Source organism: Thamnophis elegans, chromosome Z (genome assembly GCF_009769535.1).
Source record: "Thamnophis elegans isolate rThaEle1 chromosome Z, rThaEle1.pri, whole genome shotgun sequence".
Classification (NCBI taxonomy): domain Eukaryota; kingdom Metazoa; phylum Chordata; class Lepidosauria; order Squamata; family Colubridae; genus Thamnophis; species Thamnophis elegans.
This window is the reverse complement of record NC_045558.1, coordinates 53,261,271-53,405,449: the sequence shown is the minus strand read 5'-3', so window position 1 is coordinate 53,405,449 and position 144,179 is coordinate 53,261,271. Positions and strand designations below refer to the sequence as shown.

General features: G+C 39.8%; 5 protein-coding genes and 1 long non-coding RNA gene across 15 annotated transcripts in view; 3 read left to right on the top strand and 3 right to left on the bottom strand.

Annotated features, from left to right (window-relative positions):
• The window catches only part of NOD1 (nucleotide binding oligomerization domain containing 1), a 78,962-nt gene extending 55,919 nt beyond the window's left edge, over positions 1-23,043 (bottom strand). For 2 of the 3 annotated variants that reach the window (XR_004256926.1, XM_032236681.1), the window contains exons 1-3: positions 22,936-23,043; positions 18,713-19,025; positions 5,968-6,142 (exon numbers count right to left, since the gene is read on the bottom strand). Coding sequence is in view for 2 of the 3 variants with exons in the window: in XM_032236681.1 (XP_032092572.1) it covers positions 5,968-6,142; positions 18,713-18,928 (391 nt within the window). In the remaining variant the exon portion in view is untranslated. The other variant, XM_032236682.1, reaches the window with a different exon arrangement.
• On the top strand, positions 6,898-10,228 carry LOC116522082. The gene is made up of 3 exons (XR_004256927.1): positions 6,898-7,042; positions 7,138-7,210; positions 9,695-10,228. It is a non-coding gene; the product is annotated as an uncharacterized LOC116522082 (long non-coding RNA).
• A 5,820-nt stretch (positions 23,044-28,863) lies between the features above and the next one.
• Positions 28,864-71,840, bottom strand: GGCT (gamma-glutamylcyclotransferase). 5 transcript variants are annotated; one of them, XM_032235573.1, is made up of 7 exons: positions 57,671-59,692; positions 56,675-57,145; positions 51,213-51,298; positions 50,147-50,308; positions 49,553-49,698; positions 35,539-35,674; positions 28,864-29,356 (listed from the first exon to the last, which is right to left on the bottom strand). In XM_032235573.1, exons 4-7 carry the CDS (start codon positions 50,306-50,308, stop codon positions 29,195-29,197), a joined length of 606 nt encoding a protein of 201 aa, XP_032091464.1. In that variant the 5' UTR covers positions 51,213-51,298; positions 56,675-57,145; positions 57,671-59,692; the 3' UTR covers positions 28,864-29,194. The 5 variants fall into 5 exon arrangements, with proteins under 5 accessions (XP_032091464.1, XP_032091463.1, XP_032091466.1 ...); XM_032235572.1 differs by having other exon boundaries at positions 57,099-57,145; XM_032235575.1 differs by lacking the exons at positions 56,675-57,145; positions 57,671-59,692 and adding an exon at positions 71,812-71,840.
• On the bottom strand, positions 67,883-68,302 carry LOC116521156 (uncharacterized mitochondrial protein AtMg00860-like). The gene has a single exon (XM_032235853.1). It carries the CDS (start codon positions 68,300-68,302, stop codon positions 67,883-67,885), a length of 420 nt encoding a protein of 139 aa, XP_032091744.1.
• Positions 71,841-71,869: 29 nt separating the features above from the next.
• ENTPD3 (ectonucleoside triphosphate diphosphohydrolase 3) lies at positions 71,870-104,825 on the top strand. 4 transcript variants are annotated; one of them, XM_032235568.1, is made up of 12 exons: positions 71,870-71,909; positions 78,800-78,947; positions 80,775-81,106; positions 89,664-89,791; positions 92,352-92,469; positions 94,749-94,899; positions 96,198-96,357; positions 99,303-99,533; positions 100,101-100,373; positions 100,580-100,690; positions 102,237-102,374; positions 104,574-104,825. In XM_032235568.1, exons 4-12 carry the CDS (start codon positions 89,684-89,686, stop codon positions 104,805-104,807), a joined length of 1,524 nt encoding a protein of 507 aa, XP_032091459.1. In that variant the 5' UTR covers positions 71,870-71,909; positions 78,800-78,947; positions 80,775-81,106; positions 89,664-89,683; the 3' UTR covers positions 104,808-104,825. The 4 variants fall into 4 exon arrangements, with proteins under 4 accessions (XP_032091459.1, XP_032091458.1, XP_032091461.1 ...); XM_032235567.1 differs by having other exon boundaries at positions 80,775-81,137; XM_032235570.1 differs by lacking the exon at positions 80,775-81,106.
• Positions 104,826-120,004: 15,179 nt separating this feature from the next.
• On the top strand, positions 120,005-130,633 carry RPL14 (ribosomal protein L14). Its single transcript, XM_032237225.1, has 6 exons — positions 120,005-120,108; positions 120,672-120,773; positions 122,743-122,837; positions 123,321-123,420; positions 130,155-130,208; positions 130,523-130,633. Exons 1-6 carry the CDS (start codon positions 120,106-120,108, stop codon positions 130,583-130,585), a joined length of 417 nt encoding a protein of 138 aa, XP_032093116.1. The 5' UTR covers positions 120,005-120,105; the 3' UTR covers positions 130,586-130,633.
• The last annotated feature ends 13,546 nt before the right edge of the window (positions 130,634-144,179 follow it).

The window sequence follows — 144,179 nt, the reverse complement described above, 5'->3', positions numbered from 1 at the left end:
GTGCTCCTTGACCTCTCAGCAGCCTTCGATACCATCGACCATGGTATCCTTCTGCGACGACTGCGGGAGGTGGGGGTGGGAGGCACTGTCCTACGGTGGTTCTCCTCTTACCTCTCGGACAGGTCGCAATCGGTGTTGGTCGGAGGGCAGAGATCGACCCCTAGGCCCCTCAATTATGGGGTGCCGCAGGGTTCGGTCCTGTCCCCCCTCCTGTTTAACATCTACATGAAGCCGCTGGGTGAGATCATTCGACGGCACGGGATAAAATACCATCAGTATGCGGACGATACGCAGCTGTATCTGTCCGCCCCGTGCCAACTCAATGAAGCAGTTGATGTGATGTGCCAGTGCCTCGAGACTGTTAGGGACTGGATGGGGGCTAACAAGCTTGTTCTCAATCCGGATAAGACCGAGTGGCTGGTGTGTTTCCCTCCTACGTTTTCCATCTCTCAGGCTGGGGGGTCAAACAGTACGCCCCTCAGACAGGGTTCGCAATTTGGGAGTCCTCCTGGATCCACAGCTGACTTTTGAACACCACTTGTCGGCTGTGACCAGGGGGGCATTTGCCCAGGTTCGCCTGGTGCACCAGTTGCGTCCCTACCTGAACCGGGAGGCCCTCACAACACTCACTCGTGCCCTTGTGACCTCTAGACTGGACTACTGCAACGTGCTCTACATGGGGCAGCCCTTGAAGAGCATTCAGAGACTTCAGCTTGTCCAGAATGCAGCCGGGCGAGCGATCGTGGGTGCACCTCGGTTCACCCACGTAACACCTATCCTCCGCGAGCTGCACTGGCTGCCTATTGGTCTCCGGATACACTTCAAGGCGCTAGTCGTCACTTATAAAGCCCTTCATGGTATTGGACCTGGGTACTTGAGAGACCGCCTGCTGCCAATCACCTCCGCTAGACCGATTAGATCCCACAGATTAGGCCTCCTCCGAATTCCATCCGCCGGCCAGTGTCGACTGGCGACTACCCGGAGGAGAGCCTTCTCTGTGGCTGCTCCGACCCTTTGGAACGAACTCCCCGTGGAGATTTGAACCCTCACCACCCCCCAGGCCTTCCGCAAAGCCGTTAAAACCTGGCTGTTCCCACAGGCCTGGGGCTAAAGAGCTGTTGCCCCCGTCTGGAATGGTATGACTGTTGTGTGTTTTTAAATTATGTATTGTTATGTATCGTTTATTTATTTTTTTGTCTGTACCCCCCCCCTTCCCTGATTTGATTTGTTAGCCGCCTTGAGTCCCCTTCGGGGGAAAAGGGCAGCGTATAAATATAATAAATGAAATGAAATGAAAATGTAAATGAGGCAGGGCAATTCCCTTTCACCCCTACTTTTTATATTCTCAATGCTTCCACTGACAATCATTTTGAAGAAGATGGCAAAAACATCATAAAAGCCATAAATACCTGGGCTATACCTGTGTATCAATACTCTGCAGGAATAATTGACTGGACCCAGATGGAGTTGGACAATTTGGACAGAAAAACAAGGAAGCTTATGACAATGAATCGTGCTTTGCACCCTAAAAGTAATGTTGACCAATTATATCTACCAAGAGCAGAGGGTGGTCGAGGATTCCTACAAGTAAAACAGACGGTGGAAGAAGAAAAACACAGCTTGAATGATTATATCCAGAAAAGTGAAGAACCAATGATTAAGGAAATAAATAAAGGAGGCCTTTTAAAGACAACTAAGTCAAAAGCTGAATATAAGAAAGAAGTAATTGAGAAATGAGCTGAAAATTGGAAAAACAAAGCTATGTATAGCCAATACTTGAAAAGTATTGAAGGCAAAGCTGACCAAAAGCTAACTTGGAACTGGTTAAGATCAGGAGCACTGAAAAAAGAAACAGAAGGCTTTTTTTTTGGCAGCTCAAGAACAAGCCTTAGCCACAAACTGCATAAAGGCAAAAATTCAACATGTTACCACCAACAGCAAATGTCGCCTCTGTAATAAGAAAGACGAGACAGTCGACCACTTGATCAGTGGGTTCAGCAAAATTTCCCAAACTGACTACCTACAATGCCATGACTGTATTGCTAAGATCATTCACTGTTTGGATTTGAGTACAGAAAAAACCACTGGGAACATGAGATTCAGAAGGTTTTAGAGAATGAGAAAGTCAAGATCTTGTGGGACTTCAGAATTCAGACTGACAGGCACTTGGCCCACAACACACCTGACATAACAATAGTTGAAAAGAAAACAGTATAGTTCATTGACATTGCAATACCTGGAGATGCACAAATTGAAGATAAACAGAAAGAAAAAATCACAAAGTACCAGGACTTGCAAATTGAAGTTGAGCGACTGTGGAAAAAGAAATTGTGTGTTGTCCCGATTGTAATTGGAGCCCTTGGAGCAATACCTAAAGGGCTACCTCGCTATTTGGAAATTTTAAATTTATCAGACTTGAACATTCTGATTCTACAAAAAACCATCCTACTTGGAACAGCTTATATCCTCTGATGTTACTTAACAATCCCTAGAGGTCCTTGGTTAGGACTCGAGCTATTGAGCTACCAACCAGCCCCAAAGGCTGTGAATCTCACCAAAGATTAACAACAACAACAACATCATCATCATCATCATCATCACCTTTATTGTCATTGTACATCATGTATACAACGAAATTGGTTTAGCCTCTACTGGTGCAATCCATAACAGAAAATACAAGACAGCATGAATAGTATAGAGAATAATCCTTATACAAGTAATTGTGGGGGGGTGGGGAAACTAGTCATATGTTTCCATATGTACGTGGAGTGATTGTGATCGTGATTGTGTTTACGAGTCTGACAGCCCATGGGTAGGAGCTGTTTTTAAACTTGTTTATATGGCTAACTATACTTTGATGTCTTCTGTCCAATGATAAAAGTGAAAAGGGACACTGGTCAGGGTGTGACTCATCCCTAAGTATCTTCCTTACTCTGCTGAAACAGCAAGACCTGCTGATGTCATACAGTAGTGTTAGAGGGCAACCTATGGTTTCTTGTGACGAATTGATCACTCTCTGTAGTGCCTTCCTGTCCGCAGCTGTTAAACCAGCATACCATACTGTTATACAGTATGTGAGGACACTTTCTACCAAAGAAGTCATCAGCCATTGTTTCACCTGATTTTTCTATAGGACTCTAAAAAAATGAAGCCTGCTGAACCTTACTAATCACCAGGGACATGTTGTTTTTCCACATGAGATCTTGACTAATGAGCACTCCCAAGAATTTAAAAGAGGAAACTCTCTCCACACAGCCCCCCTTTATATATAGTGAGGCAGGTTCCTCTCTGTGCTTCTGGAATCCAGCACCATCTCTTTTGTCTTGTTAGTATTTAGATGTAGGTTGTTTTTTGAACACAAAAGACAATATCTTCTGGACTTCTTTCCTGTATGTTGATTCATCCCCTCTAGTTATAAGCCCCAGCACCATTGTGTCGTCTGCAAACTTTATTATGATATTGGATGGATCAGAGGATATGCAGTCATATGTATATAGCAAGTACAGATAGGGGCTGAGCACACAGCCCTGAGGGGAACCTGTGCTGAGCTTCATGGTGGAAGATGTAAAGGACCCAACCCTTATAGTTTGTGGGCGGTCCATCAGGAAGTCTTTGACCCAGTCACAAGTGAGGGGAGGGAAATTCAGATCAGTCAGTTTTTCAATGAGAATGCCTGGTAAGATGGTATTAAAGGCCAAGCTATAGTCTACAAAAAGCATTCTGGCATCATTCCCAGATTTCTCAAGATGTCTCAGTGCAGTATGTAGAGCAGTGGTGATGGCGTCTTTTGTTTGTTTGTTTGTTTATTATTTATTTATTTATTTATTTATTTATTTATTTATTTATAGGGTTTGTATGCCGCCCACTCTCGAGAGACTCAGGGCGGCTTACAGATAAAAGGGAAGGGGAAACATACAAAAAATTAAAAAAACATTAAAATTCCACCACATTCATAGCTTAGGATGGGGCTGGATGAATCAATAGCTGGAACAGCCAGGTCTTGGTCGCTTTGCGGAAGGCCGGAAGGGTAGTAAGGGTCCGGATCTCCATGGGAAGATCGTTCCATAGGGCCGGAGCAGCTACAGAGAAGGCCCTCCCCCGGGGAGTCACCAGTTGACATTGACCAGCAGATGGAATCCGGAGGAGGCCTAGTCTGTGTGATCTTATGGGTCTCTGGGAGGTAAATGGCAGAAGGCGGTCTCTCAGATAGCCAGGTCCTATACCATGTAGGGCTTTAAAAGTAACGACTAGTACCTTGAAGCGTGTCTGGAGACCAATGGGAAGCCAGTGCAGCTCGTGGAGGATAGGTGTAACATGGGTGTACCTAGGTACGCCCACTATCGTTCACACGGCTGCATTCTGGACTAACTGAAGTCTTCGAACACTCTTCAAGAGCAGACCATGTAGAGCGCATTACAGTAATCCAGTCTTGAGGTGACGAGGGCATGAGTGACCATCTGAAGGGCCTCCCGGTCCAGATAGGGTCGCAACTGGTGCACCAGGTGAACCTGGGCAAAGGCCCCCCTGGTCACAGCTGACAAGTGATGTTCTAGCGTCAGCTGCGGATCCAGGAGGACTCCCAAATTGCGAACCCTCTCTGAGGGGCGTATAGTTTCACCCCCCCAGGCTAAGAGATGGAATAGCTTGTACATCCTTAGGAGCTTGACCTGTTTCTATAAACAAACTGGTGTTGATCGAAATTTGGTGAAAGAAAGGACCTGAGGTTTGTAGGACCAGTCTTTCAAAGCACTTCATCACTATAGATGTCAGTACAATTGGTCTATAGTCATTCAGGTTGTTTATGGCTGCTTTCTTCAGAACTGGGATGATTGTGGCTGCTTTCAAGCTTGATGGAACTCTAGCCAATTGCAGAAAGATGTTAAAAATCCTTGTCAGGATCCCTGTTAATTGGTCAGCATAGGTTTTTACCATTTTTCCCAGCCTCCCCCCCCCCGCCACCTGGACTTGCAGCTTTGTTGGGATTTACAGCCTTCAGCACAGCTCTCACTTGATGTTCATGCTGGGTGAGTGGCTGGAGATTAGAGGGCTTTTGAGCTAGAGCCACAGAGACAGGTCTTTTGACTTCAAAGTGGGCGAAGAAGCTATTCAGCTCCTCCACCAGCAGGGTATCAGCATTGGCTATTTTCATCGCATTTCCCTTATAATTGGTTAGATGTTGTGGCCCTTGCCACACCTGTCTTGGGTTATTATCTGCCAGATGCTTCTCTACTTTTTGTTTGTATTTCTGTTTAGCTGCCTTAATGCCTCTCCTCAAGTTTGCCCTGGCCTCATTGTATTCATCTTTGTTACCTGTCTTGAAGGTGGAGTTTCGGGCTGTCAGAAGTGATTGTACCTCTGCTGACATCCAGGGTTTATGATTACTGTAAAAATTCTAATACACTTATTCACTGTTACATTGTCTGTGCATGTTTTAATGTATGAGAGTACAGTGTCAGTGAATTCTTGCAGCTCCAAATGTTCACATATGTTCCACTTAGTAGTCTCAAAGCAGTCCTGCAACTGGCAGGAGCAGTTGTTAAGTGAATCATGAAGATTCCAAGTCAATCTTGCTTCCCTTATTGACTTTGCTGTGAGGATTACAAACAGTGATCACATGATCCCAGGAAAGTACAACTGACCTAAATACATGCTAGTTGTTGAATACCAGAATTTAGGTCATGTGATCATGGGGATGCTACAACAGTGGTAAATGTGAAAAACAATCATGTCATTTTTGTCAGTTTTGTTACAACTTTAAAATGGTCGCTAAACAAAGGGTTGTAAGTTGAGATCTACCTGTATATCCTCGCTTTTTAACTAGTCTTGGCTTTATCCTGATAGTTTTCTATGTTATATTATCACAATCACTACCACCATCGACATCATTATGCTTTGGTTTCTATATTGAAAAAGCTAATTTTAAAAATTAAAAGAAAAAGAGAAAACTTTCCTAACTGGATGTCTTACCTGGGTCAGTATTTTCCACAGGTTTGCTACAAATGACTTCTGATGGGTGGAAGCCAATCTCCTCCAACCAAGGATGTAAGTCATAGTAAGCATCACCAGCTTGTTGCAGGACATACAGGCAATACTCTGCAACTTCCTCACCTTTACTTTGGGCTAGATCCAGAATTTTACGGACCTTAAGGAAAGATCAGATAAAGTCTCAAGCATATTTAGGCTATATGTAACTATTCACTGAACCACCATCATACATGGTGAAATTGCTTGGTGCTACAAATGGCTATAACACAGAACAAATTTACATTCATTCTACATAAATGTTAATATATTAATATAATTACAATTAATAAAATTACAATTAATGTGATTGCTCCCTATGTATTTAACAATCTCCTAACAACATCCAATACAATCTGGTGATAAGTTTGAAGTTACATTAAGACAAATGAGACACCTAATCCAGGAAATACAAGTGATGTACCTCAATGTCTGGAGGAATACTATTTTATTACATACACACATGTATTTATAATGGGTCATGAAAGTCTTTATGTGTTCACTGTTATCTATAGAAACTTCCATGTGATCTGGAATATGATGATTGAAAGTTTCTAGAATCAAAGGAAGCTTCCATATTTCATTTGAGAAATTCAAATTGTACTTGTTCATAGAAGTGCAGAATTCAGAAAGGGAGAAGATGGCAACCAGCCCAATCTGTTTATTTCTATATATTTTATGTCCTTAAGCAAGTAACAATACAAAGGGCTATGTAAAATAAACAAACTCTTTTACTGAATATTAATAGGATATAACTAATGTACTATCAAGGAAGAAAAAGACCTCTATCATGCTAACATTGACAATATAAATGCATTGTCACAAAAAACAAAAGAAATCTGAAGCCAGCAAAATATTCCTGTGTATCAGTTTCTTGATAGATAACAGCAAGTTTTGAAGCTTCAAATGCTGCTCAACTGGTTCATCAAGCAGATCAGCCAGAACCTTCTGGAAACGAATAATTATTAACTACAGAAACAGCTCAAAGATCATCAGATTCTGAAGGAACTAATTCCAAAAGGTGAGGGGAAAGCATTTAAAAGGCCACTTTTAACCAGAAGTTCAAATTTTACCTCTCATTGTTTGAATATCTATAGATATTGTCTTTCCATCCAGATTATTGTTGGAATGTTGAGTGAAGGAAACATTCTGAGACCCCAGGACCAGGCAACTCTGTGCACAGACCCAGGTAAGAAACTTTTGCCCCGTAGGATGGAAACATGCAATTGTACCTGAGTGGTCAGGAGAGTGATTGTGGGAGGTTTTTCAATGCTGAACACAGGTTCTGGGAACACTAGTGAATTCAGAGCGAATGCAGTCCTGAAAGGTTGTGGTTTCTTACTCCCACAAGGGGGAAGGCCAGCCTGAAGGGAAGCGGACTGGTGCGTGGATTTGGAGTAGCCGTAAAATTGAAAAAAACATAGTCAGGGAAACTCTCAAGAGAATGGGGAATAGTTATAGTTGTTGTGTTAAACCTATAGTTAAGTAGTTTTGAACTACTGTTTGGAACCGCTGATCTACAGGGTGGGGAGGAATTAGGGCTGTGTTAGCCCACCGGGACACGTTAAAAAGTTGTCTTTAAAAAGAAAAGTGGAGTCCAAACTTGTGCGAGAGCTCTGGCCGGATGCAAATGATGTGTGAAGGTCTCTATATACATCTTCATCTTTAAAGAGAAGTCTGCTGGGAGATTCAATATAGATAGATAGGTAGAGCGGAGTCAGGAGTTTACACCCAGAGCAGAAATATGAATAACCAGTGCTTGAGGAGATAGAACAATGGGTTTAACTTTGAGTAAAAGTGAAAAGTTACTAAAACAATTAGGAAGAATCCTGAATTGTAAATAGACCCGACTAGTCCTTTAGGGAAAATACTTAAGAGGTTGGGAAGCCCCTCCATACGTTGGGCTGACCAAACAAGTTATGGTTAGCTTATGCTGTTATGTCTGGTAGGAAGATCTAGGAGTAGAAAGAAAGAAATACTGCAGTATTATAAAGATCTTGAGAATTTACCATTCTCAAAAGAGCCAGAAAACTCTGAAAGAACTAAGAATAAAGAAGAAAAGGTTTATTGTTTTTTTCCCCACCTGGGGTTTAGCAGGTAATAAAAAAAGTAAGCCCTATCTAAATGGGAGGACTCTGATAATTTGACTTGATCAATTTGAAGTGGTTTCTGTTAATACTTAGATGTGCATCTATAAAAATAGTGGGTAGAATTGAATGGGATAAAATTGATTGTGATATGTTTGGCTAGTTGACAAATTAAATAACTTTTTCAGCTTGGGCTTAGAGCTATGGGAAACAGGCAGTGTTTAGGGCCCCAAATCACATTTTTGATTAAAATTACTTCTTGGATTTTCCTACTGCTTGAAGAATGAGCTGCAGATTGAACAAAAAAAGAGAAGAGGAGATTTTGTCTCCACAGGGTGGATTTTTTTGTGTGTAAGTGAATGTGTGTGTTTGTGTGTAATCATTTCTAGACCTGAAATAATTGTAATGATTGGTTTGCATGAAATGGGATTTTTTACATGTGAAATTGGTTTACACAAGCAGTTTGATTGCAGTGCAAATGTTGAGAGTAAAAAGTTGGCGTGAATGTACTCTGATTCCCTTTTGTTTAAAGAAACTGAGAAAATTATTTTGTTGAGAGAATGCAGAGGGGGGAAAGGAGGGAGATTCGTGTGTGGTCTATTACATTTTTTTCCCTTGTCCTGTTAATTCAAGGACTTTTTTTCCTCTTTGAAGAGCAAGTAGCAGGAAAGAGGGGAAGTGCGGCTTTTCTGCTCCTTTTAACAATTTTTTTCCTTTCCCCTTCTGTTTGAAAAAGGAGGGGCAAATGGGTGAAGTATTCATGTAGCTTTGCCTTTCATTGTTTTGGTTTTCTTATATTTTCTTTTCTGCTCTGAATATAATTTTGATTTTGTTATTTCTGGGAAATTTTTGAGGTTTAAGATGTTAAATTAAACCTACCATAAGACGCACCAGAGTATAAGACACACCAAGGTTTTGAAGAGGCATTTTTTTTTAAAAAGTAGATAGGTAGATAGAGAGATAGAGAGGGAGAGAAAGAGAGAGAAATACAGTAGGTAGGGAGAGAGAGAGAAGTTAGGTAGGTAGGTAGGTAGGTAGGTAGGTAGGTAAAGGGAGGGAGAGAGACAGAGAAATACAGGAGGGAGGGAGGGAGGGAGTGTGTAGGTAAGTAGGTAGGTAAAGGGATAGAGAGAGAGAAAGAGAGAGAGAGAGAGAGAGAGAGAGAGAGAGAGAGAAATACATTAGGTAGGTAGGGAGAGAGACTAGGTAGGTAAATAAATGTTTCTAGGTGTATTTATCCATGTGCCGGAGAAGGAAATCACTAACTATCTGCAGCACCTAATACTTTGTTTATGCTGGCACAGCACTTGATCAATCTAATTCTCATCAATCAGTTAGAGCTTTCCAAAAGGGAGGGAAAAGTTTTTGCACTATGCAATCCTCCCAAAAACGGCCTGTTTTTACAAAAATGGGTCTGTTTTTAAAAAAAAAGGCATGAATAGACTTTGGGGGGGGGGCTTGCAGAATGCTCCTGGGGGGTGGGGGCCCAAAAAACAGCCTGTTTTTTGCTTGTTTGAGTTGAATTAAAAGACAAAATGTTTAGAAAATATGTACAGGAACTGTCCAGGTGTTTTTCCTCTCTTCAGACAGAAAGTCATTCATGCGCAAACGCCATCCTTGGACTTTGCAGTACACCGGTTAAAAGCTGGACATGGCTGCTGATAAAGGCCTGGAGAAATGGAAAATTAACTCCAATCTGGGAAGGATCTTACATTGTCCTGTTAACTACTGGGACTGAAATTCAGACTGCTGAAAAAGACTCATTACTTCTGAAAGAGAGGGCCCGTGCCAGCCCCAAAGGAGTGGAAGGTGGAGTCTCACCCAGGGGACTCACTGAAGCTGAAGTTTCAACAGACTTAATGGACTGGTGGACAATCATCCTACTGATAGGAGGGGTAATATTTGCACTCAGACTATTTTTTGTGTTTTTGCTATGTAGAGCAGAGTAGTTGCTTATGCTCTTCCCTCAACTGAAGAAAACCATGATTGAACAAATTCCATTGCGTGCCCTCCTGGATGTGTTGGTTTTGTAATTGTACTTGTGTATGTTGTTCTCATTGTATCGATTGTGGTTTGGGTGTTGGATGTAAGGTGTTTATATACCAATTAATCACTGGAAAATGGAACACAATATAAAGAATTTGGAATTGGAATAGATGGGGAAGGAAAAGATCCATACCGTTGGCTAGTATTGAAAATAGAAACCACAAAACTAAAACCAATACACAAAAGTATATTTTAGTTATACTATCAAGAATTTGAAAAATTAGAATTCCCTGAATTCCCTAAGAGAATTGTAAATATGTTTGTACAATTGGCTGAAGAGATTGGGGGGGGGGGGGGGGGGACCACTTACGGTAAAGAACTGTTTTAGGTGTGGAGGAACAAACATGGGAGAACTGTGGCCATGGGAAGCACATGAATTAAACCACGATACAGTGGTTGAGATGTGGAACAATGAAACTTTAAAATTTACAAAAGGCAAGAAGGGGACTTGGGTTTTGACAACGAATTTTGTAGGAAAAGTGTGTTATGAGCGAAGAAGGAAACAGAAAGGTAGCAGTAGGAGATATTATTTGCCTAACTGTATGGAATAACAATTGGTGGGGAGGAAATGGGACTATGAAAGAAGAGGAAACACTAAGTCAAATAACTGAAATGCCTTATCTGAAAGATCCTGAAAGTGATAGCCTGGAATGGTATGTATTGAATATGTAGAAAGTATGCCATATTTACCTTAGGGTGATATGGATCTTGTGTATTAGGAATAATACAATGAAGCTTTTTCCTCCTCCCCATTGAACAAAAACAACTGCTGGGATTAACTGTATATGATGATTTATTAAGCAGAAATCGAGAAAAAAGATCTGTACAACCTAGTGATATACAGATTGGAGAGTGGAAAGATGATGAATGAACTCCAAAGAAGGTAATCTATTATTATGGACCTGCCACATGGGCAGAAGATGGTACCTTAGGTGCCAGAGACCCAATATATATTTTAAATAGTATAATTCGATTACAAGCAGTGCTCGAAGTATTAATTAATGACACAGTAAGTATTTTAAAACATTTAGCTAAGGAGAGTGTAAAGTCTCAGACTTATATTATGCAGAATAGATTGGCTTTAGATAAAAGAAGAAGAAGGAGGTATATGTGGAAAAATTTTGAGTAATTGTAATAGGTGAGAGTGGGAATTGTTGAAATAGATGAGAGTGGGAAAGTAGTAAAGGAAATTACCCAAACCTGGAAAGGGCTAACTTTAAATGGGTAAATGATTGGTTTGGTGGGTGGTTTACAAATTGGAAAGACTTAGCAACATTTGCAATATTAGGATTCCTAGCTATCATGTTTTTACCGTGCTTGATTCCTCTCATATAAATGTTAATAAAAAGGACTATAAGCGGTATGACCTTAATAACTACATCAATCACAAATGGAAAGAAAGACCTTTACTAATAATGAAAGTGGGGAAGCAGGGGATGGAGATGGAGAATTCTGAATATAAAAATTTGCTTCCATATGAACCTAAGGAGAAGTTAGGACATTATGAATTATTGTAGGTATAAAAAATTGCAGGTATAAAAAAGTAAGTTACTAAGAAGAGAAAAAGTAGGAGTGAAGGAAAGGGTATTAAGTTACTCTTTTATAAAATGTTAAAAGGTTGCCTTTGTATTCTTTTACAATGTCAAATGTATAAGCCATTATATTCTTGCCTAAAATGTGTAATACATTATTGTGTTTTTACTAACTACAAAATATGTTAAGTAAACAGGACAAGATAAACCTTTGTTATTCCAAGTCATTTAAAGGCGTACAAGGTAGTTAGAAAGCCATCTGCTCAGACGAAAGGCACCAGAAAAACCATATAAGAGATAGGGGCCTCTCAAGAAAATGTCAAGTTCGACTTCCGGGGCGGGACTTTGCCGTTGGCGGCGGCTTAATTGAGCTGCCCCCAGATTTCTGGTTCGTTATCTGCTTAAACACCTAGCAGATATCTCATTCTTCAGGCAAGAAGGTTGAAGAGAGAGACCCAGCTGGTAAGAGCTTTCTTTGAAGTTTGCAGCTTTTTTTTTTTTTTTGCTGCGAACAGAAGGGGGGAGACAACCAAAGCTGAGTCATATCTCTGGCCAGAAATCTCGGCTGTTTCAACAGCACAAGGCAAAGAAACCCCTCTTAGGACAATTTTTGAGACATTTATTTGAAACTAATACAAGCAGAGCCCGTACCTGAGAACTTTATTTGCTCTTTCTAGAAAAAATCCTAGCTTCAGTTTTATAAAGCTTCCTTTGTGCAACTGCTCCCAAGATGGCGATTCTGTAGCTTCCGCATTTGCAATAATGGTACATTCCTATTTCCTTGGCAAAGAATCAAAGGAATAGCCTCCCACTAATTAATTAGCTCTACTTCTCTGAAGATTCTTTCTTATCAACCTCTAAAAGTTTTCAAAGACTCTTTGCTAATATAGAGACATTCCAAACAGAGGGTTTTTTTGCCGAACTGCTTTGGTGTAATGCCAGCCTTTTGAAACCTTCCGTAAACTCTCTGCAAAAAGGGAGGAATTTTTCTTTTTTTGTGTAAGCTGCATAGCGGGCCAGCAAAATTTGATTAATTGCTTGAAGCAAAGATATAATGGCATCAAAATTAAATCCTGCGAAATTACCTCCTAGGGCTACATCCCCCATACCTGGCACAAAGTTGCAGCCCCCACCCTCTATGCCCCCTAGTGGAGATGTACTAATGAAAGAATTCTTTTTGGAAACTTTCAGAGAATTCAGAGATGAAATAAGGAATGAGATGAAAGTCTTATATGATAAGTTTGATACTAGGATCGCCAAAATGAATGATGATATGATGGGACTTGTAAATGTATTGACAGAACATGTTTCTGGAATGGAAGATAACTTAGAGGTTCTTAATGAAGCCAATACTAATTTGACATCTAAAACTGAAGTGGTGGAACAAAAAGTTGAAAATGCTGAAAAACAAATTATTATGATACAGTACAAACAGATGGAGCTTGCATTAAGAGTCAGGGGGTTGTGCGAAGATAAACAGGAGAACTTAAAGCAGATGTTTTCAGAGGCTTTTGACTGCCTGGTGGGAAGACCGGGATCCAATTTTGATTGGCAGATCGATAAAATTTATCGCATTAATTCCTGGGCGGCAAAACAGAAGCAACTCCCCCGAGATGTGGTAATATACTTTGTTACAAGAGAGTTCAGAAACATGATATTACAAGAGTCCTATAATACCAGGCTTCAAATTGGCGGACAGGATTTGATTGTCTTGAAAGAAATACCACCTCAAATGCTAAGAGCCAGGAGGGATTATGCTTTTCTAGTGGAAGAGCTCAGAAAGCGTCAGATACAGTATAGATGGGACGTCCCATTTGGTATTATAATTACATTTGACAAGCAAAGATATCGTCTCAACTCTGTATGGAAAGCTCGAGATGTCTATCACAACATCTTGAAGGTGGGACACCCTGAATCATCTGAATATGGAGAAAGACCACGAGAAGGACAAGATAAACAGCAAACTACACAACTACCAGACAAAACATACCATCACCTCCTCCCGGAAGGGCAAGGGGCCAGAGAACAAAGACCTAACCGTATGACTACCAGACAAAAGGAAAAACAGGCTACAATGCAACAATTTCAACAATCACCGGCCATTGATCAAGGAGTCACAGCAACAAGCTCAGAAGCCATGGGAGGAGCCAGGCCAAAGATTAGACAGGCCATGCAGGAGGCTCTAAAAAAGCTTCTGACAACCAAAAATGACAACTAAGATTTTGACATGGAATGTTAACGGACTGAACTCTCCACAGAAGAGAAAGAAAATATTTCATTATCTTAAACAGTTCAAGAATGATATAATTTGTCTGCAAGAAACTCATATTAAATCAACTGATCAAAAATATTTGTTTAACCCCAAACTTGGTCAACATTTTGTGACCTCTGCTATGGAAAAGAAAAATGGCTTAGTTGTATACTTAAGAAAAGACATCAAAGCTGAACTAATTGAAGCAGATCCCTTTGGAAGATATATTGCACTAGACTTAATCTTAGAAGGGAAAAAGACACTACTTTTGGGAATATATGCTCCTAATCAACAGCAAGACGGATTTTATAGAACTCTTCATGCTAAATTAGTACAGTGGGACTTTAAGTCTTGTATACTATTGGGTGACTGGAATGGCGTGATTGACACTATAAGAGATAAGAAGACATCTCGCCCAAATACTAAAATCCGAGCTAAGTTACCCAAATCTTTTTTTGACATGATGGACGATTTCGAACTGCGAGATGTTTGGCGAGAAAGGAATGCAGAGGAATATGACTTCACTTTTTTTTCTGATAGATGTCAATCTCTTTCAAGGATTGATTTTATACTAATTACTAATGATTTACTTTCTAGGGTGAAGAAGACAAAGATAGCGGCGAGAGTTCTTTCGGACCACAATCCAGTTTGGATGGAATTGGGAAGGGTAGTGCAGGCAAGAAGGTCTTGGAGGTTGAACGAAAATTTATTTAGATATGAAAAGTACATTAACGATTGTAAAAGATTGTTATCTGAATACTTTGTTCTCAACATGAATAATGGTACATCTATGGAATTTGTATGGGATGCAAGCAAAGCGTATATGAGAGGAGTACTGATGAATATAAACAAAATACATAGACATAAACAAGGGCAAAAACGAAAAGAATTGGAAGAGGAAATTAAAGGGAAAGAGTTGGAATTAACACAGAATCCAGGCGATATAAAGGCTAAGGAAGCAATCTCCATATTAAAATCCCAATTTGATATGCTGATCTCTGACCAGGTAGCTACTAGCTTATTATATGCAAAACACAATACTTTCTGTAACACAAACAAACCCGGCAGGTGGTTGGCTTATCAGATTAGGGAAAAAAGAAAAACTCGAAATGTATCCAAACTGTGTTATGGAGGGAAGGAGGTGTTTCAACAGGAGGAGATCCAAAAGGCATTTCGGGAATTTTTTACAGAACTGTACAAAGGGGACAAAATTAGGGGTTTAGACATAGATAAATACTTAGATAAAGAGAAAATTCCCCTAGTTAGAGAAGAATACAGGCAAAAGTTGAACCAACCAATAACCTCTGGGGAAATCCTGCAGGTAATCAAACAACTAAAGTTAGGGAAAGCACCAGGTACAGATGGCCTAACAGCGGTTTATTATAAAAATTTACAGTTAGAAATGGTAGAACCTCTTAGAGAATTATTTAATAAAATTCAATCAGAAGGTAAAGTGCCCCCATCATGGAAGACAGTATTTATATCGTTGATACCCAAAGATCAAGATAGTACTCAGCCAAAAAATTATAGACCTATTTCACTACTTAATGTAGATTATAAAATTTTTACCAAAATACTAGCAAATAGGTTAATGGTGGTTATTCAACAATTGATACATACCGACCAAACAGGTTTTATACAGGGGAGACAGATGAAGAGCAATGTTAGATTAATCATTAATGCTTTAGAATATTTGGGAAAGAACAATCAAATTCCTGCCGCGTTCATATTTTTGGATGCTGAGAAGGCCTTTGATCGAGTTAATTGGCAATTCCTGTTGAAGATATTGCAAAAAATGCAGATAGGAGATAGCTTTTTACGGTCAATTAATGCAATATATCAACAGCAAACAGCCCAAATCATAGTCAATGGAAGTTTAACAGACTCCTTTCAAATCGAAAAAGGTACAAGACAGGGCTGTCCTTTGTCCCCACTATTGTTTATTATAACTTTGGAAGTATTATTGAATAAAATACGGGGCTTGGATGGTTTAAAAGGGATCAAGATTAGACAGCAAGAATATAGAGTCCGTGCCTTTGCGGATGATTTGGTCATAATATTAGAACAACCGCAGGAATCCAGTACGGTCTTAATGAATATGATTAATCAATATGGTCAAGTCTCTGGCTTTAAAATAAATTTAGGAAAAACTAAAATATTAGCCATAAATATGAATACTAAACAAAAGGAAGAATTAGGAGTGATGCTAGGATGTGAGGTAGTTAAAAAAGTCAAATATCTTGGAGTTAATATTTTAACTTCAAATGGGAAATTATATAAGCATAATTATGAACCACTTTGGCATAGTATACAGATGGAGATGAAAAAATGGGAGAAATTGCACTTATCTTTGCTGGGTAGGATAGCGGCAGTGAAGATGAACATTTTACCAAAATTTTTATTTCTTTTTCAAATGTTACCAATACTTAAAAGAGATGCAAACCTTTTAGAATGGCAGAAGGGTATCAACAAATTTGTATGGGCAGGAAAGAAGCCGAGGGTAAAGATGAAAATAATGCAAGATGTACGTGAAAGAGGAGGATTGAAATTACCTAACTTAAAATTATATTATGATGCAGTGGCATTATCTGCAATTAGTGATTGGACCCATTTAACCAATGATAGAATATTGAATATCGAGGGACATGATTTGGTATATGGTTGGCATGCTTACTTGTTATTTAACAAAAAATTGGATAAGAATTTTAGAAATCATATCTTAAGAAATGCTTTATTGCGGGTCTGGAAAAAATATCAACATAAACTAAATGACAAGTTGCCCATGTGGGCAATTCCTAGGCATGCAATTGAAAATATGAATATAGAACAAAAACACGATAGAACCACTTACAGACAACTTCTTATTTCAGAAAGCGGGGTGCTACAATTAAAATCTTTAGAGGTACTAAAAGAGGAGAAGGTAGTTCAAACATGGTTCCAGTATGGCCAATTACAGGCTAGGTGGAAAATAGATCAAAAAACTGGTTTTGTTAAAGTTGAGGATAATCTGTTTAAACAAATAAGAGATCAAAGCTTAATGCATATAAAGAGGATATACAATGTACTAATACAGATGGATTCCAAAACGGAACTGATTAAAGACTGTATGATTAAATGGGCTCAGAATATTGAGGAACCAATAATGCTGGACATGTGGGAAAGAATATGGGTAAGAAATGTGAAATTTACACAAGCACAAAATTTGAGAGAAAATTTCTATAAGATGTTTTATAGATGGCATTTAGATCCCAAAAAGCTTGCTTCTATGTATCCGAACGTACAGCCTAAATGTTGGAGATGTGGTTCTCTTGATGCTACATATTTTCATATATGGTGGACATGTCGAAAAGTTAAGGCATTTTGGATAAAAATGTGGTGGATCATGCAAAATATCTTCAAAAGAAGGATAACATTCACCCCTCAGTTATTTTTACTAGATATATGTACTGACTTTACAGCGGTAGAGACTAATTTGGTTCTGTACTTAATAACGGCAGCAAGACTGTTAGTGGCGCAATACTGGAAGAAGGAAGACGTGCCTACAACTCAAGAATGGACTTTGAAAGTTATAAGATGGCAAAAATTTCAGCATATCTTAAAGACCACTCAAACGAGAGATATAAACGAGACTGGAAAAAATGGATTGATTATACACAAAGCAAATATGGGACTAAGAAACTCCAGATAGCCTATGCTTAAGATTAGCAATAAGTTAAACTGTTTAAAGTTTGGGTAACAGTAAGAAACTGAGTCCAATGTAGATATCTTATCGACTTTCCCTTTTTTTAAAATCTTCTTTGTTTTAAGATATTTTAGACTGTGTTTGTTAAAAAGCTATACCGTGTATGGGCTCTGGGAAGTCGGGGGGAGGGAAGGGAGGGGGGGTTTTAGGGGGAGGGGGGAAATATAATATGTGTTAGATCTTAAAGCACATGATTGCACTTGTATACTGTGGCTCTTTAATGTTAGGGTAAAAATAAGACAAGCTGAACATATTGATAGACAATAGAAATACACCGAAGGGAGGAGTAGAGCGAAAGAAGAAAGAGGGGAAGAGAGGGTGGGAGAGAGGATCGGAGGCAGGAGGAGAAGGAAGGGAGGGAAAGTAGTGGGAGAGAGGAGTGATAGAGGGGGAGGGGAAGTAGGAAGTAGAGGGGAATGTTGGAAGGAAGAATGAAAGTTGGAGGGGGGTGAAAGAGGGTGTATGGTGGGTCAAGGTGGTATATTGGGTTTGTATCTTGGGGGGTATTGTCTATAAAAGGGAGGGCTATGTTTATTATTCAATGTTATATGCCCCGGTTATGCACAGTATACATGTGATTGTATGGAATGAATTGGAAATAAACATATTTAAAAAAAAAAAGAAAGAAAGAAAATGTCAAGTTCACCCTTTAGAATATGGAATGACGAAAGAAACGATGTAAATGAATGAGTAGGAAGGGGGAAGTTTCTTAGGAGTAGCGTCTATAAAATGTATTGTTTGAATGTTATTCTTTGCTCTCCTTGTACTCAATCCACTTGGGAGGAGACTTGGAGGCCGCCTTTGCAAATACTTTTCTATTTTTCTGTAAATAAACCTTTTTGAATGTGAACCAGACTTGTCTATGTGTTGTGAGGATTTGATAATTGGGTTTTTATCACACGCTCTAGCCAGCCATGCTCACTTGCCTATATGAAAGATTGTGAGTAAAGACATGGTTTATAGAGTGCACTAAACCATGATTTATTATTAAACTACACTTAAGCCAAAGACTGAAATAAAATATATACTGTACCTTGTCTGCTTGTGTAGAAAACTGTGCAGCAATCTCTGCATCTTCTATGGAGAAATAGTCATTCTTAATCAAGTTGTCAATCAAACACTGGGTGTTGCGGATTCGATTGACTAGCAATTCTCTGTGGACTTTCAGTGAGTTTACAAAGGACAATGAATCTCCTCCTGCTGTAGCTTTGTGGGTAATTTTTGTTTTATCAGTTAGCTGCTCTGCCATTATAGTAAGAGGTTGTGCTTTCCAAACTCATACTTGGGCAGCTACATATATTAAGAGCTGATTTCAACAGGACAATCAATGCCTCACTTTGGTGGATCTGCAAAGATAAAAACATATTATAGCATTCAGCTTTTTAAAACATTAGAGTCTTCTTTCCAACCCACTTTAACATTCTATAGTTGAGTGTTAGACAGAAGGTTCCATAAAATCCAATTTCATTAGAAAAAACATTAATGAACCCGAGACATTAGTGCATGTGTTTTACTTTGTCTTCCTGTTTTATTTTGCTTACTTTCCATCTGTATAAATTTTAACTGGTATGTTCTTGGGGCTTTGTTGCTTTTATTTCAGCTGTTGGACTACATTGCAGATCCTTGATTGCAAATAAAATGTCTGATGTTATAGATTAAGGCTGAAGAATCAATGGTCATCTTGCTAGAGGTATGTCCACTCTAAAACAGTTCTACTAAAATCAATTCTGATTTGTCTCACTGTTTTCAGTGGTACCATTACCTTATGATTAAATCTAGATTGGTCAACTGAAAGCAAACTAATCATACTTATTTGGAAGTAAGGGTACTAACACTGTACAATGGCTAATTTAAACTAGAATTAATTTACAAAATAAGCCATAATAGCTGGCTTCATACATGTATGGCTTAATGTTTCAGTGAGAAATAAACCACATTTTCTTAAGCCACAGTGGTTGAACTGATACAACATGGAAAGCCAAAATCAAAAAATGTTCTAGTTGCTTTATATTGGTTTACATTGTAAGAGATTGGTCAAGAAATTTAAAATACTCACCTTTTAATTTTTATGAGCATAGAACAAGTAAACTATTTTTATTTTATAACAACTTTCACTTCTTCTTTCAGGAAAAGATTCTGGTTATCTTAGAAAAATCTATCAGATTTTACTCACACCCTGCTTCAACTTAGCTAACCCTTTTTCAGAACAGAGGAGGAAGAAAAAAAGGGGAACAAAAACAAATATTGTGGCAATAACCATGTTTCACTTATTTAGGGAGGGAGTTCATTTAAGCAATATCTCTCACTATATCTTATTAGTAAATGTGTAAGAAATCTAAGGGGGAAAACATCTCAAAAAGAGAGATCTTGCATTATAATACAATGGGCACATTCAGAGTATTTAATTATTTAATCCCAGGTAGTTCTTGCTTCCAACCAGTCGCTTGGCAAACTTTTGAAATTATTGTGTCTTCCCTGGGGTTACTTACAATCTGTATTCAAAATTCTAATGTTTGCCCTCCCTCAGTCACATGGTCACACTTATGAATGACTGCAATGCCCTGCAGTCACACAGTCAGCTACCATCACATGATCATGATTTTCAATGTTCCCTGCCAGCTTTCCGTAAGCAAAGTTTCTGAGGAATCCAGTAGAAAGTTGCTTGTGCTTTTTTGGCTGCCCATGGTCATTCATTATATAGTTACTGAATTTCCAATCTTTTCTCCATTTTATTTTTATAGCAAACATGTGACATAGGTAGAGTTGAAAGACAGTGCTTGCTCCTGGTAGAGCTTTAGAGTAAGTATCTGCATCTCTGAATATATTATCACATCTAGTTAACAATCTGATTACTGCAGTCTATTGGCTCTCCTAGATTCATTCTTCCACTTAATTGTGAGATGGGGGGACTTTAGTTAGAAAAGCTCTAATAGACCAACTCCTGGATTTTAAAATGTAACATTAAGAAAAAGTTTACAAATTCAGACTGCTAAACAAATAATAGGCTCCTAACTTTTAGAAATTCAGTATTTCCATTCCATTATTAAAGTTGGGGCTAAATCCTTCCATACTTCTGACAACTCAAATGGAAGCTTGCTTAAAACAAAATGTTCATCATCTTTGGTCTAGCATCCATCATGTACCAACCCATACCAGCTGGAAATCCTGAGAGTAGTCATTCTTACACAGCAATAGCAGAGAGGTTTTCAATTCTCATTTAATGTTATTTTTCCATTGCTGATATTTTGAAACACAGAGATGGATAAGAAGAAAATAAAATATTTTTTATTACAAGGAGCCAGTTCTCTTGGAAAACTTTTCTACACTGAAAGCTCTCAAATAAAATTATTTATCAGTGAGAAGAAGTTGTATGAACTGTGTCTTTGTGATGAGTTGAATTATTTCAATTCAGACAGAGTCCCACAGTTGCACCTCAAGAAGATTAAACTAGTTAAGACTAATTTGGGTTTCCCCTTAACTCAAAGCTTAAAACCCATTCCATGTACACCCTAGCAGCCTAGCCAATAAGAAACTCTACTTAGCCTTTTGCTCATCTTATGGTGTTGCTGAACTGCTTAATCACAAATTATAGCTTAGATTTAAGATGTTTGTTCTAGAAAACAGGCAACTGACAGAATTGCAAAAGCTAACATCTATGATAGCTGTTGTGATGTGAAATCATTGTTAATCTGAGAGACAGTTATTAGTCCACACTCAGTCTGACAACTTCATGACAGGGTTTCACTATGGGTCTGTCTTGTCCAATTGTCTAACTACTGCATTAGGCCTATGGCATGCAACTGAACCCTTTGGGTGTCTTGCGTTTCCTCTTCAAGCAGTCCCAGTTAACACAAGTAATGTCAGGGGAGTGTTAATATTGTAGCCTCAAATATCTGCTAAATACTGCCTATCCCTGAAGTACATTTAGTTAGTTCTGGTTTCTTCTATATTATGGCCCTGACCTGCCTTCTCCTCTTCTTAAACCCTCAGCTTGCATTCACAGCTCCTTCAGCACAACTGTGTCATACTTTGCAGCAACAGCTTGTAATTTTTAGTCACTTGGTAGATAATCCACCACTTGTGTGGTGGGTAGGAAGTCACTCACCAAATTCAAGTATCAGTCCATGGCTGTGCAACTATCATTCCATGTTAGGAATTAAAGTTAAAAACTGGTTCTGCCACTGGAATTGATGCTGCTAGGGAGTTCCCTTCTATCTCCCTGAAGTGTTATAGAATTTGAGTTCCTATCTTATTATCAGCAATAAGTCTGCTTCACAGTGCTGGCTCCTGATCACACATCTTGCTACTGCTTGCAACTGACAGTAGTTTCAACCCAATACATTTTCCGAGGTCTCATTAAGGGAAGACTGGCACAGGCTTTTAAGTATTACTCTTATCCATACCCTACCCTTTGATCAAAACTCACAAGATTTTAAAGCACTGCAGCTTGTTAGCATCTGATGTCAGGTGAAACTTAGCCAATGTTCTGCAATCTGATTTAAATAAACTGTGGCTTTCTGAGAAAACAAAACAGAGCACTGCTGGTTTTGGGAAAGGCTGTTTTCTTCTCCTTTTTATTATCAGCTGCTCTCAGAAAAGGCTTTTCAAGAATTTTTTATTGTATCTTCCTTGCCTCCTTGCTCATGTTTATTGATAGCTTGTAAATTGTCATTTTTCTCCACTAATATAATCTATTCCTCTTTCCATGAAGGGTTCACATTTCTTTCCTGCCAGGCGTTCCTAAGAAGGAATCGCACTTTCGGTTTTAACAGCCTATCTTCCCTTTTACAACTACCCAAGAGATAGAACAGATTCCCTCACTGTCAGACTCTGAAACCGTAAACAATTTCATCGGTTTGAACTTTTAAGGCACATACATTTACTCGTGCGCTTCTCCAGTGCCAGTTACCAATTCGAACGGCAACTCTTCCCAAGACGATCAGAACTATTTAAGGATCTGCAGAAAAGAGCTCAAGCGGTGCCGAAAAGAGCATCGATCTCTCCTTTTCCGAGTTGCATTTGAGTTGTTTGCAAGATGCTTAATGCAGCCCCCATTGCCTCGCCTAGCTCAACGAGCAGCGCAACTACAATGAAGCGAAAGTCATTTGTTCCCTACTCACACTTCTTTGCCGGGCCTCAGCTCCAAATTCCTGTGACTCCGCAACCCCAGGGGCCTTTTTTTCCTGTTCCCCGTCTGTTTTCATACGTTCTGTACACTCCCGCCCCCACCAACCTCGGGGCGCACTTCGAGCATACCTGCACGCGGATAGACAGGGCTGGCGAAAGAAAAAATAGCAGAGGCGGGGCGAGGGTCGGGGCTCATCAATCGGGCTTCCTGCGGGTGCGGCGGGAACTTCAGCGTCAAAGGAAAGTCCACGCCCTGCCTTTCCTCACTCGAAACCCCCGCCCCCGAGATCCCTGCCAGGACAGCCCTCCGAGTCCTCCCAATTGGCGTCGGTCAGCCTCGCCTTGCTCTCTGCAGGACTGGAAGGAAGCCGGCAGAGGTCCTCGCACCCAAATTTTATGAATTTCACTTCATGGTATAGTTCTTGTTCTTAAAACCAGCAAGGCTGCCTAAAAACAAGTAGCCTATGTGTCTCTATAAAATTTAAACCTTACCTGTAGGTCATAGGCTAACAATATGTAGCTTTCAGATTTAACGGAAGCTTAGATTAACAGCCTCTTACAAGACCGTTATTTTGCCTTCTTTCCTTTTGCTCTTTGCAAAACTAGGAGGGGTCCCTTCTGAGACAAAAACCATGTCCTCCCTCCTGTGGTCTGAGGCATTTTTTGCAAAGCATTGTCCAGTCTGTGGCTCTTCTTCCTATCTTCCAAAGTCAAGTCAGAATATCATTATAGGCTGTTTGTTCTTTGAACACCTCCACTAAGTTTTGAAACGCTCACTGGTCAAGGTGAGGGCATTCTTTTACAAAGATCCACATTGGACACTCATACAAAAAACTACACAAAACCTCCTCCAACTGTTAATCTATAAAAAAGATACTTTTGATTCATCTTTTTAGGTACTTCAGCTGTATTAAATATATTTTTTCTTACAAGTCCCTTCTCACTATTCTAAATCCAGAATTGTATATTGGACAACAGAATTGTTGTCCAATATAGGGACATCTCTAATATGAAAAGAAAATTTCATGGATGTATATATATTTACAAGTCAAAAAACAATTCCCAGTTCAGATATATGTGTGTGTGTGTGTGTGTGTGTGTGTATGTATGTATGTATGTATGTATGTATATATATACATACATACATACACATACACATACACATACACATACACATATACACAGACAGACAGACAGAAAAAGGAATCGTGATTAAATCAGCTTTTTAGAAAGTTTGATGACTGAAGGCTGGGATAAAACTATCACAGCAAAGTTAACATACCGTACATTTGGTCCTTGCTTAACAACCCTAATTGTTAAGATTGGGATGGCATTTCCAATTGCTAAGTGGTCATTAAATGAAACATTTGACAGCTGACCTTTGCAATGGGACATAGGAAAATTGGGTGAGTTGAAGCACTATCAGAGGCAAGGACCATGAGCTCCACAGCCCTGCTCCAAGCTTTCCCTGTCAGAGAAGTCCAAAAGGAGCTATAGCCATCCTGTAGGGGTGATGAAGTAGAGGGGGGCGCCTTGCAGGTCGAGGAGAGCTGTATCTCTCTTCCCTGACTTGAAAATCTGTATCAGGCATGCCTCCTTCAATATCCAAGAAAGAAAAACCTCAACTCCATTTGAATAGAGATAAAGTACTTTTACTAGATATGAATTGAAAGCAGCAAAAAGGAAAGCAAGATCTGAGCCAAAAAGGCGCGAACATGTACTTATCAAACATTTACCCAGCACCCTCCCCCCAATTCCCCAACCCAATGTCCAATCTGCAACTCCCTAAGGTGTCATGTGGGGTGCATCTTCAAAAAGCCTCATCAAGTTGGTATGCAAGACGGTTGGCCTTGACCAAGTCCAAACATAGGCCACCAGCATGCACAGAAGATGGTGAGAACAAAACTCTCTTCTTCATACTCCTGCAACACCAGTAATTCCCCCTCCCAAATATCTAAGCCCCCTCCCTCCCCGTTTCTATGGCAGCCGATAGCAAGCAAGGAAAGTAGAGGCTGACATTCTCCTTCAGAAAGGACATCTTCCCTGGAGAAGAAGATAAAATAGACAGCAACAATAACAAATTATATATAAGGGTTTATCAAGATACTTAGAATGGAATTTTCTCCAAAGTGTAGGAGCTCTAACATCAGACTTATTCACCCACTCAGCACGGGATGGAGGGAAATCTTTCCAGGCTACCAAATATTGAATTTGTCTCCTTTGTTTCCTAGAATCCAGGATTTCTTTAATCTCAAAATGTTGTTCTCCTTCAATAAGGAGAAGAACAGGGGGTGGGGATTGAGGTGAGCGCATTAAAGGCATGTTCAGGTTTCAATAAATTCACATGAAACACAGGATGGATTCTCCTAAGGGTTTTTGGCAATTCTAATTGTACTGACACAGGATTTACAATTTTTACAATTGTATGTGGGAAAGGTCCTACATATTTAGGACCTAGTCTCTGTAGTCTGAAGAATCTTAGTGGACAAGAATACCCTATCCCCAACCTGGTATTCTTTCACCTTTGACCTGTTTTTATCAGCTTGACTTTTGTGTGCTTTGTGAGCCGCATGTAACGCTTTGCGAGTCATGGGTCAGAGACTTTGAAGCTGATTACTCCACTCGGACAAAGATAAGATTTGTGGTTTCTCTTGAGGCAGTTCAGCAATGGGAACAAACTCCTGGCTGAACACTATCTTAAAAGGGGTCATTCCAGTACTGCTATGTACTGAATTGTTGTATGCTACCTCCGCATGGGGCAAGTGGTTGGCCCAATTATCCTGTTGATAATTGACATAGCACCTAAGATACTGCTCTAGAACAAGCCCCATTAGTCTGCGGATGGCTAGGCCCTATTAGCTTCAGGAACTCTTTCCAGAAGAGGGAGGTGAATTGACTCCCCTATCAGAAATAATGCATTCAGGAACTCCATGTAACCTATACACGTGTAAAATAAATAGTTTAGCCAGTGTTTTTGTCAAAGGAATCTTGGAACAGGGCACAAAATGCACTTGCTTGGAGAACAAATTGGTGATCACCCAGATCACAGTATTTCCCTGGCTTTCTGGTAACTTGACAAAAAATCCAATGATATCTCCTTCCACGGGGCACCAGGTTGTGCGACACTTTGAAGCAGTCCTTGAGGTTTCCCTGATGGTCTCTTTGTAGCTGCACATACAGGACAATTAGCAATATAAGATTCGATGTCTTTTTTCAACGAAGGCCACCAGAATTGTCTTTTAACCAAATGTAATGTCTTTACGAACCCAAAATGCCCTGCCAATTTTGAGTCAGGCTTAATGTCAGGCATGCCTCCTTCAATATCCAACCAGAATAACATCAACTCCATTTGAATAGAGATAAAGTACTTTTACTAGATATGAATTGAAAGCAGCAAAAAGAAAAGCAAGATCTGAGCCAAAAAGTCGTGAACATGTACATATCAAACGTTTACCCAGCACCCTCCCCCCAATTCCCCAACCCAATGTCCAATCTGTAACTCCCTAAGGTGTCATGTGGGGTTCATCTTCAAAAAATCCTCATCAAGTTTGTATGCGAGGCAGTTGGCCTTGACCAAGTCCAAACATAGGCCACCAGCAAGTGCAGAAGATGGTGAGAACAAAACTCCCTTCTTCATATTCCTGCAGCACCAGTAATTCCCCCTCCCGAATATCTCAAGTCCCCTCCCTCTCTGTTTCTATGGCAGCCAATAGCAAGCAAGGAAAGTAGAGACTGATATTCCCCCTCATCCAAAAACGAGGAGCAGCGGAAGTCAACATGTCCGCCATGAAGCTGGGGGCAGCCAGAACATCTAAGAAAGTGCAAGAGCGAAGAAAGCAGGGAACAGAGACTGTGTTGCTGGGTGAGATGATTCCTTTTTCTTTAGAAATTACCCCAAGGATTAAAAAAAATCCTAGAGAAGAGACTGTAAAAATATAACTGTTTAGGTGGAAAAAAATATTTTTAAAGAGATCTATGCTGAAAAGTAAGCTGAGAACGCCATCTACTGACGAAAGGAAAAGTGACTCCTAGACTCCTGGAAATTTACAGAGGAGAAAATACTTGATATTTTGGTCACTGTGATTTCTAGCTATTTATTGCCTTATGCTTACTGAAGCAGAAATAAGAAAGACATTTTATAAAAGAGATGCTGAGAAGCCAGAATAAAAAACTAAAACCACAGAGTAAAATTTTAAAACTTGGAAAATATCTTGGACTATCAGAGTATTGAGTAAATGCTGGAATTGGCCCATTTAAACAATTGACCTAGTTTTGAAAGAAATGGAGATTGAATGAAAAATATCCGCTGGAAAAAAGGCAGTATCGAAATTTGACAGGAGAATCTCATTTAATAAGCCATACTTCTAGGGTTTTGGATTCTCTGAATTTGATTGAGGTGTGATTGTTTATTCTACTCATCACTATTATGACTGGAGTTGAAGGAACAGCTGTGGAAATGAGAGTATTTCTTAATGAGATGACCTTGCTGTTACAAAATATTATTAATTCAGTCGATGGTTCAGATAAGAAAATGGAAAACATTTTGCAAAGAATAAGGAACAAAGACTATATTGCCCATGAACTGGTGGAAGCAACAGAAAGATTGAATGAAATGGATCATTTAAGCCAACAAATGGAACATGAACAGGGGAAAAAATATGGATCAGAAAAATCAGCAAATTAAGTAACAGTTTGATGAAGAGGACCACCAGATAAATGATAAACAAGAGGAGTAGAAAGAACAGATGGATTGGCCACATCAACAAATAAATCAAGGACTGGGGCAAAAGAAGGGTTGACAAAGGAAGAAAGTTTGAAGAAAATAAAACAGACAAATCAACAATCCAAGAATCAGGAAGATACCTTTGATAAGAAGATTGGGATATGGGCAGATAGCTGGGGGAATTGACAGCACAAGATTGTATTGGGAGAAATGTTTAGATTGAACAAAAAAGAGATATAAAGATGATAAAGATGAGAAGTGTGGGAGGCAAATTAAAAATGGATAAGAATTGAAGCACTAAAGAGAAGAGATGATGGATAGAAAGAATTGACCTTTAAACATTAAAGTAGCCTGATTGTAAGCTGAAAGAAGCAGAAATAAAATTAGATAGGGGAAATATTAGACTATAAATTGTTTATAGAATGAATAAAAACAATAGAAAGAAGTTTCCAGATGTTAGGCATTTTTCTTTTGTGTACTTTTAAATAATATAAGAAAGATCAAATTTGTTCATATATAATAGAAAAATGTTTAGATTCAACAATAGACATATAGATGAAGATAGAAACAAAGATGACGAGTTAGGCAGTTTTTGTTTATGTATGTTTGAACAATATAACGAGAATTACATAAATTTGATAAATGTGATAGAGATTACTAATACTGTTATTGTGAATTGGATTAATATGAGAAAATGGATAAGAATTCAAGCAAAAATGAGAAGATGTGACGTTAAGACATTCTCCTTTTATGTAGGATTAAATAATATGATTAAATAAATTTTATAAATGCAATAGATTAACAATGTTAGCATGAATTGTGTCAATATGAATGATACCTAGTCAAATTTGTTCATATATAATAGAAAAATGTTTAGATTGAACAAGAAAGACATCGATGGAGATAGAGATAAAGATGAGGAGTTAGGCATTTCTTGTTTATGTATGTTTGAACAATATAATGAGGATTACTTAAATTTGATAAATGTGATAGAGTTTACTAATATTGTTATTGTGAATTGAATTAATATGAATGATACTCAGAACCAACTATGTTCACACATAATGTGGATGTATATTTAAAATAAAAATAAAAATAAAGAATATATTAAAAATAAAGAAAGAAAGAAATGTGGGTTGGTTGCCAAATGCCCAAATTTTGATTACATGATGATAGGAGTGCTACAATGGCCATAACAAGGATGGTCATAACAAGCATTAGTTCAGTGCTATTGTAACTTTGTTTTCTGAACTCAGAGTTGTTAGACAAGGGCTACCTGTAATATCCAATCCACCTGTAAACTGGATTGAACTGGTGCAGAAACAATTTGGAAATCATTTCCAGTGTCAATTTATTGCAGAAATACAGAAACAGAAAAACGTAAAGGTAAACAATAATCAAGGATCATCTTATACCTTGTGGTGTATATAGTATCCTCCAGTTATTTTGACATTAACTATATCAGGGATGTCAAACTTGCATCATCATGGAATCATCACGTGATGTATCATGACTTTTCCTCTTCACTAAATGGCATGGGCGTACCTAGCACGTGATGCATCTGGCCTACGGGCTGCAGTTTTGACATCCCTGAACTATATCTAGGCTATTGTAATATAAGATAAATAGACACACAAGATTCCAACACAGTAAAAGCAAGTTATACTAAAATTGATCTTCATTATTTTGTTTCCCTGATGCATTGAGAGCAGCTTCAATTTCCTCCAACACTGGTACAGATCCTGCATAGTTGTTAGTCTCTATAGAATTTAATTTCTTTTGATAATCCACTGGCAATTCATTCTGTTTTGCACCCATACAGATGACCTATAAGGACAAAAATAGAAAGGTTCCAGCATTAGATTTCTGTTACTTACACAAATAAATGGAATAAGGATGAAGAAATAGATTATAGCTGATTCAAACAAACCTTACTTTAAATAGTGGGCAAGAGCCAGCTGGTTGCATTCATTAGCTCCATCAAGAAGTCAATATAAATCATTCTTGGTATTGGTATAAGTTGAGCAACACAGATACAAAAGCACTTACAGTTCATTGCATAACATCCACTGAATTTCAAATTAAGAAAGTATTTCAAAAATAATAAAAATGACTCCAATTTCACGAGATAGCCACTTATTTATTGTTATTACAACCACTTATTCTCTAAAACAGGAGTGTCAAACTTAATTTCATTGAGGGCCACATCACGGTTGTGTCTGAATTCAGAGGGACAAGGAGCATGGCCAGGGATAGGCACAGTCATGATGGCTATGTCGGGGGCACCTGTGGTGGCCAAGTGCTAAGGTATGACTTCCCTGAGACCATCTCTCACTATCATTATAATCTCATCCCTCCCTTCTTCCCTCCTTCCTTCCTCCCCTCTTCGTTCTTCTTTCTTCTTCCTTCCCCTCTTTCCTTATTTTTCCTTCCTCACTCTCTTTCCATCTTTCTTTTTTCTTTGTCTCTCCTCTTTCATCCCTCATTTCCTGTTCCTTCTTGGATACTCAAATGCAAAAGGAGAAACATTTCTCCTTTTGTTTTTAGTTTGTTTTGATAGCTCTCTGCCAGCAAAAACGAAGCCCACACCCTATTTTTGGCTGTGACGGCCTCCTGCAGTCCTTTGCCAATGAAAACTATGCTCCTTTTTCGTTGGCAGAGGCATTGCAGGCCAGACCTTTGCTATTTCCAGACCGGTCCCATGGGCCGGATCTAAGCACCCCATGGGCCGGATCTCCCCGCCCCCCAGGTCTTGAGTTTGGTATTGCTGCTCTAAAAGGTCAAGATAGCATAAACGATCACTTCTCCACATTAGCAAAAATCTGATGAGGCCAGCACTTTCGTCAAAAGATGAGTGGCTCAAAAGATGAGTGGCAAGTCAGAGTTTAATGATGAATTCCACAAGGACCATACCAGGAGACCCCTAGGCAAGCCTTAAGTGTGGCATTCATTAGCTGCCTTCATGTACATATTTGGCAACAGCTATGTAATATATCTTAAGCCTTTTTTAAAAAGCTTTGTCTGGTCTTAAAGGAGGACAGTAGGTGGCAAGGGACTCAGGTAACTGAAAATTTAGGTATATACTCTGGGGGAAAAGTCCAGACATATTATCAGCTTGGCAAGAAAATCCTTGCTGACATGGAATAACATAAATGATTTCTATTTTATATACTTTACAGTTCAGTAGCTGAATGATGGGGAAAAGGACAAATTCCTACAGAGATAAAATTGTGGTTAAATATTAGAATATAAAAGAATGTTTCTGTTGGTCCAATACCATGGGAAACACATATAGACTCATGCATGTTTCAAAATAAGAGAACAGCCTCTGTTAGCATAATGTACAAAGAGTCAAAATGCAAGGATCAGGACATAAATGTCTTGGCATTAAGCTAATCTGTAATTACCACATTGGAGCTTGCCATTAATTGCCAGTAAAACTATTCCAGACATGCTGTAACATTAAATTTCATAGCAGGTTATACAACCTGAACTGTTTACATTACAACACACAAATATAAATGTTGGCAGATTATCTCCAGAAATATTTGGACAAGGCCTCTTTGTCATCATTTCCCTGGGTAAAAAAAAAAACTAGGAGTAAAGAAAAATATAAAAGATTGATTTTTTTTTCAACTTTTGCTTTGCAGATTAGAATTTGGGAAAACCCAACATTTCCATTCCATTCCCCAGTATAGACTGGAAGGAATTTCAGGGTTGACTTACTTGAAAATATAAATGGAGAGTTCTCAACCATTACTTTCATTTTCTTACTACCACACATATACAGGTTATCCTTGACTTACAACCACAATAGAGCTCAAATTTCTGCTGCTAAGCAAAAGATTTGTTACATAGATTATGCCCCATTTTACAACTCTTCTTGCCAGTTAAGTGAATCACTGCAGTGATTAAGTTAGTAACAGAATTATTAAGTGAATCTGGCTTCTCTATTGATTTTGCTTGTCAGAAGGTCACAAAAGGTGACCCCAGGACACTGCAACTGCCATAAATATCACATAAACAGTTGCCAAGTATCTACATTTTGATCACATGACTTTAGTGTGAGTGTCAGCAACCTGCAGCTCCAGAGCCACACGTAACTCTTTGACTCCTCTCCTGTGATTCCATGCCAACCTGTTCTCTGCCTTGAAAAGGTGCAAGCCTCACCGCAGAGCCTAGCATTTTCTTTGCACTGCCTGCAACCAGCTGCTTTTTTGCGATTCCACTCCTTCACGGGCAGCTCAGCACCAGCCATAGTCTCCTTCATGTTGACTCAGGAAGGAGGGGAATGGGGAAGAGCAGCCACTGCCGCCGGATGTGGGGCGGGAAGAGCTCTGGCTCTCCTGTGTAGTGCAGTCGGCTACACACCTGAATGTGCAGTGGCAGCAGTGGGAGGAGTTGCTGTTGCCACCGCCACCGTGATCCCAGCCCAGGTGGGTATCCTGCTTGTGTGCATGAGAGAAAGATGAGAAAGGAGATAAAGAGAGAAAGAAATGAGAACATGATGGAGGGAGAGAATGAGAGAGAGGAAAAAAGGAAACAAATGAGAGAGACAGAAGGGTAAGAGGGAGAGAGAAATGAGAGAGCGATGGAGGGAGAGAAAAAGAGAGAGGGAAAAGTGGGAAACAAAGTAGAGGGAAAAGGGGAGAGAAAGAGAGAGGGGGTGAAGAAAAAGAGAAAAAAACAGCAATTAGAGGGAGGGAGGGAAGGAGGGGGAGAGAGAGAGAAAGAGGGAGAGAGAGAGAGAGAGAGAGAGAGAGAGAGAGAGAGAGAGAGAATGAAAGAGAGATCCATTTCCCACAGAAACACCAGGAGCCACAAAACCTGGGTAGGCATGGCTATGTGTGTGTGTGTGTGTGTGTGTGTGTGTGTGTGTGTGTGTGTGTGATGTGGTTGGGGAGAGTGACATTGAGTTGGCAACCCAGGTTTCGAGGCTCCCAGTGTTTTCTTTTCTGTGGGAAACCAGTCTCTTTCAGTGTTTAAAGTGACAGGCCCCTGGTATGTGATATTAGTGAAGTAAAACTGAGGTGAAGATACTTTGGAAGTCTTGGTGAAGACTATGACGACTTGAAAGGAGCTCCATTTATATCTTAGCTAGAAATAATTTAGGAATTCCTAAAATAATTAATATTACTTTAGTACCAATGTCGGTTCTAGATCAGGCAGGTCCAACTCATGGGCCAAATGCAGCCCCATAAGATAAAAAAATATTTAAAATAATAAAGGAAGTATATTATTATATAAATTGGCTATATTACATATTTCATACACAACCAAGACAATTCCTATTCACTCAATGTTGCTCAGGCAAACCAAAAAGCTGAACAACTATGCTCTAGATGGAATCATATTGCCCCTGAAGAAGCAGTGCTGTTACTTGGGTTTGTTCTGGATTCAATGATCTTGGTAGATCTGCAGATATAAGCCATGGCTAAGGAAGTTTTTGCCTCTATATTCACTTAGGCCTTAACAGTACAAAGAAGCCTTGGTTGTGGTATCTCATACACTTTGTTACCATGTGTCATGACTGCATGACTGGACTCTGTTCAAAGTGCTGATTATTACCTTTAGAACTTATATGGTAAAGACCAGATAAAATTAGGAACAATTGCACGCAATAATTTGTCTGCCCTATAAGATTGGGCTTGTTTAAGTTATTGTTAGAGATTGTCCTGAGCAATAGTAAGGCTGGTCGCTTCCCTTGTGACATTCTAAAAAGCCCTAGACACTTCTTAGTTAGCCATTAGATCAGGGGTAGTCAACCTTTTTATACCTACCGCCCACTTTTTTATCTCTGTTAGTAGTAAAATTTTCTAACCACCCACCGGTTCCACAGTAATGGTGATTTATAAAGTAGGAAAGTAACTTTACTTTATAAAATTTATAAACCAGAGTTACAGCAAACCCCTACCGCCCACCATGAAAGCTGGAATGCCCACTAGTGGGCAGTAGGGGCCAGGTTGACTACCACTGCATTAGATAAATTGGATAGTCATTAGGAAGCCGTTTTTAGCCATGTTACTTTGGTCTAACAATCCTGAGTTTATATGGGTTGCTTATTTTATGTATAATTATGTAGGCAATCAATTTTGGACAATTGAACATTTTATAAATAAATTAGTAAAAATTAGTGTTTCTCTCTGATCAATTTCTAATTTCAGGTAGTAGTTTAATAAGGTTCACCGACAAATGCGCGCTCGACAAAAGCGCGCCAACAAAACTGCGGCGAGAAAACCGCAAGGTCGAAATCGCGCCGACGAATGAGCGCAGAAGTGCACCGATAACAGCGTGCCAACAAAAGCGTTCCTTCAACAAACAACTAATAACAACCTAATAACCCTAACCTTAAACCTAACCCTAACCCTAAACCTAACCCTAAACCTAACCCTGAACCTAACCCTAACCCTAACCCTAACCCTAATCTAACCCTAACCCTAACCCTAACCCTTACCCTTACCTTAACTTAAATCACGCTTTTGTGGGTGCGGTTTTGTTGGCGCCTTGTTGTTGGCGTCCTGTTGTCTAACAGGATTGTTAGACCAAAGTAGCATTTATGACATCGTGGTTTTCTCGCCGCGGTTTTGTCGGCGCGCTTTTGTCATGCGCGCATTTGTCGGGTCACGGTTTAATAACACAATAGGCTATATTTGTTCTATCATGCTATTGATATAAGTATAACCTGAAACTCCAGGTACTCGTGTATTGGATAAAGACCTTAGAAACCTCCAAAAATTCTTACCAAGCTGTCATCTTATTATATGCATGACATAAGAGTGAATATAATTAATATGTTCACTTTTCATAAATTGAGAACAAAATGAAGTAGTCTTAGTAGACAACTGCTTAAATATGAACCAGCAGTGTGCTACAGCTGCCAAAAAACCCAATGCAGCCTGGCTGCATTAACAAAGGGATAGAAGCAAAATCACATGAAGTGTTAGTATTAGTTTATAATGACTTAGTAAAACCACAGGTGGATTATTGCATTCACTTTTGGTCGCCATAATACAGAAAAAAAAATGTTGCGACTGTTCAGAGAAAAGCAGCAAAGATGATTATAGGACTTTACTGCAATGGTCATGTCACTTTTTTCAGTGCTGTTGTAACTTTGAATATTCACTAAATGAACTGTTGTAAGTGAACTTGTATTCAGACTTGCAACTAATTCTACATCAAATCCATTTACAGTCCGAGCATCAGTTAAGATGAATGTAAGATGAATGTAAGATGAATGTAAGATGAATGTAAGATGAATGTAAGATGGCGATTGCAATCTAAGATGGTTCTGCAGTGGATTCAAGTTAACAGGATTATTAAAAAAATTTCTGGAGGATCAATAAAAAGTACAAACCTTCAGAAAATCCCTCCATTACAACTATGGCTACAATAAAGGGAAGCAATTTTTGAAAAGCCATTAGAGCAACATAATACAAGATGCATGGTGAGTCCATATGTCTGATCAATATTGCCAGTTTTCAGAAATGAAAGTAATAAGTTTGGCTAGACCACTGTACCAGCAGTAAACCCCAGTGTAACATGCAAACAGAAACACCTTATTTCAATGCAGCAAATGTTTCATAGATATGTGCCAATGAGAGAAAAAGAGAAAGATGGGGCTTAAGAGAATCTATAGTAAACATGGAGTAATTTTTTATAATTTATTCTGAGTAAAAAGTCCTACACAGCAGAAAACTCAGCTATGGTACCAAAGTAAACTGTATTGCAAAGCTTTATTGTTTGCAGTAAAATTTATTATTGATCAATATGCCCAGCTATACACATATAATTATTAATATTAACTTGATAATTATCTCATAAATCAAATATATTCACATATTTGTTAACTGTAACAGTATTGGAATTAGTTTTTATCTTTTACATGAAACCAATTATTTTTTTCCTAGATTCTATTACCTTAAATTATACATGTGGTTCTAGAATAGATAATGAACTTTCAGTGGGAAATGAATCCTTAGTGCATAGAATTGCAAAAGACAATATGGTACCTTCTTATATTGTGGAGAAGGAAGATCAAGGACATAGTCATTCATCTGATAACTACGACATTTAACTATTTTTCCATCCTGAATCCGAACTGTTACTTCAATTGGAATATAAATGCCATTTTCTACTCCTTCTTGTCTGAAACGAAAGAAATGCAATGGCAAGTAAATAACTAAAGTAAGAGCAAATATATATATATATCCCCTGGAAACAGCTATTTATTCAGCAAATAATTAAGTAACATCCCTTTGCAAGTAACTTAAAAGATTAGTCTTTTCAATCATTCTTGAAACTGAATATGCAAACAATGTCCAATTTTGGATAGTTAAGGCTGCATCCAGAAAATTGTTATCTCAGCTGCTAAATAAAAACCTAGTACTACATGTACATGAAAAAACAAAGAAACACAACATCTTCAATACAGGTTTTTTTAGAATTGCTCCTTGGAATCCTATGACATAATAGTCCACTAAAACTCTAGCTTTTGTTCAAATGGATCAGCATTAACTTTGTGTGGTCTTTGTGGGTCTACAACATAGTTAGCCCACTAGATTCTCCCCATCTTGTAGTACAACTCCCAGAAGTTACAACATCAAGGCCAACTGCAGAATTGTGGAAGTTATAACCAACCTGGCATTTTCTTCTTCTAGAAGCTTGCAAAGTTTGCATACAACCCAATTCCAGTTAAGACAAAAAGTTCACATAAATTAATTTCAAGATATCACAAGGCAGTATTAATTATCAATACCAACTTGACCAAAGGACAGCAATATTTTCTTCTTTCATTTTCTCTTATTTGTAGTCCATCCAACCATACCTCCTGGCATGCTTTCAAAATGAATTAAATAAAGTTTAGAACTGAAAAGATTCACATGCAGTTCTACCACTACATTACTACTCTGCCACATAAAGTTATCAGATGAAATGGAATTATTCTTCAAAGTGAATAGAAAAGAAGAGAACTCATTACAAAATGTATGGAATACAGCCAAAGCATATGTTAGGGAGTTAGCTATAACCTATATAGCAAGGAAAAACAACAAGAAGAAACATGATCAACAGACACTAGAATAAGAGTATAAAAGACTTACAAAGCTGACTTACAAAAAGAACCACAGAAAAGAAATTTAAAAATTCAAATGGAAACAATAAAATATAAATTAAACTTAATGGAAAAAGAACCGGCACAACAAATTAAAAGAACAAAACAAAGCTTTTTTGAAAATGCTAATAAATCAGGAAGATGTACCATATTTTTCGGAGTGTAAGATGCACTGGAGTATAAGATGTACCCTAATTTTGGGGAAGAAAAACAGGAAAAAAAGTTTCTGCCTCTGCCTCGGTATTAATCAGTATTAATCTGGCTAGCATCCTTGCAGAAAACAGCAAATAGCTTCAGCAGCCTGATTCAGCAGGAGCAGCTGATTGAACAGCCAATCAGCTGTTCCAGGCTGCAGGAGTTGACACAGATCATTGCCGCCTGCGTGCCTTGCATTTTTGGGCGGTTAAAGGCAGCAGGGATCCTAACTTCCACTCAGATTTTAATAATGAGCAGAACAGGTCTTTTTATCAATTTAAAACAAACCCTAACACCCTACACAGATTTAACTGGAGTGCGTGGGGTGGGAGATGATTTTCATGGGGACAGAAAAGGGACTTGGTTTCTCAAAGAGGAGGAGCTCAGGATTGTGAAAGCCCTCTTGGAGGGACACCTGCTGAAGGGGCCCAGACCCTTTGCAGGGCTCTAGCATGGCACTTGCTCTCCCCACTAGACCCCTGCGAAGGGCAGCATCAAAGGCAGCACATTTCTCACCACATAGCCTGGAATGTGCTCCATAGCGTCATTTCCTCCTGCACTCTTTCTCTCATTCTCGCTTTGCAAAATTAGTTCCACTCTCCTGTAAAAGGGCATTTAACAATGTGTTGGTTAAAAATCACCTCCCACAGCCATTTCCTCCTCCCCTTAAATCCTCTCTCCTTTGCACAAGCCAATTTTTTGTGGCGTAAAACTGAAAACAGGTGCTCTTGTGAGGTGGCACAGAAACTCCTTGGAAGATGCGAGGACAAGCTTGGTGTTTCCTCTCTCCCTGGACAAACAAATGGCCCACGTAACCGCATAGTGCAACATCCCAAATCAACTCCCTGAGTGGTTCCAAGTAGCAATAAAATTCGGCAGTGGGCTGTACACCAATAACATGAGAAAGCAACCGAACACGAAAGAGAAAGATCAACCTGACCTGAATCACCCAGCCAACGGGGAACCACAGCACCATAGCAGGCCCTCCCTCAAAGTCTGCTGAAATGCTACCAATGCGGGGGGATGGGCCACATGGCAGCTGTATGCCCAACCCCAGCCCCAAAACCAAAGCCAGACCCATCACCCAGGAACGACCAGAATGAGAACCCAAACGGACCACCAACATGTCTGGAAAAGCCCTCCAAGCTGCAGAGGCCCCTTCCCCCTCAGGCGAAAGTGGTGGAACTCCAGGCAACCAGTCACCCGAGTCATATGACAGCGAGGACGAGGGAGAAAATGACCCAATGGTGAGTGAACCAATTCACCCATTCCTTTTTCCAATATGCCTCACAGCCCCAAAAACAGGAAAACAGTGGGATTTTCAAGCCCTAATAGACTCAGGCTGCACATGGTGCTTGATCAACCTAACCACAGTCCTGAAACAGGGGATCAGAGCAAAAAGACTGGCCCACCTGATCCGGTTCGAGCAGGTTGACGGGTCCCTAGTGGAAGGAGCCTATGCCACCCACCTGACTGAACCAGTGAGGCTAGAGCTAGTGGATCACTGGGAAGTAATTCGATTCATAATAGCCCCCAAAATGACAGACATAGTCATACTGGGACTTTCCTGCCTAGACAAGTGGGGACCAACCATCTGGTGGTAAGAGGATACCTGCAGACTTAGGATATCAAGGGGCCCCCAACCCTCCCACACTAGCTAGCACAAACACCACCCACACAGGAACCCCCCCCCCCAAATAGCCCACAAGAACAACTGGAAACCACATCCGACAAAACTCCAGAAGCGGAACAGATTCCGATGGAATATCAGGAACTCACAGAAGCATTCAGCGAGGCCGAGTATGATGTTCTGCCTCCTCACTGTGAGATAGACTGTGCTATGGAAATCATCCCCGCGGCAAAACTACCCAAGCCCAAACTGTACGCCATGACGCCCCGAGAAATGCAAGAGATACGCAAATACATAGACAAAAACCTAGCAAGGGAGTTCATTGAGTCAGCCAAGCCATGGGTCGTGGCACCAGTCCTCTTCAAGGAGAAAAAAAATGGAACTACGAGATTGTGTATGGACTTTCGAGGGATAAATGGGGTGTGCGTACACAACCTATACCCTCTTCACCTCATGAAGGACATGCTGTCTCATCTGGCTAAGGGAAAAGTCTTCACCAAATTAGACCTCAGAAAAACACACTACTGAGTACTTATCAGAGAGGGAGATGAGTGGAGAACAGCATTCAACTTCCCCCTAGGGAGCTTTCAATTCAAAGTGATGCCTTTCGGATGGCAGGGGTCCCCAGCAGTATTCATGCAGTTAATAAACGAGGTGCTGCATGAGCACCTCTCCAAGGGGGTCCTCGTCTACCTGATTGACATCCTCATCTACACTGAGACCATGAACAACCACATACCCATAGTCCGTCAAGTACTGGAAAAACTTCTGACAGCCAACCTGTACATCAAGGTATCAAAATGTGAATTCCACCATACACGGTTAGACTACCTGGGTTACCGAGTGTCAAATGAGAGAATAGAGATAGACCCAGCCAAAGTACAAGCCGTCTTAAACTGGAAACCCCTTTGCCCCCTCAGACAGCTACAAAGCTTCCTAGGGTTCACGAACTTCTACAGGAAATTCATCCCCTCCTTTGCGAAAATTGCCAAACCCCTAACAAACCTCTTGAAGACAGAGAGCCCAGGAACGAAACCTCATCTGGGACAACCCCTACAGTGGGACCTAAACTGCCAAGAGGCGTTCGAAATGCTAAAAGAAATGTTTGCAAAGAAACCAGTGCTGAAGCATTCTGACCCCGAGCAACCCTTCGTGATCCAGGTAGATGCCAGAGACATGGCAGTGGGAGCGGTGCTACTCCAAAGAAACAACCAAGGAAATGTACAACCCTGCGCCTACACCTCCCGCAAGCTCACAGACACAGAGAGATGATGAGCCACATGGGAAAAGGACGCTTTCGCAGTGCGATGGGCACTGCTGACTTGGAGACATCTGCTGGAAGGGGGCCAGAAACCGTTCGAAGTATGGACAGATCACAAAAATCTGGAGGCGCTTAGGACCCCACAGAAACTATCACCCAAACAAGTCCGATGGGATCAATACTTCAACCGTTTTAATTTTGTGTTAAAGCACATTCCAGGGGGAGGAACTTTCTAGCTGATGCCGTCTCCCGCATGCCTCAGTACAAATGCGAACAGGAGCACTTAGTGGACGTCATCATTCCCTCTACTTAAACAGCTGCCCAAGTGACCACCAGGCGGCAACGCCATGACCAGCAAAACCAACCCGCAAACGACCTAATCATGAGGCTAAAAACCAAACTGCTAGCAGACCCCTGGTTCCAAAACAACCAACACATCTTGACAAAAAGAGATGACCTTGCATGGAAGGAGACGAAACTCTACGTCCCAGAATCCCTACATACCCTAATTCTCCAGAGAAGCCACAACGCCAAACCGGGAGGCCACTTTGGGTTCCTAAAGACTTTGCACTTAGCTCAGAGGCAATTTTGGTGGCCTGGCATAAAGAAAGATGTGGGAATGGGAGGGGCCGATGCCGTGACGAGATGATGCACAATCTCAAAACTCTGAGATTGCACTCGACACTTTTATTGCTGGGGGGTTCCAACGGACCTAAATCATCCCGAAGAGATGGTGAACAGGAAGATTACATCTTGCTGATCTCGGGGATAGCCCAAAATCTCTGAGAAAAGCAAGGCAAAAGTCTTCTGCTGGCAATAAAAATTCCAGTCTGTGAAGACTGACAAAGTCAGGGCGACCTCAAAAGAAATATGGAGGAGAAGTGTTAAGCTGGTGAGAATCTTTTATTGTTTTAAAAAAACGGACTGCCTATAAAATCTAAAAACTAATTTAAATCAAAGAATAGAAGAACTTAGCGGCAAATTTGATTTTTGTAATGGTTCTGGACAGTGGTTATCTTACTTTCTAAATGTTATTTTCATGGATTGATTCTAAGTAAACCTTTTCAAATGGATGGATTATCCTAACATTTCTTCTGACTCTAAGCTATTTCCACACTTTTATTGCTTGGCTGTTCTGGCTTAAGATCCGATAGGATTTTACAGATGTTTCTCTGAAGTTTGTTTTCGCTTGCAGAGAGTTTCAATCTTGCTGAGCTTCTAAGAAAAAATACAACTGCGTATAAACATGGTGTCTCTTCAAGCGGTGCTTTTACAGAGGAAAGAATTGAGAGAAAATTGGACTATTTGGTGCATTTGGCAACAAAATGTGATGAAAAAACTGAGGAAGTTCTTCAAATATAAAATAAGAAGATGGAAATTAAAAAAGCTGAAATGGAAGATGAATATAAAGAGATTGAGCCTGTTGATATTCGTGGCAATTGGTTTATTTCTGAGGGAGGAAAGAGTGGAATATTTGAAGAGGAATTAAATGGAGAGAAAACTTTTTCAAAGAACAGGACATAGAAGGAGAAGAAAGCATTAAAAGCATTAAAGAACGTATGGATTATGAAATGCTATTTGCAAAATATTTGATAACACTGCTGAGAATTAAAGATAAGCTGAAAAATGAAACAGAAGGAGGGCATCAACATTATATGAGAAATACTACAAACAAGGAGTTGTAAAGTGGAGTCCGTATAGATTTGTTTAAGAAGATGTTTGGAGAATTGGATCCACAAATGGCAATAGATATAAAATTGTTTTGCTATTGGAGAGATACAGGTTGATAGATGGAAGAGTATAATTCAAAATTAGCTAAACTTAGTTAAATTCAGTGATAATAGGTATAGTTAAATAAAAATTGATAATGATAGTAATGTATACAATGTTGAGCTGTTATGATAAGTAATAATGGGATATGAATAATGAATGTTACCTGAGAAGGGAAGGTTAGAAATATTTTTGGACTATATATAAAGATTATTAATAACAATAGTAATAAAAAAGAACAAAATTAGACACAGTTAAGTTTTAACTAATAGGGGAAAATGTTATGATATAGGATATAGTTAAATGAAGAAAGGATAATGATAATACATTATATACATGGAGGATTAAAAAACTTTGGTATTAAATATTATGGATGTTTAGCTAAAACAGGATATGAGGATTTAATGTTAATGTAGGATTTAATAAATAAGTAAATGAAATGCCAGCATGAGGTTATGTATTAAATCCTGATATATTTTAGGATGAAGGACGTTTAAATAACTATAATCAAATAAAAGTGGAGGTATGATGATGGTAATATAATAAATATTTGAGTTAATATATTTGAATTAATATGAATTATATTTGATGATGGTGGAAGAGATGCACAAAAGCCTTTTGTAACCAGCTGATACACTTTCTACAGTATGTAAAGAAGGTGGATTTGTATGTTTGTTTTGAAAATAAAAAAAATTTACAAAAAAAAGGAAAGATGTGGATAGTTATAGTTATGTGAAAAGTTGCACCATCTGCGCCACAATGAAAAGACGACTGGGGACACCCCCTCCCCCCGGACTGCTGCAAACAGTAGCAGAGCCAACAAGGCCTTGGGAGGAGATCGCAATGGACTTTATAGTAGAGTTAGTAGAGTTGCTGAAAAGTGGGGGAAACACAGTGATTTGGACTGTAATATACCTCCAAACAGGCACACTTCATAATCTGCAGCGGAATACCCTTGGCTCACAAGCTGGCTAAACTGTTCGTGAAGCATATTTACTGACTGCATGGAATACCTAGAAGAATTTTTTCAGATAGAGGGTTCAGTTCACAGCTACTTCTGGAGGGAGTTCCTGCAGTCCATTGGGTCATCTCAGTTCAGCTTTTCATCCGAGCATGAATGGGGCAGCAGAGAGACTGAACGCCATGGTAGAGCAGTACCAGAGGTGCTACGTGAACTATCAGCAGTCCAATTGGACAGACCTTTTATCTTTTGCTGAAGTCACGTACAATAATGCAGTAGCACAGGATTCACAACGTTCAAAATAGTGAGTGGTATGGACTTCGTCCCAATGCCTAAGTATCCGACGGATCCCCCCCTCCTCAGTCAGCTTGACTGATTGGATGTCGATGCTGAAAGCAACCTGGGAAAATGTCAAAAAAGCACTGGCTAAAGCGGCACAAACCTATAAGAAACAGGCAGATAAACACCGGGCTCCGCAATGGCCATTCTGGGTGGGAGAGAAGGTTTACATCTCCACAAAATATTGGAGATTAAAACTGCCTAGCAAGAAACTGGGGCCAAAGTTTATGGGACCATTCCCCATAGTAAAAGATCATCAACCCAGTCACAGTGCAATTGAAACTGCCTCGATTGCTGGGGAAGATACATCTGGCATTAAAACCCGTGATCGGATCCACTCTACTACTTCAGGAGCCCCTGGGCCCTGTGGTCATAGGGGGCCAAACCCATTATGAAGTTCAACGAGTCCTTGATTCGAGGTGGCACAGGAGACAACTCCAATACTTAATCAAGTGGAAGGGCTACCCCTTATCAGAGGCATCTTGTGTGAAAAGTAGGAATATCCAGGATGATCGCCTTATAACAAAATTCCATGCAGAAAATCCAGGCAAGTCTGGGGGGAGGAACGCATCCCTAAGTTGTACACCTGTACTCAAATTGCTTTGTTTTATACAGGTCGCATTCGGGAAGTGAGGGGAGCTAGATGTCAACTTGTAAAGTGTTGCCATGACTACTATCAAGTGGCATAAAGAAGGGAGGAGAATTCCATGCATACGTTTGGCTAGAGTCAGGTCTCATATTCTTGTAACTGGCATGTGAATGTGCATGTCCATAACCTGTCATAGCATCTTGTTGGTGAATGTGGGTTATGACCAAGGCAGAGTGGAGGGGACACAGGGGTAAAGTTCAGACGCCATTAAGCATTAATCAGTTTTGGCTCCGCAGGAGTACACACCAGAATGTTGATCCTAATATATGAATGGTTTTTTTTTTTAACTTTGTCTCGAGGCTCATAAATTATTAGGTCATCTTCTGGGAACTTCACACTTTACTGCAATCTGTGCAGTGCCCGCTTCACCTGCCCCTTCTCCAGATAACCCAGGCAGCTGAGATCACCGTCCTGCCACTTGAAAAGGCTTTACCATTATCTCTGCAGCTCTTGCTTCACTTGCCCCTTTTCCAGATGACCCAGGTGGCTGAGATCACTGTGTTGCCACCAAAAAAGGCTTTACTACGATCTTTGCAGGGCCCGCTTCACCTGCCCCTTCTCGGGCAGTTCTTGGCAAGCAATATTGTCGTGCTGCCACATGAAAACACTGTTACCGCGATTTTGACTGCCTGGAACCACACAAAAAGGGCAGGTGAAGCAGGTGCTGCAGAGATCATGGTAAAACCTTTTTGGGTGGCAGTGCAGCAATCCCGGCCACCTGGAACTTCCGAAGAAGGGGCAGGTAAAGCAGGTACTGCATGGAAGGTGTAAGGCAAGCAGCTTGCTGCTCAGCCTTCCCCTTCTCCAAATGACCCAGATGGAGGGTAGTTGGCTTCTGCTACTGGCTTGGGAGACAGATCTGGCCAGGAGGAAAGAGAAGGTAGAGAAGGAGGAGGAGTCTGTGCTCTTTTTCCTCTCTATTCCAAAAATGGGGCATGCAGAATCAGCCTCAAACCGAGGCAGCAAAAGCGCAGGGGCTTGCTGGGAATGGGAGATGGATCTGGCCAGGAGGAACACATGTCCGTTTTTGCAATCAGGGAGGGAAAAGAGTGTTTCAGGCGGCAGCAATCACAGATCCATCTCCCAGGCCAGGACCAGAAGCTGACGGGCCTCTGCCTGGGTTGTCTAGAGAAGGGGCAGCCAGAGTGGTGAGCTGCCTTGTCTTATGCTTCCTGTGCAGCACTTGCTTCACCTGCCCCTTCTCCAGATGACCCAGGCTACATTCAGAATATAAGACGCACCCAGATTTTCACTCTCTTTGGGGAAAGGTGCGTCTTATACACTGAAAAATATGGTAAGTTGAAAAAGGAAAAAGAGAAGAAATTGATAAGTAAATTGCAAGATGAGAAAGGAGACTTACAGTATCAAAATGAGAATAAAAAGAAAATAATTCAGGAATATTACAGAAAATTATATGATCAAGAAGAAGTGTCAGAGGAAAAAATATTGCAATATTTGGGAAAAGCAGAATTACCAAAGATACATGAAATGGTGGAAACTACCATATTTTTCAAAGTATAAGACACACCGGAGTATAAGACATATGTATAAGATGCACCAAGGTTTTGAAGAGGCAAATAAAAAAAAGTTTTTGCACTCTGCAAACCTCCCAAAACAGCCCATTTTTTGCAAAAATGGGCCCGTTTTTTTTTCTTCAAAAAAAGGGCATGAATAGCCCTTAGGAGGCTTATAGAGTTCTCGGGGGAGGGGCAAAATGAGCAAAAAATGGCCCGTTTTTTGCTCATTTATGCCATCCCCAGCCCCCAGGAGCTCTCTGAAAGTCTCCTACAAGCTATGCACAGCCATTTTGGTGAAGGGGCAGGGTTTTGGGAGGCAAAAAATGTTGCATTCAGTGTATAAGACGCACCCAGATTTTCAGCCTCTTTTTTGAGGGAAAAAGGTACGTCTTATACTCTGAAAAATACGGTATGTTCAATGAAAAAACAACAATGATGGAATTGACAGAGGTGATTAAAAGACAAAAGAATGACAAAACACCAGGGCCAGATGGACTGCCAGCAGAGCTCTATAAATATCTACAAGATACATTAAGTATACCAATGTTAGAGGTTTACAATGAAGTACTGGCAGAATCTAACCAAAAGTCTTGGAGGGAAGCAAATATTATGTTAATTCCAAAAGAAGACTTGGATTTAACACAAGTAAAGTGTAATGGCTCCTCTAATTTGAGAAAGTAAAGACTCTTGAAACTGATTAATTAAAAAGGAACCTTTAATCAAGCAGGATGGAAACCATTAGAAGCAAAGCAGCATCTGAAAACCTTTAAGCCATGAAAATGGGGTTAAGTTGATAATGACCCCTCCCCTTTGTTCAAATGCAAATTCTGACCAATACACAAGTGTGAAGATGCTTCCTTAACTCTTCTGCCCTGGGAGTCAATAAAGCACACATTCCCATGGCTATCTCTAGTTAGACATCAAAGTTATATATCCCACATGGCTACCATAAACATCCCTCCAGAGATGTTGGGACCTTCAGTCTCCCAGTGACAGGAAATCAGTTGTAAAGTTGTAAAACTCAGTTGTTTCAAATGTAGCTAATGATTTAACTCCGAGGCTCCCCCCTCCCAATTGAATGGCAGTATCACTTTTAGGGATCTGACATAAAGAATTATAGACCAATATCAGTATTAAATGAAGACTACAAAATATTTCCTTCTATAACAGCGAAACAACTTAAAAGATATTTGAATAAATTTTTACCAAAAAGACAAATTAAAAATGTGAGAATTATCTTAGATACATTGGAGTATTATGAAGTCCACTCAGAAAAACAAATCACATTGGGGGTTTTTAGATGCACAAAAAGTATTTGATAATTTAAATTGGCAATTTATGATACAACAATTAAAATCCATGAATTTTGGGGAGAAATTTATAAATATGATTCGGACAATATACTCCCAACAAACAGCAAAAGTATTGCTAATGGGGACTTGACAGAAAACTTCAATATAAGAAAGGGTACTAGACAGGATGTCCACTATCCCCACTGTTATTTATATTAACACTGGACATATTAAACAGAAATATTAGATAAGATCCGGATATAGAAGGGAAGGAAATTAAAAAAGAAAAATATAAACCACAAGAATTTGCAGATGAGGTAGTATTTATTTTAGAAGAACCATTAGAAACTGGTCCCAAACTTATAAGAAAAATAGAAGAATATGGAAAGTGGCAGGATTGAAAAGAAAAAAAGAAAAAACTAAAATATTAATTTAAAACTTTACAGAAAAACGAGTTGATTAAGAAAACAAGTTTCCAGATGGTCAAGAAAGTAAAATATCTAGGAATTTATCTAACAGCAAGATGTGCAATAATTAAAGATAATTATATAAAATTAATGCAACAAATTAAGCAGGATTTGGAGAAATGGAAGAACCTACAACTATCGATGCGAGGAGGAATATCAACCATAAAAATAAATATATTGCCAAAATGATTTTTTTTCAAACAATTCCTATAAAGTTAGATAAAATTTCTTTTGATGAATTGAACAAATTAATGTTGAAATATATATGGCAAGGGAAAAAAGAATAAGATTGAAAATGCTGCAAGAATCTAAAAACTATTGTGGGGGGGAGTTGTTGGATTACCAGATTGGGAGCTCTATTATCAGGCATTTGTACTTATTTTGCTGAAAGAGTGGGTAAATCTGAGACATAGAAGATTATTATTATTGGAGGAAAATAATCTTCAGTTGGGGTGGCATGCTTTTTTGTGGTATCATAAGAATAAAATACATAGATATTTCCAAAGACATTATGTAAGAAATGCATTACTTTTAGTATGGGAAAAAGTCAAAACAAAAAACTGTAGGAAAATACCAGTCCGGCTTTCTATGATTGAAGCACTGATACATCCAAATGTTATTAACTTGGAAAGAATTGTAACTTATAAAGACATTTTAAATGAAGATGGGGAACGTAAAAGGACACAGAAATTATAAAATCAAGAAGTAGATTTAGCATGGTGGCCATACCTGCAAATACAATCAAGATAGGTGAAAGATGCAAAAACACATGGATTCTATAAAGAGCCAACAGCATTGGATCAGATATTTTTAGGGACATATGAAAAATTAATAAAGGCGATATATAGTTATTTGTTAAATATTAAAATGGAAGGTGAAAGAAACAATGATAGTATGGGCAAAAAACTTTGGATATAACATAGAATTAGACATATGGCAAAAACTTTGGGATAGAAATTATAAATTGACACTGGCAACTTCTTCTAAGGAAAATCTGTATAAGATGTTTTATAGGTGGCATTTACCACCAGCAAGACTAGCAAAGATGTTTAATAATATGTCCATGAAATGCAATCAGAAACCAGGTTCCTACTTTCATATGTGATGGACTTGTCTAAAAGCAAAAATACTCTTGATGAAAATACACACATGGTTAGAGAAAATGATAAAGCAACATATAGACTTAAAACCAGAAATAATTTTGTTAGGTATACTACCAGAAAATTACAATAAAGGGACTATATATTTAATAATACACGTGTTGAAAGCAGCAAGAATTGTATTTGCAGAATACTGGGAAAATAAGGACACACTTACAGATGGAAGTATAATTAGAAAAATATTAGACTGTGAAGATGGATAGATTGATATTAATAATAAAAGATAAGGAAGAAACAGAATATTTTTAACATGGGATATGTTTTATCAATGGTTGGATAAAAAAAGGTAGAAATTAGAGGATGAAAGATTGCTGAAATATATAAGTACATGAAGTAAAAAAAAATACTACAATAAGTAAATTGTGGTAGTTTAATTATGGATGTTATTATAATTATAACTTTTACTACTAGTTTATTAATACTTTGTATAAGCCAATTGATCCAGACAATATACTGTTTATTAAGCACATACCATATTTTTCAGAATATAAGACACACTGGAGTATAAGATGCACTGGAGTATAAGACACACAAAAGTTTTGAAGAGGCAAATTAAAAAAAAGGTTTTTGCACTCTGCAGACCTCCCAAAAATGGCCCGGTTTTTTTTTCAAAGAAAAGGGCATGACTAGCCTTTAGAAGGCTATAAAGTGCTCCTGGGGGCTGGGGAGGCAAAATTGAGCAAAAACCGGCCTGTTTTTCACTCATTTCTGCCCTCCCCAGCCCCCAGGAGTACTCTGAAAGTCTCCTAAAGGCTATGCATGGCCATTTTGGTGAAGGAGGCAGGGTTTCAGGATGCAAAAAAGGTTGTATTCAGTGTATAAGACGCACCCAGATTTTCAGCCTCTTTTTTGAGGGAAAAAGGTGCGTCTTATACTCCGAAAAATACGGTATGTATTTTAAAGAAGGAAAAATGTATAAATAATTTTTTTTAAAAGATGACAACTGCTTGATTCTGTTGAGTTAACTACAGTAGCTGTGCAGTTGAAATTGGAGGCAGAATTATTTAGATATCATCTGGAAATTGGGAAGAATGGTGGGATATAAACAAACCAAAGCCTAGATTATTTTTCAAAATACATAGCAAACACTAGGAGTCCAAGTTCAATTTTACTGGTCAATTTGTAATAGGTATTTCATTTTGATACCAATAGAGGTAGTCCTCAATTTACAACCACAATTGAAGCCAAAATTTATGTTCCTGAGTGAAACATTTGTCCCATTTTATGACCTTTCTTGCTACAGTTGCTAAATGAATCAACTGCAACTGTTAAGTTAGCCACATGGTTATAAGTGAATCTGCTTCCCCATTGACTTTGCTTGTCAGAAGGTCACAAAAGGGAATGACCCTGAGACACTGCAACTGTTATAAATATGAGTCAGTTGCCAAACGTCTGAATTGTGATCACATGACCGTGGGGATGCTGCAATGGTCTAAGTGTGAAAATGGTCATAAACTGCTTTTTCAGTGGTGTTGTAACTTCAAACAGTCACTAAATGAACTGTTATAAGTTAAGGAATATGATACCCATAATGGAAACCTCTATAATTAAAGGATTTTTTTTTAGTTTGGAGAAATCTTGAGAAGTAAACAACAAAAATCAACAAAATAAGATTTTAACAATATAAACTGTGCATACATTGATAGACAAGGAAAGAACTGTATGCAACACACCTATCCAGAGAATATAAATCACTAGTATTCATTTTCCATATTATCCCCCATACTTCTTCACCAGGGCTATAGACAATAGTAGCTGTACCTCCTTTCCACTGGAGACTTGGTTTCCCTTGATGAGAACCAAAAGCAAGTTTATAATCCTGTGAATTAAAACAGGAAGGTCAGTAATATCCAGTTTTAAGTTTCTTGTTTTCCTATAATATAGTGAATGAAACATTTAGAAAAACAAAAGAAGCACATACCTGGTTAAAATTCTATCTATAGAAAATTTTAATTAGAAATGAGATCAGGAATAAAAAAGTCACAATGAGCCACATTTCTATTGTTGAAAATTGACTTGAAATCTGTGTTTTGAATACTTGCAACAACAAACAAGTAATTGGGCAACTAACTGGCTTTGAAACATTAGGGATAAACATTGCTAAACTTTTTTCTCCCTGTAAAAATAATCAAAGAAACAAACTCAACAGAGACTGAAGAAAACATTCAACATGCATCCCTTGTATTATATAGTTACAACTTTAAGTATTACTAACTAACTTACTAATATTGGTTTCTACTAGGAAAGAAGTGAAAGATAGTACAAACCAGTAATTGTGCTATGGTAAGGAAAGCCACAGAAGGGTTTCTTAACATTATTCTTTCCCGCAACAAGTTACTACCATAGGCAAAATAGAGGAAATTTTCACTTCCGCAGTTTTGCAGTTCCAAATTTCCACTGGGTCCAGTACGGTTGATAAAGGCTTCCATCTTTTTTAAAATGAACCAAAGAAAATATTAGAGATTTACTCTATATAAATTAATCAATCATAGAAATATGGAATATCATAGATTTTATTACATTTGAACCTGCAAATACATCTATTTTCTCCACATTTCGATAGTTTTTTATAAAGCCTATAATCATTAGTCTGAGAACTATGAGATATTGTCAACCCTCTAAGTTAGATCAAATATGGAATCCATAGGCACCCAAGAAGCCATCACTTCAAGGTACTACAGACACCTTGAAGCAATTCTTCCTTAACAGCTGGATGACATCTGTGACAGGAAACCAAGCATTTGTCCTCCCCATAATATCATTCTGGAAACAGAGAGGGAAACAGCTCTTGGCCTAGATATTGTTTACAGTTTTTGCTGGAACTGAAATTGTTTCTCAGGATGTGTGCATTGGATAGTAATCAAAACCAGAGACTAATGCGTAACTTGTAAGAAGAAAACATTACCTAATATTACTCTGTTCAGCCAGCATACAAAGCTGTGATTTGCTCAACAACGATTTCTTACTAAAAACTAAAGAAACTATTTAATAGTTTAGTATGTTTTATGAACTTTAGGAAGTCTATCTCTTCAGTAAAAAGTTCTGAAGGCTGCAAAACATGACAAATTCCTCCCTAAATAAGATGTAACATACAATTCTAAAGAACTCAATTTATATCCTGGTGTTAAGTCCTTGGACTTACGAATGACAGCTCGGCAACAGCCAGGCGCGCCGGAGCCAATCAGGCGCGACCTGCGGTTGCCGGGCTGTCAAACGCACGGCTATTGGTTTCCTTGTTTGACAGCTCCATATAAATAGCTGTCAGACAGGGAGGGGGTGCCGGTCTACTGTTCTTGTTCTGCATTGCCTGTTAATAAACGTTGGTTGACTTACCTTTACCTCAGACGCCTCCCGCCTGGTTCTTTCAGAGAACTTAACACTGGCGACGAGCTGGTGGGATCACGGGCTCTGAGTTCAACCTACAGGGCAAGCAAACAATTATTAGGCACCCCGCCTTGCCGGGAAATCTCCTTCACACCTCGCTACGCCTCAACGGCATATCGCCATGGCTGGGATGCCCGCTTTCGCTCCTTTTGGGACAGCCGGCGAATCCTGGGCTGCTTTCTTGGAGCGGTTTGAATGTTTTTTAATCGCAAACAACCGGCAAGGGTATTCACAGGCCAGAAAGTGTGGGTTCTTCCTGACTGCCTGTGGCCCCGAGATGTTTGGGACAGCTTGCTCCTTCGCAGCCCCGCGGCCCGTCTACGATTTGACATGGGATGAGCTCGTGGTGGGGCTCAAGGCTCATTACACCCCAACGCCTTCGAAAATTACACACCGGTACGCCTTCCACTGGTGTGTCCAAAAGGTGGCTGACTCAATCAATCAGTTCCTCCAGGCGCTACAGTTTGCCGCTATACAATGCGACTTCCCCGACCTGGAGGACAATCTGACTGAGCAGTTCGTCTGCGGCCTAAAGGACATCTTCCTCAGGCGGCGCCTCCTCGCAAAAACAGACATCACGCTGACTATATCAGTCGAAGAGGCGCAGGCCGTGGAGCTCGTGGAGCTGTCAACCATGGAAATGGCCCGCTACCTGCCTCCCGTGCCTGCCCTGCCGCCAGTGCCTGCTCTGCCTGCACCAACCCCTCGGCCTCCACTGCCTCCTTCTCCTTCGACCTGCCTCATTGACGAACTGGTTCCCTTGCCTGACCCGTTCTGTGAAGACCAGGTCGATCGCCTGAGGGCCATTCGCTGGCGTCCTCAGCCTCCTCAAGCCTGCGCTGTTGCGGCGGCCGCCACCTGCCTCAGCTGCAGAGGCAACCACGCCCGAGCATCCTGCCCCTTCAAGACTTCAGTGTGCCACCGCTGCGGCAAGAAAGGCCACCTGGTACAGGTCTGCCGGGCCACCCTGCCACCTCCAGCGCCTCTCCCTGTCTACGTCCTCCTGCGCCGCCTAGAAACCAGCAGCCCCGACGCCAGCAAGCCCGCTGCAATGACTGCTACGCCCTGGCGGACTCGGGCTCCTCCCGGTCTCTCCTACCCTGGGCAACTTTCTCCCGTCTGTGCCCACAAGTCCCCATGTCGCAGCTCTCTCCAGCGGACACTTTGCTCAGGGACTACCAGGGGACTCATATTCCTACCCTGGGCTACTATGGGGTGCGGGTGCAGTACAGGGGAAAATGTTGCTTCCTGCAGGTCCTGGTGGTTCAGAAACCCCTCCCATCTCTTTTGGGCCTTGACTGGTTCGTCCCTCTGGGCTTATCCCTCTCTGGGGTGCATTCTGTGGCGGACACACCCCCTGACATCGCGGCTGTCCTCAAGGACTATGCCGATGTCTTCAATGGTGAGCTTTGACCCCCAGGTTGCCCCCATCTGGCTGAAGGCCCGCAGGGTGCCTTTTGCCTTGAGGCCTAAGGTTGATGCTGAACTAGATAAGCTGTTGGTGCAGGGCATCCTGGAGCCCATCGACCATTCACGCTGGGAGACCCCCATAGTGGTCCCCGTGAAGGCTGACGGGTCCATCAGGATCTGCGCCGACTACAAGTCGACTATCAACCTTGGCCTCCAGGCAAACCCCTATCCAGTCCCTGTCGTGTAGCACCTGCTCCACTCCTTGGGGCAGGGCTGCATTTTCACCAAACTGGATATGGCGCAGGCCTACCAGCAGCTCCCGGTGGATGATGATGCGGCGGCTGCCCAGACCATCGTCACCCACTGCGGGGCCTTCCGTTGTCGCCGCCTCCAATTCGGCGTTTCCGTTGCCCCGAGGATCTTCCAGAGCCTCATGGAGCGCTTGCTCCATGGGTTCCCTGGCATTGTCCCCTACTTCAATGATGTCCTGATCGCTGCAAACAGCCGCTCAGGGCTCATCGAAGTCCTTTGGAAGGTCCTCAACCATTTTAGGGGCACGGGTCTCAAATTAAAGCTCAGGAAATGCTCCTTTGCTGTGCCTCGGGTGGAGTTCCTGGGCTTCATGATTGACACTCAGGGAATCCTTTCAGCTCCAGCGGTCCTTGGAGGAAGCTAGCTATCTTGACCCATTCCAGTCCGGCTTCAGGCCTGGCTACAGCACAGAAACCACTTTGGTCGCATTGACCGATGACCTCTGGAGAGCCAGGGACAGAGGCTTCACCTCAATCCTGGTTCTCCTTGACCTCTCAGCGGCTTTCGATACCATCGACCATGGTATCCTTCTGCGACGACTGCGGGAGGTGGGGGTGGGAGGCACTCTTTTGCAGTGGTTCTCCTCTTACCTCTCGGACAGGTCGCAGTCGGTGTTAGTTGGAGGGCAGAGATCGACCCCTAGGCCCCTAACATATGGGGTGCCGCAGGGTTCGGTCTTGTCCCCCCTACTTTTCAACATCTACATGAAACCGCTGGGCGAGATCATTCGGCGGCACGGGATAAAATACCACCAGTATGCGGACGATACTCAGTTGTATCTGTCCGCCCCGTGCCAACTCAATGAAGCAGTGGACGTGATGAACCAGGGACTTGAAGCTGTTAGGGACTGGATGAGGGCTAACAAACTCGTGCTCAACCCAGATAAGACCGAGTGGCTGTTGTGTTTCCCTCCCGCCAATCCGGCAAGTATTCCACCTCTCAGGCTGGGGGGTCAAACATTATACCCCTCAGACAGGGTCCGCAACTTGGGAGTCCTCCTGGACCCACAGCTGATTTTCGAACACCATTTGTCAGCTGTGACCAGGGGGGCATTTGCCCAGGTCCACCTGGTGCACCAGTTGCGCCCCTACCTGAACCGGGAGGCTCTCACAACAGTCACTCGTGCCCTTATGACCTCTAGGCTGGAGTACTGCAATGTGCTCTACATGGGGCTGCCCTTGAAGAGTATTCGGCGACTTCAGCTAGTCCAGAATGCGGCCGCGCGAGCGATTGTGGGTGCACCTCGCTTCACCCACATAACACCTATCCTCCGCGAGCTGCACTGGCTACCTGTCGATCTCCGGGTGCGCTTCAAGGTGCTACTTGTCACCCATAAAGCCCTACATGGTAGTGGATCTGGGTACTTGAGAGACCGCCTACTGCCAATTACCTCCACGCGACCTATTAGATCTCATCGATTAGGCCTCCTCCGAGTTCCATCTGCCGGTCAATGCCGACTGGCAACTACGCGGAGGAGAGCCTTCTCGGTGGTAGCTCCGACCCTATGGAACGATCTCCCCGTGGAGATTCGTACCCTCACCACCCTTTCCACCCAGGGAAAAGGGCGGCATATAAATAAACTTCTATCTATCTATCTATCTATCTATCTATCTATCTATCTATCTATCTATCTAATCCACCCCACCCCTTCTAAAATCATGGCCATCAAGAACGCCCCTGCACCCAACTCCAAGGCGCAGCTGCAAGCTTTCCTTGGCCTTTTAAACTTTTACGCGCCGTTCCTCGACCGTTCCTCGACCGATCCGCGGCCTGGCAATGGGGCAGCCGCGAAGCGCATGCGTTCACGGCTGTCAAATCCTTGCTGACGTCAGAGGCAGTTTTAGTCCAGTATAGCGACAAGATGCCCCTGACTTTAGCTTGTGACACCTCTCCCATGGGCTTGGGGGCAGTCCTGAGCCATATTCTGCCCAATGGCTCAGAAGCCCCCATCGCTTTTTACTCCTGGACACTTTCCTCGGCCAAGAGGAACTACAGCCAGATTGACAAGGAGGCTCTGGCTGCTGTGTCCAGGGTTAAAAAGTTCCACGATTACCTCTACGGTCGGCACTTTACACTCTACACTGACCATAAGCCTCTCCTTGGACTTTTGGCTGGTGATAGGCCGACCCCCCCATATTGTCTCCCAGGATGACCCGTTGGACAGAGTTCCTAGTTGCGTATTCCTACACGCTGTGCTACCGTCCGGGCAAGCAACTAGGGCATGCCGCTGCCCTCAGCCGCTGCCCCCTCCCCTGCTCGGACCCCCAGCTGGTCCCTTGCCTCTCCGTCCTCTCCATCGCTGAGCTGGAACTCCTTCTAACTGCCTCTGACGTGGCCACCCACTCGCAAGCTGACCCTGTCCTCTCGCAGATCATGGCATGGGTCCTGCCATGGAGGGGGGGACGTCCCTTCCGACTGCCGCCCTTTTAAAACTCATCAGTTGGAGCTGTCACTCCACTGCGGTTGCCTTCTATGGGGTGACCGGGTGGTCATCCCTTCAGCCCTCTGCTGCCAGGTCCTCCAGTGGCTCCATGCTGATCACCCTGGGGTCGCGCGCATGAAGGCACTGGCCCGGAGCTACGTATGGTGGCCCTGCCTTGACAGTGACATTGAGGCCTGGGTCGGCAGGTGCGACCCTTGCCAGGTGTCCCGCCCCGCTCCCCCCTCCTCCTCCTCTCAGGAGTGGGAGATGCCACGCGGGCCCTGGTCCCACCTTCACCTTGACTTCGCAGGTCCCTTCCACGGCCAAGTCTTCCTGGTCGCTGTGGATGCCTAATCGCGCTGGGTGGAGCTAGTCCTCATGTGCTCCACCACGGCGGAGAGTACGGTGTGGGCTCTGCAATGCTTGTTCGCTACCCACGAGTTGCCGGACACGGTGGTGTCCGACAACGGCCCGCAATTTGCATCCGCAGTCTTCCAGGCCTTCCTGGCCACCCAAGGGATCTGCCATGCCCCAGTCGCCCCTTACCATCCGTCCAGCAATGGCTTGGTGGAGAGGGCAGTCCGATTGGCCAAGGAGGCTTTGGGCCGCATGGACCGTGGCGACTGGCAGGCAAGGGTGGATGCTTACCTTTTGGCCCAGCACTCCACTCCTTGCCACCTCACGCGGCAAAGCCCCGTGGAGCTGTTGATGGATCGTCGCCTGTGGACCACCCTGGATAGACTATACCCCCTCTATTCAGGGCTTCAGCCTGGCAACCTGGGGCACCCTTCCCGATCCTTTACTGTTGGGGATTTGGTTTGGGCCCGTAACTACCCAGGGGACCCTCGGTGGGTGCCTGCCACCATCACCGATGTAACCGGCCCCGGCTCCTATAGGGCCCACCTACCCTATGGCAGCGAGTGGCGGTGCCACCTGGATCAACTGAGGCACTGCCACCCCCCAGAGGCCTCCAGTCAAACGGACACGCAGAGGCCGGCCAGTGACGTCTTGCAGCCTGCCCCGGACCCGCAACAGTTCCAGCGCATCGTTCCATCGCTGGCCTTCCCCGAGTCAGGCCATCCCTGCCCAGCCGCCGGGTCATCGCAGCCCCCGGCACAGCCTCCAGCAGTCGCTCAATCCACCTTCGCATTCCCTCCTTCTGCCCAGTTAGGCTTTCCCTTGTCAGGCCCTTCCCACCCCCTGGCCGCCTACTGGCCTTTTCAAAATCAACCGCCTCTCCCAGCCGCGCCCCCTCCGCCCGGCCTACCTTCTCCTAGGGTTCCGCCTACTGGACTAGGCCACAGTGACGTCACCCGGAGCTCCACTCCCTTCAGGGAGGAGCTCTCACAGTGATGTTTTCTCTCGCCGGTGCAGCCTCTTCAACTGAGGTGTTCTGGGCGTGTCCGCTGTCTGCCTGCCTACCTGCAAGAGTACGCATGCGCCACTTTTGACGCATGCGCCCTCGCTGGGGGGGAAGAGGTGTTAAGTCCTTGGACTTACGAATGACAGCTCCGCAACAGCCAGGTGCGCCGGAGCCAATCAGGCGCGACCTGCGGTTGCCGGGCTGTCAAACGCGCGGCTATTGGTTTCCCTGTCTGACAGCTCCGTATAAATAGCTGTCTGATAGAGAGTGGGTGCCAGTCTACTGTTCTTGTTCTGCATTGCCTGTTAATAAACGTTGGTTGACTTACCTTTATCTCAGATGCCTCCCGCCTGGTTCTTTCAGAGAACTTAACACCTGGCAATGAAACAGCTTTTTAAAAGTAGCACAAATCTTTTTCTACTGAGGTATAGCTATACTCATTCTAGGATATGTGGTCAGTTTATTAACTTGTGATATTGTACTGTAATGTTTCAAGGTGAAATTTAACCCAACAAAGAATGAATTCTTTTTGGCTATGCATTTCTAAACCCAGTAACCAATTCATATCAAAGTTCAACTGCTAATATGACAAAGACAAAGACACTTCAAGAAACATTCCTACAGGCTGCACAACAAATATAATGAAAACAAGAGTTATCTAAAGGGCAGGCAGGAAGGGGAGAGCCATGCTCCTCTGGATGCTTCTAGCTCAAACTTCCAGTCAACAAGCATAAAGGCTAGGAAGTCTGGAGTCTGTATTTCACTTAACACATGTATTCCTTACTACAGGTCACGTGAGCCAAGAAACAGCTGTATGGAAAGCCTCCTTCCTTTTGTCTCATAAGGGCTTCCTATATGGCACAAGCATCACTAACTACCCATAAGGTCCCCGAACAGTACCTTTTCCCAGTTTTAGACTGTGACTGTGCTGCCCAAGCAATATATAGATAGTGTAGTAATTAAAAGCTGTCTCCTTTAAGAAATTACCTTCTGGGAAATGTAGACAGAGACTGCCTTCTGGGAAATGTAGTTCCATGACATGTTTGCACATCTGTGTTTCTGATTCGCCAACTCCACCGGGAAACAATGAGTGTGCCTCCTCTCTCAACATGGGAGCAAAATCATCATCTTTTTACACCACGTGATGAGACAGATTATGGAAAGTCAGCCGTATCTTAAAGTTGATCTGAATAAGATTCCAAAGCGTGGAGCTAACTAGATGCCCCGAGCAGGACTAGAGCAGTCGAGGCAGAACTTGCATCTCAAACTCCCAAACTCCATTTGCATTTAACTGAGAAAAGCTGCTGGGATTTCCCCCACCCCTTCTTGGAGCAAAAAGGAACATCCCGTTTCAGTGAGAAAGGCTGATTAATTATCCTGAGAAGAAGGACTTTGTTGTGATTAAGAAAATGTGCTAAAGGGGTGCAAAGAGTTGCATGAGAAAAGCAGTCTCTACAACCTAGCTGGCTCAATCTGTTCTGAAAAGCCTGTTTTGGTTTGTGGAAGAATGCTTACAGGCTAGACTCTTTGTTTCTCCTCTGATATACTGGAAAAGCAGATTCTGCATTTAGTAAAGCATGTTTGCATTCTGATCTCGCAAAATAAAAGAACTGTTTGAGTGTAACAAAACTAAAAGTTTGATTCCTTTTCTTTGCAAACCAAAGAGAAACTCCATCTAAGCTTAACTGAAATTGCCTCATGGAAAGGTTTCCATGGAAGCAGAATTTACATAATAGAAGCAGCTCCTCTAGCCTGGCTAGGTCAATTTGCATATGAAAAACCAGGAATGCTAAGCAAGTACACAAATTCTAACCAGCAGAAAGTCACTACTTAGATGTTTCATTTACTTTTGTTTGACACCTTTAACAGTACAAAGCGAACACAGCCCAAAGGGAAGAGAACGGGAACCCCAAACTGGGAGTCAGCTTTATAAACCTCAAATAAAGGAAAAGTGCCTAAAGCCAGTTACTTCAAACATTAATTGCACACAGCGCCCTTTGGTGGCTAGCCTGCAAACTACAAGCCTATGTCAAAGCTTATATCACGCAACACCCTACTGGCCAAAAGGTGAAATGAACTCAAAATTCATAATACTTTTAGGAAATTTCCTGTGCTAATCCTAGTCATGGAATCTTTTCTAGCCATGGCAGATGCATGAGAAATGCTGAACCCCACATCTAGCCCCGACACAAACTAAGAATTGGTTGTCCAAAACTCAGAATTGGATGTCCAACTCTCAGAAAAGGCAGAGGCATCTCAGCATTGAAGCAGCATAGAAAGCCTACTCAGACTAAGCAGCTGAACCTGTTGGGGGATTTGGAAAGGCTTTATCAATGGCACAAGAATTCCTGGAAGATGTTGCAGCGACTCTGCGACAAACCCAAAGAAGAGTTACCCCGCAAACACCAGCATTCAATGGACGATGACTTGGATGAGCTCCTCATGTAATGGACAGTTTATGAAGGCTGCCTCAACGACATCCAGTCACAACTAAATGACAAAAAACTCCAGAAGGACATGCTGCACCTCCAGATGTTAAACAAAGACATAATAGGCAATTTTGAAGTAACAAAGACATTATCCAAGCCATTCTTAATAGGAAGACTACACTGGATGAGAAGGCCACATCCGAAGTGTCCCATTGTTCGCATGCACCATCTCAGCGGTCGCATGTTGATTCCTCTCATGCTTCTAACAAAGCATCCTCATCTAGTCCCAAGGACACACCGATAGAGAAGGCCACATCTGAAGTGTCTCAACGTTTGCATACACGATCCCAATAGTCACATGCAGCTTCCTCCCACTTCTCTAAGAAAGCCTCATTCCTTTACCCAAAGCCAACCAGACTTGAAGTCACCAATGTTCTCTGCTCCAGCAATCCACCCAGAAGCAACTTACGTAAAGAAGAACAAAAAGCACTCACCAACTTGAGGAAAGACAACAACATAATCATTTTCCCAGCAGACAAAGGTAACGCCACTGTGGTGATGAACACGTCTGAGTACCAAGCCAAACTATCCAACCTACTCCAAGACCCTGCTTACAAACCTCTAAACACAGACCTCACCACCTACCAAATCCAAAATAAAAGCCTCTCCCATTAGTGAAGAGATCCAGCAAAGAATCATCCCCACAGAGAAATCCACATGCCCCAAGCTCTATGGCCTCCCCAAGATACACAAAGAAGGAACACCACTCAGACCCATAGTCAGCTTCATAGGCTCACCTCTACAGTATCTTGCCAAATTTCTTGCCAAACAACTTCAGCCCTACACAGAATCCATCACCTCACACGTACAAAACTCACTCCACTTCATAGAAACAATAAAGAAACATAACCTACAACCCAGCGACCTACTCGTGAGCTTCGATGTCATATCCCTCTTCACCCAAGTGCCTATTTAAGAAGCCTTGACAGCTATCTAAAACAAATACAACCCCCCTAAGCACATCCTAGATCTGACCAACCGCTGCCTAACCAACACATACTTCATCCACAATGGACAAAGATACAAACAGATAGAAGGAGCACCTATGAGATTACCCCTCTCACCATCATCACAAACCTATGCATGGAACATTTTGAAACCAACGCGTTAGATAAATCTGAACACAAACCCAAACTCTGGCTTAGATATGTAGATGACACTTTCATAATTTGGCCACATGGGAAAGAAAAACTGGACAACGTCCTCACACATCTCAACAGCCTACACCCCAAAATACAATTTACTATGGAAATAGAAGTTAACAACCAACTTCCCTTTCTGGATGTCTTAATCTACACAAAACCCACTGGCTCTCTAGGACACCATCTACCAGAAGAAGAAAAAACACCAACCACTACTTAAACACACAATCTCATCACCACCCTGCACAGATCAACTCTGTAGCCAAGACCATAATCTCCAGAACCAAAGGCCTAGCTGACAAAAACCACCTGAAAACTGAATTACATACTCTTACAAAAGTATTAATTTCCGATGGATTTCAAAGAAACACAATTACCAACCTAATCCAAAAGGAGACACACACACCCCAGAACCGAGACACAGAACAGGACAACGGCATCACCCTCCTCCCTTACAGCAAAGGCACCACAGATAAAATCAGCAAAATTCTCCACAAACACAATATCAAGACAGCTTCGGCACAGACCGAAAAATAGCCAAAATCTTAAGAAACCCCAAAGAGAAGATCCAGCTAGAAAACCAAGGAGTCTATGAAATACCATGCAAAATCTGCCCAGCCACATATATTGGACAAACTAATAAGAGAATAAATGCACACATCGCAGAACACAAGAACGCAGTCAGAAAAGAAGAATAAACCTCCTCCCTTTTCCAGCACCTTAAAGCAACAGGACATGAAATTGATTTTGAAGGAACCAAATTAATCTCCAAACCTGAACACTTCAACAAGAGAATAATTATGGAAGCCATCGAAATAGAGAAACACCCCCACAACATGAATAAATGTGATGATAACTCCTGCCCACCAGCCATCTAGAAACTAGCCCTAGTCAACAAACGAGTCCCAGCCACGAAAACTGACACCGGACCCAGAACAACACAGGACGCCATCACCAATCACCCTTACCAAACTCAACCCAAACCCATCCCATAGACGAAATGCAACCACCATCCAGAAGTCAAACCATGGCGGCATCACCAACTGCTGCACCCCCTCCAAACCCCACACAAACCAAACTGACACACGCCATGAACACATGGCCAGACCACAAACTCGGAGCCAAACCAAAGCCCGGGATGTTACATCACAGCCATCTGCTCAGGACATTACATCACAGAAATCAGGAGGTTACAATGCAAAGGCCCAGGATGTTACAATGCAGCCAACCTCCCAGGATGTTGCAGCACAGGATTCAGGATGTCACTACACTAGAGCTCAGGATGTCATCACACAGCCCATTACCCAGGTCGTTACAACACAAAAGACTAATGGGCACACAGCTAGTACCTCAGCCACACAGGATGTTATGAAACAGCCAACTAATCTGCATACATCAACTCCATCAACTAATCAAGATGTAACAACACAGCCAACCATCCCACTTACAGCAACAAAGCCAGCACTCCACACACTCCCACCAATATTTATAGAAAGACGGCAACTCCGATTACGCTTTGCTCGCACAAGCATAAAGCCGAAGGCACCAGCCTGAAGTGGTGAGTGGGATCTCGTCGAAACGTTGCCAAGATACTCTCAATCTTACACAGGAAAAGACACGAATACGCCAAGACCAAGACCTGCATACCTGTACCTGTTAAAATCTACGAAAACACACACACACACACACACACACACACACACACACACACACACATATATATATATATATATATATATATATATATATATATATATGAAGAAAAAAACACGAGAAGGTGAAGAATCACTACATGCTGTTTGCTTTCAAATTCAGTCTGTAAGTCCCATTCCAGTGAGTCACATAAATTTAATTTATCTGATAAGGTGACTGCAGATATATATATATATATATATATATATATATATATATATATATATATATATATATATATATATATATACATACATACATACATACATACAGTCACCTTATCAGATAAATTAATCTGCAGTCACCTTATCAGATAAATTAAATTTATGTGACTCACTGGAATGGGACTTACAGACTGAATTTGAAAGCAAACAGCATGTAGTGATTCTTCACCTTCTCGTGTTTTTTTCTTCTTCCTTGTACTTTTTCTTCTTACTCTTCATTCCATATCCTATTCCTGGTCTATAATCCATAAAGATTGACAGAGCCATATTCCATTTGCATTAACTCTATAATAAGTCTATCTTTTGCACATCTGAAAGAAATGATATAGCTCTTAACATGACTCACAAGTAGGTGGGATTCTGAATTTACTGATATTTTTTTAAAAAAAATTAAAAAATGACAATGTTTGGAAAATTTTCCTGCTTCTTGTAAATATGCAGGTCTTTATGTTTGCTATCTCTACATTTTGATTGTAGTGTGTGTGTGTGTGTGTGCGCGTGCATGCGCATGCGCACACACAATGTTTTTTCCCATTCCCCTTAACCAGAAATTATTGTTTTAAATATAGAAAGGAGATGACTAATAAGAATCTGAACTGTGTTCTTAGAGAAAAGGTGGAATATAACACAAATAGATGAATGACATGAAGGTTTGTACCACTTTTCATTTTAATATCTCTACTTTCAAAGAATAGTTGTTTTTCCAGATTATGCTGAAAAATATAGAGGGCTAGGCAGTGGTGGGTTCTGGATTCCACAAGCCTCTGCAACGCTCCAGCTGTTCCATATGTGCCATGCACATGCACGGAAGCACCAACAGCATAAAGCACTAGTAAGGGGTGAGGGTGGGTGGGTGGGCCCTCTGAAGCACTGTACCAGAACGGTGTCTGGTGCTCCAGCCAGGATCCAGTACACCCGTACCGTGGCGTACCACCTGCAACCCACCACTGGGGCTCGGTTTTAACTCTGCACTTAGATTGGGTTCACATACCATACCAACTCATTACTTTCTTAGACATACCAGTAGATTACTAAATAAACAATTGACCCAGTCTATCAAGTGTATTTTGAATGATAAATCAGAATTTATAGTCACAATGAATGGGTTTCCCAATACTTTTGACAAATTAAGCACGCTCTATTTAGAGCAGTATCTGAACCCAAAAAATGAATACCTGAAAAAAGTTGAATGGTGCATTCCTGAAATGTTGTTCAGGGCTCATAGCACAGGCATTTAACATCATAAAGATGTGACTCCCAATTGAAAAGGAAGATGTGAACACTATATATAAAATATTAGATTATGTGCAGAATTCCATTGCTGAATCTTTACCAGTATTAGGCTAAATGGTAGTAGACAGTTGCTCCAATAAGAGAGTGATTGTCAATTTGAGGTCAATTGTATTTAAGTATTTTCCAGTTGACAATTACAGTAACTTTCTTCTAGTATGAAGCTTGGTTTTAAGAACAATTTATTTCTCCAAGCTGACAGTACTATAGTCAATTAAATTGTTTGAAGTTTCAATCAGTAACCCTAAACCTAACCCTTACTAGGTTCTTCATCATTAACGGAAGATGCTAAGTAGTGTGACAATTGCCAAGAAAATTGCTAGTAGGCAGGTTCGTAACTGGTGAATAGCGATGATATGCCTATCATAGAAGATATAGAAATGACTGTGGTTTTTCTATTTTTGACATTGGTAAGAAATGTTTTGCTCTTGATGTTCTTGCTTTTAGGCAATTGAAATACGAGAACCTCTAACTTGGCATGATAGCCAACAGTTTAGCATATCTGGAGAAAGACCCATCTCTTTGGCTGGGTTAAACTGCCTTCAAATTCCTGCTCCCTCTCCTTGTATATATTTAAGTCTAAACACTGGTGTGATGAAGTAAATGAAAATTATTATTCACGTTCTTTAAGCTAAATATATAATTCCCCTGAAATGTAGCTTTGTAAACTTATTCATCCATAAAAGGGGAACTGTGTGGTGGATTGTAGGTCAAATGGAAAATAATTAGATTAATTTATATTCTCCCCATTTCTAACAGAATATACTAGGCCAGTGATGGTGAACCGTTTTTGGCTCACGTGTCAAAAGTGGGCAAGTGCATGGGGGGTCATGCACCAGTGTGCCACACCCATAATGCAATGCACGACCCCCAGCACGCATGCACGCATGATCAGCACTCCCCCCATTTTTGCATGCTTTTTTTGCCCTTCCCAGTCTCCAGAGGCTTAATAGGAGCCTGGGGAGGGCAAAAACAGTCTCCCCCGCCTCCCCTGGAGGCCCTCAGGAGGCTTCAGGAGCTTCCCTGAAGCCTCCAGAGCACAAAAAAATGGCCCTATGGGCAAACCGGAAGTTTGGAAACAGACGTCTGGTTTGCTCGTAGGGCAAGTTTTAGCTCTCCGGAGCCTTCAGGGGGCTCCCAGAGGCTTCCCTGAAGGCTCTGGAGGGCAAAAATGAACCTGACAAATGGCTCCACATGCCATCTGTGGCACACATGCTATAGGTTCGCTATCCCGGTACTAGGCATTACTATAATTAAATGAACAAATAAAGGCATGTTGCTCTGCTCCTTAAGAAACTGAATCTGTTTACAAAGTAATGTTCCATAATTTCTTTTTCTTTAAGAATACAGAGAAATATCCTTTTTTTGGCACTCAGAAAGCCATTCAGTATTTCCTATTTGTGACTGCTTGCTCAGTTCAGCATTCAGGTTAATTTCTTCACATGTTAAAACATAACATTTCTTTGCATGTTAAAAAATGTACTTGCATGTATACCAAACATTTCTCTCTTTCTAAATTTGATTTTTTGTTTTAGAAACCTGCTTCCTCAGAGATATTTACAGAGTGTGGTAAAAAATGTCACCTTAAAAATAAGCAAAGTTATTTCAGTCAAAGCCATATACTCATCTTTATATTTTGATCATACTCTCTGGATACCTTTTTACATTCTGCAGTTTACTCTGATGGTCATAGATTCAGTTCTGTGAATGCAAATACCCCACTTACCGTTGCTTTAACCACTTAGATCAGGGGTGACAAACTTGATTTCATTGAGGGCCACATCAGGGTTGTGTTTGACCTCAAGGGGACAGAGTGGGCCTGGCCAGGATGGGTATGGCCAGCTTGACATCACTTGAGTTGGGGGCGCCTATTCTGCAGAAATGGGCTCCTGAGCTCGGTTTTTGGCTGTGATGGTTTCTTGCAACCCTCTGCCAGCAAAAACGGAGCTTGGGAGGGCCTGTTGTGGCCTCCCAAGCTCTATTTTTGCTGGCAGCGTCATTACAGGCCAGTCCTTTGATGTTTCAAGGGCAGCCCCGCAGGCCATATTCAGTTCCTCTTCCATTTTTCATCTTTTAAACAAACAACACTATTTTAGCTAAATATTAATTACTTCTGAATTATTTACAAGCCTGGGCAGTGAGCAACTACAAAACTTGCAGATGACCAAACTAAATATTCCTGAATTTAATTCTTATGGGCTAAAATCCCTGTTGGACCTATCCAATCACTTTTCAAAGCAAAGGAAAATCTGACAAATTGTGACAGGTTAACAGAATTTATATACTCGGTAGTTGCTTATAGCACACCTCATGTCTTCTCTGGTGAACTAGGCCTGCCTGATTTCTGTCTCTCTATTAACTAACCGGATCTAGCCCTTTTCAGTCAGGTTGTGTTCGTGCTCCTTTCCCAGGCTTGCCTGGATTTTCTGCATGGAATTTTGTTATAAGGCGATCATCCTGGATATTCCTACTTTTCACACAAGATGCCTCTGATAAGGGGTAGCCCTTCCACTTGATTAAGTATTGGAGTTGTATCCTGTGCCACCTCAAATCCAGGACTTGTTGAACTTCATAATGGGTTTGGCCCCCTATGACCACAGGATCTGGGAGCTCCCAGGGTAGTGGTCTCAGAGTGGATCCAATCTCGGGTTTTAAGAGGCTACTATGAAACGCCGGGTGTATCTTCCCCAGTAATCGAGGCAGTTTCAATGGCACTGTGACTGGGTTGATTATCTTTACTATGGGGAATGGTCCCATAAACTTTGGCCCCTGTTTCTTACTAGGCAGTTTTAATCTCAAATATTTTGTGGAGAGGTAAACCTTCTCTCCCACCCAGAATGGCCGTTTGCTGAGCCCGGTGTTTATCTGCCTGTTTCTTATAGGTTTGTGCCGCTTTAGCCAGTGCTTTTTTGACATTTTCCCAGGTTGCTTTCAGCATCGACATCCAATCAGTCAAGCTGACTGAGGAGGAGGGATCCGTCGGATACTTAGGCATTGGGACGAAGTCCATACCACTCAATATTTTGAAAGGCGTGACTCCTGTGCTACTGTAAACAGCATTATTATACGTGACCTCAGCAAAAGATAAAAGGTCTGCCCAATTGGACTGCTGATAGTTCATGTAGCACCTCAGGTACTGCTCTACCATGGCATTCAGTCTCTCTGCTGCCCCATTCGTGCTCTAATGAAAAGCTGAACTAAGACCCTAAGATGACCCAATGGATTGCAGGAACTCCCTCCAGAACTTAGCCGTGAACTGGACCCCTCTGTCTGAAATAATTATTCGAGGTACTCCATGCAGTCAGTAGATATGCTTCACGAACAGTTTAGCAAGCTTGTGAGCCGAGGGTAGTCCACTTCAGGGTATGAAGCGTGCCTGTTTGGAGAACAGTTCTATTACAGTCCAAATCACTGTGTTTCGCCCACTTTAAAGTCCATTGTGATATCCTCCCACGGCCTCTTTGGCTCTGCTACTGTTTGCAGCAGTCCAGAGTGGTGATTTCCCAGCCATCTCTTCATTGTGGCACAGATGGTGCAACTTTTCATGTAACTATCCACATCTTTCTTTATGCCAGGCCACCAGAATTGCCCTCAGGCTAAGTGTAAAGTCTTTAGGAACCCAAAGTGGCCTCCCGGTTTGGCGTTGTGGCTTCTCTGGAGGATTAGGGTGCATTGGGATTCTGGGACGTAGAGTTTCGTCCCCTTCCATGCAAGGTCATCTCTTTTTGTCAAGATGTGTTAGTTATTTTGGAACCAGGGGTCTTCTAGCAGTTCGATTTTTAGCCTCATGATTAGGTCGCTTGCAGGTTGGTTTTGCTGGTCATGGCGTTGCCGCCTGCTGGTCACCTGGGCAGCTGTTTAAGTAGAGGGAATGATGACGTCCACTACGTGCTCCAGTTCGCATTTGTACTGAGGCATGTGGGAGACGGCGTCAGCTAGAAAGTTCCTCCCCTCTGGAATGTGCTTTAACACAATATCAAAATGGTTGAAGTATTGATCCCATCAACTTGTTTGGGTGATAGTTTCCATGGGGTCCTAAGTGCCTCCAGGTTCTTGTGGTTAGTCCACACTTTGAATGGTTTCTGGCCCCCTTCCAACAGGTGTCTCTAGGTCAGCAGTGCCCATCTCATTGCGAAAGCCTCCTTTTCCCATGCGGCTCATTGTCTCTCTGTGTCTGTGAGCTTGCAGGAGGTGTAGGGGCAGATTGTAAGTTTCCTTGGTTGTTTCTTTGGAGTAGCACCGCTCCCAGTGCCATGTTGCTGGCATCTGCCTGGATCATGAAGGGTTGCTCGGGGTCAGCACCGGCTCCTTTGCAAACATTTCTTTTAGTGTTTCAAATGCCCCTTGGCAGGTTAGCTCCCACTGTAGGGGTTGTCCCAGATGAGGTTTCATTCCTGGGCTCTCTGTCTTCAAGAGGTCTGTTAGAGGTTTGGCAATTTTCATAAAGGAGGGGATGAATTGCCTGTAGAAGTTTGTAAACTCTACGAAACTTTGTAGCTGTCTCAGGGGGCATGGGGGTTTCCAGCCTAAGATGGCTTGTACTTCGGCTGGGTCCATCTCTATTCCCACATTTGACATTCGGTAATCCAGGTAGTCTAACCGTGCACGGTGGAATTTGCATTTTGATACGACGTACAGGTTGGCTGCCAGAAGTTTTTCCAGTACTTGACGGACTAGGGGTATGTGGTTGTTCATGGTCTCAGTGTAGATGAGGATGTCAATCAGGTAGACGAGGACCCCCTTGTAGAGGTGCTCATGCAGCACCTCATTTATTAACTGCAGGAATACTGCTGGGGACCCCTGCAGTCCGAAAGGCATCACTTTGAATTGAAAGCTCCCTAAGGGGCAGTTGAACGTTGTTTTCCACTCATCTCCCTCTCTGATACTTACTCGGTAGTATGCTTCTCTGAGGTCTAATTTGGTGAAGACTTTTCCCTTAGCCAGATGAGATAGCATGTCCTTCATGAGGTATAGGTCGTATATGAGGTATAGGTCGTATACGGGTATAGGTCGTGTATGCATATCCCATTTATCCCTTGAAAGTCCATACACAATCTCATAGTTCCATCTTTTTTCTCCTTGAAGAGGACTGGTTCCGCGACCTGTAGCTTGGCTGGCTCAATGAACCCACTTGCTAGGTTTTTGTCTATGTATTTGCACATCTCTTGCATTTCCCAGGGCGTAATGGCGTACAGTTTGGGCTTGGGTCTTCTCAAACAAACTCTGTCTCAAATTGAGAGAGAGTTTGTTTGAATGAAGTGAAGAAAGAAACACACACACACACAGAGAGAGAGAAATTACTCACAATAAAAAAATTACAAATTGAATTACAATAATTTTGAATTCCCCTCTCCCTCCGTCCGACCTACATACCTTTTCCAGCTGTGTCACAGAGGATTTCAACTCTCCTCTTGTCCGCCCGCCATGATGAAAATGTAAATGTAAAAATAAAAAGGTAACTTAGGCAAGAGTTGCTGCTGCCAAATCAGGAGGCAGAGAACCACGTGCCTCCTTTGCATAAGGAATTTTTCACCTTTTAACCCTTGCTTAACTCTTATGCAAAGGAGGCCTGTAGTTCTTTCGCCTCCCCCTGCACTTAGCATTAAGCAGAGTCATCCACTGTGACTCTGGCAGCAACTACCTTAGCCTTTTTCCTTTTAATTTTTCTTTTCTTTTCCTCATGACACTGGTGAGGCCCCGCCCGCCCTGACTGCACATCCCTGCTGCTGGCTCATATTTAGCTGGTTGTCCACTAAGACTCCAAGATCCCTCTCACAGTTACTGCTATTAAGCCTGGTTTCACCCAGTCTACATGTATACTTTTGGTTTTTCTTGCCTAAGTGTCAAGTGATGAAGCTCCCACAACTTCCGTGGGAAACAAAAGAAGTCAAATTGCTCTGATTCAACTCCCAGACACTTCAGTAAGGTGTTTTCATACAAGTACTAGAGTTGAAGTATGAAACCTAGAAACAGTTCTAAGACCTCTAATTCTCATTCATTGGCGGGTTCATTAAGGTTGCTTCTCTTTGAATATTCTGATTCCCGAAGTCCCAAGATTTTTATAGCTCAGGTGTAGCAGAATATAGGTAAGCTTTGGCTTATGACAATAATGTAAAAGTGATCCTGGCAAATTTTCTGGTATTCCATTCTCTCTTTTTTGAAAGCACACAACACTGTAAGTGTATTGGACTCTGTTCTTTCTTGCAAACATGTGACATTTCATTTCATCTTCCATTTTACTCATTCCATCAATCAACAGATTTGTTTCAACCCAAAGTGTTCCATTTCTTACAAACTCTGTATTTTCTCAGTGTAATTTGCTGGTAGAGTCTTTCCAATATTGCTGTAGGTTTGAGTAGCAAGCCCTTTGAAATATTATAATACTATTCATTTCTGTTGGAAGAAATATCCATCTGGTTCAGTTCCAAGCAGGGAGAAAGATATTAGAAATATGGAGGCTGATTGGAAAGATGGTTTATTGATGAAGCTGAACCGCATGGGTTGTGATTCTGGGCAACTGACCACATGGAGTTGAGATGGGAAGTATTTATACCTTCTCTTGGGCTTTGTATTTGAGCTTCCTGTTCCTGTGCAAAAACATGTCCTTTAATATTTTGTTGACTGTTCTCAGATTCCTATGGGGGTCCCCTTTGCAGGGGTTATGTAGGGATCATAACTAGCTCTATAGGCAAAAGAGGAAATGCAAATCCTAGGTGCTTGTCTGAGCTAATTTTGAACTGTTCTGGGGTGATGCAATGAAGGTGATTGTGTTCTGAAAGGGTGTTGAGCAATTCTTGTTGTGGCTTAATGGCTTTTGTCCTGTTTTGGATCTTGAGTGAGGGGGATTGCTTCTAATCCTACAATTCTGCCACAGAAATCGCAAGCAGCCTATGGCTGCAATTAGTCCTGCCCAGAACTGTCTGCACCAAGATGGCATAGCAATAAATCCCAAATGTATTTGGCAAAACAAGAGCAAATCAAGGAGTTACAGGAGCAAAAGATCCAGGTAATTAGTCCAGAACACCTAAAGGAATGGCAAGTTCAAACGTTGGCATGCAACACTTCAGGAACTCAGTGTTTGCTCCCAACAAATGCCCCTCCCCACAGTGTCTCCTTAAGTCTCATTCTCCAGGTGTGCCGGGTGAAGATGGGTGGGGCACTCTCCCTGCAAGTAGCCTGCTCCATTTGCACTGATCACACCTTCTCTGCACCTTTCGAGCCCTTGCATCAGGAGGGGGTGGTTCTTGCTCCTCGTCTGAGCTCTGTCTCCCCTGTTCATCCTGCCTTCCTGTCTGAAAACCTTACTAATTCTGAAAAGTCTTGCCTGGACTGACTCTGCCCTTCTCCAGTTTCCTCCAAGGCCAATGGAGCTGTCCTCTCATTTGCTGTCAGTTCTTGTGCCAGCTCATCTTCCGCTGCAGATTCAGACTCCAATGGGGTCATGACAGAACAATTACCTTCTCAACTAAGTGATACCTATTAATCTACTCACATTTCCTTGCTTTCGAATTGCTAGTTCAGCAGAATATGGGGCAAGTAACAGGAGCTCACCCACTGCACAGTTTGGGTCTCACTTTCCAGCTGACAAGCTCAGGGTCTTTAACCTCTGAAGCATTACGCCCCTCATATGTCATAGGTAATGTAATCAGTAACTATGCTGCAAAAGTACTATGATCTGGTGGTACATGATTATCAAAGTACGAGTCTAATAATCCATGCCTCCAACTGCTTTAAAAGTGGCTCAAATGTGCTGCTTCATGTTTAGGGATTATTATTTTTACAATTTCTCTTCCCCCCCCCCCCCCAAGTCTCTGGTGCCCTAATCAAGCATTAGTAAAGACAGACAAAATTTTTGAAGCCAATACTTTCTGTCCTGTTCCTTGTTAGCTATTCAGAAAAAAAGAGATAGAGACAGACCAGGGGTGGGTTCCTGCCGGTTCGCACCGGTTCTTGCGATCCGGTTCGTCAGTGAACCCGGAAGTAATTAACTTCCGGGTTCCTAGCTCCTAGCCCCTGTCGCTGGGTGCCTGCAGGGTTTTTCTTTTTAAAAAACGCCTCTCCGGATGATCTTGAAAACCTGCAAGGTTGCTTTGGAAGGGGACATATGGGCAGCATTTTCCCCTGCCCCCCTCCCTGGGAGCCTGCAGTTTTAAAGCAAGCCTTTGCACAGTAAAGAAAATCTCACGAGCGAGAGAAGTTCTTACTTGCTTTTACTGTGAAGTTGCGGAAGCTTCCAAGGCTATAGGCAAGCAGAAATGGGTGGGGGAATCCCTCGCAGGTTTTCAAGATCGTTTGCAGAGAGGTGTTTTTTAAAAAGAAAATCCTGAAAAGGATTTGGAGAGATTGGCAATTGGTCTTTGGTGGGGGGGGAATCCCCAAAACAAGGAGCATAGCCCATTCCCCCTCCCAAGAAGAACGTTTTCTTTTTTAAAACCCCTCTGCAGAAGCTTCTCTGTGGAAGCTTCCAAGGCTAAAGGCAAGCAGAAATGGGTGGGGGAATCCCTCGCAGGTTTTCAAGATCGTTTGCAGAGAGGTGTTTTTTAAAAAGAAAATCCTGAAAAGGATTTGGAGAGATTGGCAATTGGTCTTTGGTGGGGGGGAATCCCCAAAACAAGGAGCATAGCCCATTCCCCCTCCCAAGAAGAACGTTTTCTTTTTTAAAACCAGAAATGGGGTGGGGGAATCCCTCGCAGGTTTTCAAGATCGTCTGCAGAGGCATTTTAAAAAAGAAAACGGTCTTCTTGGGAGGGGGAAGAAGAAATGTTATTCCTTTTTGCAAATGTTTTATTTGTGATGCAATATGTTGCTTTTAAGTGTTTAGACCAGGTTTATGTGTCTCAAAGTGGCTGCTTTTCTATGGGCAGGCCAGGTTTGTTGCAAGGCAGTGTGTTTCACCCTCCTTGTTTAGGTAATTCTGAGGTGGTTGATGGTTCTGTGAGTGCCTGTCCTTTATAATTTTCCACATTGCCTTGATGGTTTTTATTCCAGTGACTTTGTCTTTCCTGTTCTAAGACTTAGGGAAAAAAAACCTTGTTTCATTGGCAGTCTTTTTTTTGGGGGGGGGGGGGATTTTTATTTTTTTGGTTTTTTCCTAGCACTGTCATAGTTTGTGGGTGTGGGTGTGGGTGGGTGTGTAATGTCCCGCAGTTATCTATGCATTAATAATGATCTAGTAATATTAATAATATCTAGTAATTAGTAATATCTAGTAATAACATCGTCTTGGCCACTCCCACCAGGTCACATGGGTGGCAAGCCACTCCCATCCGGTCACACAGGCAGCAAGCCACTCCCACAAAGGAGGCCACGCCCACAGAGTAGGTTCGAACAATTTTTGAAACCCACCCCTGAGACAGACCATCATTTTCTCCACTGGAAGTTGGAACCTATAGTACTATTATTTTCTATGCAATAGAATTGATTATTCTTCAGTGGAATGCTTCCAAGTTGATTATAATTCTGTTGGGCAGATGATAAACCAGGAGTTGTCTACCTTGTGTGTTCTACTAGGCATAATGAGAATTGAAATCTCAAACATTTCGAGGACATTATACACATTCAATATTTAAAAGTCATAATTAAGTTTTTAAATTTAAGAAAAAATAGAAACCAAACTGAAATAAAAGAAAAACTAAGAAGAAAAAAGTTTGATCTTATATATGAAATTAATGAATTAATAGCCATTAGTTTACTAAATATCAACATTACTGTAATATAATTAATACAAAATATTATTTTAAAATCTAAAACAATATCTATCATACAGTAGTAGAATATATTGTATGATATATCTCATCATTTCCATGAAAAATAAGTGTTGAAAAATGGCATCTATGGAAGGTTGAGACAGGATTTCTGAGAAGGGTTGCAGAAGATGTAGGAATAGAGTAAATAAATTTACCCATGGTAAACAATTAGGTGAAAATTCAGATTTATCTGAAGATGGTGCTGTTCTATAGCACCTTCATGCCAATATGCCTTCAGCAAACCAGTTTTGCCCAGTATGGCAAAGGGAAATGCAAAACAGGGCAGCTAGATTGTTTTCATTGTTGCACAATACTGAGATATTATTCTTGTGTAGAAAGGAAAAGAAGGAAACCTTTCCTGATGGTAAGATCTGCACAACAGTGGAACAATCAGTACTCTCTCCTATAGAAATTGTAAGTTCTTCATCTCTGATGATTTTGAAGAAAAGGATGATTAGGTCTCAAAGATGATGTAAATGGTTTTCCTGCATGCTGCAGAAGTTTACAGTGGATAATCTTTGTGATCCCTTTCAACTCCACAATTTTATAATTTTATGAAAGATAGGGAGTGGTTGCTAGTTGTTTTCTCAGCACAAGTTACAATATATTTATGTAAACTCTAAATGATTTACATTATTACTATCTGAAGAACTGTTGATTTAGGTATAAATTTATGTCCAGATAGTAAGATGTGCACTTCTTAAAAATCACTCTTAATTTCAGAATACTTTTGTCAGGTATGAGATGGTCTTCTCCTGCACAAGCACAAGCTATTAATACATAGTTCTTTGAAAGCTACAATTTGCTTCTGCTCTTTTAATCTTAGGAAATGAATCAAGGCCCTCTGACATTGTTGAATCACAATTTTTGTCACAGCTCTAGTTTGTTTTAATTAATCTAAACAAATGGACTAGAAAAAAGAACGGACTAGAACGGACTAGAAAAAAAGGAAGCTAGGAAAAAGCAGCAAATAAATGTTGACTTAGGTAAGAACTAAGTTTTAACTCTTAAGATCTATGTATGGAATCTTGTTGGCATCTTTATTGACCTGTAAGCATACATATCTAAGGCTCAAACATCAGCTCTTTCTTTTTGTTTGGCTAATTATTGCAATTGCCACTCACTGTCAAGCTTTCTTAATCCTCTGACGATATTAGCAGAAGGAGATTGGAAGAGAAAGTTAATATATACTTAGCTGTGATTTTTTGGGGACAACCAACCAGACAAATCAGAGGCATTGTATACATTTCAATAGAGAATTGTTCAGTAACCAAGAGGACTGAGGGAAATGAGGGAGGACACACTGATGTTGCCAATGAAAGAATGTCACAATTTGATAGAAATCAATATAATTACATAAAAAGCAGGGAAGATCTAGAAATAGGAGAACCATCTGCTTACAAAGCCTGCCAAAAATTGAATTATGACAATTTTGTCAATTATTACAATGAAATATAATTATGCCTGAAATCCCTAAAGATTCTCCCTAAGGGGGATCTGCTCTTCTAAACAGTTGGTGTCCCCCTTCTCGCCCTACCCCCAAATGTTTTTTTAGCAACTCAATAATAATTTTGCCTGAACAAAAGCTTTTGGCAAAGTCATGAAATATTGAAACACTAAGTTCACTTAATGGCATTTAAGCTGCACTTTTCTGGGTGAGTTGCTCTGCATAGATTGCAAGCAAACAAAAACAACTGCTTTATAATGAAAGGGTTTTAAGGCTACAGAATCTGGGCTGCAAAAATCTAGATTCTATGGCATTTAGATAGCAGCCAAGAGAAGTATAAAATTCTCACTCTCGACTGCCATCTCCTGGTTGCTTCAATTTCTGTAGTCCTGATCCTATAACCTCAAAGGGTTAAAACCAGTGGTGGAATACTGCCAGTTTAACAACCAATTCAGTGAGCACATGCTTTGGGCGCATGCATGGTTTGTGCAGGCGCACAGCGCTTACCTTCCAAATCAGCAACAGTAAATGAAATAGCTGGGGGGGGGGGAGAAAATCAGCTGTGCAATTGAGATGAGCTAGAAAGTAGGAAACAAAGGACAAGATAGAGCAGGGCCAGGTGGGCGATCCCAGCTGATTGTCGGAGTGAACTGGCTCGCTCCCAGCTGATCATCAGAGCTACCAGTTCCCCTGAACCGGTCAGAACCGGTAGAATCCCACCTCAGCACCAGTGCTCTCTCAGGCTTCATCATTACAAATCTAAATCTAAATCCTTGGTAGACCGTCTGTGTCCCTAATATATATCATCTTCAGAATTATTTTATTTGCAGTCTTTGGCTGAACATCAGTCAGGTTAGAAAACCTAATACTCAGTTCAGACCTACAGCATAAAGGCCAAAGGGAGGAGAGAGGAGAGAAGCTAACCAATTTAAATATCTGGTTAGAACAATCTGTTTATTTTTTAACATTATGTTGGTCAGGAAGCACAAGACAGGGGTAGAGGGTTAAAGGGAGAAATAGGAATGGGACAGATAAAAGAGGGTTTTGATTTTGTATCTCATTTTCAAAATACATTAGAATTCCTTTACAATTTCCCTTTGGTAGTTATGCTATGAAGAACTACAGGTAGTTCTTGTTGAACAATCATTTGTTCAGTGATCATTTGAAGTTATAACAATGCTGAACAAGTGGGGTCCATTATGATGGATCCTTGTTAGTTGCAGTCTTTGTAGCATTCCCACAATCATGTGATCACAACCAGGTGCTTGGTATCCAGTTCACAACAGTCACAGCACATTGCAGTCACATGATCACCATTTGTGACCTTTACTTCCAGCTTCCCCCAAGGAAAATCAATGGGGAAGCTAGCAGGAGGTCACAAATATCAGACCTATCACTATGGAACACTATGACAGTGGAATATTTGTCTAACAATGAAAATTAGAATTTCTGCAACTGCATCATAACTTTATGACATTCTCTTAGTGACAGAGTTGCCAGACCCAATTTCCATAATTAAGTGAGGATTATATCCCAACCATATGAATGTTTATTTTATTTCTTTTGAAATTCTAATTTAGTTGCTGAGGGTAAAAAATGTCAAGATGGCTGCCCACACATGTAAAAAGGGGGCAGGTTTGTGCTTGTGACTACCATTTTAACATTTCTATGCTTCTATTTATTTCCCATTAAATGAATAAGAATTTTCTAAAAACTGCACAAAAATGACAATATTCTGAAATGACTGTGTTTAGCAAAAATGGAGGGAAGCATTTTTCAAACAATTTGTTTTCAAAGTAAAGGAATTATTCTAGATTTAATTTTGAGAAAATGTGATAAAGAAGGCTGACAAATAGCATTTTTCACTTTTGGGTGAGTTAAAATCACCTGTTAAAATCAGGGCTTTTTCCTTCTGAGTTAATGTAATACATGATTTCGTGCCAGTTTCATGTAAATGTAAAAACTCTGGCTGCAGGTCTTCAAAATCTCCCCACCCCCCCAAATATTCCAAAAGTTTTTAATTTTCCTGACTAAAAATTTGTAAAAAAATGATGAATTAAAAAAAAAGTAAAACGGTCTCAGGAATCAGAATTGAATTAATATAACTCCTCATAATCCTGTTGACAAAGCAAAATATATAGACTGTTTAATCCTAATAATTTATACAATCACCATAAATCTAGTTGTTAATTTTGTATACAAGTGTAATAAATTTTTCATGCACAGCAAAATAAATTTACTCAACAAATATTAAGATATGTCAGCATTTGATGAAAACTAGCTCCTTGAATTCAGTTATACTTTTCAGAGGTCCCCAGCACCGGCCTGAGGCATACCAAAAACCGGCCCATGCAAACAAATGAAGCCCCATTCATGGGATATAGGCAGCACACAAAACCACAGCCCTTTGGTCCACAGAAAAATTCTATGGAATAGATCCATCTGCTCCAGTGGTGGGTTTCAAATTTTTTTAGAACCTCTTCTGTAGGTATAGCCTGCTTTGTGGGAGTGGCTTGCCGGCCATGTGACTGGGTGGGAGTTGCTTGCCAGACATGTGATGGGGTGGGCGTGGCCAACTTATAAAATGTGGTGAAACTCACTTAATAACACTCTTGCTTAGCAAGCAAAATGTTGGCTCAGAAACTCTGGCATTTGAAGCACAGAAGTCTTAAAGCTGTCAAGTTACAAGACTCTTGCACCTCTAACCCCTTAGAAAAAAAAACCCCAGGGGTGTTCAAACTTGACAGCTTTCAGACTTGTGTACTTCAACTCCCAGAATTCCTCCTCTCGCTTTTCATCTTGATGATGTCCGGATGTGCAGGGGGAGGGGGAGGGAACTGAACTGGTTCTAAACGGCACTGTAGATTTGTGGAAGCTCTTCTATAGAAGAGGTTAGAACTGGCAGGAACCCACTGCTGATTTGCTCTAAAATATGCTATTTCCCATCATCTCCTAAATCAGTTTGGGTAATCAGAGGTATATAATTGGAACGGGGAATTCAGTTTTCCTCACTTGAAGTAATTCACCTTTAAATAAAGTCCTTCCTGCCTATTGAAGATAGAGAGCCATCTGTGGCTCTCTGATAACAATGTGATATAATATTAATATTATTTTAAATGACAAAAAGGCCTACACATTTATATCAATTTTTTAAAAAGAGCTCAAAGTATACATTATACCTATTGTTGAAAAACGCTACCAAATGTTGACAAGCAACTCATAAACTACTGCTGCAAATCTGAAATTCCACACATCTATTTTGCACTTACGTTGTTGTAATATCTTAAGTCTAAACCAGGGATATCAAGCTCACATCTTCACAGAGTCGTCACTTGACGTATTGGAACTTCCCCCCCTTCTCTAAACTGGGCATGGGCATGGCCAGCTTGTGACGCATCTGGCCTGGGGACAAGAGTTTAACAGCCCTGGTCTAAACCAACTAAATAATGTAATGTATCCCTCAAACCTAGCTATTTTAATCTGTAAATTATGTAACTTCCTATGATTAAGTTAACTAGTTAATAACTAAATAATCAATTTATGGCTTAGCGTGATGTAAGAAGCTGGCTAATAAGAAAGATTTGTGTATTTGAGGTTTATGCATATGCATTATTGAAGCTACTTGCTGTTTTTAAGCTGCTACGGCAGCGATTTTTACTACTATGAAGAAGCTTGTTTAAAGGATACTTAACTAACCTGGATTATCTCCTTAGGCTATAAAAATCCCAATTTAAAATTCGTTTCTTTTTTAAAAATGATAATTATATCTTTAACAGAATTATCTAATGCAGTAAAGGTGAGGGACATCATGCAATCAGAAGTGATGTTACTAGTAGAACAGTGGGAGTGCTGGAATGGAAGTATGCAAGCAGGGTGGAGAATGTGTAGGTATAAGGCATGCAGGAAATAAGCAATAACATTTATTTGCATCTGGAATGAATTCCACAGTGCATCAGATTTTAAAATTCACAACTTGCTTTACATTAACAATTCTAACAGCTTCCTTTTCCAGGATCCCTGGAAGGCCTGGTTCCCATTTTAAAGAAGTACTGGGAAAGAGAAAAGAATAATAGCAACAAGATGGTGGACACAGTTCCACCATTGGAAGACTGAAAGAACAGGTTATGGATAGATCACCATGGAAAAGGTATATCTATGTAGTCTCATAGTGCTAAAAAATGAGTTCATTGTGCTAGTAATGGAGGCATAAGTAAGATTGCCTACTACAAATTTTGGATTATTACAGCATTTTTTTTCTTAAACAGTTAACAATACACTCGATGGTACGTAATAAAAAATCAATCAATGTAAAGTTAATGTTGCAGCTGATGCTAGATTTTTGGAAGCAGATCATTTAAAATTCCCATAGTCCAAAACTCCCAAATTAGATGTACTATTAGGTATAGTAATAGCAATAGCACTTAGACTTAAATTCACAGTGCTTTACAGCCCTCTCTAAGTGATTTACAGAGTCAGCATATTGCCCCCAACATCTGGGTCCTCATTTTACGAACCTCGGAAGGATGGAAGGATGAGTCAACCTTGGCCTGGTGAGATTTGAACTGCCAAATTGCAGTCAGCCGACAGTCAGAAATCGTTTGCAGTTCTACATTCAAAGTACTGCTCCACTGCAGATTCTGGGAAATTAATAACAATAGGCTAAGTTGCTGAATATGGGTGGGCTGAGATAAGAAAGTAAATTATGAGATCTACTAAGGACAGGAAATACAAACAGCCACCAAGGCTTATCTCTGGTCTAGTTCTTGTATTGGTACAACATAGAATCAAATGATGGACTAATGATACCGGAGAAGTAAGCTGTTAATACTTTCTCCTCATCCATGAATGTTCCTTCACATACAATATTTATGTTGATGGAGCATGACAAAAGTGGAAAAACATAGGAGTCATTCCTATATGATTATTTTCTACTCTTCTATGATGACTTTTCAATAGGCAAAAAACATTACAAGAACATTTTCAAAGGACTCTGCCCCATTCTTTCAGAACTTCTGCATATTGATTCTTCATATATTTCTTCATGATACAAACATTGCCCCATCTCAGAGTATCATCATCCTCTTTGTAACTTATCAGAATTTTCTAAACACATTTGCCTTGGAGGGCTGGATTTTAGTTTTGTCACATCCAGGAAGTTTATTCTAAGTATCTCATTTCACTGTATTTTTCCCCATCAATTTCAGTACTCTTTCACCTACCCAGCTATCTTGCAAAGAGATTACTGGGCTGCCTTTTTTGTAAACAAATAGATAATTTGGAAGAAAGAAAACAGATGGGTAAAAAGAGTCCCCCGCCCTCCCCGCAAAAGAAAAGAAGAGATTTTTAAAGAGAAATAGTACGAGAACCAGAAAGACCTATATATGCTCAGTGGAAAGGGTCTGTTGGCATTTTATGGAATGGCTGACATTCTGCCCAGATATTATAAGTTGCTAGACTATTCCATTACCACTATTACAAGATTAATAAATAGTAGTTATCGTTCAGGTCTGAGTTATGCTGGGACAGCATCTAGGTAACCTGATAAGATCATGAGCCTGCCCAATGAAGAAGTTCAGTAATTCGACTTCCCAAAAGGCTATTGAAGATCATCTATAGGATGTGGAGACAGTCTTGGGCTTTCGACTCGGAGATACGGTCTGTAGTATCCTGAAGGACTAAACTCCCATTTAGGTCGCGAATGCAACCTAAACGTTCGTTTACGCGTACAGCAAGCATTCCCCATAGCTAAGATTCAGCGACCTGTTTTCGATATGATAATAAAGGGCGAAGAAGGAAACTGGCTCTGCTCGGGAGTGCAAGGTGCACTCACCTTTCCCTACGGCAGATTTCGACCCACAGTGTCCCCCTTGTTTGGTAGTAAAAGGCAGAGAACCGGTGGATCGCCTGATGCCCGGCTGGAGTAGGCAGCGAGGAGGGGGATTGTGGGTCAAGGTCTCTCATTTTTTCGTTCCAGATCAGGAGGCGCTAGGGCCCTTCCCCAGCGCCGATCTCTGTGCTCCGTGAAACAGCAGAGGGAGGGGCCGATAGCAGATCCAGGCGAATTTACAGCAAGGAACCCGCGAAGGATCCGGCGAATTGGCTGCCTCCCACTGCGCAAGTGACATTTTCGTCATGTTGGTCCTGGTCTCCGATCCTTGCCCACCTACTGTTTAGCTCGATGAGTTCCTGGCCCGATTTGAGCGACCTTCCTTTGCCTCCCACCGCTCAAGATATAAGACAGATCCAGTGAAGCCTCCCGTATCCTGGCCAGCAGTAACAGTGTCCTGACCGCTGCTCCTGAGAAAAGTAGGGGACTGGTTTTTCTGTGAGCAATCAGGTGTGTATGTTTGTGTGTGTGAGAGAGAGATTCGCTATTGAAGATTAGCAGAGGGAGAGAGCCGCTGCGTTTCTGTGCAGATGGTCTGATTTGGAAGGACTGAAGGAGAGAATGTAGGATGCTGTACATCCAGGGCAGCCTTTCCCAACACGCACCTTCTATATTTGTTAAGAAAAGATTGTCGTCATCACCAATAGTGTATAGGGCATTGTAATCTCTATACAGTGTGGGGGAAAATTAATAAAGAAAAGTGAAAAACACAGGAAGGCATATCTATATGGCCTGTGTCTGCCCAGAGGTTTGTAGGATTCATAGACCTGGAGAAAACCCCTTCAGTAATTGATGAATTGTCCTTAAATCTAGATCTAAAAGATTTGAAGAATGTTCAGACAGAGATTCAGCCAAAATAATAAAAGCTTAATAAATTTAGATACATCAGGCATATTTTTTAAAGAGCAAATTTTGGTCAATATAAGCAATATAAAGTTGCTTAACCATTTGAAACATTTTTTAAAGATGAAAATTGCTGTTTTTAGCCTTGACTTAAAGATTGCCATTCTTCAAATGCTTCTCCACGATGAATGTTAGAATTATGCTTAGGGATAACATGGGTGATGACTAAGTATATTTTAGGTTAGATTTTGACTTAACTTTCATATGCAGGCTTTGTCCTGATAAATTAACTACTTAAGAGCTTCCTGGCCTACTAATACCCATACCATCAAAGAGGTTATTCAATCTCCAATGGCTCATTAATGACAGCAATCAATGCTTGATCTTAATCCCAGACTACATAAAAGCAACTACAAATCTGTTTTATGATTCCTTTACACACATATATTCTCCACTTGTCTCCTTCTCTTTCTTTTTCATCAAAACATGGAACATAGAGATCTTTTTATGTCACTTAATTGCTTGTGCACATATATAGAGAATTCCCATGATACACACTTCCTGTTTCTGATGCAGACATGCTTGCTCCTCATCACACATTCCTGTATATGTTTTTTATTTCATCTAAACAGTTCCTATAATATGGAACATGGAATTTGTTCACGCGCATGTTCTAACACACACTTTTGCTTTTACTTTCTCAAAACGTCATTTTGCATGAATAAATAGAAATCCTTTTGTGTATATCTTTTGTGTTCCTCCTCTCTTAAGCACTCATTTATCATCCCTTTTCTACTATAGCTTTCTACATTTGTTGCCCTATATTTTAAAAGGAGAGAATAAACTATCACATCTTATACCTGAATTTTTATGCTCACTGACAAAAAGTTTTTGTAGGAAGCATTGTGCTTGTTTTAAAGTTATCTGAGAACAGGTGAGAGCAGCAACATGTAACCTTGGATTACAGTTTTGGAAAACAGATGGAGGACTTTTTTTGTTCCCAGTGAAGCCCCTTGCTTTACTAGGTCCCACATTCCTTGTTGTATCTACATATGCTAGGTAAGTGGAATGAACTTTACCATTCAGATGCACAAGGAGGGAATCCTCCTTCCAAATTTAAAGGATTAAAAATGTTTTCCCCTGCTAGGCCATTTCCTCCTGCTCCCCAAGAGTTACCATTTTTATGTCTTTTCTCTGCTGTCTCCTACCTGTAATCTGAAATGCAGCAATTTTCTATTCTAAGACATGTTCAGACCAAGTCTCAGTAATACCTGCTTCACCCGTTTGCAAAATTCATTTATTAATACCTCTCTTCTCTACTTCCCAACTTTTCCAAAGTCCCTCCTTCTATTGGTTGTTGCTAATCTTATTTGTAGGTATCAAATTGTTTTGACATCAAAATAACTTGCATTTCTTCTTTTTTTTAAAAAAAAAGTATATTTTTTTGTTAAAAAAAATGTTGAACAAACATTTCTTCTGCTATGTAGCTTGAACAAAAAGAGATGTCTTCTGTGTTGTCCAATTAGCCCTATGAAGAAACAAGTTAGTACTAATGATAGAGGGGCCTCTGATCCAGTTCAACTGATGCAATGTATGTTTCTTTAAGCAGATGTATTTAACTCAACATTTGTTGAGTTCATAGTGCAATATAAGCAAGCTAATTTCATAGGGGATGACATTTTTCAATTTCATGAAATCCAGGAAACAAATATTTTCCTAGGTAGCTAGTCACTTGTAATTGAATTAAGAGTTTAGAGCTGGTTGTACTATCTTTGTTTAATCTTATATTCCTCTCTGATATTAATAATTAAATGTAAAAGGCTTGAAATTTTAGCTATTTTTAAAACAGCTATTGTTTTCATGGAGATGGAGATGGTTAATAATATTAATAATCTAGCCAGAATATTGCTACTTCTTTTATGTAGTCTTGTAATCTCCTATAGAAAACACCTCTTCAATAAGCCTGGGGGGTGGGCATAGCCCCCCCCCCCCCCGGACCTTTGGCGCAATGTAGATACCTGTAAGTCTAAGCATGGAAGCAAGGTGGAGACTAAGGCAGGTGATCCGGATGTGCTGCTGGCTGCCTGGCGCAGAGGAGACTTGCAAGGGGATTGTGTGGCAGCATCGGCAGCAGGAGGCAGAGGCATGGGGGAGGGAGCAGATGATTCCAATGCCCCCATGTGGGCGTCTGCTTGGTGCGGCGGTGAACAAGCCAAGAGCTAATGGGATTGAGTGGGTGACATATTGGGATTGTCTGCCTCCCCCCACCCCCTGTTCCTCTGCCTCCTCCTGGCTATGCCACACAATTTTTGCCCAGAGGGAGAAGAAGCTTCACCTGCTTGCAAATGGGATGATCCATTTCAAAGCGTCCCATTTGCAAACAGATATATTTTTGAGTCATCCTCATTTCTCCATCAGAACGGAGTGTTTTGCCTGGCTGCATTGCTCAGCCTCCTGCTCCAGTACTCCGCCAGCACCAGAAAACGTGAGCTGGTGGCTACGTGAGCTCCTGCTGCACATGGCTGGTGGTGCTTCTGCCAGTAGTCAGTTATCAGGGTGTGGAGCCACAGGAGTCCTGAGGTAAGCTGGTGTGCATGTCGGGCAGCTCCATCCCCCCCGACTTACAGCGGTGGCACTCAAAAAAATTAAGACACCCGCCAAAATAAGCCCCAGTGCTTATTTTGGGGGCCAAAAGACAATAAGACTGGGTCTTATTTTCAGGGAAACACAGTAATTAGTGAGGAGTATCTGGAAAATATCAAATGTGGACAGATTAATTTTTCCTTAGCCACCCCTGCCACTGCCTGGCTGTTCTTTTGGCTTCTGGGGATTTTTCTCATGGAATTTTCTGATCAGCCTGTCTGCTCTTATGTTTTGACTCTTCACCCAAATGGCTGCTGAAAAGGGATAACCCTTCCACTGTACTAAGTACTGTAACCCCCCCTTGTACAGTCTAGAATCTAGGATTCTTTTTACTTCGTAATGGGTCTCTCCATGTAGTGCAATGGGACCTGGGGCTTCCCGAGTCACTGGCCTTAGCTTCGAACCTATCACTGGCTTCAAAAAAAAAAAAAAAAACTACTGTGGAAGAGCAGATGTATTTTCCCCAACAGGCATGGGAGTTTCAGCTCCACCATGACTGAGTTAATGATTTTTACACTGGGAAAAGGTCCTATAAACATAGGACACAGCTTTTACAGGGCAGGTGTTTGGAGGAAGGGTAAACTTTCCTATGTAAAAAGTCTTGGGGGGGGGGGTCACTTTTTGTCTATCTGCTCCTTTTGCATCTCTCAATGGCTTTGGTGAGTGCCCATTTTACATTCCCACAAGCCTCCTGCAGTGAGTCTATCCATTTAGTCAGGGTTATTGAGGAAGGGGACTCCTGAGAGAATTCGGGCATTGGGACAAACTCCACTCTGTGGCCACCTTGAAAGGCATTAAAACCCATGCTGCTGTGTACAGTTGTTGTATGCCACCTCAGCAAATGGTAACAGGTCAGCTCAATTGGTTTGCTTGCATGTGCAATAGTGCAACACACCATGTAGCATCCTGCCACAAGTGGCAGCATGGGTGTGACGAACCTCAGAGTATCCTGCTGTGAGTGGTAGCACTGGTGCAATGAGTCTCACTGTTTTCCACTGCAAGCAGCGGCATACCTTACACATAGTTGGCTCACATTCTTTTCTGCCTTCTCAGAAGGGAAACAAGACTGAAATGAAATGCAGTCAAGTGGAAATGGAGTGTACTTAGAGGAATATAGCCAAAAGGAAAAGGATAGCTGATGGTAGCTTTTTAAAACATTACTTCTTCAAAAAAAATCCTCCAGAAATTAAAACTGTTTTAATCAGCTGAAAAACAGCTCAGAGACAGCTTTACAGCTTGGAGACAAGTTTGCACAGGCTGTGAGTGGCCACAGAAGAAGTTGGGCAGTAGCATGATAGGTGTTGGGGCATGCGAGGCCTGGCTGCAGAGGTCCTAAGGTAAGCAGGTAAGACATCTCCCAAAAAGAAGACCTGCTGCTTATTTTGGGGGCCAAAAGAAAATAAGACCGGGTCTTATTTTCGGGAAGTATGGTATCCCAGCATAGGCAATCCATTGATATTCTAAACCTTATTACCTAGCTACTTTATTTATGATTAATTTAATTATGCTTTAATAAATCAAACCAAGGGTTTTTTTCTGGATTTTCACAATATGTTTACCCATAAATGAACAACTTGCTTTGGATTTTCACAAAATGCTAGGCTAAAATCTCACAACCTGGTATTTCATTATGTTATCTGAAGACATAATGCCCTTTTAAACAATTGTTTTAAACTTGGTGGATGTTTGCCCTGCTGAAAAAGCTGTAAAAGCTAATTAGTCTGAATTTACTGAGGCAATATAAATAATGGGAATACTGCAATTTTCTTCATTAACACAATTAGGGTAACAAGTAGAACAACGTTTCTTATAGATTGCAACATAATACTTGAGTGCTGGTGCAATTGCAATTGAAAGTGAGAACCTGGAAGTAATTGTTAACATTTGCATTTTTATGATACAGGCCCTATTTAATCTCTATTCAAATAATGATAACCAAATATATACAAAGAGAGTTAATTGGTTGACTGGAACTCCTGATTTATCTCAGATTGGTAAAGGGATTCTGTAGAGAAAGCCATTCTCATAGATCTAGATTGACATGGTCATAGTTCTGAATCTTACTCATTGAATCGAAAAACAGGCATTTCTGGAGGTGGGAGAGCTTCCATAATTCCATGCTATGGGGGAAAGCAGGGATTCCTTCTCAATTTTATAAAAGAGACAATTCTAGCCAGGCTGCTTCACAAATCTGAGATTCAAATCCATTCTCAGGATGTATCCTGGGAGAAATATAGCAATCTTTTCTGCTCCTTTTCTCTTTAGCACATTCTCTTGACATATATGTCAAGAGATCCATACACTTGGAGGTATTTGGCAGCATGGAATATAGCTATATCATAGAATCTAGTGCATCAAAGGAATCTGAAAACTTGCAATCTTATTATAAATAATTGGTAAAAATAATTTATCTTATGATTGTTATGACATATATAAAATGTGAACTAATGATGATAATGATAATAATAATAAAGCTGGATTGTGCAATTCCTGAATAAAGCAGAATAGAAGAGAAATAATAGTTACAAAACACACAGACCTGAAAATAGAAGTAGAATGACTATGGGAAAAGAAAACAAAGATAGGTCCTTATTTAATTCCAAAATTTCCGGAACACCATCATCATCAGTCAATTACAAAAGGCAGCTTTACCTGGAACAGCTTATATCCTGTAACACTATTGAACATTCACATCTACCAATCCCAGGCGCTTGGAAGGACTTGATAGGTGGATTAAAATGCAAATCTAATCTACACATCAGACAACCAATCCTAATAATATGCAATTATCATATACTTTTTCATTCTTGCCATAGCCATGCAAAATGTATTCACATATATGAATAAGCTATTGGCAAATACACACAGCAGACAAGACTATCACAGTATCTTGAATTGCTTAGAGGTGGCATTTTAAAAATAATAATTTCTAGAGTGCATCCATTTGGGGAAAGCTTCTGTGGACATTAACCATGATGTTGGTTCACTTATTTGCCTATGCCCATCATTCAATGACATGCATGTTATCATCTAGGTTTTAATTCAGATATAATCTGAAATCCTCTTTATAGCATGTAAAAAAGTTGCAGATCAGACAAATCAAAATTACAACATCTACTTGTTAAATGTTTGCTCAACAAGACAGAAGTTCTTTAGTGAAAAAAAGAAGGCAATTCTAGCAGATAACAATATATCTATTATACTGTATATGCAATAAAATATATCTATTATACAACTAATTCAGTCTTTCCAGCTAAGGCCTTTCAGATGTCCAAGGAATTTTGGAAGTTGTCATGTTATCTATACAGATAAAACCATTCAAGACAGAGGAGAGCTAACGTCGCGACGGCACAACGTGCAATCTTGGTGCTCTGAGATCGCAGTCAAATTTCTGCCACTGGACAGTCCATTTGGACCTAAACCGTCCCGCAGAGATGGTGATTGAGAAAGGCACCTCCTGCTGATCTCAGGGATACCGCAAAGTTCCTGAAAGATCCAGGAATAGCCCTTTTTTTCTGGCAACAGAAATGCAGCTAATGAAGCTGCTGAAGTTGGGACAGCTCTGGAACGGGAAGAAAGTGGAAAGAAAAAGTGTGTCGAATTGGTGAGGAAATTTTATTATTAAAGGAAGAGACTACCCAAGAAAAAAAATTAAGTTAAAATTGAAGACAGAAGACTGTAGGCGGCAAGATTGATCTGCATTAAACTTAGTGTTATCCAGTTTCTATTTTTTTTCCATGGGTGGAACTTTTGCAGGGGCTCCCTATTTTTTAAACTGAATGGATTAATTCTTTCTTCTTTTTTTACTTTTGCTTATACCTATGGATTAAAATTCTCCTTTGTTATTATGCTTGATTTGATTGATTTGATTGTTTTTGATCTCTATTTAAGGGTTTTTTTCTTTCTTAAGATTAGAAAATAAAGAAGATAATAAGAAGGATTATAAAGAAGGTTGTAACAACAGGAGGAAAAGCAATTACACTGCCACTTAGAGGCTGGAAGCTGGATATATTGTTTTTTCTTCTTTCTCTTTGATCACTTGAGATTCAAGGTTCTTTCAGTTTGTTTACTGACAGTGATAGTAGGAAGAGCACAAGTTATTTATACAGGTGCCTTTCGGAAGTTCTATCACTAGCTATTGGGGGGAAGACAACATTTGGACTTGAAAGATAATAAATGAACCTGTTTGAAGTTTATTAAAATAGCCTTGAACCCTATAGTGGCAATGTCTGCAAAATTGAAAGAATGGCTCAGCAGGAAAAAGAAACTGTAACATTGCAAATGATTATGTTTGAAATTCAAAATCTATTAGTTGTGACAGAGAGAATTGAAAAGAGATTGGAGAATATGGAATACAAAATTTTCTGAAAAATCTGATGGAGAAACTGAGGATGTTTACCAAATGAAGAAAGTGGAGGACAGAGTTCAAAAGATGGAAGGAAAAAATGAGCAAAGAGATAAGAAAACTGTGGATACTGACAACAAAGTGAACGTGGTTGGTAATGGCAAGAGCGGAATATGAAAAGGGGAGATAGATGGATTGGAACTCTACCCCAGACTTCAAAGCACAGAAGAAAAGAGAGAAAAATTGACAGAGATAAGGAGAGAAAACTTGACAGATGCACTAGCAATAACCAAAGATAAGCTGATGGAAAGAACAGATGTTGGGTTTCAAGCTTTTATGAGATACGAAAGGAATAACATGTTGCCAAGAGAGGTTTATACAAGATTTATTAAGAAAGTAACTAGAACATTAATGCTACAAATGACAAGAGATACAAGACCGTACTATTACTGGAAAGATACAGGTTGATGCAATGAAAATGTATAATAAAAATTAAGCTAAATTTAGTTTACTAGTAGTATGTATAAAATGAAGCGACAATAGCTAGAGTTAAATAATGATTAATAATGATAACAATACATATAGATGCATAGGTTTGATAATATGAAATTTTATATAAATAACACAAGGGAAATATGAGAGGTTGTTTAAAAGTTTTATCTAGAATATGTTATAAAGATGTATTGTGATTGGATGATCTTAGGATGATTTAATGAAATGTTATCATATAATCCTATTTTAGATTTTGAATATTATATATAAAAGGATGTAAAAACAATTATAGTCAAATTAAGGTTGAGATGTAATAATTGTGATATACATGAATATAGGTGAATTTAAAATATGCAATTTGATATGAAAAGCAGGTGGTGACTATGGAAGAGATGCATGGAAATAATGTAACCAACTGACACGCTTTCTACAATTTGTAATGGAATATGGTTTTTTTATGTTTGTTTGTCTTTGTTCAAAAACAAATAAAAATTGTTTAAAAAACAAAACCATTCAAGGCCTGTATTCAGTCCAGTAGATGTCACCTTCCTCATCTCATGCTAATGAACTTGGACCTCAGGTGTTAAAGTTCATTTTAAGAAACTGTTTCCTTCAAAAATTAATAATGTCATTTTTCTTCTCCTTATTTTTAGGTTTCCAAGTGTAGTACAAAATGCCAACCACTGTCACCTTAATCTTTCTGCTTTTAAGCATTGCAATTATTGTTACTATTACACTTGTTCAGATGAATCGGAAACAGATCCTTTCTCCAGGTCTAAAGGTAGGCTTAAATAATAAGCTAGGACTTTTATAACATCTGATATTTAACTGAGATATTAAATGCTGAGGCAATGACATAATATTGAAAACAAATTACCTGAAAATGCTCAGCCCAGGGAGAAACTACAGCTAGTTTCCACACTTAGACCAGAACCTAAGTGGCACTGTGCAGATTTAAGCCTGGATATTTTCTTTTTTCTAGATGTTCTCCAGATGTGCTGCACTTCAACAGATATAATTAGCCAGAACTTTGTTTGCTAAAGGACAAGGATAGAAAACCTGAGGGTAATTTGCTTAGATAAGGAAAAAGATGCAGTGCATGGTAGGTTTTAGCTGACCAATTAAAAGGAAGCTGTCAACAATATAAAAACATTTTAACATAAAATGCCAATCAAGAAGAGTTAACCTTGTACTTTGGTAATTAAATTAATAATTATGTAATATGTGAAGTTGGTGTTGAGAATATTTCTGGACAATTTCTATTAAAAATCTGAAGCTATTCAGTTCCTTGTGAAAGGATGCATTTTAATTATTGTTAAATATACTGGTCTGGGGGCCTCTGAATTCAATGTACAATATTATTACTGCATAATAATAGTTTTTGTTCACTTAGTCACAAATGGATCACCTTTATTGTTTGTGTGTGAGTCACAGGTATCTGAGCATGAGAGTTCCACTGTGTATATTTACCCTGGATTACAAGATGGAGCTTTAGAGAACATTGTAAATCCTCTAAAGTCAGATGTATACTGTATCCACAGTGAAAGAAAAATGAAACTTACTTTGTGAATTCAAAGAGACATTGCATTTGTTTCTCTTGAACAATTGTACCTGCTGTTGCATAGCAAGTTTTTGACATGGAGGAATATATATATTAATATATATATGACAGTCAAGCCCTGATTTTAATTATTTTGCTGCCTAAAGACAAAGGCAGGCTGATCCAAACATTCCATATTCAGATATTAACCTGATAGTGGCATTTATTTATTATTTATTTATTTAGAAAATTTATATTGCTGCTGACTTGCCCATGGCGACTCAAGGTGGCTTACAAGATTATAAAAACCATATAAAAGAAATAAAAATAATAAAAAGTAAAATAATGGAATAATAACTCCTACCCCACCCACCCCAATCCTGGTGACAACACACATTCATACTAGCTATGTAATGGGCTCCATCCCACTCTGTGTTCCCCAAGCCCACTGTAGAACTACAAATTCAAGGCCTTCCAAAAAAGTGTTAGAGAGGGGACCAGTCTAATCTCTGGGAGGATGACAGAGGGAATCACCATGGAGATGGCCCTTCTTTTGGGTCCCATCAGATGTATCTCATTAGATGACAGGTCCCACAATATTCCTTGCCTTCCTGCTCTAGTGGGTCAGGTAGATGTGATCAGCAAAAAATGGTCCCTCAGATAATCAAGCCATGAAGGACTATAAAGGTGACAACCAGCACCTTGAATTGCACCCAGAAGCAAATTGGCAAGCAATGCAGTTTCCACAGAAGAGTCAATATGTGTGCACACTGAGGTCTGCACAAAACCATGCGGGCCGCTGCATTTTGCATCAACTGGAGCTTCTGGATGCTTTTCAGAGGCAGCCCATGTAGAGTGTGTTGCAATAATCAAGACGAGAGGTGACTATGGTATGAATAACCGTGAGTAGGAATTGTTGGCATTACAATGTCTACCCTCAGAACTTGCTCAGTGCTCATTTGAACAAAGGTTAAAGTGTAGTAGTTATGACATTAGTATCATGTGTGATGTGGATAGAATCACCCAAGCCTTCATATGATGCGTTGATAATTTGCATGGCCTGGGTTGTCTGCCTCTTTATCTCCTCTCACAGTTGCGAAAGATACTCTCTCCAACATGGTGCTCTTAAGATGCATTGGGTTTCAATATAGAGGCGTGCCATGGTAGCTACAGATTTATGGGAATGAAGTACAACACATCCAGAAGGCACTTTATTGGGAAAGGCTCTGAGAATGGATCAAAACAGCATTTAAGTAATATTACTAGTATTAAGGGATGGATATGGCATGGGGTCTTGGAAGAGTCAGAGGATAAGGTCATGTAATGGGAAAGAAAAAGAGTTCCTGTTGCTGTAGAGCATGGGTGTCAAACTCAAGGCCTGTGGGCCAAATCTGGCCCAACAGGTGTTAAAATGGGCCTGCAGAGCTGGCTTGGAAATAGCAAGACCTGGACGGCCTGCTGCAGCACTCTGCTGACCAAAGCGGGGTGCGCACAGCCACCCATGTCCCGTTTTAACTGGCAAAGTGCTGCAGGAGGCATCTGTCCCATCTTCCCCTGCTGGGCCCATGGAGGATTAACTACAATACTGATCTGGCCCTCAAAGAAATCCAGTATGACATCCCTGCTGTAGAGTGAGTCTGTCTCTCCCTCCCTCCCTCTCTGTCTCTCTCTTCCTCCCTTGCATTAGGCCCATACAAATACCATCTAAGTTAAATAATATAAATATAAAATATTAAGCTTCTATTAGAACTAGGTGGCTACTTTTTGGGATTATAATCTCTTTTCTCTCTGACCTCCTCAGTATGGAATAGTGCTTGATGCTGGTTCATCTCGGACAACAGTCTATGTATATGAATGGCCAGCAGAAAAAGAAAATAATACTGGAGTAGTAAGTCAAACCTTCAAGTGTAATGTGAAAGGTGAGAAAGAAATATTGAAATAATTGCATGGAGTAAAAAAAATCACAAGGATTGAACTGTCTTGATGGAACTATTACATTAATAGAAGAAATATGTATGCTTTTATTTCACATGAGTTCTATGGATCTTTATCATTCTTCTTTCTTATCTTCTCTATATCTTAAGTAAGAGGAGTCAGTCTGATAAAGAGATTACCTGCATAGTCATTGAGTTTCATAGGTAGAATATGTAGCCTGACCTGATCAGGGTTAACCAGACTTCATCACTAACCTTTCATGTTTTGGACAAAGTAATTTCCAAATTAACCAGCCTTTAAATGCTGTTTGATCTGTTGCTTTTGAATTCTCCATGCAAAGGTGTCTTTTATTTGAGATGGTATGTATTCTCTAATCAGATTTGTATGTTAAATGAATGCTTCATTGATGGATACAAACTCATAAACCTCTCTGCTCATGCAGATAATTAGGAATTGAAATATCCATGGCAGCATTTGATATTCTTTCCAAACTAATTTTACTATAAAAACTGTAAATATATAGGAAAAGCAGTCTCCAAACTGAATCCTATCTGAAAATTACTAGTTTTTGCTTTTATGACTAATAAAAGAACCGACAAGTCACAGTTCTCAGCACTCAAGCATATTCTCAGTCTGACTATTTTACATGATCAGGATTCTTTTAAAGTATAGGGCCACATATTGGAATATTCCTCTTTTAGAATGGATCATAAATCTTTCTAGGTGCTCTCTTCCTCCACCACACGTATCTTTGGATATGCTCAGAGTAAAGAGTAAAGTGAGGCATAGCAAGAATCAATCAATTTTAGCAGATTAAAGGCATTCTTATCATACTCTGTTCAAACATATAGTGTTTGAACTCCGAGAATAAATCCAAAAAAGACATTCTGCGTATTTTTTAACCTGGACAGTTTGAAATAAAGGAAAGTATATTGTGGAAAAATATTTCTAATCTGCCTTCCTTGCAAATCTCAAAGATAATTTAGAAGAGTTTTATTTAAAAGTTCAATTTCCTTGCCAGGGCAAACATTAATAGTTATATAAGCAAACAAGCTAATACATACAGTACTAATAGCTTAGTTTTCTGTATTTCATCAGACGAACATTAAGGTATTCACATGGTTTTCAGTTGAATTTTTGACTTCATTATTACAGTAATTTAAAAGTGGTGATTAGCTTATAGTATTTATAATCTATATATGATGCAAAGTAAACTCAGAGGGTTGTTTAGTGAAAGGTGTCAATTAACTGATTGCCAGGAAAGGTGCTATCTGTACTTCTGCCTCAAATATTTGCTGATCAGGTGACTGGTGGGTAATATATCTTACCCGTATTTACAGATCTGTTGATGGCTGGTTTATTTTATTTGAGTTGCAAATATCTATTGGATCTTCTTCTGTTTATGTGATCTATTATATTCATATACTCTCAGTCAAATGTGTAACCTGCTTTGTAATGTTCTGATGTTTTTAAGAATTTTCCACAGCAATTATCTCACAGCACACAAAACTACTGCACAGGAACACACATCAACAAAATTAAAACATGGTGCCCTCACCAAAGCCCCCCCCCCATCAAAATTTAATTACCTCCATAATATATTCATCTTGTCCAAACATTAGTCATAGTAATCCACAAACCAAGCAATCAAACAAAAATTTACAAGAATACTGTGCAAACCAAAAGATTACATATCTGGCAGAGTTTGAACTAATATTATACAGAAATCAACAGAATTGGAAGCAACACTATATAAAACAAACAGAATACTATTATATAAAACTATTTTAGTTTTTTTTTTTTAATTTCAGCTTTGTCATACTTGTTTATGAAGATTCTCAATCATCCAGGTCATGGTTGTCCTAAAAGTGTTTTTTTCCAAAAAGCAACTGGACTTTCTTGCTTTCTTTTTTAAACATTTTGCTTCTCATCCAAGAAGTTTTTTCAGTTCTAACTGATTAGTGAGGAATGTATAGAAGAGCTTGTAAACCTCTTCTATTTTATTTGTTTTGTTTGTTTGCATTCTTGATTCCTGATTTCTTTTTTATTCTGTTTTTAAATATAACTAAAATACATTTTAAAATATTAAAAATTCTAATGCATTGTTATTGGCAAATAAAAATAAATACAAGATACACAGATCATATGGCTACTATATATAGGCTACAAAATCTGAATGGAAGAAGCAAAATCAATGGAAGAAGCAGATATATTGCGCTGATCTTGGCAGAACAAGCTAAATGTTTTAATTATTTTTTTCTAGGACCTGGAATATCCAGCTATGGCAGTAACCCTCAAGAAATTGCTATGCCCATCAACGATTGTATGAATAAAGTAAAGGAGAAAATTCCTTTTCATTTGCACAAAAGCACACCTGTCTACTTGGGAGCCACAGCTGGCATGAGACTTCTGAGGTATAATAGGAAAACTGCATCATATTCTGATATGCCTCTTTTAACTAGGACTGCTACACACAATTCTTTATTCATTGTTTCAGTACAGACTGCAGCAGAGTATAATAACATTTCACAAGAACACCTTCTCCTTATCTAATTCCCATTACTATATGAGATTAATAGATAAATTAGCTGACTCAATACACCCTACAGAGATTGTGATCGTTCCTAGATAGATTGTTGGGAATGAAATTGTTGCAGATATTAAACAAATTTTTAATGGCTTTAAAAAAATCAATCCTAGGTCTGAAATTCCTGGGTATTTCACAGCAGGATTAGTTTTTCTAAATAAATCTCGGTTAATGGAGACCTTGATGTTTTCATTTGTATTGCTTCATTGTTATTTTGCATATGTCTGTTTTATTTCTTTAAAATCATTTACATATAAATTTTTGCAGATTATGCAATACAAGTAATAATCTTTTGAGTATCCATGATTGAAATAAAATATTTTTTGTCATTTAAAAAAAAAGAAAATAGTGACATATTGAAATTCTGGCTTATTAAATGTTTTTTATATAGTTGCACATAATTATGCTCAATGTCTACTATAATATCCAACTGATATCCAACTGATATGATACAAATATGTATAATGAGGATCCATAGCATTTTCTCTTGTGGATTCATGATAACTATTCAATCTTGCTAATGGATAAGCATTTCAATACAGTGTATATTCTGCCTATTATTTAGAAAGCAGGACATGCATTTTTGCAACAAATTTACAAAGCAATTACATAGTTGTCTACTCATATATAATTTGCATTCCATTTAAATAAGCAGGTATTGATAATTACACCTGTGGGAAAGCCTCGTTGATCTTTCTAATGAAATAAGGCAAAACATGCAGCTTTAATGTAGCTGCATGTATCTTGGGGCTTGTTCAGACATGTATATTCATAACTTATCCATTGTAATGATGTTTGAATGATCCAGTACAAATTAATTATTAAGATACAACCTGGTTACCTTTTCAAACACAATATTTTCAAAAGAGTTTATTCGTTTATTTGAAACATTAAAATAATCAGATATGTTCTGTATGCATATCTGAATCAGCCTTTGATGGTTTCTTTTTAATTCCAAAATTTTAAAAATTACAAATTTTAAAATATTTTAATTTTTAAAAAAATAGAATTTTAATTTTTTTAAAAAAATCATCAACTTTCTGTGTTAATCAATTTAGTAAATTATGATCATAAACAGCATCTCCTTTCAGACACTCAGCATTTTATCTTCTCTGAATTACTTAGGTTGCAAAATGAATCAGCAGCCAGTGAAGTCCTTCAGAGCATTCAGACTTATTTCATATCACAGCCCTTTGAATTTAGGGATGCTCAGATCATAACTGGCCAAGAGGAAGGGGTATATGGATGGATTACAGCCAACTATTTAAAAGGCAATTTCTTGGAGGTGTGTGGAATATTCTGCATGTTTATTACATTCTATTGTTTCTTGCATATCTAAAATGATATGTGCTGTGGTTAGCATAGGCTTCCCACATTTTATGCAAGGCAACAGGGCAGTTTCCTAAATATAATAGTATAATGTATACAGATAGTCCTTGACTTACAACCACAATTGAGCACAAAATTTCTGTTGCTAAGTGAGACAGGTGAGTTTTGCCCAATTTTACAACCTTTCTTACCACAGTTGTTAAGTGAATCACTGAAGTTGTTAAGTTAGTAACATAGTTATTAAGTGAATCTGGCTTTCCCATTGACTCTTCTTGTCAGAAGTTGCAAAACACCCTGGGACAATGCAACTGTCATAAATATGAACCAGTTCCCAGCATTTGAATTTTGATCACATGACCATGGAGATGCTGCAATGATCGTATTTATGAAAAACTGTCATAAGTTACTTTTTTGCAGTGCCATTGTAACTTCCACCAATCACCAAACAAACTGCTGTAAATTTAAATTTGGCAGTAATATTAGGAAAAGCTTGCCAGCCAAATTTCAATTTTTAATCTTGTTTTGTTTAGTATTAATTTTCTGTGTGCCAAATATAAACACCTTGTATATTTAAGGTATTTGTTATTGTTTACAAATACATATTCATAAAAAATCTGGCCAAATAATAAGAAATGAAACCCCTTTTGAAAATGTCATGGATCATTTAATCTATAAAGTAATTCAAGAAGAATCCAATAAAAATTGTTTTGCATGTTCTGATCACATTTGCAGAACCTCCTCCTCAGTCTGTGGTCTCACTATTGTCCCATGTTTATCTGCTCTAAAGACAAGGGGAGTGCCTTTAGAGTTGATTGATAACCACTATTCATCCTCACTGCTTAATGCTAAAAGATCAAATTGAGAAGAGATGATAAAGTGAAATAGTAAAGCAAACACTATTTTTGTGGCTAGCTTTTATTTCCCTTTTATTATCAACTTAACTGTCAAATTTTTACGGTGGATTTTTTCTTTATGCTGAGAATAATAATATTTATAAATTTCACAATGAATTGTATACTTTGTTTAGGTGCATAAGCTGAGTACAGCTATTACTGTATTATATTGTACAGTATTCATCTCTCTCTCTCCATTGCGTATATTTATTTTTGAAAAAGTATCAATGTTTCAGCTTTATTTCAAAATTTCATGCAAAACTTATGAATCCCTACTCAGAGCTACATTTTTATTCATGTTGTAAATAAATTTATAAAAAATGAATAAATTCCACCTTCTTACTAGTGATATCAATGTACAAAAAAATTCAAGGCTTGTAGAAAGATTGAAATTATCAAGGATGCTGCTAGTATATTTGTCAGATCAGCTCTCTAAATGAGTAAGAAAAATATTAAAAGCACTTTTTCAATCTTCACTGTTCTTTAATATATTTGAATAATTCTGGCATACTACTTAGTTATTGTCATTAAAACTGAAGCTTTTTATAGAAAAATAATTCATATCAAAATTAAGAAATCCAAATATCTTTCTGTTTGTGTGTTTGTGTGTGTGTGTGTGTGTGTGTGTGTGTGTGTCTAGTATAACTAAGCTTATCCCTAGTGGAACACTCAAACACTAATAAAAAGAAATTTAAAAATACTGCAAGGGTAAGTGAATGCAACTCCTTGAAAATTACATATGATTTATCAAGGTCTATTATTACTGAATGGACCACCTCTCCTACCCATTCCACCAGATCTAGCAAAAAGGACATGTTATGGGTGCCGTTGATTAGGGAACTACATTTGGCAGGCCTCTACATGGTACACCTTTTCTACAGTGGCATCCACATTGTGAAATCTCTTTGTCACTGTTGAGTTTTTAAAAGTCCCTTAAGACCGGGTTATGACAGCAAGTCTCAGAACTCCAGGGACAGGTAAAAATTTAAGGCAGCTTGCTTATCATTTACCTGCTATTTCTTATTTGATTCATTTATTATAGCTGTTTTTATTGTAATTAATAGTGACAGTGGTTTTACTTATTTATTGTTTTTAACTTTGTTGTACACCACTCAGGATCACTTTTGGGGAGATAGGCATCTATATAAATCATAGGTAAAGGTTCCCCTCACACACATGTGCTAGTCATTCCCAACTCTCTATATAAATATATACATCATATTAGTATTATATATATTATATATATTATTGTATATAAATCATATAAATTAATAAAAATTTGTAAAAGTTCATAATTCAAAGATTCAAAGCTAAGTATAATGTAGTACATTATAAGGGTTTCAAGTATAATTACTATATTTTTATTTAATTTAGATCTTCCTTTTATAATAGAAGAACCTAATATGTTGGTATAAGAGCAAAATGCAAGATAATAAAAAAGTAACAAAATAAAAAATGAGCAAAAGTCAGCAGTGTAATTTAATGCCTTGAAAATGCAACAAAATGTGAAAAGAATTTATATTACTATAACATCAACAAAACTTTTAGAGCAAATATTTTATATTATTTCAGCTTATCCACTTATGAACTTCATCTAATTGCAGCTTCTAGGAATCTCAGCTATGAGAAATTGGAAGGGCATCTGAGTTGAGAAAAACCATTCATTGAAGCTGGTTATACAAACCCTGATCAACAAAAGAATTATATTTCTATTTAGATGTTTGGCAGCTCTTTGGCCTCTCCACTCAGCCTGCTTATTCCTTTCTTAATGGCATCTCAGTAGGCTAGAACGTTTTTCTCTAATTAGATAGTTTCTTGTTTCTTTATAACTAGGAAAAATGGGTTCCTTAATTGTAATCTTTAAAGTACATTCTATCTAAAAGAATCCTACAATTAGATATTTTTCCATTTTGATTTGAGCATTATTTTCTAATATTCTCTATGTTAAGAAAGAGAAGATCAGAATTCCACATCAGATGATATTTCAATTTGGTCTTTTTATATCTAGAAAAACCTTTGGAGTGCCTGGGTCCATCCCCGTGGAGTTGAGACTATAGGTGCACTGGATCTAGGAGGGGCTTCCACTCAAATATCATTCATCCCTGAGGAAAGCATGCAAACTTTCAACAGCACACTACAGGTGCAGCTGTTTGGTTACCAATACAGTGTATATACCTACAGCTTCCAATGTTATGGGAGAGATGAAGCAGAAAAAAAACTGCTAGCTTCAATTCTGCAGGTATGACTGGGATTATGTTCATTAAGACTTAGATGTGATGGAATGTGTACCTGGAAGAGCAGTTTTGACAACATGGCTTTCCTGTGGCCTGGATTAAGAGATTGCACAGTTCTGAACTGGATAGAGTGGTGGGGTGGAAGGTTCAGGGTAGTCACACTTTGAAATCACTCAAAAATATATTTAGTAGTTTAGAAGGTTAGAGCTTTAATTTGGCAAGATGTTGTTCACTGGGAGTAAGTAAATAAAAATTGGACTCTATTGGGGTTTGCTATGTTGCCTCTGGGCTTCAGCATGACATTAGCTCTGGATTCCCAAAATGCTATCCAATGTTCTAGCAAGTATAACTTCTGACACCATTAGGCTTCCTTATTCCCAGGAATGCTCTGGCCATTAAAAATAAAAAATGAATAAATAAGAGAGAGACAAAGAGAGAAATAGAGAGAAATTTCTTGAAATTGAAATGAAGCTGAAGTAAGACTGAAGCACATGCTTTGTTTATAAATGTCTTGTAATGAATCCTTCTTGGCTTTGTCTTTTTATTTTATATGTGTTTTGATAAACTATTAGGATTCAGACAATAAATCCAGGATAAAAAATCCATGCTATCCTCAGAATTATAGAACTGTTCTGACAATGAAATATTTATATGGAAGTCTTTGCTCAGAATTCCTAAAACCAGTGAACTACAGTCCAAGCGAGTCTGTACATGTCATAGGAACTGGGGATCCAGTCATTTGCAGGGAGGCAGTATCAACGTTATTTGATTTCAAATCTTGTAAAGATAGAGAAGACTGCTCATTCAATGGAATCTACCAGCCAAAAATTAAAGGGAATTTCGTGGTAAGTCCTGATTATTGGCTGCTTACTGCATTGTTTGTTTACTTGGCAGAGCATGAATATTATAAATATTGTTTTTAATTTCATTGTATTGTAGTTTTTATATTTAGTATTTGCTAGTGGATGAGAAGCCAAATATACCTTTTTGCTCTGATAAAATAAATCTTCAAGTATTTTTTTTTCAATCACTAATCTGACTTTATTTATAGGCCTTTTCTGGATTTTACTACACGGTAAATGCTCTGAATTTAACTGGACAATTTTCACTGGCTGAGTTCAATTCAAGCATGTGGACTTTCTGCTCACAGGATTGGAATCAGGTCTGTGTCAATCTCAAGTTTCTGGAAAAAAAGTACTAGCAAAAGATATTGCATATTCCTACGCAGAATCAACTTTCTTAATCCAAATGCTTAAAGAAAAAGCTACTCCAGAAAATATATTAATAATAGAGCCCTATGACAGGGGTACTACTCAAGCGTCAGACTGCTGGGAGTGATCCAGGCAAAGTTGAACAAATGTTTAAGACTGCAATACTGCATAAAAAGAAACCTCATTGAGTATAATGAAATTCATCTGGGAAGACAGGATTTTCACATTAAAATCAACAAGGGAAACATGTGCTTACTGTTCTTAGATTGTGCCTTTTGATTTACATAATTTGAAACACTGAATGTTAGATAGTATAGGTAGTCTTGAACCAGACTAGAACCAGAACTGAGCCCCAAATCTCTGTTGCTAAGTGAGACAACTGTTAAGTGAATATTGCCCCATTTTATGACCTTTCTTGTCATAGTTAAATGAATAACTGAAATTGTTTAGTTAGTAACAGTTGTAAAGTGAATCTGACTTTCCCATCAACTTTTGCTTGCCAGAGATTGCAAAAGGTAGTCAGATAATCTCAGGACATTGCAGCCATCATAAATATGAACTAGTTGCCAAGTATCCAAATTTTGATCACATGTTCATGGGGCTTCTGTAACCGTTCTATGTGAAAAACAGTCATAAGTCACTTTTTAAAGTGCTGTTGTAACTTCAAATGATCACTAAATGAATGGTTGTAAATCGAGGAGTCTCTGTATATCAGAGTTTCTTTTCTCTGGAAAAATACATATTGAAAATTACATGAAACAGTTACTTCCCAACACATGATATTATTTGCCTATTGTATTAGTATCTCTTGAGATACTTGAGTTTGCAATTAATTACTGTATTTTTCAGAGTATAAGATGCACCTTTTTCCCTCAAAAAAGAGGTTGAAAATCTGGGTGCGTCTTATACACCGAATACAGCATTTTTTTGCCTCCTGAAACTCCACCCCCTTCACTAACATGGCCATGCAGAGCCTTTAGGAGGCTTTCAGAGTGCTCCTGGGGGCTGGGGAGGGCAGAAATGAGCAAAAATGGGCTGTTTGCCCCCCCAGCCCCCAGGAGCATTCTACAAGCCTCCTAAAGGCTATGCATGCCCTTTTTTTGACAAAGAAGGGGCCCATTTTTGCAAAAAAGAGGCCGTTTTTTGCTTGTTTTTGCCCCTCGCCCCCAGGAGCACTCTACAAGCTTTCTAAAAGTTATTCATGCCCTTTTTGGGAGGGAAAAAACCAAGCCCATTTTTATGAAAAACGGGCCATTTTTGGGAGGTTTGCAAAAACTTTTTTTAAAGTTGCCTCTTGAAAATCTTGCTGCATCTTATACTCCGGTGCGTCTTATACTCTGAAAAATATAGTACACCAAAGATCTCTCCATGAGATTTCAGCAAATCATTTTCTTAGGTACAGTATTTTAACCATTGTAATCACAACAGAAAAGTAAGAAATATATTTTTTAAAAAATAAACCTTACTTTGTTATCAATAGTCAGTTTTGTTTTTCAGTTGCCATTTATGCTCTCTAAATTTGAGGAAACGTATGCAAGATCTTACTGCTTTTCAGCAAACTATATCTACCAGTTACTTGTACGTGGGTATAAGTTCAATGCTGACAACTGGCCTCAGATTCATTTTCAAAAAGAAGTAAGTTAACAATCTTTTAAGATTATTTAATTGAGAAAAACACAGGTCTTGAAGAATTAAAGATCTGGAAGGGATTCTGAGTTAGAGCCATTTTATAGTAGTTCTCCATACTTCTTAAAGCTGCCTCAGTAAAGAAATTGGCTTATTATAGTCCAATGATAAAATGTGGCCAAGTGGTAGATTTGAGGGTTCATACTATTCATTCATACTATTTGACAAAACTTAAATAACTAGTCTAGATTTATCATTTAGATTTAATGTGTTAAATATTTTCAGATGTTCCTGATTATAGAAAGAAACATTCACTTTAGGTCCTTTATGTTTTTATCTTGCTTCATGCATGTCTGTGGAGATTCTCAGTCATCCAGATCATGGTTGTCCAAAAGATGCTTTTTCAAGAGGCAATCGGACTTTGTTTTTATTTGAAGATGTTTTGCTTCTCATCCAAGAAGCTTCTTCAGCTCTGAAGAAGAAAAGATAATACATTAAGTAAAGGCAATACATTAAAGCAGGGGTCAGTAAACTTTGGCTCGGGAGCCACATGTGGCTCTTTCCTCCCTCTGCTGCAGCTCTGTCACTGGTCGGCGCCACAATTTTGAGAGGAGCTTCCAAGGGCAGGGGAGAAGCACAGTGTACCAGGAGAAGTCTCTATGGCAAGGGGAGGGTTTTCCAGTTGTCTCCACAATTGATAGGGCTTTCGATTATGACAGGTAGAGGAAAAAGTACACCGCGCTAGGAGGAGACTCTATGATGGGGAAACTGAACTTCCAGTCAGCTCCAGAATTGAACAGGGGGCTTCTGGTTAGGACCTTTGTGGCTCTTGGTGTTTTCTTTTCTGTGAAAAGGGTCCATATGGCTCTTTGTGTTTAAGTTTGCCGACCCCTGCATTAAGGCAATACATTAAGGAAAGGCAATAGATTGAAATGCCACACTAATTTTTCTTTGCAGCAATCCTAAGATCATTCTGATTTTACTTTTATTTTTTTACATGACAACCATTATACAGCATTTAAGCACACATTAGGCTAAGCTATATTATGATTTGCTTGGCTTTGGTTTAGTATGTTGTGTAAATCCAATAAACCTGGTACCATAATTCAATAAACTCTGGTTAAATAAGCAATAGTTTAACACAATGAATGAACCAAGCTAATAAGATTTGCAACACGAGGGTCTTTCTTGACATAGGTTTAGCTTTGGGAAAAGTTAAATATTTGTCTTGTAACTGTCTGTATAAATGTTCCTGATCAGTATTGTAGGAGTTATTTGTTTTTAAAATGCATGTGCTGTCCTTCCAACTGGACCAAAAAGTTTTAATTAATCTTTGGAAGAAAAAAAAATCCCACAAAATAAAAAGACTGTAAACAAAAAGATCTTCTCAAATAATTGGACATTAATATTAGGATGTGTAATTTGCAAGATTTTTACCCCTGCTCGCTGCTATTTCTAGGTGATAAAACTATCATAGTATCCAAAATTAGAATAGTAGTTTTGATTATAGTTTCCCTAATATGTTTTATATACATATGTGGAGTTCTGAATTCTTATATAATTCCTTAATCTACAGAAAGGGAAAAGAATACATGAGCTGAAAGTTTATATAATTTTTGTATTCAAATATATGTACTGTTTTTTTTAAAGCAGCAGAGAGTTGTCTTGCTGCCAGAAAGATTTCCCTCAAGTATGCACCCAGTTGGCAAAGATAGCACCACTTGTGCAAGATGGGTGAAAATATTTTAATGGCCCACAACTGCTTCAGCAGATGATCAGCTTGTCTGGGCTTGGAAACTAAGGGTGGGGCCTGATTAATACTTTGATGAGAAATTATAAAGAATTTCTATTTTTTAGCAAAAAAAAAGATGATAAGTATATTATTTCAGTGTTGTTTTGAAATTAAAAAGAAAAATTACAACAACATGTCCTTTTATTCACCAGGAGTTGAATTCAATGAAGAAGTGTCTTTATGTAGATCTACAGCATACTTTTGGCTTGCCTGATTTATATTGAATGAAGAGGAATTATATTGGGCGGTATATAAAATATATAGTTAATGCATATAACTCACATAATAATGTTAACAGTTTTTGTGGGCCTACATTACTAGCTATGGGTCAGACTTGCCTGATATAGAAGCATTTGCTTTTTGTAATAACAAAGGTATTACATTTTAACAGCAGCAATGTGTTTTTTGTGTTTTAGGTTGATAACAGCAGCATTGCCTGGTCACTGGGCTATATGCTTAGCCTCACCAATATGATCCCAGCAGAAAGCAATAGGATTTGGTTACCTATGAATCCTTCTCTGTTTGCTGGACTGTTACTCTTCTTCACAGCAGTGGCATTACTGTGTCTTATTTTCCTAGTGTATTCATATGTTCGGTCTCGCATGCAAAAGAATACTTGTCAAGTTGAACATGTGTTTGCTATAGAATAAAATAAGTTCAAAAATGGACCAGAACTTTCACTAATTATGTAAAAAGCGGGTGGGGGGGACACCCCAGTAATTATAAGAAACTATTGCATTATGAATACCTCAATCTATTTTAGATCTCATCTAGAACTTCGATGCAATTCAGGATTTAATTGTTAACATGCAGATATAAAAGTAAAAAAACCAAGCAGTCCTAATACACAAGGGGCAAAGGACTATCAGAAGGAGATCGTTTAGTTCTTGATTTATCCAATAACTAAATAGCCTTTACTCCTTTTGATAGGAGACAAAAAATCACCTAAAGAAAATTAGCTAGATTTGTTTACATTTCTGATGAGGATGATTAAAGAATAATTTGAAAGATAGCTTTTTAAAACATGAAGTGGGAATTGGTAATTCACTATAGTAATTAGTGATAAGATTAGTAATATGAAATGCAAAAACCTAATTTCATATACACAAAAGAAATGTAACAAGAATCAAAGTAGATGGTTATTGAGAAAATATATTCCAATCTTTCTGGAAAATAATTCCTACATATTTATGGGCAGGAAAGATTCACAATCAGGAAACAGCTTAAAAAATAATACAGAGCTGTGTTATTAGTTGTGAAGTCATGTCCGACCCATCGCGATCCCATTAACAACATTCCTCCAGGCCTTCCTGTCCATTACCATCCTCTGGAGTCCATTTAAGTTCATGCCGACTGCTTCGGTGACTCCATCCAGTCACCTCATTCTCTGTCATCCCTTTCTTCTTTTGCTCTCAATCTTTCCCAGAATTAGGTTCTTCTCCAGTGAGTCCTTCCTTCTTATTAGGTGGCCAAAACATTTGAGTTTCATCTTCAGGATTTGGCCTTCTAAAGAGCAGTCAGGGTTGATCTCCTCTTAGGACTGACCGGTTTGATTGCCTTGGTGGTTTTCAAAAGTTTTTACTACCTATTTTGTGGGTGTGGTCTGTTTTGTGGGAGTGGCTCAGTGGTCATGTGACTGGGTAGGAGTGGCTTGGCAGTCATGTGACCAGGTGGGAGTGGACAAATTGATGTCACTGAATTGTTTGCTCCAATGAATGAACTACAAAAAGAAAATATAAAAAAGGAAATTTATTATTTTATGCTTACTACTTAAATAAGAATAAAATCAGTACACAAAACGATAAAAGAGCTACTTACAAGAGGAAGATGACTGTTCTTGCCTGTCTTCAATATCACAGACCACCTTGCTCCAATGAATGGCCTGCACAAAGCAGACACAGAAATGAACTCTTCAATTGTATGCACTGCATTAGGATGAAACCAGCACACAAAACAATAAAAGAGCTACTTACAGAAAGAAGATGACTGTCCTTGCTGATCTTCAACACCACCACCTCACCACCTTGCTCCAATGACCTGCACAAAGAAGAGACACAGAAAGAAAGATTTTAATTGTATGCACTTACACCTTACATAAGAATAACATAATGAAAGAGATACACTCAAGTATTTACTTGTGTTATTGGTTTTGTGGTTGAAGATGTTTCCAAATTCTTCTTAGGCTTCCAGACTCCTCAGCTGCACTTTTCTTGGTCTTCACTCGTGAATCATCATTTTGATATGGTAAGCTCTGAGCCATTTTTTGACTGTAGGAATTGGGTCCCATCTGTTAACAGGCATGCCTATAACACTTATTGTCATTAGATTGCTAATGTTTGGAACAGTTAGGCGGGTTCTTTGTTCTAAATATATGAGGTTCATTTTTTGAGAACCCCCTTTCCACCTCTGCTGAACTAATAGCAATTGTCCTGACAATATCTCTAGCTTTTTTGATACTGTCAGGAATATTGTAGGTGTTTGAATCTTTGATCACATTTTCCAGAAAATCTCTGTAGTCGTTCAAATCAATTTGATAATTAAAAATTTCATCAAAGTCAGTCAATCCTGCCTCTGCATCTGCCCATGGAATGACTACATCTTCAATGTTCCAGTAATCTGGCTCCAAATATGTGAGAAATTGTAATTTGTTTGCATCTGGCAATTGGCTACCTGTATTTAGATGTTTGCAATTCATCAGCCTTTTCTTCAAATTGGTAATGATGCTTGCCAAAAGATTTTCATGAGGAAGGGCAACACATCGTTGATTTGGAACTAATGTTATGTTTTTGAAGGCTTCTGAAGCTAGCATTCCGTCAACCTTTTTTTCATATGGGCCCTTTCCCCATCTAAGCATTTCAAATACTTTAATTGATCGCAGTACCAATTTTTCGGTCTTGATGATATCTGTGTTTCTCCCCTACAGGGCATTTGACAGAAGAGAAATCTCATTTAGAATATCAATCATGAGGGCCAAATCATTCAAAAAATTTAAATTTTCAAAACAGCAAGCCATGCCTGGGATTTTTTCATTGCCCAGAAAAAACTGATGTAGCGCTGGATAAACATGCCACACAGCTATGGTTGACCTTAAATTACAGGCAGCCCATCTTGGTCCCAAAACTCTGCCAATCTTCACAATTTCAATGCCCAGTTCAGAGATTTGGAAAAAATCATTCTGGCTCTTGCAGGGTTTCTGGAAAGTGGTGTGTATCTTGTCAAGGAATATCTTGAAGTGGTTGACTTGTTTGATTCTATTATCACATCATCCAGCAAAAATTGGAGGCAGTGGTTCAAGCAGTGCCAGATTACAATGTTTGGGAAGTCTTGAGCTATTCTGGTGCTGACTCCAGATTTTCTCCCAAGCATAACACTGACACTATCAGAGCAGAATGCTATTAAATTCTTCTGCAGATATTCAGTGGTAACCCCAACTTTATGTAAGCTTCTCATCACTGAAGAACATATGGTCTCCACATCTTGTTTCTCCAATTCCACCAGTTCAACGAAAATGGTTGCTGGACATTCTGAAGCCTCAACTTTAATAAAAACTATCAGAACTGCTTTCATTGATAGCAATGAGGCTTATTAAACACACTTTTAGATTCTTTGCAATAATGCTGGCAAACATGGTGGTTTTAATTTCATTTGCAATAAATTCAACTATTTTCACTGTGGATCTCCGTGAATGCAAGCCTACTCCTACATCTACTCCAATCGCAGTTAGCAAATCTACTTGCCCTTCGATGTCTGAGAATGGTTTGCATCTTCGTGCTAGATGTAAACAGTAAAAAATATTTTGCTACTACTTGGTAAATGTTTGTCAGTTGACTTATCTATGGATTTGATTAAAACATCCTACTCCTGTTGTTTACTGTTCTCTCTACAAATAAGGTGTGCTTTTAATTGAAAATGTTCCTTCAATTTTTTTCTGAGAGATGATTGCTGATTCTCCTTAGTTGTCCCTGCTGCCTCAACCTCAAAATTTTTCCACTCTCTAGAAACATGAACACCTTTCTCTAATGAGAACACGTGTTTCGCACAGTACTCAGAAGCTAACTTTTTGTCGGATACTGCCAGTCCATCATACTTGTCCTTAAAGTTTCTGTATTGCTGCAAACTACAGCAGTCAAGAAGTTTTGAAATTTCAGTGGAGGAGATGGACTTGCTGCTTTCTCTGACTTCAAGTGGTGGTGGTGGTGGTCCTGGTGCTGGTGCTGGTGACTTGTGGATCAGCTGATTGCTCCTCTCTTGGTTTTTTGGAGAAGAAAGCGGTTATACTCTGTTGCCTCTTTTTCATCCTGTTAAATAATACTAACTGCAAAAGAAATAAAACAATATTGGACTCAATTGTGGTTGCAAGCTGAGTGTCAGGTCTCCAAAAGATGCCCTAATTAATTTACAAGCCTCAAGACAAAGTTCAAAAGAAATCCAATCATTTATTAGGAGCAACATTTTGGAGATACCTGCTGTGGAGTCAGATCTGATTTCCATTTAATGGTGGCTGATCTTTACCCTGTGTCTCCCCTCCTCTCAGTCTGTGTCATAAATCACACCCACCAATGAAGTGCTGCAGCAGGTTGTAAATTTTTGTGCCTCATACACCTGCTGTAGAAATATGAGATCCGATCCTGGTGGAAGGTATGCATGGAATTCTCCCTGCCTCCCTTTCAATGTCAACTTGATAATAAGCATGGAAACGCTTTACAAGTTGATATTCAGCTCCCCTCACCTCCCCAAAGTGATCTGTGTGGAACAAAAACAATTTAAGTACAAGTATATAATTTAGGGATGCGTCCCACCAGGCTTGCTTGGATTTTCTGCATGGAATTTTGCTACAAGGCGATCAGCGTGGATATTTCTACTTTTTACCCAAGATGCCTCTGATAAGGGCTAGTCCTTCCACATAATTAAATACTGGAGTTATCTCCTGTGCCACCTCAAATCAAGGACTTGTTGCACCTCATAATGGGTTTGGCCCTCTATGACCACAGGGCCCAGGGTACTGGTCTCAGAGTGGATCCAACCACCGGTTTTAAGAGGCTACTATGGAACACTGGGTATATCTTCCCCAGCAGTTGAGGCAGTTTCAATTGCACTGTGACTGGGTTGATGATCTTTACTATGGGGAATGGTCCCATGAACCTTGGCCCCAGTTTCTTGTAAGGGAGTTTTGACCTCAAATATTTTGTGGAAAGGTAAACCTTCTCTCTCACCCGGAATGGCTGTTGGGAATTGCAGTGTTTATCTGCCTGTTTCTTATAGGTTCATGCTGCTTTAGCCAGTGCTTTTTTTGACATTTTCCCAGGTTGCTTTTAGCATTGAAATCCAATCAAGATGTGTTGGTTGTTTCAGAACCAGTGGTCTGCTAGCAATTTGGTTTTGAGTCTCATGGTTAGGTCGCTTGCTGGTTGGTTTTGCTGGTCACAGCATTGTTATCTGGTGGTCACTTGGGCAGCTATTTGAGTAGAGGGAATGATGGGATCCACAATCTGCTTCCATTCGTATTTGTACTGGGACATGCGGGAGAGAGTGTCAGCTAGAAAGTTCCTCTCCCCTGGAATGTGCTTTAGTACGAAGTCTAAACTGTTGAAGTATTGAGCCCATCGGACCTGTTTGGGAGAAAGTTTTCGCAGGGTCCTGAGAGCCTCCAGATTTTTGTGGTCAGTCCAGACTTTGAATGGTTTCTGGCCCCTTCCAACAGGTTAGCAGTGCCCATCTCACTGTGAAAGCGTCCTTTTCCCATGCGGCCCATCATCTCTCTGTGTCTGTGAGCTTGTGGGAGGTGTAGGCACAGGGTTGTAAGTTTCCTTGGTTGTTTCTTTGGAGCAGCACTGCTCCCACTGCCAGGTCACTGGTGTCTGCTTGGATCACAAAGGGTTGCTCAGGATCAGGATGCTTCAGCACTGGTTCCTTTGCAAACATTTCTTTTAGTGTTTTGAACACCTCTTGGCAGGTTAGGTCCCATTGTAGAGGTTGTCCTGGGCAAGGTTTTGTTCCTAGGTTTCCTGTCTTTAAGAAGTCTGTTCTGAAAAAATACACTAACAGATGCTCTAGTAAAGGAGGTAGCCTTCCAATGACTCTCCTAAATTCACGGACATGCTCTTTGATTGAGTGGCCCCTCTGCCTTAGGTCACTGAGCTCATCTTCCGCATACAGGTCCTCCTCTATCTCCTCAAATCTGGCCTCTGGAAGTTGTAGGAAGTCATCTACACCTTGCAGTTGGGAGGCTCTCTTTTTGTGGAGGGCTGCTAACCATTCCCTTGCTTCTACCTTTAGTCCCTCTGTAATGGTATTCACCATGGCTCTGGGGGATGGGTAGAGGTGACCATAGCATTCTTGGTGGATATCAGATGAATCAAGGAACAGAGCTAGCTGATCTGAGTCCCCATCAAATTTTCCCCTGAATTGGGGCGGGTAGTGCAGCCCTGCTCCTCCCACCTCCTGTCAGCCTCTTTATGCTTGCACTTGATATGGCTGGCCATCTTCCTCATCTCTAGTTCAGAGAGAACTATTTCCAGCTACTTAACCCAGGAAAACAGGAAAACAAAAGCAGGGCAATCAAAAACCATCAAAACCCATCAAGCTGCAGGAGCTCAGAAAGCAGCACACAACTTAACATATGAAAGCAGCCATGGAGTCAAGTAAAAGGTGATTTGCTCACTTAAAAGCAACATATTGCATCACAAATAAAACATTTCCAAAAAGCAATAACATTTTTTATAATAAACATTTTCTGAAAACAATTTTAAAAAAAATTCCCTAAAAACAATTAAAAAACATTTTCTATAAACAATAAATAAAAAAACATTCCCTAAATCAATTAAAAAAACATTTTCTGAAAACAATAAATAAAATATCCTTTAAAAACATTCAAAGCATAAAGGAAAAAAAAACCAGTTACTTACCAGCAGGCAGAATCAGACACTCTTCGATGTGATGGATACAGGCAGCAGGCAGGCGACCAGGCAGCAGATCAGCTGCTCTGGAAGGACACAGAGACAACTCAGTCAGCTAGTCCCGCCTGGCATGGAGCTGAGGTGGCTTAACCAGCCAGGCGAGGCTGGGGACTGGATAGGAGGGCAGCAAGAAAGTCCTCAGCTGAGCGCCATATGGCTCTGCGCTTTAGAGAAGCCCAGGGATCGGCTGCAATGAAGGCCGCAGAGGATCCCTGGCCTTGCCTAGAGCGTAGAGCCGCATAGTGCTCCCGCCAGCTTCCTACCACCAGCCCCACACCCCACAAAGTCACCTGCCAAGTGCCATGCAGTTCTGCGCTCTAGGTGAGGCCGGGGATCGGCTGCAATGAAGGCCGCATCCAACTATGGCATCGCCCAGAGCACAAAGCCATGTGGCGCTCCAGCTAGTTTCCCACCGCCCGCCCCCCATGCACTCTGCAAAGTTGCAGCAGTAGACTTGTCTACTGGAGGAGGAGCAGTAACAGAACAGGGCAGGCAAGCAAGGATCAAGTCAATGATGATGCAATGATGCGGAAGCCAAAGCAGGAAAAGAGGTAAGTGGGTCGCTCTGTGGTATATATACGGCTCTCAGGGGCGGAGCGATTGGTGAGCCAGAGAGGCAGTGAGTGGCGGGAAGGTAGGCTGACGTGGCAAGCATGGTGCAAATGGGCAGGGCGAGCGAGCAAGCGAGCAAATGGCAACCGAATGGGCCGGGTGAGGGAGCAGCAACCGGCCGGGCGGGGGAAGTGAGTGGGGGAGGCAGATCAGGGAAGGAACCATATCAGTATGGGGCCTCCGGAGGCCCTGGTATGCAAACGGACACCAAATTATCACTACCAGTACGGGCATATTGTATTGTATCAGTCGAAACCCACTTCTGCTTGCAGTCCAAGGGACTCACAGAAGTCTTCTCCAGCACCATAGTTCAAAGGCCTCAATTCTTTGGTGCTCAGCCTTTCTTATGGTCCAACTTTTACAATCATACGTTGCAACTGGGAAAATCATAACCTTCACTACATGGACTTTTGTTGGCAGGGTGATGTCTCTGCTTTTTAATTTGCTGTCTAGATTTGCCATAGCTTTCCTCCCCAGGAGCAAGCATCTTTTAATTTCTTGGTTGCAGTCCTCATCTGTGGTGATCTTAGAGCCCAGGAAAATAAAATCTGTCATTACCTCCATTTCTTACCCATCTATTTGCCAGGAATTGAGAGGGCCAGATGCCATGATCTTAGTTTTCTTAATGTTGAGTTTTAAGCCAACTTTTGCACTCTCCTTTTTCACCTGCATCAAGAGGCTTAGTTCTTCTTCACTTTCTGCCATTAGAATGGTATCATCTGCATATCTGAGGTTGTTGATATTTCTCCTGGCAATCTTAATTCCAACTTTTGATTCATCTAGCCTTTTTCATGATGTGCTCTGCATATGAATTAAATAGACAGGGTGACAGTACACAGCCTTGCCAGACTCCTTTCCCAATTTTGAACCAATCACTTTAACTTTAACTTTTAATAAATTTATATGCCGCCCAATCCCGTAGGACTCTGGGCGGCTTACAGAAACAAGTTAAAATAAGGAGTTACAATAAAGAAACAATTTAAAAAGAAACAATTTAAAAAACAACGCACCATAGACTCAATCTGGGTGGGGCTGGACCTCATTCATGAAGTCAACAGTCCCAGGCCTGCCAGAATAGCCAGGTTTTAGTGGGTTTTTGGAAGGCCGAGAGAGTAGGGAGGGTCCTGATCTCTATGGGTAGGTCATTCCACAGGGTCAGAGCAGCTACAGAGAAGGCCCTTCTCCAAGGAGCCGCCAGCCGGCATTGTCCGGTCAACGGCACCTAGAGAAGGCCCAGTCTGTGAGTTCCTATCAGCCGTTGGGAGGTATGTGGCAGGAGGCGGTCTCTCAGATATCCAGGTCCTAGGCCATGTAGGGCTTTAAAGGTGATGACCAGCACCTTGAAGTGTGTGCGGAGACCAATCGGAAGCCAGTGCAGCTTGCGGAGGATGGGTGTAATATGGGTGTATCTAGGTACACTCAAAATTGCTCACGCAGCTGCGTTCTGGACTAACTGTAGTCTCCGAACATTTTTCAAGGGCAGCCCCATGTAAAGCGCATTACAGTAATCGAGCCTAGAGGTGACGAGGGCATGAGTGACCATTTGAAGTGCCTCCCAGTCCAGGTAGGGCTGCAACTGGTGCACCAGGCGAACCTGGGCAAAAGCCCCCCTGGTCACAGCCAACAAATGATGTTCTAATGTCAGCTGCAAATCCAGGAGGACACCCAAGTTGCAGACCCTCTCTGAGGGGTGTAGGATTTCACTCCCCAGGCTAAGGGATGGACTATCTGGACTATTCTTGGGAGGCAACATCAATAGCCACTTATTCTTGTCTGGATTGAGTGCAAGCTTGTTCGCTCCCATCCAGACCCTGACAGCCTCCAGGCACTGGCACATCACTTCCACCACTTCGCTGAGTTGGCACAGGGCAGACAGATACAATTGAGTATCGTCCGCATACTGATGGTATTTGATCCTGTGCCGGTGTATGATCTCACCCAGCGGCTTCATGTAGATGTTAAATAGGAGGGGGGACAGGACTGAGCCCTGCGGCACCCCATATTTAAGGGGCCTAGGGTCGACCTCTGTCCTCCAACCAACACTGACTGCGACCTGTCTGAGAGGTAGGAGGAGAACCACCATAAAATGGTGCCTCCCACTCCCACCTCCTGCAAAACCGCCGCAGAAGGATACCATGGTCAATGGTATCGAAGGCCGCTGAGAGGTCAAGAAGCTCCAGGATAGAGGAATGTCCTCTATCCCTGGCCCGCCAGAGATCATCAATCAGTGCGACCAAAGCGGTTTCGGTGCCATAACCAGACCTGAAACCTGACTGAAAAGGGTCTAGATAATCTGTTTCATCCAAGGATCATCGGAGTTGAAAGGCCACCACCTTCTCAACAACCTTCCCTACAAAAGGGAGGTTGGAGACTGACGATAGTTGTTAAGGATAGCTGGGTCCAGAGAAGGTTTCTTAAGGAGAGGTCTCACCACCGCATCCTTCAGTGGGTGCGGGAAAGATCCCTCCCATAGAGAGGTGTTAACAATCATCTGGAGCCAGCTTCATCTTACCTCCTTGCTGGACGAGACCAGCCAGGAGGGACACGGGTCCAGTAGGCAGGTGGAGGCACTCACCGCTCTCATGGCCTTGTCCACTTCCTCAGGAGCGACAAGCTGAAACTCGCTCACAAAATCCGATCAAGGCCCTCCCCCAGCATCTCCGCTGGAACTGTCCAAGTGGAGTCCAGGTCTGTCCGAATCCGAGCAACTTTGTCCGACAAAAACTGAACAAATTCCTCAGCTCTACCTTGTAAAGGTTCTCCCACATCCCTCCCTTTCAGGAGGGAGCGGGTTATCCTAAACAGGGCGGCTGAGCGAGATTCTGTGGACGCAATAATAGTGGAAAAATGAGCACATTTTGCCACCTGTATCGCCACTAAATAAGTCCTAATAAAGGCTCTTAGTTGTGTTCGGTCAGATTCAGAGTTACTAGTCCTCCAACGTCACTCTAGGCGTCTCTTTTGGCGCTTCATATCCCGGAGTTCCTCGGTAAACCAAGGAGCCCTCCTGGATCCACTGCCGTGGAGAGGCAGCAAAGGCGCAACCCGGTCCAGGGCTTCAGCCGCCGCTATATTCCAAGCAGCGACCAAGGATTCTGCCGGGTTGTGTGCAAGGGAGTCAGGTAGTTTCCGAAAGTCAAGCCTCAGTAGGAAGTGATCTGACCATGACAAGGGTGAGATCTCTATCCCCTTCAGTTCCAGATCATCTCCACTGCCCTGAGAGAAATATGAGGTCGAGCGTGTGACCCGCTGTATGAGTCAGACCCTGAATTACATGTCATGGAAGCCATGAACTCCTGTGCTCCATTCGAGCGTTCGCCAAGAAATGGCAGGTTGAAATCCCCCAGTACTATCAATCTGGGGAACTCAACCGCCAGTCCGGCTACTGACTCAAGGAGCGCAGGCAGGGCTGTTGTAACGCAGCTGGGAGGTAGGTACGTTAGAAACAAGCCCACTTGACCCCCTAGGTCCAACTTCACTAGAAGGGACTCACACCCGGCAGTCTCCAGAGCAGGGATCCCACGAGGGACTAATGACTCTCGGATGATGGCTGCCACTCCCCCACTCCTTTCTTGGTGTCGTGGTTGGTGGAGCACCTGAAACCCTTCTGGGCACATTTCTGAGAGGGGGACTCCTTCCTCGTGGCCCAGCCAGCTTTCAGTAATACATGCCAGGTCTGCCCCCTCGTCTAATATTGTCCCGGACAAGGGGAGCTTTATGAGTCACAGACCTGGCATTTAGCAACAGCAACCTGAGACCAGGGCCCTGACATCTCTTGCCACCTGGTTCTTGAATTGAGCTATCAGGGCCGGAAGGACGGATTGCTGTGACGTAGCGAACCCTCCTTCCCCAGTAATGGCTAGTCCTATAACTCCCATCATACCTGCCTCTCCCAAACGTAACCGGGATGCTCCGGCCCGTCCCCGTCGCCATAGACCCCTCCTCCCCTCCCACGGCCCCTGTTCTCCCCGGCAGGCCATTCATGGCATTCACTCTGGGACAAGAGGCGGGTCCGAGCCCCCATCCACTTCTGCTTCTGCACTCAGCAGGGGGCTCCAGGCCACACTCTCAATCCTCTCATACATACCAGCCAGGCATTCTTCACATGCATATCCCACTAATATTAAAAATACAATGATAAAATAAAATACTAATAAAAATTTCGTTAGATTAAAAAGTGTGGGATCACTCAATCAGTCACATACATACCATATACACTCCCCATACAAGAAAAAAGTTGCGCAGCTGTTAAAAAATGTGCAAGTTCGTGTAAAGTTTGTAGGCAGGTTTACAAAACTCCAGTCCGATGGAAGTTAGCGGAGGTATAGAGGGAGAAAAGAAAGTTCGTCTTCCCTCTTTCTTGTGCGATAAGATGGTGTAGAAGTGGAGGGGTCCAAAAAAGTCTGGGAGGGGGCTGAGGATGACAGAAATTTCTTCATCATTGCTATTGGCCTCAAGTAGTAAATAATTAAATATGGTTTTTAGTGTACTTAGTTAGCCATCTGCTTTTTAACATTACATAGTATCAGTTTCAATAATGCATGCATTCCTGAAAATTTGTAACAAACTTGTTGAAGGGCCTATGAAATATTTTCTAGTTTAATGTAGAATAAGGATTCTTAATAAAAGAAAAAGTCATTTTTATTTAATCAATTGCATTCCTTTTTATAATGACATTAATTAACTAAACTGGAAATAAATCTATGTTTTGCTAGAGTTTTAAAATTAAAAAACTTTACATTTTGTTGCTATTATTTTAATCAGAGTTTTGCCAAGTGAAATTATATAATGGTTCCTCATGTCTCTATAATTTTCTAAATCTCATCCAGAAGTACCACAGAATCTGGCATTTTCAGCAGAATGATGTTGATGCTAATAAAACATCCTGATTTTGGGTGGAAGGATGGAAAGAGGAAGGAAGGAGGACGAGAGATCTAAAGAGCAGAAAGACAGAAGGCAGATAGGCAAGAGGAAGGAAGGAAGGAGAAAGAATGGAAAGGAAGGAAGGCTAGAAGGAAGAAAGAGGGAGGGAGGGAGGGAGGGAGGGAGGGAGGGAGGGAGGGAGGGAAGGAAGGAAGGAAGGAAGGAAGGAAGGAAAGTGAAAGGAGGAAGGAAGGAAGGGGTACTTCCACTTGTAGGCCTGGGACTGAATGCAGGAGGAGTCTCTCCATAGGATCAGCTGCTCCTCTGATCATGGTCTATGAAAATGTTACTGCCTGCCTGATGCAAATTTAGACAGATGGTGCTTGGGCTGCCCCTCAAATCCCCCCTTTACTCCTCCCCCTGTAGAATTCATCCCCCTGAGTTTTGCCTTTGAGGGGCATGTGTGGTTATGGCGGATGGCAGAGTCAGCTGGAGGTTGAGAGGGGATTGGGGGCTTTTGTCCACCTGTGGAGTTCTCCCCATGGACAGGATGGGATGTTGGCATGAAAGGGATCCGGGCACAATCTCACCTGTTCCAAGTAAAGTTGCCTTTTGCAATTGGCTACCGGTAATCCTCGACTTACGACCAGGATTGATCTCCCAATTTCTGTTGCTAAGGGAGACGTTTGTTAAATGATTTTTGCCTCATTTTGCAACCTTTTATTGCCACGTTAAGTGAATAATGGTGGTTGTTAAGTCAGGAACATGGCTGGTTAGTGAGCAAAGTTACAATGGCATTGAAAAAAGTGACTGATGACCATTTTTCACACTTAGCGACCATTTTCACACTTAGCGACTGTTGCAGCATCCTCATGGTCATGCAATCAAAATTTTGATGTTTGGCAACAGATTCATATTTATGATGGTTTCAATGTCCTGGGGTCATGTAATTGCTTTTTGTGACCTTTTGACAAAGTCAGATGGGGAAACCAGATTCACTTATGTTACTAACTTATCAGCTGCAGTTATTCACTTAAGAACTGTGGCAAGAAAGGTGGTATAATGGGCTTAGTGACCAAAGTTACAATGGCATTGAAAAAAGTGACTGATGACCATTTTTCACACTTAGCGACCATTTTCACACTTAGCGACCGTTGCAGCATTCTCATGGTCACGTGATCAAAATTTTGATGTTTGCCAATAGTTACAATTTATATTTGTAAATTTTAGTTATGTTGAAATAAAAAAATATTACAATACTATTTTTGCGTTGTATGAAAAATTTTGTTGCTCCGTATAAAATTTTTAATCAAGCGCGCACACACACACACACACACACACACACACACACACACACACACACACGGTCAAAGGTGTCCCTCTTTACCAATCTGAAAATCTGGTCACCTTATCTTTGACTCTAGATAGTTGTTTACTGAGTTTAATTGTGGGTTTGTGAACTATCATTATTCCTAGGGATTGCAGTATTCTGGCAGCCATTTTGGATGTTCTTCTGATATATGGCAGGACATTTTTGTGTTGTGGTTGGTTGTGTATTTTGGATGACAAGTATCATCTTATGAAATTTTTGGGATAGTCGTTGCAGAGGAAAACATCAAAAAGGTATTTCTGTTCTGCTTTTCTTAATGACTTATTGCTGCAATGTGTTTTATCTCTTTTGAGAAGGGTCTGGATGCAGCTCCTCTAGTGTACAGTGAGGTGGTTGCTTGTGAAATTTAGAATTTGATCTGTCTGCGTGCATTTTCAGTATGCACAGGTTGTTAATTCACTGTTATCTTGTCTCCTTATTTCAATATCTAGAAAGGGGAGTAGTCTTTTTCTTTCTCACATATAAAACTGACGCCAGTGAATATGTTGTTGAGTAGATGGTCTGTTTCTTCTAGTCTGGTGCGTTTGATGATGGCAAAAGTGTTGTAACGTACCCAAAATGATTGGCAGGACTGTGTGTTCAAATTTGTGCATTACTGCTTCTGCTATTAGGCCAGATGTAGGTGATTCCATAGGTGTGCCTTGTATTTGTTGATAAATTTTGTCATTGAATTTGAAGTGTGTTATGAGATATAACTCCAGAAGTTTTATTGATAGTGTCAGTGGACAGGGAGTGTTCTTTATGTGTCTTTTCGTTATGGCTTTGATTTTCTGTCAGTAGATCATAATTAGTTTGTTTGGCCAGGTCAATGTTGATAGTTGTGGATAATGCAATGACGTCAAATGAGACCATTATTCTTCATTTATTTTGATGTTTTTATTAATTGAAGGAATTGTTCAGGTGAATTTATAGAATAAGCCAAATTGTTGATGAGATGGTGAAATTCTAAGTTGGCAAGGAAATCAATTAAGTCCACATTTTTGTAATTGAAATTAAGGCCTTTTATGAGGATGGGTTTTTTGTCTTCAGATAATGGTCTATTGAACACATTTTTGATCCCTGAATTTGAATTGTTATCTTGCTGTTTAAAAGTGATCTTGGCTAGTTTCTTTCATAGGGCATTGTTTTTTCTGGTCTGGCATTTGTCAGATATCATGCTGATTGTGCTTTCCAGTTTGTCCATAAACTTAGAACTAAGGAGGAATTTTCTAACAGAACAATTAATCAGTGGAAGTTTTAAAGATAATGTTGGATAATCATTTGTCTGAAGTGGTGTAGGGTTTCCTGGCTAAGCAGGGGATTGGACAAGAAGACTCCAAGTGTTATTCTATTCTATATCTAATCAGGGCAGGTTAAAAACGTAATCTGTCACCAAGAAAGATGTTGAAATCCAAAAATGTCTGTTTAAAAGGTAGATTGATAGTTTCAAAAGCCTATAGTTAAAAGCCAACAGTTTGGGCTCTTTTGTCTCTCCTTCTACAGGAACTCCCAAACAATAAACTTGGCAAATCCAGTGGCTCTGTTCACACAACACGATATTAATTAAAAGCTCTGTGACTGCGCAAATAATATTTTAAACTCGACGAGTTTTAATCATTATTATTATATTAAGGGTACTTTGCCCAAAATACATTAACAAGAAGAAGCATATAGTTCAAATTCGAGCCGTGAACTCAGTCGAGGAGACTTAAACTTACCACGGATTACCCAGAAATTTATTTTACTTTATTATCGGCCCACATTCAACATGCATACACCCATACGAATATAGTTTAAAAGATGGAGGAGGAGGAGGAAGAGATACACTTTCTCAAATTTCTGTCACAGGACAACGCATGCGCAACAAATAATCGTTTAAATTCTTCCAATTGATTTTATGCATCCCTTGAAGGGGGGGGGGAGCAAAAGGGCCAGTAATGCGCATGCGTAATAGTACTTGCTATTGCCAGTCAATGCGGCCCTTCTCCTATCCAATTGTCCAATCTCTGCTATGCAGCCTGAACTTCGCCACGAATAGAACGACTGAGTCCCGCCTCTTCCTCTGGTGTACATCCGCAGTTGAGATATCTCGAGGCGCCCGGAAGCTGTTCTTTCTCTTTTTGTGAGTCGACTCGTGTGGCAGCCATCATGGTAATCGTGAGCGCATGGCCCAGGCCTTGTCCACGGCGCTTTTCTTAAGACTCGCTGAAGTCGAGGGTGGTTGTGAAGGGTTTCGGGATAGCCTTCATTCCCCCCTCCCTCGGCTGATTTAAGCCATGAAAGAGGGAGACGGAAAGAGCCATGGGGAGAAGGGCCTAAGAGTCTATCTTGGGCGTAATTGGAAGAGAGGGTAGCGGGCGGTTAACGAGAGACGGGGTGGGATTTTGTTAGCTTTTTAAATCATTCTCTTTTGGTGGGGAAGGTGGAATATTACTCGGCCATGGTGAGAAGGTCTTCAACAGAAGTTTCTTAGTTCTTTCTGTTACTTGTAAAGGGCATCGTATCTGCAAATTCAAGACGTGTCTCCCATCACATCTAAATGGCTTTGGGCTGAGAATTTATTGTATTATAATTATATTTTATTCAATTATTTCAAAGTTCAGTATAGCATGTAAAGACGTTGCTTTCTTTGAAGGACTGTTAGAAGAGCTGCATAATTCTATAAACTTGTCTAGTAATTAATCATCTGAATAATTAAATTTTATCTGATTAAGGTGTTTAAGCGCTATGTTGAGATTGGCCGAGTTGCTTATATTTCATTTGGACCACATGCAGGAAAACTAGTTGCAGTGGTTGATATCATCGACCAAAACAGGGTAAGTTTCACTGTGTATACTATATGTTTAATACAATTATGTATTTATCTGGTAGATAGAAGTGATAAGGAATTGTAGTTAAGACTGATTATTCCATCTTTTAATCCGCCAGTAGAATAGTATACAATACTTTATTTGGCCAAAATTGATTGGACACAAAGAATTTGTCACCAGTGCAGAAATTCAGCACACATGTAAAACAACAGAATAATAACAATAACAGAAGATTGTAGGAAAGATGAGAAGGATAATACTAATACAGCTGTACCACATGGATGAATAGAAGACAATACTGTGGCTTTTCTTACTATGTAGCTTTCTTTTCTACGTAGCTGTGGTGTGTTTGTTAGAAAATATGGTTATGTTAAACACCCAAGAGCTATTAGTATGTTTTCCAAACTAGTTACAGAGGAGAATTTTTTCTCTTTTTATAGTTACCATAAAATTGCAGGCCTCTTAAGTCTCAACAAGCTTGTAATTTTGTGGGCTTCCTTGAGACAGCTGATGATTCAGTTTCCTAGATGAATATCTGAATAGGTTGCTTTCTGAATAGATATTTTCAAAGATGACAGGCTTAAGATACAGAAGGATCTTGACAAACTTGAACATTGGACACTATTTAATAAAATGAAATTCAGTGGTGAAAGGAATAAGGTTCTATATTTAGGCAAGAAAAATGAAATGCACAGGTACAGTATAGGTGGTACCTTGTTCGATAGTAGTAATTGTGAGAGAGATCTTGGAGTCCTAGTGGACAACCATTTAAACATGAGCCAGCAGTGTGCAGCAGCTGCCAAAAAAGCCAACACAATTCTAGGCTACATAAACAGAGGGATAGAATCAAGAACATGTGAAGTGTTAATACCACTTTATAATGCCTTGGTAAGGCCACACTTGGAATACTGCATTCAGTTTTGGTCGCCACGATGTAGAAAGGATGTGGAGACTCTAGAAAGAGTGCAGAGAAGAGCAGCAAAGATGATTAGGGGACTGGAGGCTAAAACATAGGAAAAATGGTTGCAGGAAATGGGTATGGCCCAGCTTAATAAAAAGAAGGACTAGGGGAGACATGATAAGTGTTCTAATATCTCAGGGGTTGCCACCAAGAAGAGGGAGTCAAACTATCCTCCAAGGAACCTGATGGTAGAACAAGAAGCAATGGGTGGAAACTAATCAAGGAGAGAAGCAACTTAGAACTGAGGAGAAATTTCCTGATAGAACAATTAATCAGTGGAACAGCTTGCCTCCAGAAGTTGTGAATGCCCCAATACTGGAAGTCTTTAAGAAGATGTTGGATAGCCACTTGTCTGAAATGGTATAGGGTTTCCTGCCTAGGCAGGGGGTTGGATTAGAAGATCTCCAAGGTCCCTTCCAACTCTGCTATTGTATATAATCATAGATAGGTGTTCCTCAGTTTTTGTATCCAACTTGATTTACCCTGAATTCTTTAAAGTATAATGATTGCACTATGGATAAAAGCACATAAACCTTATAAGTAAATTTGCTTTCCTAGGTATGATTATTTTTGGCAAGTTTATTTATAAATTTAGTACTGAAGGAAATTCTTCTGAAATTTGCTAATATACAACATCCTTTTCATTTAATTTCATTATATTTAATAAAAGTACCTTTAAAAAGAATATGCATTGGTTTGTGATATGAAATAGTTAGTGTAAAGTAGTATTCATACTAATGTTCTTGAGGCTCCTTTAAATATTATTTCTTGTGGTCCTTTATAAATCTCCAGAGATAGAAATTGAAACATGTGGTATCTTATAAATGTTACTTGTGAGTGTAAAATGAGTTGAAAATGGGGGAAGAAATCACTGATGACCTTTAACTTCTCCATTAAAACCTCCTTCTTTAAAACTATACTTTTAATAAATCTGGATTTCTTTGTAGGCTACTGAAAATATTTTTTGCATTAAATGTTAATCTGGAAGACACATTTCTTACTTGGTTTTTACAGGCCCTAGTTGATGGCCCTTGCAGTGGTGTCAGAAGGCAGGCTATGCCCTTCAAGTGCATGCAATTAACTGATTTTGTTCTGAAGTTTCCTCACAGGTTAGTTATATGGTACTTCAGTATTGCTACCTCTAAATTTATATAAAAGAAATACTTGCCTTACTGTTGGTATTACAAGAATGTTAAAGAGTTTTATCTTATGGCTCTCTTCCTGGAAAAAACCATTTGCATCCCTCTACTAAACTATAGCATAGCATCAATTGCAAATGCAACATTGTATAGAATAATTTGAGCTGTCAATTATTGGTTATTGATATCGCCCCAAAGAAGAAAAGCTAGGTATTTTTGAAAATAATGTTTTGTGCAAAAGGCTTTTTTTTAAGGATTAATATGGGAAGTTACTGTTGTGATTACTGCCTTATTTTTTTCTGTACCATTAACTAAATATTATTAGCATAAAGATAGCAGTAATAAATCTATCAACTGGCATAGGAAAATAAATATTTTTAAAGTATCTTAATGTATGTTGATTGCAAAAACAAAGTAATCTTACAAATAGATTTTTTTTTGTTTTAAATACAGTGCTCGTCAAAAATGTGTGCGAGTTGCCTGGGAAAAAGAAAACATTAATGAGAAATGGCAAGCCACCAGATGGGCAAAAAAAATTGAGGCTAGGGAAAAGGTATGTGTTTGAAACAATACTAAACATGCAATACTTTTGGGTTAAATTTTGGAAGCTGTTAAATAATGAAGTACAATTAAGAACTCTGGTTCTGCAGTATTTGTTGCGAGTTAGCGGTCTGTGTAATCAATTGTTCAGCAAACACCTTTTTTAATGTTTCTGCCATTTCAGGTGTAGCAGAATGCAGGACTTTGGAAAACAATTTGGATTGAGATTGTCCTTTTTCCTCATACTCTGTCCTGAACTTGCAACAAAACAGGCCATTTGCTCCACATGGTTTGAGATGCTCTCACAGATAACAATAGGAACTTGAAATAACCTTTTTATACTTCACTCATTATCCTAGGACAAAGATGTCAAACTCACGTTGTCATGTGATATATCAGGACTTTCCCCCCCCTTCGTTAAACCTGTGGGCTGTGAGTTTGATACCCCTGTCCTAGAACAACAGAAGTTGGGATAATAGCAATAGCACTCATATATTACAGTATTCTCTAAGTAGCATACAGTGTTGTCATATTGTCCCCAACAATCTGGTTCTCTCATCAATATCCGAAGGTTGACTGAACCTTGAACTGTCATCAGGAACGAACTCCAAGGCTGTGAGCAGTTTGTCTGCAATACTGCATTCTAACTAAAGAGCTAGAATCCAGTTAGAATGCAGTACTGCAGGCTAATTCACTACCAGGAGTTCGAGTCTGAATACTCAAGGTTGATTCAGCCTTCCAAGGTTGGTAAAATGGCCCAGATTGTTGGATGCAATATTCTGATTCTAAACCTCTTAGAGAAGTCTGTAAAGCAGCATGAAGTGGTATAGAAATTTTAAGTGCTATTGCTAACCACTGTGCCTTTAGGGCTCATCAGTGCTAAGTACTGCCTATCATTCTATTGAAAAAATATCTAAAGGAATGATTTTTAAAAGTGCTTCTAATAGAAATTAATGTCTCATTCTAGCTGACTTAAAGCATTTATGCTCTTGAGCTTCTGTATGAAAAGAAGGGATATAAATATCAATAGTAGAAGCACAATTAATTCAATTTTTTTGAAACAGTTTTTTTATTTTTTGTTACATATTTTAACGTCTTTTAAAAACAAAGTTGTCTGGGTTTTTCCCCTTTACATCTTCTGTTATGCATAGTTCATTTTACATCATATTTCACATTTCAATCATCTTATTTTCTTTCTATGTTTTCCAGCTTAATTTTGATTTCTTCTTAATATATAAACAATATCATTATTTGCCTCTCCAAGTTAATCAAATTTAACATATCATTTCCATCTATTATTCTGTTTTACTATTGATAACATATATTCTCTAATTTTATATACCGTATTTCCCCCAAAATAAGACAGGGTCTTATTTTCTTTTGACCCCTGAAATAAGTGCTTGTCCTTATTTTCAGGGCAGTATTATTTTTGAGGTGCAGGAGGTGGCGAGCATGGTCATCTCATGGCTGCTGCTGTGTTGCAATATTTTTGGGGAGGGCTTATTTTAGCACATGTGCTTCAAAACCTGATTGGGCTTATTATCCGGGAACATCTTATTTTCAGGGAAACAGGGTAGTAAACATTTCACTTAGTTAATTACCAACAATTAATAGTGTTAGTCTTTCCCTCACATCATATTAGCTATATACAGCTGTGTGAAAAAGTTTTGCACGCTTTCAGTTTTAAGTTGTATTTACATGTTTAATGAACTTTTCACTTGTAGAAACCACAGAAAATTAGTACTTTGATTAAAATTTCTGTAGTCTGATTGGGATGCATAATTTTTATTAATATAGCCAAAGTCTTTTTAAGGTTTTGAGTGAGTTTATGTGCTAAAATAAACATAACTTGAATTTTCAAGAATGTTAGGATTGAAAGTAGACAATCAGCAGCGAGCTTTGGCTGACCAATCAAAATACACAGAGGAGAAATCTATGAGCCAATCAATGTTGTCATACTTTATGACTATAAATATAAATGAAAAGCATTGAGAAATTTATTTTAGCTCTGGCTGCAGGAAAGGATGAAGGCCTTTGCTTTCACCAGTTCTGAGCAGTGGCATTGCATCATTATGCTTCATGAAGAGGGTTATTCTTATACGGAAATAGCCAAGAGAGTTTTTTTTTTTTTTTTTTTAGTATTTTATTGTCACTTATAGGCCGCCCTTTTCCCTGAGGGGACTCAGGGCGGCTTACAACTCATGAGAAGGGAGTGCAAGACAGAACGTAAAATAATATGTGGGTAGAAATAAAAATAGCAATAAAAACACAACATTCATTCAACATTCGGGTGGGGTGTATGAAGATCTTATCCCCAGGCCTGACGGGATAGCCAGATCTTAAGGGCTGTGCGGAAGCTCTGGACTGTGAAATGCCATCCCACCACAGTGAGAAGAGTGGTTGAAAAATACTAAATAACTGGTTCAATTGATGATAGGCTCCGCTCTGGAAGACCAAGAAAGTTGACAAATCGGCAAGATCAGATTCTGCAATGCATTTCGATGACTGACAGGAAGCTCACCTCACCTCAATTACAAGAATTTGGGGTGAAACGTGATGTAAAGGTGCACAAGCACAATGTGTTGCAGACTGCTTGCCAGAAGGCTCAAAGGCTGCAGGGCTCGAAGTAAACCTTTGCTTACAGACGCTCACCACTCTCGTCGATGTGCATGGGCCAAGAAGTATGCCAAGTGGACCAACACATAGGCCAAGGTCATCTTCAGTGAGGAGAGCAATTTCTACTTGACTAGGAATCAGTGCAATAAGTATGTCAGAAGATTTCCAGGTGAAGAATTTAGGCCGTACTGCCTGAATCTCTGTGAAGCATCCATTGCACATGATCTGGGGCTGTATCGCTGCTTCTGGTATTGGTTGGATACAAATCGTGCAGGGAACCATGAATTCCAAGCAGTATGTTAAGTCCTGGGAAAAACCATGCTTTCTTCAGTTCAGCAACTTGTAGGAAAGGACTTTTACTTCTAGGATGATAATGCTCCTTATTGAGCCAAATCCATCCAGCAGTGGATGAAGAAGCATGGTGTTTGACTCCTGGATTGGCCAGCTCAGAGCCTGGATTTGAACTCAATTGAAAACTTGTGGGCCAAGATTGGTTACAAAATAAGCAAGAAACATCTGAAGACCAAGCAGGAGCTGATTGAATCTATTATCGCAGCCTGGCACCACATTGTCACCAAAGATCACATGCAAAGGCTTATACAGTCTATGCCGAAGTGATGCCGCCTGGTGATAAGCAATAATGGCTGGCCAATTTTATATTAGTAACCATGTTTGGTTACCTAAACAGTCCTTTTCAGCGCCACAAACAATAAAAATATTAACAAAACACTAGCATCAGCCTTACTAATTGCAACACGTATGCCACTGGGTATGCATCAGTTAATCTGTTTTCATAGTCATTGTAAGCATGCAAGAAAATTCACAACCCCCATCCGAACAGCACCAAATTGCAAAAAGCTTATGCTTTTCACTTAAAAACCACTAGTCCTTATTTAAATATAACAATATTTGCATAGCAGTTAGCATAAAATATAAAATCTATGGCCTATCGAAAAATGTCATCAATTGTAAAACATGCAGGACTTTTTCACACAGCTGTAGCATTGGCTATATTTACCGTATTTCATTCTATTCTACTAATAAATCCTTTTCCTCCTTTCAACCATTTTCTCTTAGTCTCTCAGGAACTTCACTTCTCTTATATTCTCTTCTCTCCACCCATTCGCCTAACTTGTTCTTGTAATTTCTATATTTTTTCTTCCCAATCTTTTTTCTCCTTTTTAATTATTGTTTTGGTACCTTTCTCCAGGTCCCCCCCCCCCGGTCTTTCCCCATTAATCCCACCATAGCTGTTTAATTTTCCCTTTTGGGGGGCCATTTCCCCCTTGTCTCTTTTTGGTGTGTAACTAATACAGTCATCTAAGTATTTTTCTTTTTCAATTTCTTCTTCTGTAGTATCTTCTTGTTCTTCATTTGGTTCCTTTGGTTCCTTCCTCCTTTTTCTCGTTCTCCTTGTTCTAGGTTTTCCCTATGAGCTTCCACTGTTACCATTTAGCATTTCATGTGCATTTTTTAATATGTCAAGTAGTTCATTATACACCCAAAATTCCATAAATGTCTGCTTAGTTAATTTAACAAATTGTTTAAACTTTTTCTCTTATATCATGTTTACTGAAACTTAAAGTTTATTAATTGGTTTCTTTTTTCCTTTCTTTTATTTTTTTAATGTTTACAGATCCAAATTTGGGAATAAAAATCATTTTAGTCTCCATCCTTCCTTGCTATATGGCCAAGGAAATATGGCCTGGGTGGGGGGGTTGTCTTACTATTTTGGGATGCTACAGGACTGCATGTCCTGTCATCCCAGTCACCTCCCCTCCCTGTTCTTTGCGCCAGCCAAGCAGCTGGCCAACGCTGCCCTGACGTGTCCTGCCATCGCCCTGCATTGGATTGGGCTTTCTTTGAGAGGGGGGATAATCTGGGGAGCAAGAGATTTAGGAAGCCTCAGCTGGCGTGGGGCGGTTTCTCCAGTGAAGCATCTAATTCATCTCCAAGGGTGAACATTTCACCCTTCGCTACCTCTGCCCCAGCTTGGAAGCTGCAGAAGAAGCCTGCCTTGCCCGGCGAGGTGGGGAGACGTGACGGCAAGATCTTGCTTGCATCTTGCTCCATGCCTCTCACTTCTCCGCCACCCCTCTCGCTAGAGACGGCAGGGAAGGTAAGCAGCCAGTCTTGTGGGCTGCCCAGAGAGGCAGTGTCTTCAATGAACTTCGTTCTTTGTCTGTGTCTGCAGACAGCAGCGTCTCCTCGCAGGGCTTCTTCCTCTTCTCTCTGGTCTGATTCTCAAATATTTTCAAGCAAAATACTGCCAAGAGAGGGAAGTATTTCTTTCCCCTTCCTCGCCAAACTTTGCATATAGGCATGACATTTGACAAAGCTCCTTAATCTGCGGCTGCTGGCTCCCTTGCTTTGTGTTTTTTAATACATATACCAACATACCCACCCTACCTGGGGATGCAGTTTCCCTCTCCCAAGATTCCATTTCCAAGGAAAGAAGAGTGCTGGGGCAGCACTTGATTTTCCCTCCGCCCTGCCTAGCTCCTCTCAGCATCAACTTTGCTCCTGAAACCCTGTAGGCCACTTCTCTGCTGAAGCTCAGACAAAGGGGGAGGGGGCTGAGGGCAAGGGGTGAGATGAAGCTGATCACCTCCCCTTTGCCTTCTCTCCCAAAAGCGGTCCTCGACCGCAGCCACCTCTGCAGCAGGAGATCTTCCGAAGGGTACTGTAGCAGTGGGCCACGTGGGTTGGGACAAAATGATGATTAAAAATTGTGGATAGCTGCCACTACAGTACCCTTCGGAAGGCCAGTGTGAGGAACATGTGGTGCATCACTTGACCTCCTGCTGCTTTTGTGGCTGCAATCAATGGCAAAAACAGCCACACTTGCTGAAGGACGCAGCCTGAGCAGCACCTGCAAATCAGCTGTTTTGTGAATGGCAGCAGGAGTGGCTTAGCTGATCTGATTAAAGAGCTGAGAAGCACTGAGGTGATCAGAGAAGGGTTGCCACACCATCCTTTCACTAGGGCTTATGTTTGGGGGAGGGTGTATATTTACACCCACCCCAAAAATCAGGCCTGGCCTTATTATGACGTGTCGTATTTTCAGGGAAACGTGGTATTAGTACTTAAATCATTGGTTAAAGATGCATATAGATAAAAGAAGTGTAAATGAATCTCTGCACCATTTTGTTGAATGCTCTCAATCTCTTTACAGCCCTTTTTCTCTGTGGATGATTTAGGCCATTTAATAGTTCTTCAAAGAAGCCAAAAGGATAAACTTTAATCTCAGCTTATTTGGAAAAATGTATGCCATTGTAATAATATCAAAAACAAATTGTTTAAATAGTTTCAGTTTAATATTCATGTTTTTGGTATTTTTATATATTTTATACTTGTATGCTAAGAGTTATATGATTGGTGAACAAGAATATAGCTTAGCCTGTGGTTTTAGATACAGAAATTACAGAAGTGTGTGCCCTTCTCCGGTGCCTGTACTACAGACATTTGCAGTAGTCTTGCCATTATAGGATGTATTCTATTAGTGACTGTAATTGGGATCATTCTGGTTGGGGTTGTTAAATGAATTCTGCAAGCTTGTTAAGGGCAATATCTCATGGTCTACTGGCTTCCCTGTTGATTCTACTAGTTGCAAGATAGCAGTGAAGGCAAAAAAAAATGCCAATCACATGACCATGGATGGGATACTGTGACCATCTTAATTGCAAATCAGTTGCAGGCACCCAAACAGCAATACCATGACTGCTAATGGGGCAATTTGAAGGATCAACTGTAAGTTTCATTCAGTGCCATTGTAATTTTGAATGGTTGCTGAATAGTCATTAACAAGGGCTACCTGTAGTACATCAGTACCTATGGCACACAGGAGAATATTATACCATCCTATTGCTTTCAGATACTGATTCTTTTACAACATTCAATATTGCCAAGTTCTATGCAGCAGCAGCAGCAGCAGCATTATCTATCATCTGATTTTTTTTTTTAAGTGACTGTACTTTGCCCCCTTATGCTGATCTTTACTCTTGATAAAGATGATTTTGAAAATAAAAGCTGTGTATGGGATGACCGGTTGTGTTTTTCTAATGCATAAAGAATTTGGCAGTTTTTGGTAAGGCTCAGGATCTCAGACTTTGTCAAAAAATCTTTCCATAGAAAGCCAAGATGACGGATTTTGATCGTTATAAAGTCATGAAAGCAAAGAAAATGGTAAGTACAATTGCTATATTGTGTTCTTGCAAAATAGTCTTAAAATAGTAAATAAAATGAACACCCAATGTCAACTCTTTGATGCAGTTGGCTTTCAACTTTTAGATGTTCATTAGTAAACTTCTTTTGAAATAAAAAGTAATATGAATAGGATTCTTCAACAGTATTATAGTTCTGTTTTTTCTGCAGAACTTAATCAAAAGTTTAATAAAACTAAATACTGAAATATGACATTTTTCACTTGCTCATAAGTAAATAATTTATGAAAATGAAACATTCTTGTCTTATAAATAATATAAACAATTATTTTGCAGAGAAATCGGATCATCAAGCATGAAGTTAAAAAGCTTCAAAAGGCATCTATCAAGAAAGCATAAATTGTCAACAAATAACACTTCAATTAAATATGAATCTAATATGATCTATAACTTGTCTGATTATTTTTCTCGTTTCTTTCACCAAACAAACAAAACCTGAGTATTTCCTTAGTGGTAGAAGGGTAGGACTGCCTCACAAAAATTGGGTAGATGTATATTTTATTTATTAAAATGATATGTCTACATTTAAAAGATGCTCATCTAAAGAAGCTCAGTCATAGCAGTGGTATAAAACACAAACACCATAAAATAAAAAGCTTGTAATAAATTATCCAAGTCAGCCAAAAAAAACCCCACCATCTTCAGACTCCAATCTCACCCTCTCATAATATTTGGGGCAAAAGCCAACTCTTTAACTCTCAGAAGATTAAGAGGGTGGAGACCTGCTGGAACTCAAGGTGAAGGATGTTCAACAGCTATTGGTGCTAGGGAAAAAGCAAGCTTATTAGGTCTTGCTAGATGGCAATATTTGAGAGAGAAGGCCTGGAGCATGTCTATTGTCCCCAAACTGGTGTTAGTTTAAAGCTTGCACAACACAGCAAAGTACCAATTTTGCTATGTTCTGGACAGGTTGTAATTTCTAGATGGTGTTCAAGACAGCCCCATGATTTCATTGGGAAGCAAGTTGTGACTCAGTGATTGAACAAAACTACAGTCCTGGTATACAAGATGAATTTGTGCAACACCCCTCTTCCCACTAGCAACAGCTACCACCTGCTCCCAGTTTATACCAGCATGAGCTGCCCATTCCTAGAAGGAGGAATAAATTATGTTGGTGTGCTCCCAAGCCAATGACTACTGCAAGCTATCCAGATTTTTGAAGTCTCTATTAAAGGTGCTTTCCATTTTGCTCTGAAGCCCTTGTGTCAGTTTTGCTTCAGTTCCATGTACACAAACTTTGGAGTGTCTGTTGTGGGGAGATGATTGGATTGCTGCCTTTCTCACCCCCCTCAATTTTATTGCTGGAACAGAGCAAGATGTGCTTCTTTACTATCTTAACAATGCGTTCTTACTAGTTGCAAAGTCGTGTCCAACCCATCGCAAACCCATGGACAACGTTCTTCCAGGCCTTCCTGTCATCTACCATCTGGAGTCCATATAAGCTCACACCTACTGCTTCAGTGACTCCATCCAGCCACCTCATTCTCTGTCCCGTTTTTTTTTGCTCTCAATCTTTCCCAGCATTAGGCTTTTCTCCAGTGAGTTCTTCTCATTAAATGGCCAAAGTATTTGAGGTTCATCTTCAGGATCTGGCCTAAAGAGCAGTCAGAGTTGCCTTAATGCCTTAGAGTCCAAATGAGAAAAACAATACTAAAATTAGCATAACCCACTTTCATTTTTAACTGATCCAGGAAGGACAACAGGGAAAATCAACAATCAGGCTGTAATGAGCATGGTTTAACAGTATCAAGCTAAAGTAATGGAAGACCTTGGCATTTTGAAAAAGACTTTGTAAGCCAGCATCATTTCGAGCCAGCTTCTCCACAAAAGAGTTAAAATTGAAACATAGTGTATTTAACACAAGGATTTATTTTATATTTTGTGTTCTTATTTTATGGAAAGACGTGCGGCACTATTCTATTCCCTAACACCCCTCTTATATTACAAGAAAAGATTAGGTATTGTTTTTTTAATTCCATCTGTTTTGGAAGTAGCAATAGCAATAGCAGTAAGACTTAAATACCGCTTCATAGGGCTTTCAGCCCACTCAGCGGTTTACAGAGTCAGCATATCGCCCCCACAGTCTGGGTCCTCATTTTACCCACCTTGGAAGGATGGAAGGCTGACCCTGAGCCGGTGAGATTTGAACCGCCGAACTGCAGATAACAGCTGAACTGGCTGCAGTACAGCACTCTAACCACTGTGCCACCTCGGCAGATCTCATATAGCTACTGGGTTGCACTTTCATACTTCTGAATTGAAAGCATAATTGAACTGGAGACAGAGAGCCACTGTCAGGCACGCCTCCTTCAGCAACCAAGAAAGAAACCTCACAACTCCATTGTTTGTGGAATTAAAAGTACTTTTACTGGTTATGAAAAGATAGCAGTGAAGTAAAGCAAGGTCTGAGGCAGAAAAGGGCAAAATCATACATATCAAACATTTGCTCAGCCCCCTCCCTCCAACAACCCCCACCCCATTGCTCAACCTGCAACTCCCTTAGATGTCATGTGGATTGCATCTCCAATAAGCATCAAGTTGGTATGCAGGACGGTTGGCCTTGACCAGGTCCAAACATCTGCCATCAGCATGCACAGAAGATGAAGACAAAACTCCCTTTTTAACTAAACCTCCTGTAGCAATTATTCCCATCCCAAATACCATGCCCTCTGTCCGTTTCCATGGCAGCCGAAAGCAAGCAAGCGAAATCAAGGCTGACAGCCACTATCAAAGGACCATAGACAATTTTGGGTTTGTCAGTTTCTTAACATGATGTGTTTGTTATCTGTTCAGTCGGAGTCTGACTTCATGTTTCTATCAGCCAGGTGTCTTCACATCTTTCGATCTAACACTTCTTTTGAATTTTTCTATGTTCTGATAACACAACTTTGATAGTGTCCAGTCACCATGTTCTTTAATGACCTGATTTCTTTTTAGTTAACTTTAATTTTAAAGTACAGCAGAAAGTGATTACAGATCTATTCAATGAAAAATAATGTAATGCTTAAGGCTATTTAATCATGGTTAGATATGTATTGGCTCTGACAATTTTTGCAGTCAGTCTTTGACATGTCAACCAATATTTAATAGGATTTTCAGCCTGAAAATTTATATTACCAGCTCTAAAACACAATTGGATTTTTTTTACTTCTTTAGTGAGAAAATTACTATTTAACTCCCATCTTCATTTAGAGTATTTTAAATTTAAGAAAAATACGTGTGAAATGAACATTATTTCAATTGTAATATCTGGAGACTTTTTTTAAATTGAATTGCTGTTGTTTCTATTAAGAGTAGTTCTCAACTTATGATCATTTGTTTAATAACAGTTCAAAGTTATGATTGTCCTAAAAAAAGTGACCTACAACCTGGCCTTGAAGTTTAAATCATTACACCACTCTCACAATCATGTTATCACAATTCAGTTATTTGACAACAGTTGCAGTATCCTGCAGACATGTGATAGTGATTCTTCCAAGTCATTTTCCAACAGACAAAGTCAATTGGAGAAGCCACATTTGCTTAACAATTGTGTGATTTGCTTGGAAAAATAGGTTGTAAAATTGGATGTGATCACATGATGCCTTACTTATTAACTATGCTGTTTAATGAATTTTTCCAGGCCTAATTATGGTCGTAATTGAGGACTACCTGCAATAAAACCAATGTCTAGTTCAACGTGTGGTATTTCTAGGTATGGCTGAGCATTATTATTTTTTTAAACTTAGAATCCAGAGTAATCAGTGTCCACAATATCTCTACTGGTGGATTAATGATCTGATTTTATATGAGGGAGCTCTATAGACCAAGAGATCAGAAGGTTATTCCATGCAAGTTTTTAAAAGACAAATCTGCTGCAGTTTGTTGCCTTCAGCTCCAAAGTATAGTACACTGCAAATCCTATCTGCTGCAGTTAACTTGAAAAATCTCATTTTTCACCTAGCACGGGCAAAAAGATCTCCTTAGCTATGGGAACTCACTTCACATTGAGTATGGGGTAGTGTCTTCAACTGCCCTCAAGAGAAGAAGAAATAATCATTGTGTACAACATATAATATCTTTGTTATCAAATATGTTGCCCTGAAATAGAGATTAATAGCTTTTTCTATCTGGATGCTGCCTCAATCTTTTTGTGTTAGCCATTTCTTCATAGTCAATAATTGAGGAATAGTTTTTGAACAGGCTTAGGCATATATACAAATAGGTTCTAACCAACAGTAGTTCTTTGGGCATGATCGCAAACATATTTTTAAAAATATATTTACCATTTTCCTGGTTATGTACCATTTTTCTGTTTATGTGAGAATAAGCGAATAAGAAGAACCTACAAAACCCCCTCTTACACATAAATGCTAAATTATGAATATTTACTTAGGTCTGTGTAATATGAAGAAAATAGAAAATATGATCTTTTAGTACTAATATTTGCATTTTCCTGCAAATTTGAATATATACTTAACATGTGACTTTTTTTTTCTAAGTTTAGGGAAAAGTTTAGACATCTTTTCGGTTACTATTTTGTGATACCTTCTTTAACAGACATTATAGTTTCCTATATTTCCTGTAATAAGAGTCTTGTAATCTGTTGGAATATCCAATATCTTTTCAATTTCAATTTTATTTCCTGGCTTCAGCACAGGGAGAAAACATTCATGTAGTTGGCCAGCAAAGGGCAAATTGATGCTGGCCCTTGAGATGAAGATTGCAGAAGAGCTGGGCAGGAATACACTTGTCATGTGAGAAGCAGAGCATTAAATGGTGATACCGAGGTGGCGCAGTGGTTAAATGCAGCACTGCAGGCTACTGCTAGATCAGCAGTTCAGCGGTTCAAATCTCACCGGCTCAGGGTTGACTCAGCCTTCCATCCTTCTGAGGTGGGTAAAATGAGGACCCAGATTGTTGGGGGCAATATGCTGACTCTCTGTAAACCGCTTAGAGAGGGCTGAAAGCCCTATGAAGCGGTATATAAGTCTATTGCTATTGCTATACGTTTGCAAGAGACTTGTCTAGAGAGGTGGCAGGAGGCAGGGATGTGGGAGGCAATGCAAAAGTTGTGGAAGCAAAAGAAAGAGTGTGCGTGTGCACAATGGCTTAATAGAGACTGAGCAGAAAGAGTAATTGGAAGAGACAATTCTAATCCAATACCACAAATAGCTTGAAAAGTACCAATGGACAAGCCAGAGACTTGGTCAGGAACAAAATGAATCAGGAGTCAAGAACTGGAATTCACAATGCACAAAATCAGATGCTGAAGTTGAATCCAGCTATGGAAGGCAGTCCCTGTGCATTTTAAATCTTTTTCCTGATTAGCATGCATAGGTGAGGCTTTTCCTACTCAGCAATTGCCAATATTGAGACATGGGGTTTGCTTGTAAAGTCAGTATCTCTTCACTTGTCTCCATGTGCTTGCAGATAGTCCATGACTTATTACCATTTGTTTAATGGTGATTCAAAATTATGGCAGCTTCAGAAAAAGTGACTTACAACACATCCTTGTGGTTACAACCACTACACCATTTCCATGGCCATGTGACTGATTATTGTAATGTCTTAAAGTTATGTGATAACAATTTGTGATCTTCCCAGCTGGCTTCTGACATGTGGACAATAATGGGAAGCCAAAGTCACTTAACAACCATGTGATTCAGTTAATGATCATATGATTTGCTTAACAGGGCAAAAATGGTCAAAATTGGATTCAGTCACATGATGAATCACTTAACGACTGTATCCTTTAGTGGCTGAAATTCCTGCTTCAGTTGGGGTCATAAGTTAAGGACTACTTGTACCATGATAGGATAGTAGGATTTTCAGGCCAGGGAAGTTTTGCACTGTTTTTGAAGATTGACTCTTAAACTGTGACATTCAATTACTTTGCCAATTATCACTGACTGGCGAATCAAGAATATCTTCATTTAGAACTTTCACCAAACTGTTCAGAATTGCAGGGTGTCCACAGGATATTGTTTAGAAAAAGCCTGAAACTCCATCCATTTTTATGTATATCGGTAGATGCACATTGCACTATTATCACCAGGGCCACAATGCTTCAGATGTTAAGGACACTGATTTGTCAGCTGGAAACTCGACAGCCTAGCTGCATGATGGAGTAAGACCCCATTATTTGCCCCAACTCTTGCCAAGCTAGCAGTTCAAAAGCATGCAAATGGTACCAGTTCAGTGGGAAGGTAACCTGTTCTGTGTACTTCCACATATAGTCATGCTGGCCACATGAACACAGAAATGTCTTCAGACAATGCTGGCTCTCTTGGATAAGAAACAGAGATAAGCCCTGCCACAGAGCAAGAAATGACTGGACAGAGAAAACCACTAATAAAGAGCTGTTGTTGCTGAAGCCTGAGTCTGCCCCATCCGTTCTCACAATGTAACAATTTTGGAATAAAAGGTTTGCATGGATGAATCATACAAAATATATTTAGAGAAAAATATAAAAAATATAAATGATTTGAAGGAAAAAATCAGGGCAACTTGGCTTTATTATTCATTGGGTGTCATATGGTAACCACTGGCACAACTGGAAAATACTGTGTGGGTAGAAGGAAGGAAGAATCCAATAAAATAGGAACATATCTCAGAAGCCAGTGTCCCATAATCAGTAAGGAAATTGAAGCAGATAACAGGTACTAACAAGAACAATAATTAAGTATTTAAGTGAAAGTAAATTAAAGTTTTGGTAATGAGCCTTCAGAGCCCTGAATTTGAATGTTTTTGAAAATCTGTGTGGACATCTCAAACACAGAATACATACAAGAAAGCATAAGAATATTTTTGAGCTAGAAGACTTCAACAAGTAAGAATGGGAAAAAATGCCTAAATGGAGAATAAAGTAAGTTACATGAAGAAAAGCTATTGTTTCTGTCAAAGATGCTACAAAGTTTCCATTTAAATTTGCAGTAAAGATTTCAAATTGTTGGAAAACGTATATGTTTAATTTTGTTCAATGCCAATTTCTATTCATTTAGGGTAACCTTGAAACATACAGTATGACCAATTTTGGATTTCCTTGAAACATACAGTATGACCAGTGATGCCTAAGGTTTGCATACAGCTGTAGATGATGTCCCTCCAACCTTCTAATATCAATTACATTTTTGATAATGAAAGTATGTACTATAACATATATATTTTACTTTCCTGTTGGGGCTCAAACCACCAGTATATAATTATCTACAAAAATGAATGAATGTTCCAGAACTAAATTAATACACCAAATAACATATAGCCAAAAGGGAGCCATTATATCACATGTCATATGAATGGAATGAAGCATTTTTAGAACCAAACTGACCAATTTCCTTCTGTAAAAAATTCATGAAACAATGTGACACAATAGTTTTTGTTTAATTTTAAAAACATCAGAGTGCAAAACATAGGTGCCTAAATTGTTTTCCACTAACATTTGCATATGGAGGTGTCATTTTCTTAGCTTTTTTAAAAGTACTCATCTTATAATCATGAGAGATATGTAGTTGTTCCTTATAAGCTTCTATTTCATACAAGCTCTGTGATTTGCTTTAACAAATGTAGGACATACAAGTCAGAACTTGGGTGCCACAAGATGGTGATGTTTCTCTCTTTCAAGTTCCTGACAAAACTCGTAGTTCATTTTAATTATAGAAAAATGTGCAAAGCAAATTGCTTGTAACACAGTTTATTTATACGATGATACAATTGTTCAATAGTTTTAACATAAAAAATGGTACCTGTGCAATCATTTTTTATTTTCTTATTTTTCTGTTAAATATAATTTGAGGTCTGATCAGGAAAACAGTCCTGAACATTAACAAAAACATTTTTTCTATTTCATTGAGATATTAAAATGGAGATATTGACAATTATTTTCATTTTCATGTAAAAATGGTTTCCTTTCCCAGACATTTTTTTTTAGACATTTTTTTTTATTAAGATTTATAGGCCGCCCTTCTCCCTGAGGGGACTCAGGGCGGCTTACAATCACAGGGAAAGGGGTGCAATACCAAAAGACAAACAGTGAGTGAACAAAATAAAATAATAAAACACAACTTGCATTCAACAGTCAACACTCGGGCGGGTAAATTAAGAACCTATCCCCAGGCCTGCTGGGAGAGCCAGATCTTAAGGGCCGTGCGGAAGGTCTGGATGGTGGTGAGGGTACGAATCTCGACGGGGAGATCGTTCCACAGGGTCGGAGCTGCAACAGAAAAGGCTCTCCTCCGTGTAGTCGCCAGTCGACATTGACTGGCAGATGGGATCCGGAGGAGGCCCAGTCTGTGCGATCTAATCGGTCGGAGGGAGGTAATCGGCAGAAGGATGCGGAATTAGTTCTGAAACATAGGTAATGCTATTTGGTTTTGACATAGATGCCTTGTTGCAAAAATAACGGTATTGTTGAAAAGGATAGATTATTTAGTAATTTTCTGTTTTCTTGCTCATTCATCTTCTAAGCAAGTAATGGTTGATAATGCAGCCATCACTAGCCATACACTAGTCAATGACATCAACTCTAGCAGAAAGACATTATTATCTTTCTGCCAGAGCTTTTTCAAAATCCTTTTTGGAAGATAAGATTAAAGCCAAACATGTATGGCCTGTGCCTTGATATTAAGCTTGGCTTGGAATGACAGCATTAGAATAGAATAGAATAGAATAGAATAGAATAGAATTCTTTATTGGTCAAGTGTGATTGGACACACAAGGAATTTGTCTTTGGTGCATAGGCTCTTAGTGTACATAAAAGAAAAGATACAATACATTCATCAAGGTTCATAAGGTACAGCACTTAATGATAGTCATAGGATTCAAATAAGCAGTCAGGAAACAATCAATGTCAATATAAATCGTAAGGAAACAAGCAACACAATTACAGTCCTGCAGTCATAAGTGGGAGGAGATGGGTGATAGGAACTATGAGAAAATAATAGTAATAGTAATGCAGCGTTAGTGAATGGTTTGACAGTGGTGAGGGAATTATTTGTTTAATGGCGTTTGAGGAAAAACTGTTCTTGTTTCTTGTGGATGGGAAGTTCAGCTTGAAAAAAAAAGCAATACTGCTTCTATTGCAATAATGTAGAGAGATGGCATCTCCTCACCAGAAGGATTGCCTTAAGTTAGTAAAATTCTGCAGCATCTGAATTGGAAATATATTGAATTATAATACTGTCAATAAGATTATTTGAGTTATACAGATACAGATTATAAATAAAACTGAGTAACAGTAGGTAAACAAGTATGACTCTATGTGCTGCTTAGAAAGATCTTAGAAGAAAGTCTTATCTGCATCTATTCTATTCTATTCTATTCTATTCTATTCTACTCTTGTAAAGATAGCTAAAAAGATACTTTTTGGATTTAACTTGATTTGAAAACATGGATTTCTTTGTGAAACAGACTATAAATAAATATAGTAAAATGAAAAATAATTCAATTTTCTTTTAAGCATGGTGGTGTTACATGGTGATAGAATGTTGGTTTGAACATAATTTGAAGGTGAAATAAGAATGTTTGCTAATTTTAATTAAAAAATTGGGAGGGGGAGATTGAGGGAGACAAAATGACATTAACTGTAGTAAATAAAATGATTTCAATTTTAAAGCAATAAAATGTGAGAAGTCACAAGAATTCAATAGAGTTATAGGATGAACAGAGAACTAGCTGTTGCAGTAGAAGGCTAGAACTCATATTGAATGAATAGTTATCATTTTTTGTTATATACAGTAGATAGAACAAATTGTTGGAAAAGTAATGAACTAATGTTTGCTGGAGAATTTAAGCAAAGTCTGGTTCATCATCGGCCAGACATGCTGGAACTATATTTTATCCTGCAAATCCTGTATTAAGTTTGATCTGAAGTTGCATTATCCCTAATAAGCAGTTCTTCCACTGCTTATCTTCTGTAATTGTAAGTACTTAAATATTTTGTGGAAACTCAGACTAAGTCTTGCCAAACAATAACTTCATCAAAGGGACAGATATTAAGATACAACTTGAAGGAAAATAGAAGAGGTGTCATTTAAGTGTTGTGGGGTTTGCAATGGGGGAATAGTAGAATGAATGTGCTCACCAAATTTCTTAGGAAGGCAAGCATCTACCCCATTTGTCTTTTTGGTGAAAGCTTCTTTTCTCTTGTACTTTCAAGTTAGCAAACCCTTGCTAAACTTGCAGTAGAAAGCACTCTCATTGCATTCATTGAATTTAAAACAGTGTTTTGTTCCTTTATTCTTTATTGTTATGCTTCTGTTAATGTATTTGCCACATATCTGTATTTCCTCCTAGAGAATTTTGGCATTGTTTTTCTTCCCCTTTATCTCTTCCCCACTCCCAATGCTTATTTTGGCCATAATTCTACTATTGCATCCATTCTGTCTTTTTTAAAATAAATCATGCATTGAAAACCCTGCAGGAGAACTATGAGTCCACAACATTCAGCTTAATATGTATCACTTTGTATTAGTATAGCACATCAGCATATTTTTTTTAAATGAACAAAAGTGCTGCCAATCAGTAGCCTTGCACCGATTAAAACTGACCCTCACTGATTAAACAATTAAAATCTAACTTTATTAGCCTATTGATTAAACTGATTCAAACTTTCAGCTTCCATCATGTAGTCCCTGTTACATATGAAGAGAACGTGATGAATGAAGGCAAATGTCATATAATGAACTAGCTACAGCTCTAAACCCAGCAACATTTTTTTCAAAAAAGCCCTTGAGTAATTCAAAAGGAGATTGAAGAGCAGAAGGCAACATAGCAGAACATAGCAGAGACAAAAGATGAGGACCTACCAAAACTCATGAGGGAACTTCTAGCTGACCAATTGCAAATGGACAAAAGTGAAATCTACAGAGTGGATACTAATTATGCACAAAGACATAGGTTGCCCTGTGAAATACAAGATTTGCAAAAAAAAAAAAAAAAAAGCTGTCAGGGATGAAATTTATAAAAGAACAAGGGATGAACAGGTGGTCCATAAAGGAAAAGACGTCATAATCCTCAAACAGATACCAAAGAGAATCAGAGAGCAAAGAAGGAATTACCAATCTTTTTCCACACAACTGATAAAATATAAAATAATGTTCCGCTGGTTGATACTGTAAGGCATGCTGGCAAGATAAGAAAATAAGGATTGACACCATAGAGAAAGCCCGGGAATTCTATGAACACTACATATAGAGGGAGAAACAGACAGCAGAGAAGAGTTGGAAACCCAAAGCCAAGAGGAGCAGCTGACGGAGGAAAAAGGATTAGACGAAGAAGTGAGAGAGAAGACAGATACAGAAGTTCTGGAAAGAGAAGGAATGAGGTCAAGAAACCAAAGGGAAACAAAACAAAGTAGAGGAACAAAGGCGACAAACAAGTAACAGGATGGAGGAAGAAGTGAAATTAATACCGGTTAATATAAATTGATTAAATTCACCTATAAAAAGAAGACAAACAATTTCTAAACTCCAAAAACAAAAGATGGGCATCACATGCCTACAGGAAGTTCATATTAAAAAAGGAAATGGTAGTATCTTGGAAGTTAGGGAAATTGCATCTGGCCTTGGCTGATACAAAGAAAAGAGGAATTGCAGTATGTATAAAAAAACTGGCTAAAACCTAAAAAGGTATACACGGATGAAGAGGGAAGAACGTTATTAATTGAAGTATCAATAAAATAAAAAAGAGTACTAATTGCAGTTATATACGCACCAAACACGAACTAGAAAGAATACTACAGTAAATTACATAAGCGGAATGCAGAACTGGAACTGGACAATGTATGTTTATTAGGAGACTTCAATGTGGTGGTAGACCCAAAGAAAGACTATAAAACGGATAATAAAAAAATTATGAAAGGAGAACACTACCAAATACATTCTTTGAAGTGGTCCGAGAATTAAATCTAAAAAACGTCTGGAGAGAAATCAACCCATAGAAGAGTCAATACACATTCTTTTCAAACCCCCATAATTCATGGTCCAGGATTGACATGGTGTGGATGAATCCAGAAATGGACAAGGATGTAGAGGAGGTAGAAATAACACCAAACATGTGGGTGAACCATAACCCATTAACAAACATGCTGACTCTGTAAACCGCTTAGAGAGGGCTGAAAGCCCATGAAGCGGTATATAAGTCTAACTGCTATTGCTATTGCTATCTGATATCCTAGAATATATAAATATCATACAATGTAGAGTTTACCATTTATCAAAGTCTAGTAACAAATCATCTATTGAAAGATAACGGTAAATTTCAAATATAGCTTGTCAAATATTGATATATCTTATCTTAAAACAATCATATGTCTTTATGAAAACCTAGGTCAAAATTTGTTTTGTAAAATCAAAATCTATAAGTAGTGAAAACATTCAAAGTATTATTTGGCATTGAATTTACTGCCTGTACAAGTTCTGGCTTCAATGGCTTATTATAGTATCTGTATTGAAATGAAGCCAATATTAGAGATAGCTGACAAGAAAGGACATTTCAAAATGTGATAAAAATGGCCTTCCTGGCATCTCCACATGAAATATAATTGATGGTTCAAATCCCTATTCATGTTTATCAGGTAGTATTACTCAAATATGGACCATGCTCTTCACAAATGTCCCCATTATTTTTTTGAACATGAATTTTACTTTGGCATAGAATACAGTTTTAATTATATTTAATTATATATAGCAATAGCAGTTAGACTTATATACCGCTTCATAGGGCTTTCAGCCCTCTCTAAGCAGTTTACAGAGTCAGCATATTGCCCCCAACAACAATCTGGGTTCTCATTTTACCCACCTCGGAAGGATGGAAGGCTGAGTCAACCCTGAGCCGGTGAGATTTGAACAGCCGAACTGCAGAACTGCAGTCAGCTGAAGTAGCCTGCAGTGTTGCATTTAATCACTGCGCCACCTCGGCTCTATATATGCTTCAGTCTATCCCATGCTGCCTAGGCTATAGCTTTCATTATGTCCTCATGGGCAATTCCTGAAGAATTATGGCTATCTACTCATAAGCCAAGCCAAACTTGTGTTCAACAGGCTTTTGTATAAATCTATTTTTATTTTATTCCTTGTTCAATCTGGATTGATTATACAACAATATGTACAGTTGATATTGTATAAGACAACCACCAGCATTCATTAAATAATATCTGGCCTTTTTTCTATGTAAGATTTCCATCCTGCCATTTTATATATTACTCAAGGCAATGGACAGTGAATAATCCTGCCTTTTATATTCTGTACACTAACACACATGTGAGTTGGACTGAGATAGAGTTTTACTAGCCCAAAGTCACTCATTAGCTCTCATGACCAGAGGAGAAATAGAACTCACAATCTCCTGGGGTTTCTAGGCCAGACCTTAACCACAACATCAAATTGACATTCATTTGTCCAGAAAACGTTACATTCTATATTATTATGAAGTTATTTTCCACTTGAACAGAATTGGAGTAATACTTTGGTAGACAGATGATGAATGAATTTTATGACAAGTTGCAATAATTGTAATACAAGAATGTCACAAAATGTTCACAAAGTTTTCCTAAACAGAATGCAGTCTTCTCAACCTGGGGAAGGGCAACATAATTTTTAGTTCTTTATAATTAAAATAAAATAAGTAATTTATAGACTCCCTGACTTGTACAGTTACCAGATATCTGAATAGGCAAAGGAGGAATCAATTAATTGAAAAGGAGAAAGGGGAGGCGGGTATTGACGTCGCAACGATACGACATGCAATCTTGTGGATCCAGGATTACTGTCAATATTTCTGTTCCTGGACAGCCCTTTTGGACCTAAACTGTTCTGAAGGAACAGTGATAGAGAAAAGCATGTCCTGCTGATCTTAGGGACATTGCAAAGCCCCTGATTGATCCAGGAGAAAGCTTTTTTTTGCCAGCTACAAGAGGAGTAGCCAAAATGGCTGCAGAAGGTTGGGACAAGGCCCT

Bases quoted from the DNA above. Each gene is read 5' to 3' on its own strand.
- GGCT (XM_032235575.1), bottom strand. From the start codon at position 50,308: ATGGAAGCCTTTATCAACCGTACTGGACCCAGTGGAAATTTGGAACTG. The intron at 35,675-49,552 runs GTGTGTTGCATA...CTTTCGTTTCAG, and splicing joins GATTTATATTCTCTGGATAG to ACAAGAAGGAGTAGAAAATG. The intron at 29,357-35,538 runs GTACCATATTGT...TTGTCCTTATAG, and splicing joins CTTCTCCACAATATAAGAAG to GTCATCTGTATGGGTGCAAA.
- ENTPD3 (XM_032235570.1), top strand. From the start codon at position 89,684: ATGCCAACCACTGTCACCTTAATCTTTCTGCTTTTAAGCATTGCAATT. The intron at 100,691-102,236 runs GTCTGTGTCAAT...TTTGTTTTTCAG, and splicing joins GCTCACAGGATTGGAATCAG to TTGCCATTTATGCTCTCTAA. The intron at 102,375-104,573 runs GTAAGTTAACAA...TTTGTGTTTTAG, and splicing joins AGATTCATTTTCAAAAAGAA to GTTGATAACAGCAGCATTGC.
- RPL14 (XM_032237225.1), top strand. The intron at 120,774-122,742 runs GTAAGTTTCACT...TGGTTTTTACAG, and splicing joins ATATCATCGACCAAAACAGG to GCCCTAGTTGATGGCCCTTG. The intron at 123,421-130,154 runs GTATGTGTTTGA...ATCTTTCCATAG, and splicing joins AAATTGAGGCTAGGGAAAAG to AAAGCCAAGATGACGGATTT.
- LOC116521156 (XM_032235853.1), bottom strand. From the start codon at position 68,302: ATGAACAACCACATACCCCTAGTCCGTCAAGTACTGGAAAAACTTCTG.